The sequence below is a fragment of the Pinus tabuliformis genome, chromosome 9, assembly GCF_031772625.1.
Source record: "Pinus tabuliformis cultivar Carrire ecotype Pingquan chromosome 9, CPIR1, whole genome shotgun sequence".
In the NCBI taxonomy this organism is placed as follows: Eukaryota; Viridiplantae; Streptophyta; class Pinopsida; order Pinales; family Pinaceae; genus Pinus; species Pinus tabuliformis.
The window spans coordinates 1,307,544,174-1,307,688,352 of NC_142307.1; positions in this window are offsets into that span (position 1 = coordinate 1,307,544,174).

The window sequence follows — 144,179 nt, forward strand, 5'->3', positions numbered from 1 at the left end:
CTCCTATCTCTTCCTCACTTAGAATACATATATGCATAGACACAATACAATTACCTCATATATAGTGAGGGGTTGCCTTCTAGGGCAAAAAAACCCCTAAATTAAACATAACTTCTACCATCAGATTATCTGCCTAATGAACGACCCAAATTGACTAGAAATTACTAGACTTTTACAAGGCAATTTTAGATCTATTTTTAGCTTCGGGGGCATTGCCCCCGAACCCCCGCCGGGGGATCGCTGGCCCCCAGCCCCCCCAGCGGGGGGGGATTAGCCCCCCTACAGCCTCCCACATGGAGGGGTGTACAGTCTTCCTAGGGTATACATCCGACTGAAACCTTTGAATACAGAACATAATCAAGCTCCACACCCAACAAAAATCGCAAAGGCTAGGGCTCAAGCTCTTACCTATCTCTCTTCACGTGAATCCTAGGTGCACAGGCTGACTGCAATGGCAAGAAATGCTCCAGGAAAGCTCTCTGACCTCCATAATTTAGCAATGTAAATGATTGATATTTGGGCCCCTTGGCCCTATCTATCACCTTTTTTTCCATATCTTGGGGTAAATTATAGAAGTATGGAATCTCTATTGACAAAACCAAAAGAGACACAAATATCACTCCCACGACATCTTCATCATGGAACCCTCCGTTCTGGTAAATACAAAAAATCATTTTTTTGGCCTGTCGCACATGTCAGGTACTTCTCCAGCTCTCTAAGTCCATAACATTCATTGTATATGTATGTCTTGAACGATTCCTTTACTATGGGCTTTGGTTGTATCCATTTCAGGAACATCACACATGGTCTTCTTCAACCAACATCTCGACAAGCAAAAAGAGAGCAGGTATCATTCTCCACTCAGCATGATAGGCTTCCCCCTAAAAAGATTTGCATATCCTGACATCATTTCTCTGAAATGAAGCATAATATCCATCATCTTGACCATGTTTATCACCATATCACACTTGTACATGATAAGCATTCATGCCGATTGATAGAACACCCCCCCCACCGACCACCATGGCTCCCTTCATCATTGTAGATCCTTCTTCACACAAAGGATCCATGAGCACTCACTCTGGACTGGGAACCATCTCACATGCATATCTTAAAGTTTAGGCTCATTTTGTTGCATTCGTTATGCATTCACCCTGTTTCTTGGACCTTCTCACAATACTAATGGGTGCACCTCCACATCATACATTTGGCGTATTGTTCATCCACATCATATAGCCCATTTGTACCACTACACCCTCATCATCTACCCGACATGGAGACCAACAAATGCAACCCCCACCCTCAATAGATACATTACACCTTCACATAGGTTACTATCATCATGGGGCACCTGTCTCCATGGCTGTACATCCAAACCAATCTCTATTCTTTTGGTAAGTGTATAAATATTTTTTCAAAAATAAAAAATAAAAAATGTCTCCCATCAACATTTGATTTTTACAATTCATGGCCTTTGCCTGCTTGAAATATCTAATCACCTTTGGTCACAACTCATCAGAAAATCACCCCAATTTTTCACATCTGTCAAAAATCACTTACACCCATCTTGGAAATCCTATTGACTCCAGGATCATTAGAAAGCATGTTTTTGACTATCATCATTTGCATATGAATCTCTAACCTAAATATAACTATTTGTATCCTCCAATATCGACAACCCTCACTATCATGACTATCTGACCCAAGTTATTAAAATCTATTCATATCTCACATTGATTTCTTGATTCACAATGTTAGGCAGATGACACCCCTTTCCTACTGACTTCAACAAATATATTCCAGGAAAGAGGTAGTACCTTGGATACTCCCTCCCTTAATAGGATATCCTCAGGTGTCACATTGGGAACCATTATTTCCCAATGATGTCATTGGCCCCCTTTACATTTGACATCAACTCAGGAAATCATGTCAAGGTGGTGCCATACTTAGTTATTGTTGTAGTTCATTCACTTAGTCGAAGACCCCCATATCACTAAGCACCTCATTCAAAAATGCTTATATTATGATATGGGGGAGGTACCTACCATAAAATACCTATGGATACCATAGCACCCATCAACAAAGTGCATTACCAAGATATGCATAGGAGATACAAAATTCTCCTATTTGACCCTAAAGAACCCCTGAGGGTGCAACAATTTTCATCGTCAACTATCAGCACATAACAACGACCACATTGACTGGACACAAATAAATTATTTTCCAATTGTAATAAGTTCTGATTAACTATAATAATGAGCATGGGACATGCCTGCCTCATATAGACGCACCATTATTGTAGTTTTTTCACCAGAGCATGGGTATCATTCATAATCAATCAAGGGCTTTTATCTACTCATCTTTGAAACAAGCTATCCTCTCTCTCGAAAAGTTAATCAGACTCTCCAAATGAAATGAAAACATTATGTATTTCAACTATACGTTTTCTCCTAACCTCATACATTAGGGGGAAACTATTAACACCAAAAAATGATACACCTGCTAGTATAATCCAAAAGACATTAAAAGTGTCCAACAGAATGCATAGGTGGACATTTTTCCAGCCGAATACATTATGAATATCCAAAAATCAAAATTTCTCCTAAGGTCCAAAGTTTATAAAGGAAATTAATTAAGGTCACGCATATATTTCTTCGATAAAGGCGTGTGCACGAAATATCCTCAAAAATATTCGTAGTTGTAGAAAGGATGATTCAGCAGTCTAGGACCACTCTACATACTTGGAGCCAATATTCTGACATGTGATCAGCCTAGTATAGCCGAATTAGAGTCGCCTTCGAGAACTGAAACCATCAATGGTATCTTCATGTCCTGCTCATGTGTGTTTATCATACATGTACCAGCACATGGAAGAGGGATTCAAAAAAATCTAATAAACTGGCCATGGGAGAGACAAAAAGAAGAGACATTGTTATGAATGACAAATTGCTGTTTGAGAAAACCACCATTACATTGTTGAAACCAAGGAAGTGAAGAGCAATAACATGTTGGAAAAATTTCTTCTAAGCAACCGAACATCTTTGTTACACAAAAATATCGTCACCATGATTATTTGCAGTCAGTATGGGTCTATCATCACTTGTACTGTCCTCCTAAGCAAGTCTCAGACCTCAACTCTTCAAATCAAGCTTTGGAAATGAGAGAAAGACATTAAAAATCAATGTAACTTTGGTCCCGCACTTTCTCTCATGGTCACCTGCGGTCCCGCACCTTCTGTGTACAAAAATTGTGGACCTGCCCGCTCTGTCCCTAACGGTGTAGGTGCGGACCCCTGTGAAAGTCAAAAGGCGCAAGTTTTATCTTAAAAAACTCACTTTGGGTTAATTCTAGAGGTTTCTAGAAGGAATTTTGACATGGATTGTTCGCTCTGAGGTGGTTCATGCATCCCAAAAGAGAAGGAGCTAATCCCTTGATGAGAGGAGCTATCCCTTTGAAGGAGGGCTTTATCCCTTTGAAGGAGGACCTAGTAACCTCCCTCCATTGCACTATAAATACAGGCATTGGGCTGGTTGCTAAGGAGGTTAGAAGCTGAACATTTTTAAGGGTAAATGATGGTGAAATCAAGACTTCCTAGTTGAGCTTAAGAGGAGAGATCACACATCTTTTTGGCTTCATTGGGGAGTGAGTGAAACTTGTCAAAGTAGAGGAGACTTCTTGCTGGACCCTGGGAGGAGCTTGTACAACGTCAAGGCAAAGGTTGTAAAGTTCTTCTTCTTTTGAATTAATACAATCAAACTCATTTTTCTCAACAAGTATCTTATGTTATTTGTTTCATGGACTCCTTGACTTTCATGTTAAATATGTTTTATGCAATTGGCTTTTCAGGTGCTATTTAATTTGTTTGCCTTGTTTGTGTTTGCAGATTCGCAAAAAGGAGCTCATTTGGATCAAAGGAGCAAGGGCATCCACAAGCTTGCGTTGGACCTAAGGTAGGCCCTAAAAACACTTGTTTTCTATTGTTTATCAAAGCATATTTAGAGAAAGATAGTGTCTGGTTGGTTTGCTTGTCATTAGGTCTTCTTTAGATTCTAGGAAGGTCTATCTTGTCCGCAAGATCGACTCTTTCCATGTGATAGAATGGCGACTCAGCTGGGGACTTGATTGTTTTCCTTGTCTTTACTTTGACCTGAGAAACTCTATTTTTGTTTCTGTTTTTGGCTTGTTGTGTGTAAAATTGGGTAGAGTTTGTAGATCCAGGGTTATTTTTCGTTTTTCATAGCTTTGGGAGAGGTCCGCACCCTATCCGTTTGACACAATGCGTACCTACCCGCAGCCTAGCTTTTAGCATAGAGCGGGACCGCACCTATGCCAACTGTGGGCCTACGGGCCCTGTCAAAATTTTGAAAACCCTAAGATTTCCTCTGTTAGTCAGCTTAGTTTGTGTTTAGAAATTGTTATACACTGCCTAGACCTGCATATAACTTGTCAGAAGCTTTCCTTGGATTGATTTTGTTAGTGCTAGGGTTTTAGGTGAAATTCCTAGGAGTTTTGCTTGTTGGGTTTGTTTTTCATTTTGGTTGTGTAGTGGCTCTGAGCTTAGAAGCTGTAGGGACTTCAGATCACCTTAGTGTCTACTAGACTTCTTATGAGTCTGACCATTGATGAAATCTCCCCTTGTTTGAGGAATCCGCTTTGAGTTTTCTCTTTACAAAACTTCGAAAAGCTTGTGTTTGAAAGTTTGTATTTTCATTTTCAAAAAGAAAACAAAATTGGTTGTTCTTGACTTATTTGTGATTCTGCATAAATTAGTCCTTAGCTTACATCTAGCTAAGTAAAACATCCTTAAAAAAGACTTTTAGTAGGCTTTGACTTCAAATAGGTTTTCATAGTTTGTAGCTCTCAAAGTTAGTCATTTTAATTAGTTTTGGGTGTTTTATTAAAAAATATAAAATTCTCTTTTGGAAAAAAGTTTGTTTTTTGTAGTGATTGAGTGCTTTGAAACGAAAAAGGGAAATTTTTGTGAAATAACTAGTTGTCTTGTTTTGAGTGCTTTGGAAAGGAAAACCTCTTCTTTTAATTTGTTTAATTGAGAAAGATTTGTGTTTACAAAGTATTTGCATTCTCAAACTCTTTCTTAGTTTAGAAGTTCATTGAAGAGAAAAAGATTGTTTAGATCATCTTAGGTGCATTTTTTAGTGATTTTGAGTCGAGTCTTCATACCACGAGTTTCATCTCCGCACCTTTGGACTTAAACAAAAACCACTAAAATTAACGCTTAAAGTAAAATTCACCTAGTAACATTTTATTTCTAGGGCTCTGATACACCAAGTTAGCTTAGGCTAGTGTCTTGGAGTAGGAGAGTAATTAACTCTCCAAGACAGTAAAAACAAACAAGTAGCTGTATCTTGTGGTAGTGAAGAAATCCATTTGTTGCATTTATGCTCTGGGAAAGCTCCTCTTAAAGGAGAAGCACGAGATCGTGTCCAAACCAGTGTGGGAATCAATCCTTCGTCATTGGGAACGACGCCAGATATTCACGTATTAAAAACGGTAAACCTCGGATTAACCATTATCGAGGAGCCTGGGGTCACTTATTGGTAAACCTTGGATTATGTCAAGGAGCCTTCAAGGGGATTGAGCTTGCTACTCTGCCCTTGCATGCGTATATGATTGTAGACTGCTCCCCCAGGTGTATTTGTCTCAGTTGGTAACCTTAGTGGCCATATTCTTTAGGACTCTTCCTGAGGTGACAGTGGTGGGAAGATCCCACTGTACCTAGAGTAGACGTTGGCTAGAATCACTTGGATTTTCTGGGGGGTTCACTTCACTCGAGACGGTTAAGTGGAGGAACTTGTGCCAGTCTATTCATTAAGCAAGTTGCCGGGGTAACTGTTCCAACCGCCATTTCTGTATTGAACTCTGCGACGTTGGATTTCATCACCAACTAGTGTTTTCAGTATGGAAAGTTACTGTTTGTGTGTGTTTGATCTCCTAGATTCTTTAGGCATGTGATTCGAATTTTTTTGGTTCTTTAGAGACTTTAGGTGCTTTTTATTGAGATTTTACTTTGTTTGCGTGTGAAGTAGTTAAAAGTCTTTAACTATGGCTGAATTACCAAGGTAGTCCCGTAGACTTCGAGGCCAGTCTCCTGAGTTAGTAAACATGGCTGAGTTACTGAGGAGGTCTCGTAGACTTCGGGGCCAACCTCCTGAGGAAGTACCGAGTCAGCTCGAAGGCTTGAAAGTCCTCGCAACTCCTAGAGACAGTAGAGTTGGGTCACCTGAGGAAGGAGAATCTTCTTTGATAGTACATCATGATTTTCAACCGTTAGTAGCAGAGTATAATCCACAGTCAGTGTCTGTCTCTGAAATCACTGGTATCTTTTCATCTACTAGTGATATAGGTGAAGAACTCAAAATATCTGAGCCTCAAAGTGAATTTGTTGCTACTCCGACATCGGGGTTTGTTTCTCCAACTTCTAGTGGTCCTGGTTCACCTAGGGTGGAAAGAGTAATCACACAAGATCTTCCTTCTGGACTTATTGCTATTGAAGAACTTGCTCCAGAAGAAGAAGTAGGCATCCCTATCCCTGAAAATCAACCTGTTATTGAATTAAGGGAGCGTGAATCATTTTTTTACAGTCCACCTAGGAGTAGTTCTTGGTATCTTTCTTTGACTAATTTTCTAGAAAACTCAGGGATAAGTTTTTCACCACCTCGTGCTCCTTATCACCCAACACCTAGAGGTTTTTATACTCCCATCAATATGGCAGGACAGTCATCCATGTTTACTCAATCGCCCGAATCTTTTTTGTACGGCGGTCCTTCTGTTCCCTCTGGGTATTAGTCACTTTCTGGTACTTTTTCGGGAGCATCTCCTCAACCCATTGAGCAAGGGTTATTAACTAAAAACAATGGTACTAAGCCGTTGAGCATAGAAGACATTCTTATGATGTCAGGTTCTATTCCCAATCCTCAACCTCAAGGTGGCTATTTATCGCCTGGGGGGCAACCTCAATTAACGCCTGGGGGGCAACCTCAAGGTACACAATTTGCATCTAGGGGGCAACCTCAAGGACAGTACATACCTATGGGACAGTACGTGGTGAGCTCCAGTATTGTATCAATAATTCTACAACTCCTGGGACTCCCTTCTTTAATCTTATCAACCCGGTAGTTCGTAACAAACTTGGAAGCGACGGTGCTGTATGCACAAGTACTAGCTATTGCCGCAGCTGTCACTTGGTCAGCTGGCACAAGTCCGCTAGAAGCTTAAGCCAACTTCTATGAGCTCTAGAAGAAGATTTTTAATTGATGGATGAAAGCTAACTCGAAGGAAGCTAATCTAATTGCAAAAAGGAAACTGAAAGTCAAAAGGAAACGCAAACCCTAGCAAACCCTAATTCTATCAGCCAGTCCTACTGACGCAAAGGAGAGCATGCTAACTACTGAAAGAGATGTCATTACTTCTATGAAGGTAAGATACATGTGTCTAGGCTACCTCTATCTGAAGAAAATGTCTTTTTGTATTTTTGATTAGGTTGTTGGGATTATCATGCATGTGCTTTTAACTATTTTTTACTGTGTAGAGGTGGATCAAGGAGGAGAAAGGCTTGGAAAAGGTTGGGAAGGTTCAGAGGGGGTCTAAAGAGTCCCTAACACCCTTCCAGAGAGTTTCACAAAGTTTGGATATCAAGAAACCTCATTTGTGAGCTTCTACAGGAAGTCTGCAGGGGTTCTACAGGATGTTTCAGAATTTCTACAGGATGTTCAGCAATTCCTACAGGATGTTCTACGATTGGATTTTGGATGATGGGTGAGTGGAAGAGGCTGCATGGATGGATAGGGAGGTAGGATAGGGGTTTGTAATGACTTAGTGATAGAGAGATGAGGTGATGAGAGGGTGTGGAAAGCTAGCTTGTCTTAAAGAGGGCAGAGGAAATGGAAGGCCAAGAAGGTAGGGTGACGTGGGCAAAAGAGTAGTTGTGAGACGAGGGATCTAATTTGGAGATGAGCAGTTGGCCTGGACGAAGCTTAGATGGGCGAGAGGGTGATGAAGATGCACCGCACAGTGTAAACTTAACCAAATCATCCACGTCCTGCACATAATCAAAATATTAACTAATCTATCCTAACTGTTAATGAAACCAATGAACATCAACGTTATTTCTAAAGAGAACCATGTACATTACTGAAGCAAAGAAACATTCCAAGAGGTCTGAATGCATGAATAACTCTTACAAATGGAAACATTGCACCAAAGATTTCATGAGTAAGCAAACTAGTGTTGTTGTTGGGTAGCATTATCTGCAATTCCAGCCCCTAGAAAGAGGTGAAAATGAGAGTGTAGGCAACCCTTTTCTGGAACTCTTATCAATTCTTATCTCACTACTCTATTCTAGACATCTGAAGCAACTCTATCTTTCAACAACGACCTACTTAACCACGCAACGAAATCTAACTCAACAAACTGCGTTTCAAATGCATGTAAAGAAAATCATAATGCTGAAAGGAAAGATATCAATACAAAGAAGGAGGCCCTAGGCTCTCAGGTTGGGCCCAACCCCGAGAGCTATGGCTCCTCTAGAAACTCAGAGCTGAGATTAAATCTGACTGCTTCTCATTAAAAAATAATAATCATAAGTCAAAAGGTGTGCCAATGATGGCTACAAAAGAGCAAAAACAGAGCTGGCAGCTCGTAGTGCAGAATGTGCAACAGTTTTTCAAAAAGTCCTTTTCGAAGGCTGAAGCCTTATCATTTATACATCATGAGGCCCCAAGCTGTCCTCCTAAATCTATGGGACTTGGCTGACCAAACTGGGAGTGAATAGCTGCTTCCACAAAATCTGTTTGGCTGCCTTCTAGATCCGGTTTTGGTGGCTTTTGGAGCTCAGAGTTGGGGGTGAAGATCCTGAGGAAGGCTATTTAATGCCGTGGAAAACCCCCCTACGAATCCTCAACCCCATCTTGGCTGTCTCCTAGCCCTTGTTTGCTCGGTTTCGCTCCATCATGTGTCAAAAAACCTGAAATGAGCACGTGTTATCCACCTAGGAATAATGACTACCCTTATTCGTACAAATGACATAAACATACTAAAAAATGATGCATAAGTTATGAAAAATGAAGGATTGAGCAAGGGTAGTTAGGCCAAATGAGCCCAAAACGTTACCAAATTTGGGGCTCATCATCACCCCCCAGCTAAAATGATTGCTCATCCCTGAGCAACTAATCCAACTCCTCGTCCTTCATTGCTTTCACCGCCACTCTCACATCCCAGGCTTCTGAAGTAGTATCCTCCTCACTGGCATGGAACCCAGCCTTCCTTTCCACCTCTTCCCACTGCTTATGCTCTTCTTTTTCTGTGCTGCCTTCCATCAATCCTAAAAGCAAAGGTGGGCTTAGCTTGAGGCCAATCTAGCTGGCTTGGAGGTTCTGTATGGACTTCTTGTAGAGGGGCACCCGTACTAGAGCTTCCCTCATTCGAGTTGAAGTGTGATATTCCCTGATTTTGAGGCTGTGGGACAATGTGTTCCATCAGCGGGTGCAAGCATGAACACAATTATCCCCTAATAGTCACTCCATATCCTCGAAATGTGCTATAGTCTGAGCCTGTTGATCTATGTATTTCAATAAAGTTTGAGAGTCGGTTGCTAAGTGTTGGTGGGCCGATATCAATGCAGTGGGGTCCCCTGGCTCTGCTCTAATCAGCAGTGGCTCATGTAACTCTCGGTTCATGACCTCTTTGACCTCTGCTGCTCTCTTTTCTTCATGGTTCAACCATAAGGCAAATGCCATCAACTGCATATCTCCTACGACTGTGTTGGGATCCCATGAAGTCACATTAGGAAGGGCCAAATTATGGAGATAGAATTCCGATAGCTTGGCCTTGTCCTCTGATGAACTGCTATTGCATAACTCTGTGAATTGCTGGGGGTCTTGGATTTGGGAGATACCCCTCTGTGCCAATGCATTAATTTGGAATTGCAGCCACTGGTCCCATAGGTATAGGCCATAAGATTTGGCCGGTTGTCTACATTGTAGAGCATCCATGGCCCAACTGGCCATGCAGGCCAGTTGTGCCTCTTTTTGTTGCAACTGCTGTTTGAGAGCTTGTATCTCGATTTGTGCTTGCAGTTCCCTTTCCTGTAGATGCGGGGTTAGCTCCCCAAGACCAACTTGCGGTCCCTCTTTGCCTTGAGGCTCTGCTGTAGTGTCCCCTGATGTTGTGCCCCTTTCTTTCCTCTGTTCCTGTAGCTGCAGTTTGAGTTTCTCATTCTCTTCCTGTAGGAATACCCGCTGGCAGTTTCCCACGTGTTTGGCCATAGCTAATTCTCTTCGTGCCTCCTTGAGTTGTTCCTCCAAGGGGCCTATATCTGCCACTCCTTTAGATTTAGCTATCTTCATCCACGTGTGGGTTCTCACTCTTTCTTCCTCCAACGCAAAGAAAAGTGGCACTGTGAATTTCTGTGGAATAATTTTTCCAGCCTCCAAAAAGTTATAATATGAGCTCAAGCTTGGCTGGGGACTAGGTTCCGGAATATGCTCTACCTCTTCTTCCCTCTGTGGCTCTACTCCATCTTCCCTTGGTGGTGATGTGGCTGCCTCTTCCTCCATTCTTTCAGTCTCCTTGAGCCTGGCCAATGTTTCCTGTAGAACAGCCTCAGCATCCTGTAGCGGGGTTTTTGAAGCCAACCTGTCCATTCTCTCTTTCCAGGCAGTTGTCTTTGGGATCCCCCGCTCATAAGTGACTGATATTTTTGAGGGGGACCTCTCCCTTGGCGAGGTAGGGGTGTCTTCTATGGTAATTGGGTTGCTCGATGGAGGTTGGGGCCTACCTGTTTTGATTCTCACACTTCTCCTAGCTTTGAAATACAGAGGGATCTCCCTCTTTCGTTTTTCCTTCGGCTTGGGAGGGGTACTAAGGGTGGCTAGCACAGCTGCTGCCTCCCTTGCAAGGATTTCGGCTGTCTTCCCCTTCTGTTTCCCTTTCTCAGGACTTCCTGTAGAAAGCCCTGTAGCGGCTGATTTCTGGCTTCCTGTAGAAGCCGTTTTTGATTTTCCTGTAGAAACAGGTGGCACCGTTTTAGCCTGTTTGGCTGAGGGTGCTTTGTCTTTTGACTTTGCTGAGGCTGCCTTCGAGGTGCCTTCACTGACGTGGACTTGTTCAGTCCTTTCCACCCTGCTCTGTAACCTTTTCTCCCTGGGTGTTAATGTGGGTTTGTCATCCTCTGTTTCGGCAACCTGGTGTTTCTCTTGTTTCCCCTTTTGTTCTTTCTTTGGTGCTTTGGCCATGGTTTCTTGGCCTTTTCCTTTCTTCTCTGTTTGTATTGGTTCCTTCTCCTCGCTGCTGGAGGAGGTGAGCTCCTCAGCCAACATTTTGATGTCGCCATCCTTAGTCAAATTTCGAAAGGCTTCCCACGAGAGAGGGACGGTGTATGTGTGGAGTGCATCCTCCATGAGGAGCTTAATGAGCCCATGATGGGCTACCTGGTCTGGCGTTCCCTCTTGTAATTTGGTGGCACATTCAGTCATGGACTGCAAGAGGAAGTAAGAAATACTTAACTTGTTTTCTGAAGGTAGGTCCATTTGGTGCCTAAGTTCTATGAGCAGCCGGAAATGGTACCCATATACGATGCTGAATCATCCTTCGCACGTGATATATTTCATAATTTGGAGGCTGACCTCACTCCAAAGCAACTGTAGGCTAGCTCTACGAACTCCATTCTTATGCTTTGAGAATTGCTCCTTCGGCAGAAAGAACTCCTTATTAGCCTTTTGGCCTAGTTTTCTCTCCTCCTTATCCCACGGTACCCCCATCGGGAGATCAGTGACTCTGCTGATGAAATGTGGGGTGAGTCTAAGATTCAAACCTCTGAAATTGACAACGGCCAGCGTTTTTGATTTTGGCTTCAAAGCTCGCAGGAATTCCTCTGCCACCTCGTCATCGTAACCTTGAAGCTTTTCGCAGAACGACATCCATCGTGCACGAGAAAATAGGTCTACCACCTCAGGGTTTTCCCGTAGCTTCCTTGAGTTTGTCGGTTCTTTCCTAATGAACCCACTCGGCATGGTGAAAGCTTGTTGTGTTTAGCTGGAGCTGGCTAGCGTGTATCAAAAGATGGGCCTTTGGGATTTCCTTAGACAGAGCGCAGAATTACGCCTCTGTCAAGCACACAGTTCGTGAATTCACGGCTATCTATAGGTGAGCCTTGATAGTGGCTCAATTATGAACCAAATCCTATAGAAAACCCTGCATATACACTACGACGATAATTCTCATGCAGAAGGAAGACGACGCTTGCAAATTCATGCACAGACTGTAGTTCTACTTACGTCGACTTCGCCACCCTTCAAACCAATTGCATGGGAGGACTAGGTTCAGGCTTACCTCATTCCAATTTTCCACCTTTGACGTGAATAGATTAATTTCCTCCGTAGCGGTGAGCTTCCTGTAGCGCAGCTTCCTGTAGAAGTCGCGCACAGGTTCTGGAGAGCGCGTCAGTGGTTCTGGGCCTTCTGTGCAGCCACCAGACGTTTGAACAAGCCGAGGACTCGGAGTAATAGTTTTCAGGGAATTTCGGACGCTTACTCGACTGCAAAGCGGTTGATGATAAATGAGTGGAGTGCCATACACGATCTAGCCGGTGGATTTGAATCCCTGTGAAACTCGTGGTGCGGGGGTGAGCTGTCCCTACCGGACCGTTGGACGACGTCACCTATTATCATTCCACTGTAAGTCTACTTGACCGCCACATCATTCCCTGCATATCTACCGCCGCCATTTCTGTTAGATCGCCGCTTCTCCCCGACTGGACGCTTCCCACGTGTCCATTTCCTATCTTGTTTGACACAACCAACACTTTCCGAATCGGACGAGACCATCGAACTGGTCGTGGTGGCCAGTTGAATGGCTACCCGACTGGATCAACCCATTCATTTCCATACTTGCACACATTTTAGAGCATTGTTCATGTAATTTGACGAAAAAGGGTGAGGCACTTACCTGTGCGGCCGCGACGTTATTTTCAGGCTTCAGGACGAGGGTGACGGATCCGCTTGCTGCTGCTTCATGCACAGGCACGGGGGTTCCTTCTTGCCGACTGCTGCTGGTTACGAGACCTGTTACCTGGCTGCGGATGGTGCATGTGCCCGCTCTATGTGTTGCAGGTGCCTTCATGGTGTATGCTCTAGCCGGATCAACTGCTACAGGATTCCTGTAGGATATCCTGTAGCCGTTTCTCCTCCTCGGGTGCATGCCGAAACGGTGGAAACGGTGGAATCACGGTCACGGTCGCAGGGTCCTCGGATGGCTTTGATAAGTAGCGCATGGGGCCTCTGCATACTTCATTCCATTTGAGAATTGTTTCTTCTGAGAATCCAACGTTCTGATTTGACTGTGCAGGTATTTCCATTGCATGGCAATAGGGGTGGTAGAAGGAGGCGACAGCAGTGGGTGATGGAGAAAAACATTGGTTTGCATGCCTCCATATTGGACTTCGGGCTTCAAATTCTCCCACACAGTCGGTCTTGGGCCGTCCAAAGATTCTACAGGAAGTTTCCTGTAGAAATACAGAACTTCCTGTAGAAAGTCCTGTAGCTTCCTGTAGAAGGCTAAACTGTGATCAAATCATGCCCAGACCTTGGAAGAGATGAGTGTTTCTGGAGGGAGTGCTGGTGAGGTCACCTGGTAGCATAGTAGGGACCCTTGTCCTTGAGTTGAGGGACCTCTTTTTCTGCATGGAATACCTGCAACCTGCATGAATTGTCAAATCTTGAACCTGTTTTCCTGTTTCTTTGTTCGTTTTTTCTTTCTTTCTCTCTCTTTTTTTTTTTGAAAGACAGTAGGGGCGCCTCAATGAGGTTTTCACCCTTACCATCTGCCTTGAGCACCTCAGAGAGGTTTTCACGCAAGGGTCTTTTTTTTTATTCAAAAATTTTCAGAAAGACAGCAGGGGCACCTCAATGAGGTCTTCACCCCTACCATCTGCCTTGGGAGCCTCAGAAAGGTTTTCACCCAAGGATCTTTATTATACACATTTTTTTTTTTTTTGATGTTCAGGGTATGCCCAAAATAGAGGCAGAACCCTTCTCTATGACCAGCACTGATTTTTCCACAGTTTTGATGAATTCTTGCTTTGAAAGAGGCTTTCTATAGATCTTTAGTCGATGCCCATTGACGAGCATGGGGATGGCTTCCTCATCAATGGTCTGAATAAGAACAGACCCATTGTCATTACACTTTTCCACTGCATATGGTCCCAGCCATCTGGTTCTCAGCTTCCCCTTGAAATCCTTATGCCTGGAATCGTACAACAGTGCCCAATCTCCTGGCTGGAATTGCTTGTCATTGAGGTGTTGGTCATGCCATACCTTCCTCTGAAGTTGAACCACTTCTGAGTGGAGAAGGGCCTGCATTCGGTGCTCGTCCAACCCATTCAGCTGCAATAACCTTTCTTGTTGGGCATGGCTGAGATCCAGGTCCAGTTGAGCTGCCATCCTCAAGGTGTTGTACTCAAACTCAATTGATAGCAAATCTCTCTTCCCATAGACCAGCTCATAAGGTGTGAAGCCGGTTGTGGTCTTCCAAGTGGTGTTGTAAGCCCAAGTGGCCTCAACCAGGCGATCTGCCCAACCTTTTCTACTACTGCTCACCACCTTAGTCAAGATCCCTTCCAATGCTCTATTGGTGACTTCCACCTGCCCATTTGCTTGAGGATGATAGGGGGTGGATGTCCTATTCTTGATTTTGTGATGAGCGAGTAGGTCTTCAATTAAGTTGGAGGTGAACTGGATTCCTTGATCGGTGACTAGCTCTCTTGGGTAGCCAAATTTGTAGAAGATGTTTTCTCTTAAGAACTCGGCCACCTTTTCTTCTGTCGCTGCTTTGATTGCCTTGGTTTCTGCCTACTTGGTCAGGTAGTCTGTGCACACAATGATGTAAGACCTTTGCCTCGAAGGAGGATTGATTGGACCCACAAAATCCATACCCCACTTCTCAAATGGCTCAAGAGTCACTTGCGGTTGGAGAGGTATTTCATCCCTTGGAGTCAGTTTCCCCATCCTTTGGCATCGGTCACATTGGCTGATATACCTTTTGACATCTTGATAAAGCGTGGGCCAATAGTAGCCTGCCTGTAGGATTTTGAAGGCAGTTCTTTTGGCTGCAAAATGTCCTCCACAAGGCCCGTCATGACAGGTTAGGAGGATATCAAAGACTTCCTCCTCCCTTACACAATGCCTTAAGATCTGATCGGGGCCAAGCTTGAACAGGTTGCCCTCGATCCAAGTGAATGAGGCACTCTTCCTTACGATTCTTCTCTTCTCTCTTGAGGATAGGTGCGGAGGGAACTGTGCGGAGACAAGGTAGTTTGCTATATCAGCAAACCATGGAGAGAGTACGGAGATAGAAAACAGATGTTCATCTGGCATCTGGTCATCCACTGTCCCATCCTCACCTGCAGGTAAATCCAATCTAGACAAGAAGTCAGCAACAACATTTTCTTTACCTGGTTTGTCAACGATAGTCAAATCAAACTACTACAACAAAAGTAACCATCTAATAATACGAGCATTCACATCAGGTTTATTCATTAAATATCTAATTGCAGCATGATCAGTATGTGCAAATGTTTGATAGCCAGTGATATAACGTCGGAACTTGTTCAGTGCATGGACCACGACCAAGAATTCTTTCTCAGTTACAGTATAATTCAGTTCTGCCTTGGATAAGTTTTTACTGACAAAGTATATGGCGTATGGAAGTTTTTGTTCAACTTGTCCTAAGGTTGGCCCTATGGCTTTGTTCGAGGCATCAGTGTGGATGTGGAAAGGTAGGGCCCAATTCGGACCTCTCAAGATTGGGGCAGACACCAACTTATCCTTTAATTCATTCAGAGCCTTCTGACAATCGTCAGTCCAATTAAACTCAACATCTTTTGCCAAGAGGCCAAATAATGGCGAGGCTAGCTTACTGAAGTCTTTAATGAATCTCCTATAATACCCTGCTAAACCTAAGAAACTTCGAACATATCTTACCTTCTGAGGAGGTGGAACCTTCTTGATGAGATAAATTTTGTTAGGATCCACCTGTAATCCTTGGCGAGAAATGGTATGTCCTAGCACGGTCCCTTCAGTCATCAAGAATTCACACTTTTTAGGACTAAGGGACAGGTTCATCTCAATGCACTTGGTTAGGACTTTTCCCAGATTGGACAATGCTTCCTGGAAGTGGGACCCATAAGGAGTGAAGTCATCCATATAGATTTCCACCGAATCATGGACCAGCTCAGAAAAGATGCTTAAGACGTCTCTCTGGAAGGTGGCAGGAGCGTTGCATAGTCCAAAGGGAAGAACTCGGTAAGCAAAGGTACCCCAAGGACAAGTGAAGGTGGTCTTATCTTGGTCTTCCGGGATGATTTGGATCTGGTTATACCCGCTAAACCCATCTAGGAAAGAGAAAAACTTCTTTCCCGCCAGTCCATCCAACACTTGATCAATGAAGGGTAGAGGAAAGTGGTCTTTCTTGGTGGCTTTGTTCAGTTCTTGGTAGTCCACATAGATTCTCCACTTCCCATTTTTCTTGGGAACCAACACCAGAGGGGACACCCATTCGCTATCCAAGATGGGGTAAATGAATCCGGCATCCAACAGTTTTTGCAATTCTTCCTTGACGATGTCCTTAAGGGATGGATTCATTCTCCTTTGGGGTTGCCTAACCGGTTTACAATCTTCTTTGATGTAGATGTGACGGGTACAGACCGAAGGATGGACTCCTTTCATCTCCTTATAGCTCCAAGAAAAAGCATCTAGATGACTGGCCAACAGACTACACAACTCCTTTTCCTGGGAAGGAGATGGGGAGGAGCTAATCTTTAACGTTCTCTTGGGGCTGAACTCCACATTTTTGACTCTGTGAGCGACTGGGTTGGTCACACAAAGGTCCACTAAGGTGCTGGATTGGGCATCCTCCACCAATTCCTCTAAGGAAAATGCACTGGGAGGTGGATTCTGAATCAAGGTCTCAATCAAATCATCCTCGGTTGGGGGGCCTCCCCTAGTGGTGTCTAGGGTGCACAAGGGTGCAGAGTACACCTCATCCTCTTCTCCTTCCTCCAACCAAAGTGGTAAGTCATGCTCTAATAAGGGTTGGGCAGGAGGGTATAGGACTAGCTGCTTGGACATAGGACCATTTTTGATGGTCATGTTTCCTGCACGGCAGCTTATGTAAGCATCCGCAGTGGCTAACCAAGGCCTTCCCAAAATAAGGGGGTATCCAGTAAGCTTTGCCTTTGGTTGAAGAACCAAGAAGTCTGCAGGGTATTCCCAAGAGTCAACAAAGACCAAGACATCCTCTACAATCCCTTCGGGAGTCACGGTGGAGCGATCTGCTAGTTGCAGGACTGTCGAGGTCTTTCTCAAGGAACCCTGAAGGTTGAGTTTGAGCATGGTATCTCTGGTCATCACATTAATGGCAGCCCCCAGATCAATCAATGTGTGTGGTATGATGGTGCCATTGATGTGGACATCAACTACAGGACTCCCAGGATCCAAATACTTTGGGCAGATTACTTGCCCCAACATAAGATTAGACAGTTGTCCTATGACATTGATGGTTGAGGCGTCTCTTTTTCGCCTGCCTGGGTGTCTGAAACATTTTTCTTTAACCAGTTTGTTGTATATCGGTACATCTTTGATGGCTTGGAGAAGTGGTATTCTCACACACAACTGTTTGAGTTCTCCCAGAAGCTCATCCTCCTCTGGGTTGGGTTGTGTGGTTGCTGTTAGTCTCTCAGGAAAGGGTGGAATGGCTTTTGGTCCACTTTCCTGTTTATCTTCCTCGTCCTCTGGGGGAGGAGGTTGACGATCCGGAAGAGTCTTTCCAGATCGCAGGTTGATCTCATGGATCTCCACAACATAGGTAGGGCATGTTGTTTCCCCAGTATATACCTGCTGGGCCTGTCGGTTGTTGGGGTTCGGGTTCGGTTGAGCAGGAATTTGGGGTTGTCTTGGAGGAGCAGGAGGTAATGGTTGTGGTTGAGCTGGTGGTGGAGGCAAAATGGCGGGAGGAGTATTGTACTGGGGCCTCCACCCCAGTTGAGGTGCATTCCACTGAGGCTGTGGCTGGGCATGTGAGTGAAACGAATGAGTAGTGGGCTGAGTATGGTACTGAGGTGGGTAAGACCATGGGGGAGGCACAGACCAGGAAGGATGAGCAGGGGGACCCCAGGAAGGCATAGGAGCAGATTGGTTGGGGCTATAATAGGCTTGGGATGTCCCTTGCATCCCCTGTTGGTAAGGTCTAGGTCCATGTGGCCTCCTTTGGTTGAGGAAGTAGAGTGGTTCAGTGGGTGCCTCCATTCCTTGGTACATGGCTTTAAGCCCAGGTAAGGTTGGGCATTGGTTTGTGGGGTGGTCCTCCTCACAAACGAAACATACCTCTACCGAATGTAATGGGCACTCGTTCTTAGGGTGCTTCCTTGTACACCTAGGGCAGAAGATAGCCAAAGCCCTTTCAGCTTCCTCTTTCTTCTGCTGGATTCGGAATGTATCAAGTTGCATGGCAATGGTCTGTCTCACCTCACTCTTGAGGTCCTCTAATTGATTTGCAAACTCATGTTTGGAGAAAGGAATACTAGCTGAGAGGAGGTTTCCTCTACCTCTTTTCCGGGCTGCCCTAGAGTGGTTTCTAAACACGGTCTTTATATCCTCATAAGGTAGTTGGTAAATATCTCCTCCAGCTAGCATGTGAAGGGTATCTAAGAGTAGGACCAACTTGAGAGATTCAGGGTCAAGTGTGCACCTGGCCCGTTTATAGCTAAGTTGGAACCTTTCCTCGTAATCTTCTAAAGAGTCATCATTCCCCATGGTCATCCGAAAGATTTCTCCCTTGGCTTCCTTGGACCTACAGTAGTCCCGGTATTTGGTATTGAAAGCTTGCTGCATCTGAGCCCAAGTGGTGATACTGTTCCCAGGTAAGCCCATGAACCAGCGTAATGCTGCATCCTTAAGGGTAGATGGGAAGAGTTTCAGTTTTTGCTCATCTTTGGTGTAGTCATAGGTTCGACAAAGGACGACAAACTCAAACAGGAAAGTATCAGGGTCTTCAGTAGTCAGTCCATGGAAGTGAGGTAAAGCGGAGGGGCTTATGTTTTTCATTTTCATGTCTCCGTTGGTCTCTCGGATGGGGAAGGCACTTTCTATTCTCTCATCTTCTCTCCTATTGTCAGCCATGGCTTCAGATGGAGTGTTTTCTAACTCTTCTTCTGTTATAGGATCTTCGTATATCTAAGGTGGCTCGCCTATAGGTTCTTCTGGATCACTATCACCAAAGAAGAGAGAAGGGTGACTCAGTGATGTGGTGGGGGTGTTGGGTAAGAATTTGCCTGTTTTATCTCGATTTCTACGAGGCATGAAATGGAAAGACTTTTGATTGCTTTTGTTCTTTTTTCTGGTACCTGCAAAACTAAAATAGATTGGACTGCAACTAACTATCTTGTTGAAATGGAAATGCGGAATTGAAATGAAAGCATGAAAGAACTAATCTATTTTGCTCAAATGAAATTGCAGGAATGAAATGCTAATCTACGCTTGCAGAAATGAAATTGCGGAATTGAAATGCTAATCTATGAAAGCAGGAAATGTCTATGCTACTTTTGCAGAAAGGAAATTGCAGAATGGAAATGAAATAAACTACTTAGCAGAAGGCGAGAGTAGGAAAATAGAAGAAAAGAAACAATCACCAATACTCTGACGCTTCCCCGGCAACGGCGCCAAAAAGATGGTGAGCTCCAGTATTGTAGCAATAATGCTACAACTCCTGGGACTCCCTTCTTTAATCTTATCAACCCAGTAGTTCGTAACAAACTTGGAAGCGACGGTGTTGTATGCACAAGTAATAGCTCTTGCCGCAGCTGTCACTTGGTCAGCTGGCACAAGTCCGCTAGGAGCTTAAGCCAACTTCTATGAGCTCTAGAAGAAGCTTTTTAATTGATGGATGAAAGCTAACTCGAAGGAAGCTAATCTAATTTCAAAAAGGAAACTGAAAGTCAAAAGGAAACACAAACCCTAGCAAACCCTAATTCTATCAGCTAGTCCTACTGACGCAAAGGAGAGCATGCAAACTACTGAAAGATATGTCATTACTTATATGAAGGTAAGATACATGTGTCTAGGCTACCTCTATCTGAAGAAAATGTCTTTTTGTATTTTTGATTAGGTTGTTGGGATTATCATGCATGTGCTTTTAACTATTTTTGACTGTGCAGAGGTGGATCAAGGAGGAGAAAGGCTTGGAAAAGGTTGGGAAGGTTCAGAGGGGGTCTAAAGAGTCCCTAACACCCTTCCAGAGAGTTTCACAAAGTTTGGATATCAAGAAACCTCATTTGTGAGCTTCTACAGGAAGTCTGCAGGGGTTCTACAGGATGTTTCAGAATTTCTACAGGATGTTCAGCAATTCCTACAGGATGTTCTACGATTGGATTTTGGATGATGGGTGAGTGGAAGAGGCTGCATGGATGGATATGGAGGTAGGATAGGGGTTTGTAATGACTTAGTGACAGAGAGATGAGGTGATGAGAGGGTGTGGAAAGCTAGCTTGTCTTAAAGAGGGCAGAGGAAATGGAAGGCCAAGAAGGTAGGGTGACGTGGGCAAAAGAGTAGTTGTGAGATGAGGGATCTAATTTAGAGATGAGCAGTTGGCCTGGATGAAGCTTAGATGGGCGAGAGGGTGATGAAGATGCACTGCACAGTGTAAACTTAACCAAATCATCCACGTCCTGCACATAATCAAAATATTAACTAATCTATCCTAACTGTTAATGAAACCAATGAACAACAACCATGTACAGTACTGAAGCAAAGAAACATTCCAAGAGGTCTGAACGCATGAATAACTCTTACAAATGGAAACATTGCACCAAATATTTCATGAGTAAGCAAACTAGTGTTGTTGTTGGGTAGCACTGTCTACAATTCCAGCCCCTAGAAAGAGGTGAAAATGAGAGTGCAGGCAACCCTTTTCTGGAACTCTTATCAATTCTTATCTCACTACTCTATTCTAGACATCTGAAGCAACTCTATCTTTCAACAACGATCTACTTAACCACGCAATGAAATCTAACTCAACAAACTGTGTTTCAAATGCATGTAAAGAAAATCATAATGCTGAAAGGAAAGATATCAATACAAAGAAGGAGGCCCTAGGCTCTCAGGTTGGGCCCAACCTCGAGAGCTATGGCTCCTCTAGAAACTCAGAGCTAAGATTAAACCTGACTGCTTCTCATTAAAAAATAATAATCATAAGTCAAAAGGTGTGCCAATGATGGCTACAAAAGAGCAAAAACAGAGCTGGTAGCTCGTAGTGCAGAATGTGCAACAGTTTTTCAAAAAGTCCTTTTCGAAGGCTGAAGCCTTATCATTTATACATCATGAGGCCCCAAGCTGGCCTCCTAAATCTATGGGACTTGGCTGACCAAACTGAGAGTGAACAGCTGCTTCCACAAAATCTATTTGGCTGCCTTCTAGATCCGGTTTTGGTGGCTTTTGGAGCTCGGAGTTGGGGGTGAAGATCCCGAGGAAGGCTATTTAATGCCGTGGACAACCCCCCTACGAATCCTCAACCCCATCTTGGCTGTCTCCTAGCCCTTGTCTGCTCGGTTTTGCTCCATCATGTGTCAAAAAACCTGAAATGAGCACGTGTTAACCACCTAGGAATAATGACTACCCTTATTCGTACAAATGACATAAACATACTAAAAAATGATGCATAAGTTATGAAAAATGAAGGATTGAACAAGGGTAGTTAGGCCAAATGAGCCCAAAATATTACCAAATTTGGGGCTCATCAGTACGTTCCTCAAGGTCAACCCCAAACTCAATATGTACCCCAAGGTCAACCCCAGTATCAATTTATACCTCAAGGTCAACCCCAGTATCAGTATGTGCCTCAAGGGTATCAACCCCAAGGTCAATACTCAAACCAAGGTTTCCAACCACACCAAGGTCAAACGTATGTTCAAGGAACGAGAAATGTACCTTTCAATTATCAATCCTACCCTCAACCCGGTTATGGTCCTCAGTATTCTCAACCTGTTATGGGTCAGTACCCCGGAATGAATATAGTGTGGGATCCATCGCAAACCCTACAGGTATTGCAGCCAAGTGTATGGTTGTCATCTCAAACTCGACAACCCTTAGTTTCTGGTACACCCCAGCAACCGGTCTAGTCTAACATTCAAACTTCTGTACCTTCGGTAGTTTCTCAGCCTGGGCCTAGTACACCTCGTACTCCACCTCAAACAACTGCTACAACTGCCGCAACATCTGTTCAATCTACCCCACCTACTTCTGGAGTATCAACAGCTCCGGTTTCTACTGTTCCTGTATCTACTCCTTAGACATCTTTACCACCGTCTGGATCTATGATTCAAACTTCGGTTCAGATGCCTGTAGGAAAACCTGGTTTAAGTACGGTTGTCACAAGTCAACCACAATTCACCTATCAACCATACCAGGGATAGTACCAATTCGGTCCTGCTGTCCAGCAGCCAGTCTATCAGTATCAACCATGTCCTGGGTACACTTATCAACAACCTCAACAACCCCAGTACGGTCCAGTAAATCCTGGTTTTCCGGGAGGATACAATATCCCGAACGCCATTCCTATTCCGAGTTATCCTGGATATCCTCCTCCTGGGGCTGGTCTCATGACCTAGAGTTTTAGGGATCCTAATCGGCAGTTACCGTTTATCGCAACTTTGGACTTACCTGACTTGTCGAGCCTGACGAACGATCCCATTAATTATCTTCCGTTTTGGCCGCCAATGCCGAATAAGTTGCCCAGTGACATTCCCAAGTTCGAAGGTAAATCAGGAGAGGACCCATCGAACCATGTGATGACTTACCACCTCTGGTGTGCGTCTAACTCCATTACAGATGATTCAATCCGTCTTAGACTTTTCTAGCGCACTCTAATTGGTCTCACGGCCAAGTGGTACATTGAGTTACCGCAAGGCACTTTTTATAATTTTAGTCAGTTAGCTACCTCGCTTTTAACTCATTTTCAGTTGCCAGTCCGATATGACAATGGCACGGAATTGTTAACTTCGCTAAAACAATCGACATCCACTTACATTTTAGATCATATTCATGAGTGGAGACGTCGACGGCGTTTAGTGAAGGTATTTATTCCGGATCAGATCTTGGCTGAGTGGTTTGTAAAATCTTTGTTGCCAAAGATCACTGAAGATGTTGCTAAAGCCGGAGTTGTTACTGAGGAGCAAGTAATTGCTCAAGCACAGTACCTTGACTTGGTCTATACTCAGTCAGGTACGTCACACGAAAAAATCCCCGATATTCCCAAGAAAAATCAAATCGTTGCAGCTCCTTCGGGATCTCATGCCGCTGATGGTATGATTGGTACGGTTAACACTAAAAGTAAGAAGAAGTCTTCCAAGAATTCTTCCCCTATCATAACCTTGCCTGATTCCCCAACAGGAGATTCTTCTGCAGAAATTTCCGCCGATATTCACGTTGTAGAGTCATCTAAAGCCAAATTAAAATCCGGTGGGAAGAAGAAAGGAAAGAAGAAGAATAAAAGAGACAAAAATTCAAAGGAGAAACCTGAAAAGGCGAAATCGAATGATGAAAAGCGCAAACCTCGTTATCCTTGTCTCATTTGTGACGATGAACATTTTACAAGAGACTGCCCTCATCGTGCAGAGGTTGCAAAGATTGTCAAGGGTTACCAAACTCCTGCTGTTTTGAAGGATCCTTTTCCGGCTCAAGACAGTAAGATGATAGGTTCATCCTCGAGTGCCAATGAAGAACCCATACTGATGATGTCCCATGTTAGGATTGCGACTCGATCACAAGATTATGGTAGTAAGCGTCCTGTTGATGGTAAAGAAGCAGAATCTTCTCATTCTAATCCATCAACCTCAGCTCCCGGTTCCGATCCACTACAGATCGAGAAACCTAATCCAGACTTGGTAATCAAACCGCCCACCAAGGGTATACTTCAAAAGTTAGCTTTCAATCCACATGCGAGAGCAGCTCAAAATTATAACATTGTTGAGGATTTGGCTGTTTCACCCTCAGCAATGTTGGCTTTGGAAGTGCTGCAATCATGCCCAGCACAGCGTAAATTACTTTTGTCGGCTATAGGAGCTGTTGATGTTCAGGACCCGAACCTAATAATCTTCGATCTAGAAAATAGTACACCGCATTTGCCTCATCAAATGGCTTTCCAGATTCCAGTGATAGTAAAAAACAGGCCTATTCATCGGATTGTAATTGATGAGGGAGCCTCAACGTGTATTATGTCGATACAGTGTTGGAGATCGCTTGGTTCTCCTTCGCTAAATCAATCCCCGACGATTCTAAAGGCCTTTGATGGCCATGGGTTTCATCCTTTTGGCATTCTACAGGATTTGCCTATAGGGGTTGAAGGAAAAACCGTTAGTCTAGATGTGGAGGTGGTTGATGCCCCTCTAGATTACAACCTTCTCTTGGGTCGAAGTTGGTCTTACGCTATGACAGCAGTCGTTTCATCGGTCTTTCGAGTAATAAAGTTTCCACACAATGGAAAGATCGTAACAATAGACCAGCTGGCTTACTTTTCATCCGACCCAGCCTCTTCGGAGAGTATTCAGCATGTTGGTAAAACCACTATCCCATATAAGGATGTTGGAGTAGGATTAGTTAAAGATGCCGGTTTACTGGGAACTTTTCCTTTTCCTCCAATCAATGCGTCGTCTTCATTCGCAACCATTCATATGATTACATCAGACACCATTGTTTATGATGATCCTTGGATCATTCCTTCTGAATTTGAGATAGACTCATTTGGTAATTCCATGCCTTTGAGTCCATATGAAATTGCCTATGAAGCCGTGCAGTCGTTTGCCGACTCGTGTTCAACCAAAAATGACTTAATGAATGTGGTCCATGAGGAATCACTTTTCATATCAACCTCAGATTTAATCACGTTTTCTGAACTTGTTCACTCTGACGAGCAAATTCGCGAAATCCTATGTGTAGATGATTTACCATGGGAAGATCTCCATCACAGATCTTCGTTTTTACCCGAGATTGATCGTTTTGAAAATCATTTCTCATCAATTTTTACAACTGAATATGTAAAGGAACCTCAGAATCCAATGAAACATCTTGATTCAGAGTTAAAATTGGGAAACATCTCTTGAACTATTCCTATTGATATTTCGGTTAAGCCCGAAGTTGTTGAGAACATTCATATAGGTGCCTTGTGTACAGATGATGAAATTCAATTATATAAGGCCCTATTTCAAGAATTTTGCGACGTGTTTGCTTGGTCCTATGAGGAAATGCTAGGAATTGATCCCGCGATTGTTGTTCATGAAATCAAGACTTACCTGGACGCTAAACTCGTCTGGCAACGTTTGCGTCAGATTCACCCACAAAAAGCTGCTGCAATTAAAGCAGAAGTTGAAAAATGATTGAAAGCAGGTTTCATTTATCTGATCCCGTTAACGGATTGGGTATCGAATATTGTTCGGGTTAACAAAAAGTAGGGAAAAATAAGAATATGCGTCGAATATAGGGACATTAATCGAGCCTGTCCAAAGGACAATTACCCAACCCCCTATATCGATCAAATCATTGATGATTGTGCCAGCAACGAAATATTTTCCTTCATGGATGGTTTTTCCGGATACAATCAAATCAATATTCTACCTGCTGATCAACCAAAAACGGCTTTCAATTGTCCATGGGGGACATTTGCTTATTGCAAATTACCTTTTGGGCTTAAGAATGCCGGAGCAACTTTTCAAAGGGCGATGTCTTATGCATTTCATGACATCAAACACATTGTGTAGCCGTATCTCAATTATTTTCCTGCTCATTTCTTACATCGAGCTGATCACCTCGTCCATTTACGAGCAATCTTTATGAGGTGTAGGCATTATCGTATTCGGTTGAACCCACACAAATGTGTCTTCTGTATAGAAACGGGTCGGTTGCTGGGGTTTGTAGTTTCGAAAGCCGACATTCGTGTTGATCCCTCGAAAGTCGAAGCTATCATCCAATTGCTTCCTCCTTCGAGTCTTCGCCAACTCCAAAGTTTGGAGGGGAAAACAAACTTTTTACGATGATTCATTCCTAACTACGCCGAGGTTACAAAGAGTTTTACTCGGTTGAAAAAAACAAAATACTCCATTCTATTGGGATGAGATAGCTCAGAAATCTTTTGATGCACTCAAACACGCGTTGACCCATGCACCGTTGTTGCATCCTCCAAACTACAACCAGGATTACTTCTTATATCTCACCGCCTCTCATTCCACCATTGGAATGGTCTTAGTTCAGGAACATGAATCAGGAACTGAACATGTGATATATTACCTTAGTCGAACTTTAAATCCAACTGAGCTAAAATACTCACATGTGGAGAAATTAGCGTTGGCAGCCGTTCAAGCTGTCCAACGTTTTCGTCACTACATTCTACTACGCAAAACTACAGTAATTTCGGATTGCAACCCTATGATCTACATTTTGACCAAGCAATTGCTAGGGTACAAGTACTCTAAATGGATCGTTATCCTGTAGGAGTTCGACTTGGAATTTGAGAAATCTAAGTCTAAGAAATCTTTAGTTTTTGCAGAGTTAATGTGTGACTTCCCTTGTGCTGACACAGAAACTGTGGCAGAGGAACCCACTGCGGACAAATCCTTGTTTCTAATTAGCACTTTAGATCCGTGGTATGGGGATATCATCGTTTATCTCCAGACCCAATCCTTTCGGCCAGAAATTTCACGGTCAGAACGTCGAAATATTCGTTTCCAGTCCCAACAATTCAGGATTATTGGAGATACTCTTTATCGCCGTGGGGCGGACTCTGTTTTTCGACATTGCTTAACTCACGAGGAAGCTGAAAGGGTTCTAAATGACTGTCACTCTGGAGCGTGTGGCGGTCATATGTATGGGTATGCCACAACCCAAAAGATATTGCGCGCTGGCTACTTCTGGCCGTCTTTATTTAAAGATTGTATTACGGCGGTCCGAAAATGCCACAACTGCAAGATTTTTGATCGTAAGATGCGCGCTCCACCTGCTCCTCTCCACCCTATAATTGCCGTTGGTCCTTTTGCTAAATGGGGTATCGATTTTATTACATGTAACCCTCACTTGGCCGGGGGGCATGCGTATATCATCCTTGCGGTAGATTATTTTACTAAGTGGGCCGAGGCGATGCCTATATTTGAGGCAGACGGCAAGACAGCTACAATTTTTGTATTCAATCATATAATTGCTAGGTTTGGTGTCCCACAAGCGATAATCACTGATCATGGGTGTCATCTTCGAAACGTTATGATGATCGAACTTACAGGCCAGCTTGGTTTACGTCACGATAGTTCAACCCCTTATTACCCACAAGCGAATGGTCTAGTTGAATCCATCAACAAAGTTTTAGTCATCATGATCCGACGAATCATTGGGATTCATCAGTCGAATTGGAACAACATGCTATTTTCAGCGCTTTGGGCATACCGAACTTCAGTAAAAACATCAACAGGGTTCACTCCTTTCCAACTAGTCTATGGTTTGGAAGCTGTGTTACCCATTGAATGCGAAATCTCGTCACTGCAAATGGCCATCGAGTTACTTCCAGCCACTTCTGAAGAGGAAAAGCGTTTGTTATACTTGGATCAATTAGATAAGAATCGACGTGATGCTGCATTGGCGATCGAGACTCACGCAAAACGAATAAAAGCTCAGTATGATCGAAATGTGACCCCTCGAAATTTTTCAGAAGGAGATCTAGTCTTAGTTTATGATCAAGCTAATGATAAATTAGGCGCTGGAAAATTCATTCCTATGTGGCATGGTCCCTATGTTGTCAAGCGAAAGCTAGCCAAAGGGGCTTATGAATTGGTAGACTTTGACGGGGATTCTTTGGGTAAACCCAGAAATGGCCTTTACTTGAAGAGGTATTATGCTTAAAATAATGGGTATGGAGATTTAGTTAGGATAGTTTTTTCTTTCTAGCTGGTGTGTTTTAGTTTAAACAGTGTGCTTAGCTTAGAGAGTGTTTTTTCATCATTATTCCTACTTATCTTGGTTTTACTCTTGATATTGCAGATGTCGATGCCTCTCCAAACATACATTGGTTTCACTGATGGTGCTTGTCGTAATACACGGAACATCTCTTCCGCAGCTTGGGTTATCTATTCGCCCTCTGACGAGTTAGTATCCATGCATGGGGTAAGCCTTGGTCAAACAACGAACAACATTGCCGAGTATAGTGCAGTGATTGAGTTATTGTCTGAATCTATTTCATTTGGGATTCGGAGTTTGATAGTGAGGTTAGATTCTGAACTCGTTGTATTACAGCTTAATAGAGTGTATGCCATTAGAAATCCAGTGTTATTAAGATTATTTTTGAGAGTGCATCTCTTGGAACGTGAATTTGATTATATTGAATATTAGCATATTCCGAGGTCTTTAAATACATTAGCAGATGCAATTTCTTCTCGAATGTTAAATAGACATTTGCAATAATCATACATGTAAATTTAAAGCCATTCCATAACATGATTTACAAGATAAGCTGGTAATAGTGATATATATATAGGAGTGTGTCAAAAATACATCGTCCTCGATCATAGGTTGAAAAACACCTTATGATTGGAAAAAATGATAAGTACAAAAAACAAAAATGTCACATGTGCCCACAATAGGCGATCATCCTATCACTGGTGATGATCTCTATAAGAAACCACTGCATGGGCCACCTTGCAAAGGAACCTCCTAAAAGGTCCCGAGACTCCAATCACATAGCGCTGAATTCGACGAGGAATGTCGTCTATAGTGGTCTCAGGAATATCTCCTGTCAAGCGCTCAAGATGACCCTCCAACTCGGCTAAAACCTCTACTGATTCGTCCTGTGGGGCTGGCGCGGGTGCAACTGGTTGCTTCCTCTCGAAAGGTTGGAGAGTAGCTGGTCACTGTGGTCCCACATCTGCATTTGAAATTTTTGCTATCAGTTTTGAGACGATGGAAAAATAACAAAAAAATTTAAAATAGGAAAAATGTTGAAAAGGATTTTACCTGACTCATCCCACTGCTCTCCTGGTGGAAGAACCATGTCTGGGTCACCACGAAAATCTATCCCAGCGTAAGGGAAGTCCTGAATAGAAAAGACCTGGTTTTCCAGCCATTGGAAATACTCAGGTTTGAATCGAGCAACCTCTGTCCTCTCGTCCGGGTGACGGGCCATGACTGCGACCCATCGCATCAGTTTGGGCTCTCGAGGAAGCCCAACTCCAACAGTAAGGTGCTGTGGGATCAGCATAGGAACCCTCTCCAGGCCAAAACTCACGACCATAGCCCCATAACCAAAGGTCTTTAGTCGTCCGTTCTTGGCCTTGGTCAGTTGGCCTTTCACATTGGCCAACACATCATCGCACCAGTTGAAGATGGTGCCTCGAAAGCAATCAACTGCCATACGCATCTGGGATCCGGTGGCAATATGTAATGTGGCAGATCTGCAAAGTTTGGTGACAGTAAATGCAATCACCATGAGCTCAGGACTCTTTATGTCTATCCCTTTGTCTCTAGCCTGGCTGTTGTAGTACTCTAGCCGGAGTCTATCGACAGACTGGCCACCTGGCCTAGTCCCATGCAGAGTCAAGTCTTTGCATCTCTTAGGCAAACCAGTCAATGAATATATGTCCGCCAGCACGATTTCGAGCTAGTGGCCGCCAATGAAGAAGCATTGGTCCTGAATGCTCCATCTTTCAACCAACCACTGTAAGAAATCCACCTGAGCCCTCATGCCAGGAATGGCCCAGAATTTGTACAATCCACACACCCTCAAAGCATCAAGTGAAGGCTGATGATTCCATGCGGTAGCATCCACGTCCTCATGCTCTTGTTCATGCCAATATAGCATGATGTACTCTCTGCATCAAGTATAAAGACAAATTAAAATGCTAGAAAATATTTTGTGTGGTCCATTTTTGAGAATTTTTGGGTTAAAAACCCTTGCGGAGGGGACCGCACCCTCCAAGTTAGACACAGTGCGTGGGACCGCACTTTGTCTACACGGAAGGTGCGGACCCCGAGCTTTTTCCCAATGGAGAAAAAGTCGGGGTCCGCAGGCCCGCAATGGTAAACCTGCGGGCCCCCGCACGCGGGTTTTGCACCTAAAAACCCTCCCAAAAATGAAATAAAGGACTAAAACAAAAAATTAAATGGTTAAAAATGAAGAGTGGGATGATGTGGATTACCTGGAGAAGACGACGTTCGATTTCGACGATTGGATTTTGTGCAATCTTCACGGAAAGTTTTCTAAGCAAAAGCACTATTTTCTCACCCAAACTCAAACGGTAAAAATGAATTGACAAAGGCCCTTTTTATAAGTTTTTTGAGTAAATAAATTGCAAATTTGTTTATTTTTCACTTTGAAAAGGTATTTTGCGACATTTTTATCCATTTCAAACAGGTATGAGTAATGTTTGTGTTTTTGTGCAGAATAAAAGATTATTCAAGCAAAATGTATCATTTTCGACGAAAAAACATGTAGAGTCATCTTTAAGCTCTTTTCTGACTCCTAAAACATGAAAAGAATGCCGAGTGTTTCTTTTAAACTCGTTAAAATGGAATTAAAAGATGGTCCACTTACAGCTCTTTTCCAACCATAAAAACATGAAAAGATTGCTGGATTTTTGTCGTTTCAAATTCGATATCGGTCATAAAACGACGTGTCCTTGATCACTTTTTTACTTTTTCGGGTCAAAGGCACTAATGACGAAAAGTACTCCTTGGTCGTAAAAGATCAAGCGGTTCTCTCAAGTATTATTTTATACTTTTTCGGGCTTGGAAGACACAAATTTACGAAAAAGGTCAACCCTGGAGTCTTCTTAAGTTTTTTCAGACTCTCTAAAATTGAAAAATGCCGAGTTTCTCCTATACTGGACTCGTTAAAATTTCACAGTAAAGGACCTGTTCAATTACAAACATGAACGAACCACTCCTTCTTACGGTTCGAATTTAAACTAAGCTGGACTCATCCGAAGGATGAGCTTATAATCAAGCAAATGTTATCCTCCTCAAGCTTGTCAAAAATAAAGAGGTACTTGCCAGAAATGGTGGGGGAAAAGAGAGAAAAATGAGCCTGTTTGTCATACTTTGTAACCACTCTTGAACACGACACTTTCATTCACCTGGGTTGGGAAATCCTTTGCCTAATAGTTGATCAAACCACATTGAAAGTCTTCAGCCGGTTTCTGGGTATTAACTTTGGGTCAATTGTCACCAAGCCATCTGTCGTGTCGTTATGTGTTCAAGAGGTCACTGCCAATAAGCCATTCATTTGCAAAATATCTGTCATCCATCTTGACCATCCCTGAGTCAGTCATTGCAACTAAATTTCTTCAACTTGATCTATGATTTTGTGTTGTGGGCTTGCCTACGACGGATCACTTTCTATCGACATCAGCTCATTATCTAGAAAGATGATCTAGGAATCATCAGTACCTTGAGATTTGCATGCCTTAATGGCAGGTTTCTCGCCTTTGACGACAGTTTACATCATTGAGTTTTGATCAAAGGATTCCGTGATATGTTCGACATCAACACATTTATTCACATCTCATGGATTGTATTGGGTACTTTGAGAGCCATTGACATCACTGGTGGTTTCTCTCACACTTGTTAACAGTTTACATCATTGACTGGTAATCAAGTGGTTTCTACCATGTTCGACATCAACACATTCATTCGCATGGATAGAATCGTACTGTTTCGGGAAGTAGAAATGAAGACCCTGGATCTAGTTTCCACAATCCAGGCTGCGAGGAATTTTGTATTCATTATATAATGGACTATTCATAAACAGATGGCTATGTCCATACTGTGTCCACATGAGTCTTTACTTGTGATGTTTTACAAGATCATTCCTATACTAGAGCACTAGTTAGTTTTTCTAGTCAGTTTTGATCTGAGTATGGGAATGCCTACCTCAGTGATGATATGATCTCTTATATATATCTTGCATTGAATGTTTTTACAGGTTCCAACCGGGCTCTCCACAAGATGATCCTCGAAATGATAAAGTACTTCACTCTTCCTAAATGATAAGAAATCCTCATCTACTACAGACTTCGCACTTTAGGGGGCAATCTGTTACACAAAAATATCGTCACCATGATTATTTGCAGTCAGTATGGGTCTATCATCACTTGTACTGTCCTCCTAAGCAAGTCTCAGACCTCAGCTCTTCAAATCAAGCTTTGGAAATGAGAGAAAGACATTAAAAATCAATGTAACTCTAGTTCCGCACTTTCTCTCACGATCACCTGTGGTCCCGCACCTTCTATGTACAAAAACTGTGGACCTGCCCGCTCTGTCCCTAACGGTGTAGGTGCGGACCCCTGTGAAAGTCAAAAGGCGCAAGTTTTATCTTAAAAAACTCACTTTGGGTTAATTCTAGAGGTTTCTAGAAGGAATTTTGACGTGGATTGTTCGCTCTGAGGTGGTTCATGCATCCCAAAAGAGAAGGAGCTAATCCCTTGATGAGAGGAGCTATCGCTTTGAAGGAGGGCTTTATCCCTTTGAAGGAGGACCTAGTAACCTCCCTCCATTGCTCTATAAATATAGGCATTGGGCTGGTTGCTAAGGAGGTTAGAAGCTGAACATTTTTAAGGGTAAATGATGGTGAAATCAAGACTTCCTAGTTGAGCTTAAGAGGGGAGATCACACATCTTTTTGGCTTCATTGGGGAGTGAGTGAAACTTTTCAAAGTAGAGGAGACTTCTTGCTGGACCCTGGGAGGAGCTTGTACAGCGTCAAGCCAAAGGTTGTAAAGTTCTTCTTCTTTTGAATTAATACAATCAAACTCATTTTTCTCAACAAGTATCTTATGTTATTTGTTTCATGGACTCCTTGACTTTCATGTTAAATATGTTTTATGCAATTGGCTTTTCAGGTGCTATTTAATTTGTTTGCCTTGTTTGTGTTTGCAGATTCGCGAAAAGGAGCTCATTTGGATCAAAGGAGCGAGGGCATCCACAAGCTTGCGTTGGACCTAAGGTAGGCCCTAAAAACACTTGTTTTCTATTGTTTATCAAAGCATATTTAGAGAAAGATAGTGTCTGGTTGGTTTGCTTGTCATTAGGTCTTCTTTAGATTCTAGGAAGGTCTATCTTGTCCGCAAGATCGACTCTTTCCATGTGACAATCTTAATGAGTGAAGAGGAATCCACCCTTTGGAGAGTCTTCACACTTCTTTGAGAGAGAGGAGAAACTTGCAAAGATATTGAGGAAAAGAAACTCGCTTACTAAGGATTTTTGAGCTCCCTATCTCAAAGAATTATCTTCAAGTGTCTAATATTCTAATTGTATTCAACCACTACCACCAGTAATAAATAAAGGGATATTTTTCCATATATTATTGATATGTTTGCTCCATTTGAGCCTAGTTTTGTTCATTCACCTCTTTGTTTAAGTTTATGTTTATGTATGCATTGTTTCCACTATTTACAATGTAGTGTTTATTTAATTTTTTCCACTAACAACACCAATTTTGACTGTGATCCTTTGCAGGTAACAATACACGACTAAGGGGGTATTTTTTGGTACTCTTGTGCTGCAAAGATGCTACAATAACAAGTATCACACATTCTATTTCCTATCGATCTTCCTACCTTGAACCTCAAAAATCAAGTGGTGGAATGCCTATATCATTTAGCTTGCTGAGGATACCGAACTTACCAAAGGTAAGGATCACACACTCCCGAGTCTTTGCTCACCCATTGGCTAGATGGGTGGTAATCCTGAGAAGCCCAGCCTGTGGGAGGATGCATATTAGGGTATACTCTACCAGGTCCCAAACATATGGTAGGAGAGGATAACAAACTTGTTATAAATGAAAAGGATCACATACACCTTATAGTGACATTAGGAAGGATACCCAACTTATCATAAAATGACAAGGATCACGCATCATATTGTCCAAAGTTCCCTCAACCCTAAGATCTCTCTGGCTAAATTCTTCTCCCTGGGAGCTCAAATAGGCGGGGAAGAGCATATCTCAATGTTCTCAGTTAGTTGTGACCATTTCCTGCGAGGGTCACATCCCTCAGTCCAATCTTCTCTCTGAATACCAAGAAATTCCCTTTCGGCAAAGACTTGGCAAGAATATATGATATCTTCTTGTCAGTCAAAATGTGATGGAGTGTTACGACTCCTCTCTACACCATATCTCGGAAGTAGTGGTATATAATCTTAATGTGCTTGGACTTGTCGTAGAACACATGATTCTCTTCCAGTTGGATCCCACTCTTGTTGTCGCAATATATCACTATTGCATCCAAAAATTGCTCAAAAAATCTATAAAGAAATTCCTCATCCATACTTCCTCACAACTAGCCATGATAGAACAATGTACTCAACCTCATTTGTGCTAAGCGAAACAAAATTCTTCTTCCTACTCATCCAAGATATCATGGAAGATCCCAGGCTAAAACAACACCCTAATGTGTTTTTCCAATCAATAACATTTTTGGCCCGATCAACATTATTATATCCATGTAGCCTCACATATCTGGTATTATATATAGGTACAATATTAATCGTCCCATGTAAGTATCTCATCACATGATTAACAATGACCTAGTGTGCATGTAAAGGCCCAGTCATAAATTGACATAGAGTGTTAACTACAAAACATATGTCTAATTGAGCATTCAAAAAGAACATCAATGCCCCAATCAAATTTTGATACTTAGAGGGATTCATCGGATCATGTCCTGCAACTTCTCCACATAGCTTCTTGAATTTCATTTTTATTAGTGTGGCCACAAACTTACGTTCCACCATACCAAATCTCTCCATTAGTTTCACAACATATTTTCCTTGTGAAAGGAAAATCTCACCAGGTCTCTGCGACACCTCTAAGCCCAGGAAGTAGTGCATCAATCCAAGGTATTTAATTTCTAACTCGGAGGTAATATCCCTCTTAACCTCGAGAATAAGAGTCTCTCCACCTATCAAGAATAAGTCATCAACATATGGTACTAAAATAAGGGGCATACCTTGGACAACTTTGAAGTATAGGTTTGCATCGACATTGCTTCTTGTGAATTCAAGCTTCATCAGGAAGCTATCAATGTTAGCATACCAAGCCCTGTGGGCTTGTTTCAATCCATTGAGTGTATGTTTCATCCTACACACATACGTATTCCTATCCTATACTTCAAATCACTATGGTTTCTCACCATATACTTATTCTTGGAGGATGCAATGTATAAATACAATCTTCGCATCCATTTGGTGAAGAGTCCATTCATGGGTAGAAATTAGAGAAACAATAGATTGAATGGGAGTGTAGTGGGAAGTCAGTGCAAAAATGTCATCATAATATTCTACCTCTTTTTTGGAAAAACATCTAGCCATGAACCTTGCCTTTTATTTCTTAATAATTCCATCTGCACCATGCTTAATTTTGTACAATCATTTAAAATTCACAATAGACTTTCCTTCATACCTCTAAACTACTTCCCACACATAATTATTGATTATAGAATGATATTCCTCTGCCATAGAATCCTTATAAACCCGCTCTTTCACCTCTTCTTCAAAGGTGCGTGGTTCAACATGTATGATGTTTCTCATAGCCACAACATAACCTTGATAATGAGATGGATTCTTATTTTCTATAAAACTTCCTACGGAAGTGGCATTCCTTTTAGCATCCTATAAGGTTTCACAAAGTCATAGTTGTCTATTCCTAGTGGGAGGATCATTTGGTGGGGAAATCCAAGGGGTCCATGGGTTCAAAGGGATAATCAACAACATCTTCATTAGACTCGGGCATAAAAGGGCCTTCTGGTAGATCCATGTCACCGTCCTTTTTCTCAACATTGGGAGGAGGAGGAGGAGTTCCCCTCACTTTTACAAGGGAAATATATTCATCAAATGTAACCTACTTGCTAAACTCTATATTCCCTTGATCGAGAACATATATTTTAAAATCTTTAGAATTTTCACAATATCCAACAATTGTACCTTTGTTCCCTAAATATTATAGCTTCTTCCTCTTATCCTTCCACACATTAAAGTATTCGAGGTAGCCAAATATCCTCAAGTTCCCAACATCAAGCTTCCCGTTGTTGATCGGTGGTTATCATTGATGTCAACCCAAGCAGCATTGGGGGCTGGCCTGATCTTGCATGGGCATTTTGACTTGACAACTTACTCTATTATGAGACAAGGATATTCTAGACGGATTATATTTATCAAGATGTTTCTATTGATATATGACATACCACGTAATTCTTCATGGTTTGAGAGATATTCATGTTTGAAGCTAGTAACCCCCATTAGTGGGCTAAAACCCTATGGGTTGTGGCATGGCACTCATAATTGGTTGTGGTCATTGAATATTCAATAATTAATAAAAAAAAAATATTTCTCCTGAAATACCTCCAACATTCACTTATTGAGGACCCTCTCAACTCAAGACATTCATATAAACAATGACCCTCATATCCTTCTCTAGTAGGGGTTTTGTGGCTTCAAACAGGTCCTAGTGGAATTTTCACTATAACGTTCTGTTATGGAAATCTAAAATTAAAACCCATTTGAGACAAACTCTTGATGAACCTTGTAATTGAATTTCAGATCTTGGTTTGCTATATTTTTAGAGATATGATATGAGGACTTTAGGGTTTTTATATGATCCTGAATTCCATGTCAAACAGGGGACATTGGGAAAATTGTCATAACTTTCTCTCTGAGAATTGGATTAAAATTTCACAAATAGTGACAAAAATAGGACAGACATTAGTTTGTTGGGTATCGTTTTCCGGGCTGAAGGTTGCAACATTGACACGTGGCACTTTGTAAAATTTCTCTCTACTGAACCAGTCTATAATTAGGTCATCGTGGGCTATTGGGCATAAATCTTTGTTGAAGAATACAATATTAATCAGACCTACGGGGTTGGAAAGTGGACTCAGAGGGCTACCATAGGACAAAATTTCAGATCATGGAGATCTGAAATTACATAGTTACAACAGATTCAATATCGAGCCCCTAGAAGGCAATAAAAAACATGCATTCAAGGATCACTACAATAAGGACCACACAGTAACAGTCAAGGGTAAGTCTCTTGATTAGTATTTACATTTGGATTTTGAGTATCATCTTTGACATATGTTTTTGCAGGACAGCGTAAGTATATACAGGGTCTCGGTTATATCTCTTTCTCTATATATGTCACAGTTAGTTTTGATACCACATTTTGGATGTCCTATTCTTGATACTACACAATTGATGCTACATATTCTTGATGCTACACCAAGCTTTCTAAATCTATATGATGTTGTAATTTAATGTTACCTGTCTTGTCATAGTTGATAGAATGGTCTTTGTTGTTTTCCTTAAAACTTGGTCCATCACAAGTCTAGGGTTTGTCATAAGTTTTTAGTGTATATAACTTTAGGTTAGTTTTGGATATAGTCTTTCATAGATTCCAGGCCTATATCAAGAGTGGGAGTCTTTGTCTACAACTGAAACAAGTCAAAAACAAAATTGACAAGCACACTTCGGGTACACATTGTAATTTTAATTTTAATTTATTCATTATTATGCACTTACATGTGTTTTGTAGGTAGAGCTATGTTGAAGGCTATTTTGTTTTGTTTTGGGATTGGTTTCGCCGAGAAAATTTTGCATGCAGGTAGAAAAATATTCAAGTACAACATCAACAAGAATTCGAGAGTACAAGTATCAAATCAAAGGAAGCATTGCAAGGGCACATCCTTGAAAACATGACAACCATCTAGATATTGCGAAGTATTGTTAAGGCCAATAGTCATCATTGTAAAGTTGTAAAAGAGCCATTTATAAAATAGTCATCATTGTAAAAGAGTCATGATTTTAAAGTTGTAAACAATCATTTGTAAAAGATCCATCATTGTAAATATTGTAAAAGAGTCATGTGTGAAAGAGTCATTCTGCCTAGAGTCAAAGAGGCAGTGTTGGGAGGTATAGGAGTCACAGTTTGGATGATGTCACGGTTGGGTTGCAGGTCATAGAGTGATTGGGAATTTGGTCAAATACATGAAAATCATTGTACATCTTATTGTATCGTGGATTTTTTTCCCTGGTTTGGGAATCCACAGCCTTGTCTTATTTCAGTCATTATAGGGTGGCAGGGATGTGCTAGGCAGATGTATGAAGTCGCCTATAGGTTGGGGCCTGTGAACACTTCAGGGTGGTAGGGCAGTGGTAGGGTGAGTTGTGGCTTGCTAGGGTGTTGGGGTATCCATTCAGTTGATTATTGAAGAAACCAGGGTGTTGGACCATCTTTCTAGCGGGAGTTGGAGAAGAATTATTTTTTAGAATTATAGGAAGTTGTTGCTTTCATTTTAGTTGGGACTGAAGATTAAAGAATTTATTAGAAAAGTGTTCGATGGTTTTTTACCTGGAGGTGGTTTTCCACCTAAAATTCTTGTGCCTACTACGTTATTTTATTCACTGGTATTACTGCATAAAATTTAATAATAACTGAAGATTAACTAATTCTCTAAAAATATTTAAAAGTGATCATTGCTAAGGAATACTGATTCACCCCCCCCCCCCCCCAGTATTTCCAACAATTGGTATTAGAGCTTGGTTCATTCAATAGCAGTCTAACAAATTGAATGAAATGATGGAGTATACTAAGAATAGAGTTCCTTTGTTCAATGCAAATAACTATGCAATTTGGAGTGGAAGAATGCAGGTTCATTTGCTGGCATAATGATATGAAGTATGGGAAATCATTGACAAAGGCTTCACACCGACCTAGGATGGACAAGGTAAGAAAAATATGGTATATGATGCAAAGGCTAAAGATCTTATTATCAATGGGCTTATCGAATCTATTTATCTTAAGGTATTGAGTTGCAAAATTGCTAAAGAGGTATGGGGAAAGCTTGAAAATATATATGCAAGTGACTCAAAGGTGAAAGAAGCAAAGCTTCAAATTTTCAGGGAAAAATTTGCGCAACTAAAAATGAGGGAAGATGAAGATATTGCTGCATAATTTCAGCGTGTTAATGTAACAAAGAATACATTGGAAGGTTTGGGAGAACTTGTTGAAATGAAAATTGTTTCAGAAAGATCCTCAGAACCTTGCTACTAAGATTTAACCCTAAGGTATCTGTCTTGGAAGATAGATCGCATATGACCAATCTCAACATAGATGAATTGCATGGAATTCTTAGAGCATATGAAACGAGGATTGAAGAAGAGCATGACATCTCACATAGAAACAACATTTTCTGCATGCAAGAAGAATGGTAAGGACAAGCAGATTCAAAGCACAAACTCGTAGTTGTAAGGATGAAGAAAAGGAAGAAGGGGAAGAATAGCTCTCAAATAAAGAATTTTCTTACTCCACGCAGAAAATGAGAATAGGTATGAGAAAATTCAAAGGTAAACTTCCATTAATATGTTTTCACTATGGTGAGGTTGGGTCTTTTGCAACCAAATATCCTCACAAAAATTAGGTTGTTACGAATGGAAAGAAAGGTCCTAGTAAGTTCAACAAACAAGGAAAGAAGAAATGGTTTAAGAAAATTTTCTCCAGCAAAGAAGATATTTACTCATCCAAAGAATACAATGATAATGAAGAAGAATTCAAAGTAAGAGTATTGTTTATGGCCAAGCACAATAAACAAGAGGCATCTGACAAAGAAGGAGACAAAGAAGAAGAAATGACTGAGGTTGAATTTCAAAACGAAGTGATCAGGGTTATCAAAGAGCTCAAATATGATAAGAAGCATGTCAACACTCTTGAAGACAAATTGAAGACAGAAAGAGAGTATGTCCTCAACCTTAAAATGAAGGTTGAAGAATACAAGCAAATTGGTGAATCTCTCAGGAAAGAATTAGAGGAAAAGAACAAGGAAAGAGAAGCATTTCAAGTTGAAATAGTTTCTCTACAAAAGGAAGTAAAAAATGGAAAAAAATTCAAAACTACACCAAAATTTCAAAGAATTTGGATGAACTCACCAGCAGCCAATGGTCACACGATGACAAGATTGGTCTTGGTTACAAAAAAAAATTCAAAAAGAAGTCGATTCCTTCTATGACAATTAAGGAAGATGGATATGGTAAATCTACTAAGCAGATAGATTTCTCAGCTAAATCAAGAGATCAAGACTCAGAGGAAGAACTTTAAAAGACAATTCCTCGAAGAATATTTCCCCCTAGGTACCAACCTATCTTTTACGGTCATTGTTATTCATGTGGAAGGTTTGGACATAGAGCTGTAGAATGTCATACGTATGTTTGGAATTAATATAATTCCAGGATATCCTTTAGAAATGGATATTCTAGAACTCAGCATAATATCAACAATTTGATCATTTGAGAGATGATGTCAAATGTTACAAATGTAACAATTTTGGACATATTGCTAGGGATTGTGAAGTTCCAGATAGGTACAACTAATATCATTAAAACCCTAGAAGCAAATTTGCAGGATCACAAGATAGACATCAAACGTAATCTTCTATGAATAACGTCGAATGTTACAAATTTCATAACTATGGACACATAGCTTGTAACTGCAGGTGCAAGATGGAATTAAACATGAATGAAAATCTTGATGATGAGAATAAGAATGTTTGGAAAGGAAAACATGTACAGGATGAACAAGTACAAGATGAGCAAGAAAAGCAAGAAGGAAATAAGGTCCCAACAATTATGTTTTCATGATTTGTAACGGATTGTGAGGAATCAAAAATTGCTTCAATTAATGACTTGAGTCAAGATGGTCCATTAAATTACACATTATTCTGAACAATTCAACTTATCAACTCCTAGAAATTTGAAGATGAGGAGTCTATGCAACAATATATGACACAAGTCTACGATTGACAGACAGGTAGTTTGATTAAATGTTCAAGGGGAGAAGAATAGTTGAAGTATTATAGATTCAAGAAAGAAAGCAATGACAAGCAATGTTTATGTGAAAGTGGATGAAGACATCTAACTATTATTGAGATATCTTAGCAGGATAAAGGAATATTCATATATCAAATCAAGTACATCAAGGAAATTCTCAAGAAATTCAAGATGGAAGATTTCAAGCCTATTCTTACCCCCATGGTAATAGGTTACAAGAATATTCATCAACATATGTGGACCAAAGGTTGTATAGATCAATGATTGGTAGTCTCCTATATGTGAGAGTCTCCCTACCAGATGTGATGTATGAAGTTGGACAAGTAGCATGATTCCAAGCAGAACTAAAACAAAATATCATAATATCGGTGTCAAAAGAATTCTTCGATACCTTAAGGGTACAATGAAATATGGTCTATGGTATCGCAAAGGAAATGATTTGGTTATCCAAGCTTATACAAATTCAGATTGGGTAGGAAGTTTTGATGATCATAAGAGTACCAGTGGAGCAACGTTATATCTAGGTGGTTCCTTGTCTCATGGTTAAGTAAAAAGCAATCTTCAATCTCATTATTGACAGCGGAAGTAGAATACATCGCGGTAGAAACTTGTTGTACTCAAGTTCTCTGGATGAAGAAAACCTTGCAAAATCTTCAAGTTAAGTTTGATGAGCCTATTCCCATCTTCTCCTATAACACCAGTGCCACCACTATCTCCAAAAATCTTATGATGCATTCCAAAACAAAGCACATTCCGATCAAATATCATTTCGTTAGAGAATAGGTCACCTAAAAGAATATCAAGCTTGAATATGTTGGTACAAAGGAACAAATTGATGACATATTTACCAAACCATTACCTCATGAAGCATTTGAGTATCTTCACCAGAAGCTTGGGATTCTCTCGGGTTCTCATTAGAATCTTTCTCTTATATAACTAAGTAGAAAGGGGGAGTGAAGGTGTGTACAAGTCCGAAGGATGACAGTCTGTCAGGGGGAGTTACCATTTTCTATTGATGATAAAGTGGGAAAGAAGGTAGTAGGAAAATATGTCATGATATTAGGGGGATTAATTGTGTTGCCATAAATGACAAACGGGGAGATTGTTGATCAATGGTTGTCATTGATGTCAACCCAAGCAACACTAGGGGCTACCTTGATCTTGCATGGGAATTTTGACTTGACAAATTACTCTATTATGAGTCAATATTTTGTATAGATTCTACTTGTCTATACATTTCTGTTGATATATGGCATGCCACGTAATTCTTCACGTTTGAGATATATTCGTGTTTGAATTTAGTAACCCCTGTTAGTTGAAAAAACCCTATGGGGTTGTGGCATGGCACTCATAATTGGTTGTGGTCATTGAATAGTAAATAATTAAGAATGTTTTCCTTTTTTTTCTCCTAAAATCTCTCCAACGTTCACTTGTTGAGGACCCTCTCAACTCAAGACGTTCACATAAATAGTGACCCTCATATCCTTCTCTAGTAGGGATTTTGTCACTTCAAACTGGTCATCATGGAATTTTCGCTATAACTTGTTTTATGTGAAGCTTCGGAAGCTGAAACTAAAGGCCATTTGATTTGAAATCATGATGAATCTCATGAATGAATTTAATATCTTGGTTCTCTATATTTTCATAGATATGATCTAAGGACGTTAGGGTTTTTGCAGGCTCCCGAATTCCATGTCAAACAAGTGACGTTGGGAAAATCATCACAACTTTCTCTCTAATCATTGGATTGAAATTTTGTAAATAGTGATAGAAAAATGATGAACTTTAGTTGGTTAGGTATCATTTTTAGGGCCGAAGTTTGGAACCGTGACATGTGGAACTTCGTACAAGTTCGCTCTACTGAACCAGTCTATAATCAGGTCATTGTGGGAGATCGGACATAACTCTTTCTTGAAGAATCTAATCTTGGTCAGAACTATGGGGTTGGAATAAAGACTTAGAGGGCTACCATAGGATGAAATTTCAGACCCTGAAGATCTGAAATTACATAGATACATCAGATTAATTATCGAGCCCATAGAAGGAAAGAAAAACATGCATTCAAGGATCACTACAGTAAGAACCATACATCAACAGTCAAGGGTAAGTCTCCTATAGAAATGTATGTATGATTAGTTTTTACATTTTAATTTTGAGTATCATCTCTGACATATGTTTTTGTAAGACAACGTAAGTATATAAAGGGTCTCAGTTATATCTCTACGTCTCTATATGTCACAGTTAGTTTTCATACCACATTTCAGATCTCCTATTCTTGATTGGTTTCACCGGGAATATTTTGCATGCAGGTAGAAGAAGATTCAAGTACAACATCAAGAAAGAATTCAAGAGCAGAAGTATCAAATTAAAGGAAACATTCGAGTGGGAAATCCTTGAAGACATGAAAGCAATCCAGATATCGTGAAGTATTTTTAAGGCTAAGAGTCATCAATGTAAATTTGTAAAAGAGTCATCATTGTAAAGTTGTAAAGAGTCATTTATAAAAGAGTCATCATTGTAAAGATTGTAAAGATGGTAAAAGAGTATTTAGGAAAGAGTCATTATGCTTAGAGTCAAAGAGGCAGTGTTGAGAGGTATAGGAGTCACTGTTGGGATGATGTCATGGTTGGGTCGCAGGTCATAGAGTGATTGGGTATTTGTTCAAGTACACAAAAATCATTGTACATCTTATTGTATCATGGATTGTTGTCCTTGTTTTGGGAATCGACAGCCTTATCTTATTTCATTCATTATAGGGTGGCAGGGAGGTGCTAGGCAGTTGTATGAAGTCGTCTACAGGTTGGGGCCTATGAACACTTCAGGGTGGTAGGGTGGTGCTAGGGCGATTTGTGGCTTGCTAGGGTGTTGGGGCATTCATTCAGTTGATTACTAAAGAAACTAGGGCATTGGGGCGTCCTTCTACTCAGAGCTAGAGAAGAATGCTTTTCTAGAATTATAGGAAGTTGCTGCTTTCATTTTAGTTGGGGCTCAAGATTAAAGAATTTATTAGAAAAACGTTTGGTGGTTTTTGACCTGGAGGGTGTTTTCCACGTAAAATTCTTATGCCTACTATGTTCTTTTATTTATTGTTATTACTGCATAAACATTAATAATAATTGAAGATTAACTAATGCTCTGAAAATATTTAAAAGCGCAAATTGCTAAGGAATACTGATTCACCTCCCCTCTCAGTATTTCCAAGAATTGGTATAAGAGCTTGGTTCCTTCAATAGCAGTATAACAACTATAAGAAGATCATGGAGTATACTAAGAATATAGTTCTGTTTGTCAATGGAAATAACTATGCATTTCAGAGTGGAAGAAGGGAGGTTCATTTGCTAGCACAAGGGTATGAAGTATGGGAAATCGTTGACAAAGGCTTCACACCACCCAGGAAGAACAAGGTAAGAAAAATATGGCATATGATGCAAAGGCTAAATATATTATTATCAATGGGCTTATAAAATATTTGTATCTTAAGGTATTGAGTTGAAAAATTACTAAAGAGGTATGGGGAAATATTGAAAATATATATGTAGGTGACTCAAAGGTGAAAGAAGCAAAGCTTCAAATTTTCATGGAAAAATTTGAGAAACTCAAAATGAGGGAAGATGAAGATATGATTACATATTTTTACGATGTTGATGAAACAACAAATACATTGGAAGGTTTTGGAGAACCTGTGGAAATGAAACTTGTTGTCTGAAAGATCCTTAGAACCTTGCCGCAAGATTTAACCCTAAGGTATTTGTCTTGGAAGATAGATCGAATCTGACCAATCTTAGCATAGATGAATTGCATGGAATTATTACAACATATGAAATGAGGATTGAAGACGAGGATGGTACATCTCACTTAGAAACAACATTTTCCACATCCAAGAACAATGGTAAGGATAGGCAGATTCAGAAAGAAAAACTTGCAATTGTAAGGATGTAGAAAAGGAAGAAGAGGAAGAATAACTCTAAGATAAAGAATTCGCCTACTTCATGTGGAAAATGAGAATAGGTACGAGAAAATTCAAAGGTAAACTTCCATTAATATGTTTTGATTGTGGTGAGGTGTTGAATCCTCGAAAATAGTTTCTTCAACATGGGGGAAAACCACCCGATCCGGACCTTGGTTGGCAACTCCTTTTCTGTTTGGTGTAGTGGCTCCGACTGGGGATAATGGGACCAGTTTCCCAATCTAATTTATGATAGTGTTGATGGGGTGATATGTGATATTTTGGAGTAATTTTCAAGCTAAAAGCAATCTAATCTAAACTAATAATCACATGCATATATCCTGATTTAAATACTATCTAATCATGACTATACTTGAGAATAATTTGATGTATGTGATCTACAATAATGTCCAAAAGAAATTGGTAATAAAGATCATTCAATTGCAATAAGAAATGAAATTGTTTAACAATAATCGTTTCGTATAAATAGTTAGCCAAAACGATTGTGGAAAATATATCGCATAAGAAATTATTCATGTATGCAGCATAAAATTTAGGCCATCATTATACAAAAGTGCAATAATGCTAACCAAGATTCGAACTTTCATACATAAACAACTTTGAAGAGAAATTATTGCTTAATACATAAGTAAAAGAGAATTACGAGATAAAAGTACCATTTGTAATAAGTCCTAATCATGTGCTTCAACAATATTGATCTACTTCCAATCCATCCAACACCAATGACCATCTAAGAGTACAAAACTGCAATTTCAGTAGAAGATGCCAGATATGATAAAAATAAATCCTGTTCCATTCATTTCACTAGAACTTCCTCAAAGGGATAGAAGTGCATGATTTGAAGATTGTTTCTGATAAAATTTCTGGACCCCTCTCTAAATGCATGAGAGGGGTTTAAATACTAAACTATAAAACTAAAAATAGATTATTACAAAAATAATTGAGGAGGTTTAAACGAACTTCCTCAAATTATGAAAGTTAAAACAAAAATAGAAATGAACATGGCGACTAACTATTCTTCATTTGATCTTTAGATAGAAAATGTCTGTCACGGGCTTAAGTTGTGTCGGCTAGCCGATTTCAGCTTTCAACTGCCCAGTGAACACAGCGTCGGTTAGTGCTGGCACCATTTTCTCCATATAAGTGGTTAGGCATCGCAGGGTCATCCATTGGCTGTGAGGTTTCACTAAATGTCACCAATATTCTTCCCAGTTTAATCTAGTTGTTTTCCTAATTGCTTCTCCTTTTTCTTCTATTGCATGCCTCCACTGTAGTTCAAGTTGTTTTGCATTAGGAAGAAAAATCAGAATGGACTTTACCACCAGGTTGGTGCTATGTAAATTTTCATTAATATTCTTGATAATGCTATTTGTTGCTGTTGCTACATCTGCTATTACCATTTATGTCTCTCTAAGCCGAGAAGCCCAGTTTGCGAATAAGATCTCTTTGTGTGACTCCTCTAGTTTTGGTAAGTCGGCCTTTCTCCCATATTCTGAATTCTGCCAAGTGATGAAGTCAGCGACTCTTTTCAAGATTTCATCATATTCATGTCTCATTTCAATGACTTGACTCGTCAATTTGTCGCTTGTTTTACAATAAGAATTCCATTGCGAAATCTTCTGGCATAATAATTCTTTTTGGTGCATTAGTTGGGAGTTAAGGCCAAGCGCTTCAGTAATAAACTGATCAATTTTTGGATCATCCTTATGCAGATCAGTTATTTCTTGCAACTAAGCTTCCTTTTCTACTAAGTTGGCTTGATGTCTTATTTGTATCTTCTATAACTCTTGTTGTAGCTTAGCTAACTATGTTTTTGCTTGCTGGTTGGATTTTGCTTGTTGTTTTGCACTTTGGACAGACCGAGTGAGTTAGAAGAAATCCATTGGTATGTCCCCCTTTGAGTTAGTATATGGACTTGACACAGTGTTCCCTACCTCTTTCGTAGCTTCGGTAGTCAAACTTCTTCAGGAAGCTGGCAGTGAAGAAGATCATATGCAGCGAAGATTAAATCAAATGATTCATTTGCAGCAAATGAGAGAAGAGGTTTTCCAAAACACATTCAAGCTATAGGAGAGAATTAAGAAAATCTATGATAGAAAAGCAAAGGCGAACAAGTTCCAATTGGAGGACGTGGTGCTGAAATGGGATGCAAGGAATGAGGAAAAGGGTAAGCACGGTAAGTTCGAGAATCTCTGGAAAGGTTCCTTGAAAATTGCTGTATATCGGGGTTAGAACTTTTCTTCTGAAGGAGATGAACGGGGAAGACTATCCAGGAGGGCCGGTCAATGGTCGGCTGCTCAAGCCGAAATTTTTTTGAGATGTTTTTTGCTGATTACATTGTCATTGTATATACCATTTTATTTCAGTTTCATTGCAAGAGTGTGTTGTGATATTTTCCTCAGTTTGGGGCCCAAAGTGAAGGCTATAATTCTGGCTCTACCAAATCAGCCCAATGTGTCAAAGGAGAAGCAGAAAAGAAAGATGTTCCAGCAAAAGAGGTAGATAAAGTTTCAGTGTTTAACTTAGAAAATGAAATTGCTAAGTTGAAAATATCCATTCCTTTGACTGAGCTGATGAAGAACAGCAATTATAAAAGTCAGGTGTCTAAAATTTTGAGCTTAGATTCATCATCAGACATTGTAAATGTGGAGGATGACAGTCCCGAGTTGATCTTTGGGCCAGCATTGGAAGGTCAGTCCCAAGATAGTGATGTTGCTCCTTTATATATCAGTCTCAAGGTGCATGACTTTGTTTTACATAATGCTATGTTTGATTCCGGAGCTTCTCATAATCTTATGCCGAAAGCCATCATGGAGAAATTAGGATTGGACATCACTAGAAAATACCATGACCTTTACTCTTTTGATTCTGGTAGAGTAAGGTGCATCGGGCTTATCAAAGATTTGGTGGCCAGTTTGGATCAGATTCCGGCTAAAAATGTTTTGATGGACGTTGTGGTGGTGGATATACCTCCTAGATCTGGCATGCTTCTTTCTAGATCTTTGGGAGAAAATATTAAAGGGACAATGCAACTTGACTTCTCCTATGCTATGATTCCCGTGTTCGATCAGATGAGGAAATTATATCGGGAGCAGAAAATGAAGTACATGATCACTAGCAAGGAGAAACCGGTAAATCATCCGATCAACTATGTACATACTGATCTAGAGTCATTTGTTTTGTATTCAAATAGTTTTAGTAAATAGCCAATTAGTGGAAGTAGAAGACATTCCTAAGATTACTAAATTTTTTAGAGAAGTCTTGAGACAAGAGCGGCAAAGACTTGATGGCACCGCCGAAAAATCAGCAGTCCACCACCAGCCACATAATGATGGATAGTAAGGTAGAGAAAAAGAGTTTCAGCATTTGGAAGAGGATGAACCAGGCCTATGGAGTATGGACTTTGACGGTGCTATAGGAAGAGAAGGTGCTGGCATTGGTATATGGATACGCAGTCTCGTTTTCACCCCAAACAAAGTGCCAAGCAATGTAAGGGTTTGCTCTTATAAATTAGCTTTTTCTTGTTCAAATAATGAGGCTGAATATGAAGCTTTGATTTCTGGTTTGAAAGTGCTTAGAAAATTAAATGCTAAGAGGATTTCATTGTATGGTGACTCTGAGTTAGTCATCAAGCAGGTGAAAGGCGAGTATCAAGCAAATCATCCTCGAATGTGGGCCTATCGAAATGCAGTGTTGGATATCTTGAAGGTATTTTCTGATTACACTATAACTTGTGTGCCCCGTGCCCAGAATGTCATTGTAGAATCACTTGCAACAGCAACAAGAAATTTGAAGATTCCTATGAACTCAAACAATAAGTTTGAGATTCATGTGAAGCATCGCCCAGCTGTGCCTGACAATCAAAGGTATTGGCAAGTGTTCCAAGATAATGATGAGATCGATGAATTTATGCAAAATAAAGGTAAATTCAAGGACATTTCTATTGATATGGAGAATGATGATGGTGATGAGAATATGGAAGTCAATCAGATGGAGGTGTTGCAGCTCAAAGATAACATCATTTCAAAAGGTTTAATACCTTTAGAGGAGCTCTTCGATCAGGACGTTGTGGCTAAAAAACCAACCTTGCTACCAATCGAAAAGGGAGTCGAAGATGTGAACGTTGGATCAGCTGAACATCCTAAGATGGTAAAACTATCAAAGGAACTTCCCCCATAGGTAAAGGCAAAATATATCAAGTTTTTATCCTCTTTTACTGATTTATTCACTTGGGATTATTCAGATTTGAAAGCATATGACACAAGCATAATTCAGCATGTGATCCTGATCAAGCCAAATCAAAAGCATTTTCGCCAAAAGCTAAGAAGAATCAATCCAAAGCTGTTGCCATCAATCGAAAAGGAGGTGAACAAGTTGTATAAAGCTGGTATCATAGTCCCTATCCAATTTTCAGATTGGATATCAAACTTGGTTCCCGTCCACAAGAAGACAGGTGAGATTCCGTTATGCATTGATTTTAGAAATCTGAACAAAGTCTCCTTAAAAGACAATTATCCAGTGCCCAAGATGGATCACATACTTAAGCGAGTAGTTGGAGCATCACAAATGTCTCTACTCAATGGTTATTCGGGTTATAACCAAATTTTGATCCATGAGGATGATCGTGACAAGACAGTGTTCACCACTCTGTGGGGCACTTTTCATTATGCAAAGATGCCGTTTGGATTGAAAAATGCTGGTGAAACCTTTCAGCGGGTAATGGATATAGCGTTTTCCAATGAAAAAGATGTTTTTCTTGTTGTTTATCTTGATGACTTAATAGTTTTCTCCAATACTGATGAAGACACCTCTATCATTTGAAGATTGTCTTTCAACGGTGTAGGAAGTATGGCATCTCGCTCAATCCAAAGAAAAGCTTGTTTTCCATGGATGAAGGCAAGCTTCTCGGGCATATAATCTCAAAGGAGGGCATCCAAATCGATCCAGCTTGGGTGGAGGCCATTCAAAAAATTGATCTCCCACGAAGTAAGAAAGAAATCCAATCCTTTAATGGTAAGATAAATTTCCTACACCGCTTTGTTCCCAATCTTGCAAAACACTTAAGAGAGATCACAAATATGCTGAAAAAGGATAGTGAAGTAAGGTGGCTAGAGGAAGCGGTTAAGTCTTTTAATTTGGTGAAATTAGCTCTTTCTTCAGCGCCGGTTTTGATCAGCCTGGACTATACTCAGGATTTTATTTTGTTTTCCTTTGCCTCAGATCATACTATGGCAGCGGTCTTGATGCAGAAGAGAGACCAGCTTGAAAAATCGATTGCATTCTTCAGCATAACCATAAGGGATTCAACATTAAAGTATAATATTATTGAAAAACAAGCCCTTGCATTGGTAAAAGCATTGAAATATTTTTGGGTTTATATTTTGCATTCTCACATCCTTGCCTATGTTCCTAATGCTGCTGTCAAAGATGTCCTAGTGCAAACAGATCCAGAGGGAAGGAGAGGGAAATGGATTGCTGCCTTGCTGGAATATGATGTAGAAATCAAACCGACAAAGCTCATTAAAGGACAGGGGCTAGCAAAACTTATGGCTGAGTCAAATCTGCATGCCTTGGACATTAATTTAATTGCTGCTATGTCCGAGGAAGATGAAGAAAATCTGCCCACTCAGGTATCAGAAATTTTCCTCCTTTCTCCTTGGTATTCAGACATTGTTTTTGTGCTTCAAAATTTGTCATCACCTCCCGGAATGGCCAAGAACAAAAGTAGAACATTGAAGTTGAAGGCTGCTAAGTTTTGTATTTTGAATTCTGCACTTTATTGGAAAGATCCCGGTGGTGTTTTGTTGAATTGTTTGGTGGAAGAAGAAGCGAAGCAGGTCATGGAGGATTTCCATAAAGGAGATTGTGGGGGTCACCTTTTTTGGAAAACAATGGCCAACAAGATTTTGAGAGCCGGATACTATTGGCCAACACTTTTTGCTGATGTGTATAAGACTGTCAAGAGCTATCATAAATGTCAGATTTTTGAAGGAAGATAGAAATTGCAGCCTTTGCCACTTAAACCTATTGAGGTAAGCACCCCTTTTCAGCAGTGGGGTTTAGATTTCATTGGTGAGATCCCTCCTCCTTCTTTAGCTTAGCACAGGTGGATCCTCATGGCGACTGATTATTGCATGAAATGAATTGAAGCAATTCCCACCAGGCAGGCTACGGATGTGGTAATAATTTCATTCCTTGAGAATAACATTTTGTCTCGTTTTGGTTGCCCGAATAAGTTAATCACTGATAACATAGCAGCTTTCAAATCAAAAAGGATGGTTGATTTTTGTCATAAGTATCACATCACTTTGGGACACTCAACCACTTATCATCCACAAGGCAATGGATTGGCAGAGTCTTCCAACAAATCTTTGGTTAACATCATTAAAAAGTTGCTGGAAATAAATAAGAAAGGTTGGCATAAGAAATTAGTTAATGCACTTTGGGCAGACCGAGTGAGTCAGAAGAAATCCATTGGTATGTCCCCCTTTGAGTTAGTATATGGAGTTGACACAGTGTTCCCTACCTCTCTCGTAGCTCCGGTAGTCAAACTTCTTTAGGAAGCTGGCAGTGAAGAAGATCATATGCAGCGAAGATTAAATCAAATGATTCATTTGCAGCAAACGAGAGAAGAGGTTTTCCAAAACACATTCAAGCTACAGGAGAGAATTAAGAAAATCTATGACAGAAAAGCAAAGGCAGACAAGTTCCAATTGGAGGACGTGGTGCTGAAATGGGATGCAAGGAATGAGGAAAAGGGTAAGCACGGTAAGTTCAAGAATCTCTGGAAAGGTCCCTTCAAAATTGCTGCATATCGGGGTCAGAATGCTTTTCTTCTGAAGGAGATGAACGGGGAAGACTATCCAGGAGGGCCGGTCAATGGTCGGCTGCTCAAGCGGTATAATTTTTGAGATGTTTTCTGTTGATTACATTGTCATTGTATATACCATTTTATTTCAGTTTCATTGCAAGAGTGTGTTGTGATCTTTTCCTCAGTTTGGGGCCCGAAGTGAAGGCTATAATTCTGAAGAATGATTTCAGCTTTGGTTTGAGTGTGTCGAGTCATGTTTTTAAGTCATTTTGGTTTCAAAAGTCAGTTTGAGTCAAATTTCAGTCAATAAATGAGTCAAAAGTCTTGTGTCAGTTTGTTAAGTTATCGACTCCATAGCCCAATGGACGAAGGCACTGTCTATCTCTCCCAGAGATCTATAGTTCTTGGCACCTCCAAGGAGCTACCATCCCCATTGGAGCCACTGTTAGAGTCGGTCTGTTTAACCCTCCATCAGAGATCAAAACCTCTTTTGTTGCATTTCATTTTAGGTGTCTCATTCAGCTCGATCATCTGCATTCCATTAGGAGCATCGATCTTTTGATGGAAGGGTCTTGTCTCCATACTTCCCTCATGTCATGTACTTGCTGGTTCATGTCTGATCATCAAAGTTCATCAAATTAATTTTACAGTCATTATGGATGGTCTTTTGGTCAGCCAAGAGTCATTTCAGTCATTAGGTCTAGGGTTTCGCAAATTTTGTCTTCAAAGTGTCCAATAATGCTAGCAGGCACATGAGGATGTCCCTAATAAGTTTTCATTCCAAAATTTTCATTATCAATAATGCTTGAGAATGATTCTTCTTCAAAACTCTGTTTTGAAGAAGAAATCATTAAATTTATTTTTTGTAATAAATATGTAATTTTTAAGGTTTTTCAAGTTCTACAGTTCTTCAGTGCAGCCCTGGTCATCCTTTGCCAAAATCCAAGGCCATCATCCCTGCAAAAAATTGCCAAGAGTTTCATCATTTCAGTCAAAAGTCAAAGGAAACAACAAAAAACAGAGTTTGTATTAGAAAGTGAAAAGTGCCAAAGTGGAAACATTAGAAAGTGGGTTATTGAGATCAAAAATTTAAGTCCAATGGTTATACAAGATATTTTGGTGTCCAAACAATTCACTTGCACACAAGGAGACAACAAGAAGTCAAGTTAGATTGTGGGAGGGCGGAATTGTGATTTTGAAGGCCGATTGTGTGTTGAATTTCTTGCGTGACGCATTGGGAGGAAGGTGCGATGCACATAGACAGTGCGGTGCATACAGAGGTTTTTCACTGTGTAATTTATAACTGTCGCGACGCACATAGACGGCGCGGCGCACTGGGTTGTGCGCGTGGCGCACAGAGCTGCCAACTGAAATTTCATCACTGCTTCCAAATTTATTCAAATCGACTCAGTCTTCTATGATCCAAGTAAGTGTGTGAGCCTTTGCCATTGCTATTAAATGATGTTTGTTGTGATTTGAAGAGAAGAATATAAGGTTTGAATGGTGAAAACATAAACCCTATCCTTTTGTTGAAGCTGCTCCTTAGGGTTTCAAATGGTGTTTTAAAAAGTCATTTTCATGCTGAATACTCACTGTCATACTATCATTTCCTACCTGTAATTCCTTTCCCCTCACTGTCACATCATTATATAGTCCCTCTCCTTCTCCCCTATATTCTAAAATCATTCATATCATTTGTCCCCATTTTGTTTTTTTTCTTATCCCTAAACACTACCATTTCTTATCATTATCCCTTTCCCCATATCATTTGCAAAATCCCTAAATCCCCAATTCCCAACAGTCAAGTGATTGTTATTGCACACCTTAATTTCACTTGACAAACTCCACTTTTCCCACTGTTTCATATTCCTCACAGTCCCTCATTTCCCTTTGGCACATTTGGCATTGAAAACAAAGGCACCAATTAGTCATTCTCAACAAAACAAACATACACCTTGCTTGAAACATTATGGAAATGGAGACTGATTCATCATATGAACAAGACAGTGATTCTACCACAGAGCTTCATGCACCAAGAAGGCCTCGTAAAGGAGGCAAACATGTTAGAGAAGAGCCCACCTCTTTGACTAAACTACAAGCCTGCCCACTTGCCATGGCATGTTTCCAACAACAGTCATGCTTTCAGTATTGTGAAATGATTGCTCAGATTCAGCATCATCAGGAGTTGGCTCGGTTATTTGTTTTGCATTTGCATGATGGTCAGGTAACTCTTGCTGGTGTAAATTTCACCTTGACACCAGAGACCATTTCTCAAGCAACAGGAATACCAAATGTAGGTGAGGAGTGGAACAAAAGAATGCAGGTAGAAAAAGTACATTATGAACCATACATCAGGCCCAGCTATGTGAAACAGCTCAGCAGGGTGTTCCCATTCCGGTTTTTGAAAGAATCCTATGTGTCGTTGATGAGACTCATTATCAGATACTTCAGTTATGAGGGCCGCTTCTCACGCCTCTATGCATACCATATCAGATTGTTGATGCATTTCACGAGAGTTAAGATGATGAACATTCAATATTTCATGTGCCAAAACATCGAGAGGATGACTACTCTTGTGCAAAGGAAGACTCCTAAATAGCAGTACAATAGCATTTACCATTATGCGTTCATTAAGATCATTGTTGTATATCAGCTTGGCTTGCAGGGTATCACATGGGAAGACTTCATTTCCCGTGAGTTCTTCACAGCTTCAGCAGCTCATCAGGAGGTTGTCCATCATGCAGGTGAACCTTCACATCAGCATGGAGGTTGGGAGGCAGAGACTACTAGTGTGCCGACATATGTCACCTATCAGAGAGGCATGAGAGGATTGTTTGCAGCAGCCTGACGAGTACTATCTCCACCTGGGGTGGAAGGGGTCTCATTGCCGTCATCAATAGTACAGGTACAGGACAGAGGAAAGAAGCCTATGTAGCATGAGGGCCCTTCAGGAGGCCTAGACACTGATTTCATACTCATCGATGATGATGTGAGCTCTCCTAGCTCAAAGCTAAGGAAGGTCATTCAGGAGCAGAAAGCTGAGATAGATGCATTGACCAACAAGCTGCAAAGAGCTCAATGGGTCATAAACTATTTGTAGCAGCGAAACAAACAACTGGAGGATCAACATACAGTCATGGAGTTACAAAACATTTAGCAAAACCGCCAAGCTACCCAAAGGAGGAGGATAGAGTTCACTTCATTGGAGCAGGAGATACAGGCTGATCGAGAGACTTGGCTTGAGAGGGTCAATATTCATCTTGAGAAGCTATTGGTGAAGGCAAACAAAGACAAGGACATGCTCAGGCACATGAAGAATCATTATTGGGCACGAACTCATGTTTGCAAAGCGAGGATCAAAATCCTGAAGGCAAGACTAAGGAAAGCAATAAAACGACGCAAAAGGGGCTCCGAATCTTGGCTGAAGTTTCTTTGGCTGAGCATGATACTCAATGATGGACCTTCAGTCCAAATTTCAGCAAATTTGGAAAAACAATTGTCAATTTTGATTTTTTTTTGGCTTCAAAACAAATTTTCCTACCCAACGCGTAGCGCCACTTGGTGAGTGCTTATAATTGGGAGATCCTCTATGGGAAAAAATTTCATTTCTGGATTTTTTATGAAAATTTATGCATGCTCATGAATTACCTAAGGATTTCATCAAGTTTTGGGTTTCCTAAAGGGTCAAAAACACACAAAAAATGACCTCTCTACCACCTTTTGCACCCACAGGAAGAAGTCTTGGTAGATTGATGTTTTGGAGGGGAAAATTACATCCAAATCTAAAAATTCTACTTGGGTTGGAAAGTAGACAGGTAGGGCTTTCCAACGAGCTATCATGAGCTCAATTTGGACTTCGGGAAGGGCCTCAAAATCAGCCTCAAATTTGTGCTACGCATACAGGTTTTGGGCGCGGCGCATAGAGAATTTTGGCCAGTTTTGACTAGTTTTACTTTTTGATGTTACTCTTGATCTAACTTGATGTAATTTCATGACCATGATGTAATTTTGGCACATTTTTACTTGTCTTAGTAGATTCATTCACCAAAAGGTGAAATGTGAGTGAATGAATCAGTTTCCTAACATATAGAGGCAAGTTGTTTCATTGCCTATTTTTCAGTTCCTTGTTTAGATATGGTTGAAACAGCTCCTAGAATGATGAGCTCGACCCCTAGAGGCATGGGAAGGAGTTAAGCTTGTCTATATCATGTAATTTATTAGTCATTTTCAGGGTTGGACACTTGGGATTGCTTGGCACTCCATTGTACATCTGATTTCTGCATTTTTGGCAAAGGAAAGACCAGGGTTTTGTAACACTTTTTGGAATTCCTGTGGCTCTATGTTTTGATGGTGTTCCTCTCTATGTAATTTGTGAGTTCACTGAAATTTATGTGCATCATTGTCTTTTCTCTTGGCTTCTGAAATTAAACAAATGAGTGATAAAGGTAGAATTCATTAGCTTGTTGTGCTCTGCCTATTAGTTTTGTTTAATTTTCAATGTTTTCTTTAGTTTGAAGAGGATTATTGGTACCCTCTTGCCCTCTTCAGCTTCTCACCAGTTTGAAACCTCCACCTTTACAAATTAAAGCATCAAAATGATTGTCTTTCTTTCCCCAATCAGAACTCTGCAAAACTAGCCTTCATCCCCGGACCCAAAATTTCCTTTCCCTTGATTCCAACAAAACCCTCAAAAAATCAAATCAAATCCTGGCACTTCATACCTAGCCTAACATTAGAAGATATTTCAGTCATCTCAAGCCCCAATCGATCATCATTTGCTGAGATTGACCCGGAGAGAGCCCTCTCTTGTCCTTGTAGGGCTAGCTACGAGGTTGAGCGTGGTTTGATGTTGGTCCTGGATCCTGCCTTTTCAGCCTGAGGTAAATCTAGGCTCTAACAGGTGAATTAGTTGGGAGTTAAGGCAAAGCGCTTTAGTAATAAACTGATCAATTTTTGGATCATCCTTATGCAGATCAGTTATTTCTTGCAACTACGCTTCCTTTTCTACTAAGTTGGATTGGTGTCTTATTTGTATCTTCTAGAACTCTTGTTGGAGCTTAGCTAACTATGTTTCTGCTTGCTGGTTGGATTTTGCTTGCTGTAATTATTTTTCAAGTGACATACTTTTATTTTATTTTTCCTTAAGCAACATTTGCACCTTTGTTTCATTGTCAATAGTTGTTGTAGCATGGCACTTGCAAAGTGTGATAGTCTAGTAAGATTTTCGGATGGATCGATGGGTGAGTCTTTCTAGACAACATCCATCGATTCATTATTGGTGGTAGTAACAACTGTAGAATCCAATTTCCTTTTCTTCCTTTGTCTTTTAACAACTACTTTGTGTTTTGGGCTATAGAACACATCCAAAGGGGGAATCTCCTCAATTCTCAAAACAATTTCAGAGGTGGGAGTGACAGGAATATGCTCTACCTCTCGAGTATTTACAGTCTCCTGTGCTGTAACTTCTTGAGTTGCTTTTTCTTGTGGAGTTTTCAACTTTGGATTTTGTTCCTCTATATGGAGCTTTTTATTAAATTTCTCCCATTCTTCCTCTAAATCAATCACCAAAGGTTTTATTGGTTGGGTGGAGGTGGAATGGATTTTAGTCTGTTTTCTAGTTGAATTTTGCTCAACTATCTTTTCTGTAGATTGGGTTGTATCTTTTTCCGACTCCCTGCTTCTACTTTTCCCATTTTGTGAAAGTTGCTCTAATAGCTCTGACTTCCTGGTAGACTTCTCTTGAGATTCTACTCCAGAATCAGTTTTATAGTTTTCTTTGGAATCTTCTTCTAGACTTACACTGGGAGTAGGCTCCCTTATTGGTTCAATCAATAATTGGTTCAATGGGACCTTCAATAGCCTCCTTTCTCTGTACTTGTGAAAGGCTTAAAGATCTTCATGGTCAAAAAGTAATTGTGCCATATGCTTCACTTCTGTGAATGTGTTCTTATGTAAAAAGATGTCATCAAATGCATCTTCCTCATTACTGAATACTTTCACTTTTACCATGGTGGTAAAGTCTTTGATAGTGCCAAATGGGTCATATTGCCTTCCTTGGAATTTAGGTAATTGTAGAGATAACATTATCTCTTCTTCTTTGAATGCATGCCCCATGTCGTGCAATGCAAATGCTCCACATTATAAAGGGAATGTAGGCTAATTGACCTTATTTGAATCCTTTAATGTTTTGCTCATCCCACCCTTACTAGTTGTTTGATAGGTTATCTCTCTAGCCATCAATTTGTCTGGAACATAGTATGGGAGGACATGGGGGGAGGCAATGCTACCAAATACCCTGATATACATGAATGTTTCCTCCCTAAACCATCTAGCCACTGGGAGGATATCTACCTCATCTTCCTTGGAAAACCTGGAGGCATCTCGGTTGTAAAGCTGTTTGTGGATAAGCAACAAGACTCCATGAAATGTTTTGTAAAAATGTGGTTGAAACTGAGATTCTGACATGTCTTTATGGTATATGTGAATGGGAAGTGGATCTTGACAGTCCACTTCCATCCCATGATAGGAAATTTCAAACTAAAACAAATTGCATCCATTACGTAGGCAATCATAAAAAATGGAGGGTAAACCCTCGAAGCAACACTTCTTTTCCTTCTATACCCCATTATTGTTTTTGATAAATTATTAGAAAAAATTTGTGCCCAATTCATTATAGTTGCGTTTATAGTTGCATCTATCAATGGCAGCCATTATGGGGAAAATTTAGTGCTATCAGGTTTTCCAAGTAGTATACATAGCATGGTCACTGCAAAACTATGAGGGGGGAAAATAGACGCAGTATAGTACATACAATTATTATCCTTTTTTATTTTTCCCTAATTAGTTGACCAGGTCTAGGTGGAGTCTAATGGGTCCTCGTTCTCTTTGGCTAACTTCTCAATGAACTGCTTGTTGTAGATGACTTGTGGCTTTGGTAGGTGGTAGATAAACCACAGGTTGTCTGGCGTAAAAGATCCAATAACCTCTTGGATTTTGGTTCTGAATTCTCTATTTGAGATGTCAGCTTCATTAATAACCCATTTAACCATGTTTGTATAAGGGATTATCTTTGGACGCGCAGCTATGCGATGCAAAAATGAGCATGATGTATCAAACATGGAGGCGTTTGAAGAATCACGACCATAAACTATAACCTTCGTTTTCGAAATCCTTGGTTGCTCTTCTTACAGTATATTATACATGGCTTCCCACATAGAGGTTCCACCGTTCCTGCTACATGTAGTATCCGTAAATAGAGGAGTCATTTCTGATTTCTCAGAGACGACTGTCTTGCCTTTCTTCACCATTTCTCCCAAATATTTTCTCTATGGATTTTTCTTGAAAGTGAAGAACAAATGCTATCGGATATACAAGGATAACAATGAACATGAAATGGACTAATGCAGATAGCTTTGAAAAGGTGATAAGAAAGGAGTTTTATTTGAACGCAAGTGAGAATATCATATCATGTTAAATGGCGCTTCTTACATAAATGCAATTAACTCTTACTAAATGCCCACTAATGCTTCATTATCTCTTAGCTTTAATGCTCATAAATGTCTACATCGTAATTCAGGAAGAAAGCTTCTAGGGCGGTGAGCCTTTGAATTGTGATAATGTTGATTTTGCGATTTGCAAAGAAAAATCAGAGATCATAATATCACATTATGCCTTTTCACTTTTCTTACCCTCCGTTACATTTCTACGAGATGCGAGATGCGATCCACTCGTTTATTACCTCAAAACATAGCTACTTGTCAAGTTTTTCTATGTAAAGATCTTTTTAATAAGCGGTGGACCTAAACATTTGTTCATAATGTATCCAAGGAGTGGGTTCAGGTCTTGATCACATTTCACAATATCAACTGATGGTAAGTTTGCGGTGCTCTTTTAAATGCTCGAAATGCAATGCAGTAAAGGTTACAATGCCATTGTAGTTTCGCATTTCACTTGTTTTGAAGTAACCTTTTAAGGTGGGCCCTTTATAAATAGCGATATGCAATGTGAGACTCAGTTTTGACGAGAAAAGCTTTAGGACCTAGTTTATATAAAAAAATATGATAGTTTCGAGGTATAAAGTGTGGAGTCCTCTTTTAATCGTTTTTCACTAGATTTGGTGGGTTAGCAAGGTTTTGATGATGCTTAATCATGCGATATGTAGGAAGGCAAGAATTTAGTAGTTCTTTTGAAAAAGGGGTTTGATTGATATCTTGCTTTATTCCAAAATTAAATAAGAAAAATACCTAAATGCTAAGTTTATTTTTGGAAGGATTTTTTAAAGGGTCCCTATTTATTAATGTAATATTAACTACTACTATTAATAAATGGGGGGTTGTTGAATAGCACAACAATTGGCGATTCACTTGGAAGAACCAGTTATCTCTGAGAGTTTTTTGAAATTTCTAAAAACTTCTAAAATAAAGATAGTTTTGAAAAAATTACATGGAATATGTTGGGTCCCTATAATACTAGTGATTACCCCATTACTATTGTAGTTATACCCCTTATTTATATTGTTGTGCCCCTATTACACCCATATTATTATTTCTGTGCCCCATAGAATCCCTCTATTGTTATTTTTGTGGCTTTATATTATTATTGTTAGGTCGGCTGGATTATATTGTGACTCCTTAGACTCCTATATATAGAAAGGAGGTTTTGTCATTTGTATCATCCAAGAATTGTTCATTTATGTAATGTAAAGGAGGTTTCCCCCTCAAAGAGGCTGAATTCTAAGGCGTGGATCTCTCTTTTCTATCTTTTTGTGAGCTGGTTTCATAACATTTGGTATCGGAGCTTTGGATTCTAGGGTTTCGCTGCTCCAAACAGGTCATCGTGGAATTTTCGCTATAACTTTGTTTCTGTGACGTTTCAGAAGTCGCAAAAAAAACCCATTTGAGAAGAATTGGCACTGAACCTTGGGTCCGAATTTCAGAGCTTTTCGCGTGATATGTTCGGAGATATGATCTGAGGAAGTTGACCTTTTTGCAAACTCCTGAATTACATTCAAAACAGGTGACCTGGGCAAAATCATCATAACTCTCTCTCTGAGGATCGGATTGAAATTTCGTAAGAAGGTACAGAAAGAGGACAGACTTTAGTTTCTTGTGTGTGTGTTTCAGATTCAAAGGTTGAAACAGTGACTCGTGGCACGTCGTACAAGTTCGCTCTACTAAACCAGTCTAAAAGCAAGTCACTGTGGGAGATTTCACATAACTCTTCCTTGGAGAATCCAATTTGGCTCAGACTTGTGGCATTGGAAAGAGGACGCAGAAGGCTACTACATGTAGCAATTTCAGAATTGGATGATCTGAAATTACAGAGATACATCAGATTCAATATCAGGCTTCTATAAAGTGAAAAAAGGTGTGTAGTTTTTTTTTTAAATTTTTGTGTAAGCTTGGTTTAACGGAATTCAAAGGGCATAGTAAAGCATTATTATCGGTAACTGATGCCCCGAGGAAAGAAAATGCAAACACCTAGTAAGGAACCTGAAAGCTCTAGCATGACTCATGAAGAAGAGGAAGAAATGCTACATGATATATCAAAATTACAAGAACAAGTGCAACAAATGTCACGCTCACAAAAGCTAACAGAAGCTAAGATAAGTGGCATGGAATCTAAGATAAATGGTGTGGAATCTAAGATAAAGGGCATGGAAGCTAAGATGGAGGATTCGATGGAAGAATTGAAGAAGTTGCTACAAGAAAGGGTCACTAATGGTGAAAAGGTAGTAAAGGAAACTCATGATGAGAACAAAAGAAATGTTAATCATGATTCCATAGACTCTAATGTTGGATCGAAGAATCACCATATTCCAAAAATCGATATGAGGAAGTTTGATGGCAAGGATCCCGCCACATGGATATTACAGATGGAGCAATTCTTCGATCTCAATAATGTGCAAAACACACAAAAGGTACGTATGGCAACTTTATATTTGGAACCAAATCAGTTTGTATGGTATCAATGGCTTTGTTCTCGTAAACAATTTATCACTTGGGCAATTTTTACGGAAGAATTGATAGCACATTATGAGGATACAAAAAGCAACACTTTTTTTAGCCAATTGATAAGTCTCAAACAAAAGGGTTCAATAATGGAGCACATTGAGGAGTTCCAAAAATTGAACATAAGGGTAAAAGATATTCCAGAGGAGCATAGGATTGATGTGTTCATAGGGTCTTTAAAGGATAATATCCAACATGATGTGCGCCTTTGGGAACCTGATTCATTAGAGAAGGCATTCAGGTTAGCAAGAAAAATGGAAAGCAAAATTATGGCAACTAGGAAGCATACCATTCACAACTATAAAGACGGAAGTGTTGTTGCCCATAGTCTTCCACAACCTACAAGGTTGACACCACAACAATTGGAAGAAAAAAGAGCAAAAGGGCTTTGTTACAATTGTGATAGCAAATACACAAAAGGTCATAAGTGTGCTGAGAAGAAATTATTCTACATAGATTGTGAAGAGGAAGAAGAAAAGGAGCAAGAAAGGTCAAAAGAAGAGGATATATTCCAGGAACAAAGCCTAGATGAAGAACAAATAAATCCGACCATATCTTGTAATGCATTGGCGGGAATTACCACTCCTCAAACCATCAAGATAGAAGGACAAATCAAGAAGAAAAAGGTAATAGTGTTGATTGATTCAGGAAGCACCCACAATTTTATTCATTGTAGGGTAGCAAAAGAATTGAATTGCTTCCTATATCCAGCACCAGAGTGTCAAGTGATGATTGCAAATGGAGGAACAATAAATTGTTCTGGAAAGTGCCATAATATCAAGCTATCCATGGGAGAATATGTATTGACTAGCCCAATGCTTTCCATTCCAATGGGAGGTGCTGATGTTGTACTAGGAGTCCAATGGCTACAATCCTTGGGTACAATAGCTTTTAATTTTCAAGAACTTTTCATGAAATTTTCTGTGGAAGGAAAGGAAGTTGAATTAAGGGGTATTGCAGGGAAACCAGGAAAGATAATCAGCTCTAATGGCATGACAAAGCTTCTAAAAAAGGAGCAAAGAGGTGTAATTGCACAATTATGTTCGCTAGATGTTTCCACATTGGAATCATCTATTTCTCCAGATCTCCAAAAAGTCCTGGACAATCATTCCAAGGTATTTGAGACTCCCAAAGGTCTCCCACCTATGCGTGATCATGATCATGCTATTCATCTGATTCCAGGAAGTGTTCCTCCAAACATCAGGCCGTACAGATATCCATATGTCCAAAAAAGTGAAATTGAACGTATGGTTGCAGAAATGCTAGAGGCTGGTATAATTCAACCGAGTCAAAGTTCTTTCTCAGCTCCAGTAGTATTGGTGCACAAGAAGGATGGATCATGGCGCATGTGTCCAGATTATAGGGAGCTCAACAAGCTCACTATTAAAGATAAGTTCCCCATTCCTGTCATTGATGAATTACTGGATGAATTGCATGGATCAATTTACTTCACCAAGTTGGATCTTCGTTCGGGATATCATCAAATCAGAATGAAGATTGAAGACATTCCGAAAACAACATTTAGAACTCATGAGGGTCATTATGAATTTTTGGTCATGCCTTTTGGCCTTACCAATGCACCTTCAACATTTCAAGGTTTGATGAATTCAATTTTCAAACCATTCCTTAGAAAATTTGTGTTAGTATTTTTTGATGATATACTAATCTACAGCAAGTCTTGGAAGGATCATGTTGAACATGTTGACAGGGTGCTACAACTATTGGAGGAGAAACAATTATATGCAAAAAGATCCAAATGTTTCTTTGGAGTCCAGGAGGTGGAATATTTGGGTCATATTGTATCTCATGAAGGAGTTAAGGTAGACCCTAGCAAAATTAAAGCCATTAAGGAATGGAAAATCCCCACATCCATAAAGCATCTGCGAGGATTTCTTGGGTTGACAGGGTATTATCGCAAGTTTGTTAAGAATTATGGGAGAATAGCAGCACCTCTAACAACATTATTGAAGAAAGATTCATTTTCATGGACTCCGGAAGCAACAAAGGCCTTTGAACATCTTAAAGAGGCAATGTGCCAAGCACCGGTCTTAGCTACACCGGACTTCACAAAAACCTTTATTGTGGAATGTGATGCTTCAGGAAATGGAATTGGTGTTGTTCTAATGCAAGATGAAAGACCCATTGCTTTTGAAAGTCGTCCAATCAAGGGAAAGTTTTTAAACAAAGCTATTTATGAGAAGGAAATGTTGGCAATACTCCATGCACTTAAGAAATGGCGACCCTACCTAATGGGAAGACACTTCAAGGTAAAAACGGATCATGATAGCCTTAAATACTTTTTAGAACAAAGATTATCCTCTGAAGAGCAACAAAAGTGGGTCACAAAGATGTTGGGTTATGACTTTGAAATCATCTACAAAAAAGGGAAGCAAAATGTGGTGGCAGATGCACTCTCAAGAAAGGATGAGGATGTGGAAGCATTGTTGTGTGCCATTTCTATTATCCAACCAGATTGGATAAACGAAGCAAGGGAGGAATGGAAGAATGACGAAGAAGTGTGGGCACTTATTCGAAAGCTACAACAAGATTCCAGTACTTCTGATACATTTAGCTGGCAAAATGATTCGTTATGGTACAAAGATCGCTTATACCTCTGTAAGAATTCCCAGCTAAAACAAAAGATTCTTATGGAATTGCACACTTCTCCCTTAGGAGGGCACTCAGGATTTTTAAAAACTTACCACAGGGTTAAGAAGGAATTTTTTTGGGATGGCCTTAAATCAGATATTCAAAAGTTTGTGGCGGAATGTTTGGTTTGCCAACAAAATAAAGTTGAAACAATTAAGACACCGGGTCTATTACAACCTTTATCCATTCCAAGCCAACGTTGGGAGGAGGTTTCAATGGATTTTATCACAGGTTTACCCAAGTCTGAGGGAAAGAGTGTCATCATGGTGGTAGTTGACAGACTTACCAAGTATGCACACTTTTGTGCATTATCACATCCATTTAAAGCCAGTACAGTTTCTACTGCATTTATGGAAACAGTTCAAAAGCTACATGGAAACCCAAAGATTATTGTAAGTGACAGAGATCCCATTTTCACTGGAAATTTTTGGACAGAATTATTTTCTTGTCTTGGTACTCAGTTAGCTCATAGCTCATCTTATCATCCTCAATCTGATGGGAAAACTGAGATAGTAAACAAATGTTTGGAAGGATATCTTCGTTGCTTTGTATCTGATAAACAGACACAATGGGTCAAATGGTTGCCTCTGGCTGAATGGTGGTATAACACTTCCTTCCATACAGCAACAAAAATGACCCCATTTATGGCACTTTATGGGTATCAACCACCATCCATCACATCATATTTAAGAGAAAATTCTAAGGTTCAGGCAGTGGAACATCACATCGAACATCAACAACAAGTCCTCCAACTCTTAAAGGATAACCTCGTGTTGGCACAAAATAGAATGAAACAACAGGCAGATCAACATCGCAGTGAAAGAAGTTTTGATGTAGGTGATTGGGTATTCCTACGGCTACAACCATATAAGCAAATGTCCCTAAAGCAAGCTAAGAAGGATAATAAATTATCACCAAAGTATTATGGTCCGTACAAGGTGTTGCAAAAGATTGGTACTATGGCATACAAATTGGAGCTTCCTGCAGCTTCTCGATTGCACCCAGTTTTCCATGTTTCATGTTTAAAGAAGGTTATAGGCGACAAGCTCCCAGTTCAAACAATATTGCCAGAACTTGACGAGGAAGGAAAAATTATATTGGAACCGGAAGCAGTCACAGAAACAAGAACTCGACAGCTACGAAATCGATCAATTTCAGAGTATCTTATCAAGTGGAAGAACTTATCCGCTGAAGATTCCACATGGGAGGATGAGAATTTTATGCAGAAGTATCCAGAACTACTCAAGCGTTGAGGACAACACTTTTTTGAAGGAGAGGGGCATGTTGGGTCCCTATAATACTAGTGATTACCCCATTACTATTGTAGTTATACCCCTTATTTATATTGTTGTGCCCCTATTACCCCCATATTGTTATTTCTGTGCCCCATAGAATCCCTCTATTGTTATTTTTGTGGCTTTATATTATTATTGTTAGGTCGGCTGGATTATATTGTGACTCCTTAGACTCCTATATATAGAAAGGAGGTTTTTTCATTTGTATCATCCAAGAATTGTTCATTTATGTAATGTAAAGGAGGTTGCCCCCTCGAAGAGGCTGAATTCTAAGGCGTGGATCTCTCTTTTCTATCTTTTTGTGAGCTGGTTTCATAACAGAATATAAGGTAAGGAATACTGCTCATTAATAATATAACAACATCTACTCAATTATCATTCTTTTGATTATCCTTTTCCCATAAGAAAGTCACTTTGTCGACATCAGTCATTACTTGGTTTTAAGGATAAATGTAGGGAGGCTCTTCTCAGATCAATTTTTTGGTATACTCAGTTGTCATAGGTAGAGCCTCTACTGCCAAGAGGTGTTCATAGCCTCGACAGGGTTACCTTTTAACCAATAATGATTCAATATCCCTCCTAGGTCAGAATGAAATTTTAAAGATAAGCTTGCTTGTATACTTATTTCCCTCTTTATTTTCTAAAGTAATTCTTTCTTCCTTCAAATTTCATCTTCTATCTCTTAAAGGACAATGTCTTGGTCTGGTGACCAAAATTGACAATGCCATTCACTTGATTTATAACTTAAATGAACAAGTTGGCTCTTGATGAGACCCCTTGTCTTTTGATTAATCTCAAGCCATTACCCTATTTTGATATGCAGTATGGGTAAATTCAGTCAGTTATAATCTTATGATCATGGTAAGTTGACTCTTGATGAGACCTCTTATCCTTTAAGTTTAAGTATATTTTAGAATTACACTCTCAAAATGAAAGCTGATTAGGTGGGGAGAATCATTGGCTCCTTAAGAGCTTCTTGATGACAATTATAGAATTTAAAGATGCTTTTATATAGAGAGACTTTGCTTTGTTATTGATACTTTTCTTGACTGATGTAAAGGAAAGATTTCTTTCTAAAGCTAAGTTTCATCAAAGATCAGATAATTTTGGCAGAGAACAGGCAGTTTTGGAGCAATAGAACTTAACTATATATTTCATATGTGAAGATTACTTTCATAACAATCTTTACTTACACAAGCAAAAAGTCAAAATTAAAAAGAGACTATCATTTGTAAAGCCAAAAGTAAATGTTTTTCAACTTGTATTATTCTTTCTAAAAAAATAACATAAAGGAAATAATATATAGTGAACAAAAGAGATCATCTTCTATGGAAAGTATTTCTTTAAAATCTGCCCATTAACAAGTAGAGATTCTCTCTTACCTGATAAATCTTGTAATAGAAAATTTGATGGGCCTATTTGTTCCACAATTTGAAACAGGCCGAGCCACATTTGTTGGAACTTGGTATGCTTACCTTTCTCTTTGTGGGCTTTATCCCATTTCAATACTAGGTCTCCGAGTTGAAAAGATTTTGAACTTACAGAATTTGAATCAAAGGAAGCTTTGACTAACTGCTGATGATGCGCATGTGTGATCTTGGCCTTCTCTCTTTCCTCTTCAAGCTTAAGTATTTGTAACTGTCTAACTTTCATAGATGAGGAAGGAGTTTCGTCAATGAAATAAACTAACGCTAAAGAGGGAATAGCTACATTTGTAGGTAAGACGACTTCTTTCCCATATACCAAATTAAAAGGAGAAGTGCCACTGGAGGCTTTCTAAGTTATTCGATTTGCCCATAGAGCAAACATCAAAGACTTATGTCAGTTCTACTGGCTTTGGTCAACAGTTTGTTTAATAATCCTAATGAGATTCTTGTTTGTGGATTCAGCTAACCCATTTCCTAAAATTCTATCACAGAATTTCCTAAAAAATAAGATGCATTATCAAACATCAAAGAAGATGGAAGGCCAAATCTAGTAATGATAAATTGATCTATGAATTCAACAATGTTTTTAGAATTGGCTACCTTGGGTGGAATTTCTTCTACCCATTTTGTAAAGTAATCAATGGCTGTAAGGATATATCTATGCTACTTAGAAGAATGAGGAATGATCTCACCTATTATGTGCAATTCCCATTGCTCAAATGGTTGGTCAATGTTGACTGGATGTAATGGTAATGCGGGTTTCCTCTATCTTCCAGCAATTGTCTGACAAATTTTACATCTCCTTACATAACTGTGTGTATCTTTAAATAATGTTGGCCAGTAATAGCCGACATGCAGGATTTTATGTGCAGTGGTATCTCCACCAAAGTGGCCGCTAGCTGGTCCATCATGAATTTCTTGCAATACCTTCTCTACCTCAGATTTTTCAAGACATCTAAGTAAAACATAATCATAATTTATTCTAAACAACACATCATTGACAATTTGATATTGTCTAGCTTTTAATCTCAAGGCCCTTTTCTTTGTGTAATTTAATTGCGTTGGGGCATATCCATTTCTTAAGTAAAATATGATATCAGCATATCTTGACTTAGTGTCGTTAAGGCTTACCTCATAGACTTGTACATCATGACCTGAGTGTTGTAATGATGATAGATTAGATGCTCCTACCAACATCCTACAAAAACCTTGACCTTTTACAATTTTTGCTGGTCTGATTTCAATGTCATATTATTGTAGAGCTATAACCCAATTTGCTCTTTTCTCACCTACATCCCTTTGTATTAACAAATTTCTCACTGCTGAGAATGGTACTATTACTTTGGTGTGGGTTTTGAGGAGAAAAGGTCTGAAGTGTTTTATCGATTTGAAAACAACAAAAGCTTGTTTTTCAATGTCTCAATAATTCAATTCAGCTCCCTACAAATTGGAGCTAAAGAAAGAGATTGGGGCTTCATCTTTTTCTTCATTTACTTGTGTCAATAAGGCTGCATATTATTTCTTGGAAGTGAAAGTTTATAAAATTAATGATTTGAAAAATTCGGCATCGCTAAAGATGGGGCGTTTATGATTTCTTGTTTGATCAAGTTAAAGGCTTCATGTTCTGGGTATCCCCATTTAAACAGAGAATTTTTATTTATCATTTATTGAAGAACTAAAAAAATTCTTGAGAAGTCAGGGACAAATTTTTTTAACAAAATTTATCTGACCTAGGAAAGATTGTATTGATGTTTTTTCATGTGGTAAACGTATTTCAGAGATTTCTCTAATTCTGTCAGGGTCAATATGAATCCCTGTTTTGGACACAATGAATCCAAGGAGCTTTCCTTCACTTAACGTGAAAAAGGACTTCTTGGGATTAAGAGAAATCCAATACCTTTGGCAATGTTCAAATATTTTCTTTAAATCCCTTATATGATTACTGCACTTTCAGGAATATACAGTTATATCATCTAAGTAGATTACTATTGATTTGTTTACTAAACCTTTGAAGGCTATGTCCATGGCTCTATGGAAAGTGGCACCGACATTAATCAGTCCAAATGGCATCTTTTGATAAGCATAAGTGCCCCATTTTTTCCTGAATGTAGTTTCCAGCTGGTCATCTGGATGTACTAAGATTTGATTATAACCTGAGAATCCATCCAAGAAAGACATTAGTTTTGAGCTTGCAACTGATTGCGATATCTGTTCCATAGGAGGTAATGGGAAATTATCCTTTTGGAAAGCTTTCTTGAGGTTGTGGAAGTCTATACATATCCGAATATCGCTCTTTTTTTTTTAACTGGGACAAGATTGGAGACCCACAGGGAATGTCTGAAAGGAAAATAATCTTGGCTTTCAACAGTTTATTCAATTAAGATTTAATCTGATTTTCTAAATTAGGATGGATCTTCATTAATTTCTGTTGAACAGGTCTTTCACCAGATGTCATGGGAATAGTATGTTGAATAATAGTGGTGTCATATGCCTTAAGATTTTCATATTTCCATGTGAATACATCCTTGTATTTCTTCAACAGACATATAAAGGCTGATTTCTCGTCTGATGTAAGTCCAAGGCCTAGATTAATATTTTGAGGCTTTAGGTCAGTTCCAATGTTAATCATTTCAAACCTCAGAGTTGAATTCTGAAGTTTTGAATTGGTGGGTCATTTAAATATGTCTTTGAGGTCATATAAATCTTCCAACTTAACTACAGACTTTGGTATAGCGTTATTGGTTGTTTCTTGTTTAAGTTGGCAATCATGTTGGTCTTCATCAACTATCTAGTCATCACAGGAGCCTTTTGATGTCAAAAAGCTTATGATATCTAGGTTGTTATTAAAGACTCTCCAGTTGGTGATATTATTGGGAATAGAAGGCCTAAAAATCAATTCAATGGAAAATCGATCAGGGATATAATCTTCTAGTGGAATAAGCTTGGAAGCCACATTAGCTAGGAGATCGACACTAGCATTTTGGAGTCTTGGAATAGGGGAAATATTAAATATTGTAAAGTGAGAGGTCAAGTCTTGGACTAACGAATGATAGTGTTTCAAATGTCCTAACAAACAATGTGTAGTATTTCTCACCTACTTTATTACAATTTCTGAATCTCCAAATACTTGGAGGTGTTTGATATTAAGGCCAATTGCCTTAAACAAACCTTGAACTAGTGCTTCATATTCAACAATGTTGTTTGTGCAATCAAATTCAAGTCTGCATGCTAACATAATCTTCTTCCCCTCTAGGCTAATTAATATGCATCCTTCTCCTGCTCCATCATTGGATTTAGATCCATCAAAAAATAATTTCCAAAATAATGAGCTAACTACATGTTTATCTACAAAATTTACGCATTTAAAAGTGTCTGTTTGGAAAACAATTTCTACTTGAGATACAACAAAGTTTTCTAAGAAAGGTGAAGTATAAGTGTTGAAATTTCCTAGAAATGATTCTATTGAGTAGTTTCCAATGATATTGTTACTTTACCCGACTAGTACATTTTCTCCTTCTAGCTCTGTGACTATGTACTTTTGAGGTTTCTCGCGATCAACCCTTATTTGATTTGGCTTGCCATTATAGGGAAGCCACATGTGAGACCAATTAGTTGCAAAATAACCATGAAGTTTTTTTGATGAGTCTCTACTAAGGATTAAGCCATAGAACTCAGGAATATCAGCCACAAGTATGTCAATGACTTGAAAAACTTTAGGATTTGATGAAAGTCTAATGGTTACTTGATTAAATTCCCTAACAAATTCTACTTGATATTGATCTAAATTTACTATACGTCCAACAAATGTTTGAGGCTGAACATTCAACTTTGCACAAACTATTCTAGGTAAGATGTTAGATGAAGCTCTTGAATCAACTAAACAATTGTGTAAATTATTATTAAATACTTCAAAAGTAAGGAGGAATGGACGAGTATGAGATTTAGATCTTCCTCCAATTAGAGCAATGTTGGCTGGATCAAACTTGTTTAAAGAGGTGCTAGGGGTCCTTCCCATTTCTTGTGTGGCTTGTGAGATCACGAAAGCAGGAAGCAGTGCAGTAGGTACTACTTTGAGTTCTTTAAGGAGTATCTTTTACTGATGCTTCAATTTTCTAAGCTCATGAAAGGTGATATTTGCCCTAGTTTTCTTCATATCATCAACAATATTATATTCCATATCATAAAAAACTATCATAGTTTTAGCTGAAGATGAAGAATCTAATTGAGGAGTGGTTTGAGTGGATTTCAGTGAAGACTTCTTACCTATTGTTTTGTCCCTGCGAGGAGGCATTGAAGCCTTCTGCTCTGGATTTGTTTGTGGTAAATCAAGGTTTTTACTGCACGTAGCAACAGGCACTGCTTCTTGAGTTTCCTCATTGGGAAGAATAAAATCCCACATTCCCTGTAACTCCACCACTTCATCATTTGTTTGTTCTTCATTTTCTGAAGCTTCATCCTCCTCTCCATCTGATTCAACATTTGATATAGCATTTGGAGGTTTAAGATCAGTAGGGGAATTCCTCTTAAATGGTCTAAAATATTTTTTAGAGGAGGTCTCTGCTACCTGTTTTTTGATATCAGCCATTTTGTTAGACATGGTTTTGAGGAATTTTTGTAAACCTTCAAGATCAAAAGGATCTTTAGGTGGTTTCCTTTTGGAGTCATCCCTAAAAGTCACTTTCTTAGATTTCATTCTTCTAATGCATCTTTATTTTCTATAGCTAGAATGTGTTTTTCTACACTTATTGCCTCTTTCATATTTTCTGCCAAAGTCGGTTTGGTAGCTCTATCAACGAAAATAGCTATGTTTGAAGGTAGAGTAGAAATATACGACTTATTTTGGACCTTATCGTTGGGCTTAGACATCGTTGGTATCTTATTCAATAATTTATGGAAGCGAGAGTTGAAGTCTTTAATGGGTTCTTTCGGTTCGGCTTTCAAATTGGACAGATCATTGATTAGGGTAGATGTGGATCTATCATCTCCAAATTTAGATAGGAACTTCTCTTGAAAAGCATCCCAACTATTAATAGAACCTGATGGTAATGAGAAGTACCATGATCCTGCTGATACTTGTAAAGTATATGGAACTAATCTTACAACTGCGTCTTCTTCCACTACTTCATTCGAGTTAATGGACAACATGAAATTGTTTATATGTTCCTCAGCATGTAGGCAATTATTAGGATTTAGTTTGGGTAACCATTTCTCTGGATGAGCTGGAAATTGATGTAAAGGCCCAACCATCCTAACAGCTCCTGGATTTGTCCATGGCCTCGGAGAATTCTATGCCATTTCTGTTATGTGACAAGGAGAAGGTGTAGCAGTGGTCGAAGGTGATTGGGTAGAGGAGGATGTAGTTCCTGTACTTGTGTCAATCATGATCCGGAGTGGTGAGGCGAATGACTGATCTTGCGATGGTATAGATGGAATGAGTGAATATGAAGATTGCGTCGATGAGAGGACCTCTTTGTGGGATTCAGATGGTGTTTTCTTAGCTTTCTTATGGCTTGGCAGAGGGAATTCAAATAGGGGGGATTCCAAGTTTTTCACTATGTGCTCTAGTCAACCATTGAGATGGGGTAAACTGAGAGGTAACTGTTGGCATTTTGGCACAGGTGTGGCCCTATGGTACAGGTGTTTTCCTTGATGGCAACTCACTTTGGTGTCAGACCTCAGTTCAGGTGCTTAGAATGAAGGAAATCTTGTATACGCAGGTTCACCTTGCCGAAGATGCGTATACACGCGGGTTATACGTTCAGAAGTCGCGTATGCGTATACACGCACTTTTATGCACAGAAAAGCGCATACATGGTGGGAAACTTATTTTTGGTCCATGGTTGTTAGTCCTTGGAATTTAAACCTATGGTTTTGGACCAAGGTATCTCGTCAGAAGTGTTGACCCCAGGTTTTGGGCCCTTGGTATTGGTTTATTATGGTTTTGGACTATGGTATTGTGGAAGGCCTAAAACTATAAAATAGGAAGGAGATCATGTGACAAGGAATCATCTGAATTATTATTGAATATCTGATAATATACGAGATCTGAAATATTGGTGATTAGCATTGTGGAGCAGATCTGGATCTGAATGAGGGAGGAACCTTAGCGAAAAGAAGGATAAGTTCTATTGATGGGTCATAATCTCTTGTATTGAATGATAATATCTTTGCATGATTTTGATCTGTTATATCTGGCACATGCATGATCTATAAATCTGATAATCTCGGTTAATCAGTGCCTAAATACTTGAAAGAGTGAATTATGTTTGTAGATCTGTACGCGGGTTCAGTTCGGCTAAGGCGCGTATATACGCAGGTTCAGTGAAGGAAAACAGCGTATACACAGGTTGTTCCATACGCAGAAGCGTATGCACGCGGGTTTCAGGCCATTAAAGTAGCGTATACATTTTGAGTTGTGTTTTTGCTGCTTCTGTTTATTGTTGCAGTGTTCTGGGTTCAGTTTTGGTGTGTGGTACTGTTACTGTGATCTGGGTACAGTCGTCAAAGAGGTGTTTATGTTGATTTAGTTTTGATTGGTGAAAAGGTGATTGGTTGATGCAGAAATTCTTGATGGTTGATTGATGTTATTTGTGGATCTAGTCTGAAAATTTATGAAACATGGTCCCTGAAAGAAAGAGAAGGTTGTAGCCTTCTGTAGGCCAGCACCTACATACTAGTATCTTGGCTAGTGCAAGAGCTAAGGGGGTTGTAGCTCCCTTCCAAGAGAAGTTGGAAAACGAGAGAGAGTTGTAGCTCTCTGCAGGTTGCAGCCTGCGTACTGGTAAAGGACTGCACTAGTACATTTGTAAAAATAAGTTTCTAATTAAAGAAAAGATAGAGACAAATTGTAGTAGGTGGTTTTCACCCACATTGGGTTTCCACCTTATATCTTGTGTTCTTGTGTGCGATTTTCTTTCTGCTCTGCTTTACTGTTTCTGGTTACTGGTTATTTGCTTCTGAATCAGAGATTAACAATCAACATCAGAAATATAAAGTAAATTAAAAGTTTGCATTATATACGTGGGTTTTCTTCTGCATTATTGCGTATATACGTGGGTTTAATTAACTGAAGTAGCGTATAGCAGTTGATTTTGAAAAAGGAATATTTGACTTAATAATACTGATTCACCCCCCCCTCTCAGTATTATTTCCAAAAATTGGTATCATAGCAGGTCCTTCAGAAGAAGCTTGATCGCTTGAAGGAAGATCATTCATCATGAGCAACTATGAGAGGGAAGCATCAATCAGGCCACCGATTTTTGATGGGACAAACTTCGTTTATTGGAAGGTAAGAGTTACTGCCTATCTTCAATCTCTTGGTACAGAAGTCTGGGATATCATAGATACAGGGTATACTTTTCCATCAGCAACTCCTATAGATCTAGCTAAAAAGAAGAAATATGAAACAAATGCAAAGGCAGTCAATACTCTATTAGGATGCCTATCTCAATCAGAATTTGTCAAGGTAATGCAGTTTAAATCCGCAAAAGAGATATGGGACAAGATTGTTCTGAGCTATGAAGGAGATGATAAGGTAAAATGAGCAAAACTTCAAACCCTCAGGATTCAGTATGAAAATCTCAAGATGTATAATGATGAAAGTGTGGCTAACTATTTTCTTCGTGTAGATGAGATTGTTAATTGTATGAAAAATTTGGGTGAAGAAATAAAAGAGGCTGTTGTGGTTGAAAAAGTTCTAAGATCTTTGTCCCCTAGGTTTGAATCTAAAGTTTCTGCAATAGAAGAAAAAGAGAATCTACAAAGCCTTAAAATGTCATAGCTGCACGAAATTATAACTGCTTATGAAAAGAGGAAAGGAGGTCCATCAGACAGGAGAGAAGCTGCCTTCAAGGCTTCAGGCAAAGGCGAGTACTATGAGTCATGACACGTGTCAGAAGAAGAAGAAGAATCAAATTTTGTCAGAAATCTTCAACGGGGTACTGGGCAGTTCCGAGGTAAGTTACCTTTCAAATGCTTTGCTTGTGGAAGAGTCGGTCACTATGCTACCAAATGTCCTCACAAGGATAAGATTGAAAAAGGGAAGGAACTTGTTAGATGGAACAAGAAACAGAATGCAAATAAGAAAAGCTATTACACTCATGAAGATAGTGATGGACTTTCAAATAGTGACGAAGATGAACGAGGTAATAAGTATAAACTTTTAATGGCTTTTGAAGATGATGACTACATGGATGCTATAGATGTAGAAGGTTTTTATAAAGAGATATCTAATCTCAAAATTTTCTTAGAAGAGAAAAATGTGATTATTGATTCTCTGCAATGTCAACTGGTTGAAAGGGAAAAACATCTTGAAAATTTGGAATGTGAAATTGTTGGTCTTAGAAAGGAGATTGAGAAAACAAAAGCTATTAATCTTAAATTTGTTAAAGGATCTGAAACTCTGGATGAGATTATCAATGTGTAGCGTTCTCCACTAATTAAGACAGGTCTGGGATATAATGAAGAAACATCTCAAGCATCCACCTCCAAAATTTATCTTGATGCAGCAAGGAGGAGCGAGCAAAGGCCTAATAGAAATTATTAGGTATATCAGGGACAGTTTACCTCAAGAACGAACAAAGACTATCAAGAAAATAAGGGGCAAGCTACCTTAAGGACAAATAGAAGCTACAATCAGCCTCAGGTAAAATCTTCCTAATTTGCCTCAAGAATGGATGTCAGTAGAAACTACAATCGGTTGGATGATAGATTTAATAATCGCAGGAGTTTCTTCAATGGCCAATGCTTCTCTTGCCATAACTTTGGTCACAAAGTAGCCCAATGTGTTGCCTATAAGACAATCATGACTAGAGAAGCTCAAAAACAAAGGAATATGATTGGGATCACGAAAAGGACTTATAACAACTTTTCAGCCCTTGAAAATGAAGTTGAATGTTCTATTTGTAATAACTTTGGTCATGAAGATTCTGAATGCAGGAGCAGGTTTTGGAAGACAACTCAGAAGGAACAAACCTCAAGTGCCAGAACATGGAGAATGAAGGAACCACAACCAGAAAGATGTGGGATAGCCTTTTATGCAGAAGGACAAGAAAATCTATGGTATATCGACAGCGGATGTTCGAAGCATATGACAGGTGATAAAGAAAAACTTGAATCATATACTGCATTAGAAAAGGGAAAGAAGGTTTCTTTTGGAAACGATACCCCTGTAGCCATAAAAGGAAAAGGCACTGCTCAGTTGAAAGAAAAGGTCAAGGCTGGAAATGTTTTGTATGTTGATGGCTTGAAGCATAATCTACTGAGTGTTAGTCAGATGTGCGATCAAGGAACCGAGGTAATATTTCGATCAACTGGATGTAGTGTTCGTGATCTTGATACATGAGAAATAGTGATCAAAGGCAGAAGAACTCCAAATAATCTATACATATTTGAAGAAGGACAACAACAATGCTATTTAAGCAAGGATGATGAACACTGGTTATGGCACCGGAGGTTGGGGCATCTAAGCTTTTCACAAATAAGGAAAGCATGCAAATACCAGGTAGTTCGTGGTCTTCCAGATATCAAAATTCCAGACAACACCATATGCAAATCATGTCATTTTGGTAAGCAAACCAGAACTAACTTTCCTAAGAAGGAAGGATCAACTAGCAGGCCTCTTGAGCTAGTCCATACAGATGTATGTGGTCCATTTAGGACAAGGTCACCTCGAGGAGAAGAATACCTTATATTATTCATTGACGACTTCTCCAGGTTTGTTTGGTTAGGACTTATGAAGCACAAAGACGAAGCATTTGAAAAATTCAAATCCTTCAAAGCCTTGGCTGGAAATGAATCAGATTATAAAATTAAGTGCCTCAGGTCCGACAGAGGTGGGGAATTTACCTCAAATGAATTTTTTGATTTCTATGAAGAACATGGAATAAGAAGGGAATTCTCTACAGCTAGGGCTCCTCAGCAAAATGGAGTGGCGGAAAGGATGAACAGAACAGTCCAACAAATGGCTCGTGCTATGCTTGATGAGTCTGGAACTCCCGCAACCTTCTGGGGTGAAGTTGCATATGTTGCAGTTGTTATTCTCAACAAAACAAATGTCCGAGTGAGCAACACTCAAACTCCTCATGAGCTCTGGTATGGTGAGACTCCTTCGGTAAAGCATTTCAAAATTTTTGGGAGCAAATTCTATATTAAGAATACTGATGAGAAGCTTGGAAAACTTGAACCTATAGCAGATGAAGGCATTCTCCTTGGTTATTCTCCCTACAGCAAAGCATATAAGTGTTACAATAAAAGACTTGGAAGAATTGTTGACAGCATTGATGTAGTGGTTGATGAAAAAGGATACATCCCTAGGCAAGTGAATCATGAAAATATCGATGAGGATGAAGACTACTCTCCAAATCAGACAGATGATGAAGAAGAACCCCAAGAGGCACCAGAGGAACAGATAAGGATAGAAGAAAAGACTCCATCCAGGTACGTTCAGAAGAATCATCCAGAATCTCAAATTTTGGGGCAGAAAGAAGCACGTATACAAACAAGAAGAACAATAGCAGAAGCTTCAAGCTATTTGGCATTGCTCTCTTCCACTAAACCGCAAAATGTAAAAGAAACATGCAAAGATGAGTTTTGGGTTAAGGCAATGGATAAAGAGCTTGAGCAGATCGAAAAGAATAACACTTGGGAGTTGGTTCCTAGACCAAAAGACAAAAATGTCATAGGAACAAAATGGATCTTCAAAAATAAGTTGAATGAAAATGGGGAAGTGATTAGAAACAAGGCCAGACTTGTTTGTAAAGGGTATGCTCAACAGGAAGGAATAGACTTTGAAGAAATTTTTGCTCCCGTTGTTAGACTTGAGGCCATCAGAATGTTCCTTGCTCTCTCTAGCTTCCAGAAGTTCAAAGTATTTCAAATGGATGTAAAATCAACCTTTCTGAATGGAGACTTAGAAGAAGAAGTGTACATAGAGCAACCAGATGGCTTTATCCTTGGGAATGATCCAAATCTTGTATGTAGACTTAAAAAGGCTCTCTATGGGCTTAAACAAGCTCCAAGGGCTTGGTACTACCGCTTGGACAAATACCTTCATCAACAAGGTTTTTCAAAAGGATCAGCAGATAGCAATCTTTATATAAAAATTGAAAATGACAAATTGCTAATACTTGTTGTGTATGTAGATGATATTATCTTTGGCAGCAACGAAGAAGCTATGAGTCAAAGTTTTGCCTTGGTGATGCAGAAATAATTCGAAATGTCTTTGATTGGAGAACTGACATACTTTCTTGGATTACAAATCCAACAAAATGAGGGCGGTATCTTCTTGTCTCAAACCAAGTACCTCAAGCAGATTCTGAAGAAATATGGCATGGAAGATTCGAAACTAGTATGTACCCCTATGGTTACAGGATGCAGTCTCAGTGCAAATGATGAATCAGCAGCAGTACATCAACCAACCTATAGATCGATGATTGGAAGTCTACTTTATTTGACAGGTACACGACCAGACATCATGCATGCAGTGGGAAAAGTTGGAAGATTTCAGGAAAATCCAAAGGAAACTCATCTTCAGGCAGTCAAGAGAATCTTCAAGTACCTTCAAGGAACTCAAAACTATGGCTTATGGTATCCTAGAGATACAGATCTCACACTTCATGCTTACACAGATGCAGATTGGGCCAGAAGTGTGGATGACAGGAAGAGCACAAGTGGTGGTGCATTATTTATGGGTTTCAGATTAGTATCTTGGTTTAGCAAGAAACAGAGTTCGATTGCTTTATCTACAGCTGAAGCGGAATATGTGGCTGCTGCATCTTGTTGCACTCAACTTCTTTGGATGATGCAAACCTTGCAGGATTTTCAAATCACTTGTACTCCACCTGTCTCTATCTTATGTGATAATATGAGTGCAATAAGCATTTCAAAGAATCTTGTCATGCATTCAAATACCAAGCACATACCTATCAATATCACTTTCTTCGGCAACAAGTGCTTGAGAAAAAAGTCAAGTTGGAGTATGTTCCTTCTAAGGAACAAGTTGCTGATATACTCACCAAACCACTGCCCAGGGAAACTTTTGAATATCTCAAACAGAGGCTGGGAGTAGTTGATGCTTCATCCTGCTGTTGAAGCTTGTCTATTTCAGAGAAAATATGGTGTACGCAAGTTGGATGAGGGGCATCCGCGTACATACGCCGATTTATGCAGGTGCAATCGTGTATATGGAGTTCTGAAGAAAATCAGCAAGGACAGACTCTGGTTGGAGAGAGTCTGATATGGGTCTGTCAGAGACCATCAGGCACAGGTTCAGGGGGAGCAGATAATCTTCTAATAATGCACTGTTGGCATTACCTTAGAAGCTCTTGGTTCTAGTACTCAAGCTGTTTTTGGTTCAGGTGGATAAGATGTAGAGAGGAGAACAGAAGGAGAACATGGTCGCTGATATATACAATGATTATCAGATGTTGCTGATAGTAGTTATTGGTGATTTGCATAGTCTTGATATTTCGTCTCTATGTCATGTATATCTTTTTTTTATCAAGGTCATGTAATGGCCTATTTTGGTTTCCCCACTATGCCTGGGATGATTGATGTAATGTGATTGCATATGTAAATTTCTGATGTATCCCCACTTGGTTGGGTGATGGTTGTATGTATCGAGTCTTGTGGTGATAGGAAGGTCTTTTATGATAAGTCATGGATCCTCCTGAAAAACACCTTTTTGCAGATCTTGCCTACAGTCAGGGAGAGTATGTTTAGCAGAACAGAGATATTAGCATGTACTCAGGGGGAGCACAGCCCTTTGCCCTTGATGACAAAGGGGGAGAATGACTTTGAGGATCTTGGGGTTGCCATCAAGTCCAAAGGGGGAGATTGTTGGCATTTTGGCATAGGTGTGGCCCTATGGTATAGGTGTTGTCCTTGATGGCAACTCACTTTGGTGTCAGACCTCAGTTCAGGTGCTCATAATGAAGGAAATCTTGTATACGTAGGTTCACCCTGTTGAAGACATGTATACACGCGGGTTATACGTTCAGAAGTCGCATATGCATATACACGCAATTTTGTGCACAGAAAAGCACGTACATGGTGGGAAACTTATTTTTGGTCCATGGTTGTTAGTCCTTGGAATTTGAACCTATGGTTTTGGACCAAGGTATCTCGTCAGAAGTGTTGACCCCAAGTTTTGGGCCCTTGGTATTGGTTTATTATGGTTTTGGATCGTGGTATTGTGGAAGGCCTAAAACTATAAAAGAGGAAGGAGATCATGTGACAAGGAATCATATGAATTATTATTGAATATCTGATAATGTACGAGATCTGAAATATTGGTGATTAGCATTGTGGAGAAGATCTGGATCTGAATGAAGGAGGAACCTTAGCGAAAAGAAGGATAAGTTCTATTGATGGGTCATAATCTCTTGGCTTGAATGATAATATCTTTGCATGATTTTGATCTGTTATATCTGGCACATGCGTGATCTATAAATCTGATAATCTGGGTTAATTAATGCGTGAATACTTGAAAGAGTGAATTATGTTTGTAGATCTATACACAGGTTGCATTCAGATAAGGCGCGTATATACGCAGGTTCAGTGAAGGAAAACAGCTTATACACAGGTTATTCCATACACAGAAGCGTATGCACGCAGATTTCAGGCCATTAAAGTAGTGTATAAATTTTGAGTTGTGTTTTTGCTGCTTCTATTTATTGCTGCAGTGTTCTGGGTTCAGTTTTGGTGTGTGGTACTGTTACTGTGATCTGGGTACAGTCGTCAGAGAGGTGTTTATGTTGATTTAGTTTTGATTGGTGAAAAGGTGACTGGTTGCTGCAAAAATTCTTGATGGTTGATTGATGTTATTTGTGGATCCAGTCTGAAAATTTATGAAACGTGGTCCCTGAAAGAAAGAGAAGGTTGTAGCCTTTTGTAGGCCAGCACCTACGTACTAGTATCTTGGCTAGTACAAGAGCTAAGGGGGTTGTAGCTCCCTTCTAGGAGAAGCTGGAAAACGAGAGAGAGTTGTAGCTCTCTGCAGGTTGCAGCCTGCGTACTGGTAAAGGACTGCACCAATACATTTGTAAAAAGAAGTTTCTAATTAAAGAAAAGATAGAGATGAATTGCAGCAGGTGGTTTTCAGCCACATTGGGTTTCCACCTTATATCTTGTGTTCTTGTGTGCGATTGTCTTTCTGCTCTGCTTTACTGTTTCTGGTTACTGGTTATTTGCTTATGAATCACAGATTAACAATCAACATCAGAAAGATAAAGTAAATTAAAAGTTTGCATTATCTACGCGGGTTTTCTTCTGCATTATTGCATATATACGCGGGTTTAATTAACTAAAGTAGCGTATAGCAGTTGATTTTGAAAAAGGAATATTTGACTTAATAATACTGATTCACCCCCCCTCTCAGTATTATTTCCAACAGTAACAATATCTTGTGATAACTCATATTCTTCTTAATATAATGAAATCCCCTATAATTTATGAATCAAAGATTGGACTTCAGGGGCTTCAGTAGAAGAAGAATGATTTGGCTTATTTGGGATTTCAGCAGTAGGTTTTGTAATTTTCTTTGCAACTTCTTGCTTAGGATTAGGGTATTTGGAATGCGATCGAGAAGTTGGAGGTGATGGCGAGGGGATTTTACTCTTAGAATGGCATGTTGATTTGGACTTACTTGCCATTCAAAATTAGGCCCTCCTTCTAGTTCCAAAATGTTGAAGCCTCGAAAATTGTTGCTTCAACATGGGGGAAAACCACCTGGTCTAGACCTTGGTTGGCAGCTCCTTTTCTGTTTGGTGTAGTGGCTCCGACTGGGGATAATGGGACCAATTTTCCAATCTAATTTCTGATAGCGCTGATGGGTTGATATGTGATATTTTGGAGTAATGTTTTAGCTAAAAGTAATCTAATCTAAACTAATAATCACATGCATAGATCCTAATTTAAACACTATTTAATCATGACTATACCCAGAAAAATTTGATGTATGTGATCTACAATAATGTCTAAAAGCAAATGGTAATAAAGATAATTCAATTGCAATAAGAAATGAAATCATTTAATAATAATCATTTCGTATAAATAGTTAGCCGAAACGATTGTGAAAAATATATTGCATAAGAAATTATTCATGTATTCAGCATAAAATTTAGGCCATTATTATACAGAAGTGCAATAATGCTAACCAAGATTCGAAATTTCTTACATAAACAACTTTGAAGAGAAATTATTTCTTAATACATAATTAAAAGAGAATTACGAGATAAAAGTACCATATGTAATAAGTCCTACTTGTTAGGATATTCCGACACATAGGAAATAGTTAAGTACAACTTGGTCTAGTATAGAGTTAGGTATAGAGTTAGCTAAAGTGTGTTTCTTTACCGTTGTACATTTTGTAACTTACAATCCGATGGTCACGATATGTAGTGATCCGACGGTTCATTCTCTCCTCGGTATTACCGACACTTGATCCATGGCTTGACACCCGATTGGTCCATGAATTCTATTTAAAGCGCATGGAGGGTCATTTGTAGGGTAATCCGTGCATGAGAGAAACATATGTAAATTTTCATTCTTTTATTAATAAATTGCCTGAAGTGGCCGCGTTGGCTCAGGCCGTGGACTGTTTCCCTCTTTGAGGGTTTTAACCACGTCAAAATACTGGTGTATTGATCTGCGATCTGGTTGTGAGCGGTGTCCTTTTGGTGTTCTGTCTGAGGAACTTACGCCGTAAATTCCTACATGGTATCAGAGCTATTTGAGGGCCGCGTCCGTTGGTGATCCAAATCTGAAGCCGGTAGAACTGCATCCGACCGCCGTTTCATAGATCTGTTGTTTCTGACTGCTTTCGGGCCGAGAGGACTGCTCTGTTGTGTTGGGAGCATCTGTTCTAGTGAGGAACCCCTTTCATTTCACATGAAAAGGTTTCCGGTAGCCCTAGCTGCATCATTTTTAAGATCTGGAGGTATACAGTGTTTATTTGCAGTTTACTGTTATTTTCTCTCTGTTTATTTCGGTTTCGGTTTATTTAGCATTTTTTTATTACCGGATCTATACCTTTCATTTCTGTGTATGCTCTTTGCCCTGTGACTCTGTGCGATCTGGGCAAATCAGAAACAGAAAGGAAGGATTTTTCTCATGCGTATGCTCTTTTCCCTGCGCCTTAGGGTGATCTCGGAAAATCAGAAACATTGAGCAAAATATTTAGTTTCCGGCCAAAGCTAACTTTGAGCCGAAAGGTTCATTTTTGAAAATATTTAGTTTTCTGGCTAAAGCTAACTTCGAGCCAGAAGGTTCGTTTTCTTTGCATGTCCGTGTTGGGTTTTGTGTTTTTTGTTTTGTAGGGAAAAAGAGCTTTCTCAAAGCAAGCACGCAACCCAAAGCACCCCCCCCCCCCTCTCTCTCTCTCTCTCTCAAATTTTTTATATAGATCAATTGGTTCAAAGCTATTTTAAGAGAGTAGAGGTCTTGGGTTCAAGTCTCCATTTTGTGGGGGCGGACTTTTTCATTTCCGCACATTCCCGCACTTCGTCGGCAACTTCAACAACTTTTTTTCAAAAAGCCATAACTTCTTCATCCGGAAGCCGTTTTAAGAGCCGTTTTTTCTAAACCAGCCTAATTTTTCGAGATCTATCCATTGGAACACTTATTTTCAGCATCTTTATCTTCAGTTTCCATTGAAATGGAAAGTCAATACCAAGTTACCCTTGACAGCACCAACTACTTCCAATGGTTGGCTTACATTGAGGATTTACTTAGAAGTAAAGGTCTCTACAGAATAGCCTCAGGTCAAGAAAAGAAACCGAAGGATGAAGATAAGGCTGCTAAATGGGAAAATAGGCAAGATCAAGCACGTGGATTGATAGGGATGTCTATTTCTCCAGATCCTAGATTCCATATTGCAGAAATTGATACTCCTGATGAAGCAATGAAACAAATCAATACAGTTTTTGGGATTAAAAATGAAATTAGAGCCCATCAACTTGAAAATGAGTTGCTTACATTGGACCCTAATAATTTTTCTTGCATTGAAGATTTCTTGTCCAAGTTCAAGACCCTTAGATATCTTTTGGAAGGTGTTAAAGTTAAGAAAGAAGATAGTAACCTTATCTATTCCATTCTTACAAAGTTGGGACCAGCCTACTCTGTGTTTGTTTCCACCTTCCATTCTACAAGAGAAGCCTTCATTTCTCAAGGAACGGACTACAAGCCCCCTTCCTTTGACTCTTTTTGTGATTCTTTAATAAGAGAACAAGAAAAACTCTTACACCTTGGTCTTCTTAATCTTGGAAACTCTTCCAAGAAAGCGTTAGCCGCCCAGCAGCAACCAAATTCAAAGAATCCTAAGAAGTCATATCCTAAAAAGAATGGTCCTAAACCAAACAAGGGTCCTAAGCAATTTCAGCCACAAAATGAAAAATCATTTCAACAAAATGATAAGACAAATAAAAACAAAGGGAAGAAGACTGATAGACATTGCAATTTTTGTAATCGAGATGGCCACTTAGAATCAAAATGCTTTAAGAAGATGGAAGCCTTGGAAGCAACAATGAAGAAGCATAACATCCATTTGGGGCAATCTTCAACTTCAACTTCATCTTCAGGAATGGTGCTTTCTGCATGTGGTTGTCAAGCATCTCGGTCTGGCTATGCATTAAATGTATCTTCTTCTTCTCATTCTCATGAGTGGCTCATTGATTCTGGAGCTTCTTATCACATGGCCAAAAACAAAGCCATGTTTTCTTCTTTAAATGATTGTAACACCAAAAATATATATGTTGGTGATGATAGATCTCTTAGTGTTGTAGGGACTCGAACTGTTCATCTAGACAATGGTCAGTTTAATGGGGACTCGAACTGTTCATCTAGACAATGGTCAGTTTAATGATGTATTATGTGTTCCAACCTTATCCTGCAACCTTCTATCTGTATATCAGATAACTCATTCAGGTGAAGGTAAAATCGTTGAATTTTCACCTCGTGATGTTGTAATCAAGGACTTAAGAGATCCTAAACAGATTTTGGCTACTGGCATTGCTGATGATTCTACAAGGTTATATAAGTTTCACAACTTTGGGTCATCAAATCTTCCCTCAGTATTTGTTGCTCATAACGATGAAGTGAGCAAACTTTGGCATGAGCGATTTGGTCACTTAAACTATCGCTCCCTTTAGCATCTATGTAAAGAAAATATGGTGACAGGTCTTCCTATGGTATCTTGCAGAGATAGTGTTTGTTCCGGATGTGTACTTGGAAAACATCATCGGGACAGTTTTGAAAAACGTGCCTCTTGGCACGCCTCAGCCCCTTTACAGCTTGTGCATAGTGATTTATGTGGTCCACTTCCAGTTGTGTCATTCTTTGGCTGCAAGTATTTCTTAACTTTCATTGATGATTTCTCCAGATGCACTTGGGTATACTTCTTAAAACTCAAGAGTGAAGTATTTAACACTTTTTTGGCCTTCAAGGCCTTTGTTGAAAAACAATCTAGACATCAAATTCTTAAGTTAAGATCTGATAATGGAGGAGAATATGTTAAAAACACATTCATCAACTATTGCACTGAGAATGGAATTCAAATGCAACATACTGTTCCATATACTCCACAACAAAATGGTGTAGCTGAAAGGAAGAATCGCACCTTAAAGGAAATGGCTAATTGTATGCTACAATCTAAAGGACTTGGTCTTAGTTTTTGGGCAGAAGCAATTAACTGTGAAAATTACATAATAAATCGCACTCCTACTAAGGATTTAAATAATATCACTCCAGACGAAGCATGGAGCTCAATCAAACCAGATGTAAGTCACTTTCGTGTTTTTGGAAGTGAAGCGTGGGCCCATATTCCGGATGAAAAGCATAAAGCTTTAGAACCTAAGAGTTAAAAATGTACTTTTGTTGGATATTCTGAAGATGTCAAAGGCTATAGACTTATTCCATTTAAGTCCAAAATGTTATCATTAGAAGAGATGTAAAATTTGATGAAAATATATCGGCCTGCGAGCCTAGTCCGACGGTTGTGCCACCTCTCCCTATCTCTTCTACTTTTGAAAACATTTCTTCCTCAGATGATGAAAGTGAGGATGAAAATCCTCCCCCACCATCTCAGGATCTTCCTTCAGCTCCTCAACTTCCAAAATGGGTTCGTGCTACTCGAGATGCAGTAGGTGATCTTGCCGGTGATCCTACAGATCAGCGACGTACACGTTCTCAGTTCGAGAGAGCCTCTTCTTTACTGGCTCAAGCTCCAGTAAATTATGATCCTGACACCTTTGCAGAAGCTTCAGGCCATCCAGATTGGGAAGTAGCTATGAATGAAGAATATTATTCATTGTTGGCAAATGATACATGGGATCTTGTTCCTCTACCAAAGGGTTGAAAACTTGTCAGATGCAAATGGGTTTACAGAATCAAGTATGGACCAGATGGGAAAGTTGATAAACATAAAGCTCGTCTTGTTGCTAAGGGTTTTTCACAGGTTGAAGGCATTGAATACACTGAAACCTTCTCCCCTGTTGCAAAAATGAACTCTATCCGCCTTGTTCTTTCCCTTGCTGCCTCTTTCAAATGGGAAGTCCATCAGATGGATGTTAAATCTGCCTTCTTGCATGGGGACTTGCATGAAGAAATCTATATGGAACAACCCATTGGCTTCATACAAACAGACTCCAGCCTTGTATGTCGACTTAAGATATCCCTTTATGGTCTCAAGCAAGCTCCTCGGGCTTGGTATGCCAAAATGGATAGCTTTCTTTTAGAATCTGGCTTTTCTAGGTGTCATTCTGACAATACTGTCTACACCAAGAAAGTGGGCAACTCTCTTATCATCCTTGTTCTTTATGTTGATTATCTTATCCTTACTAGTAGTGATCCCAACCTTATAAACCATGTGAAGTCTAGCCTTAAAAGAAAATTTGAAATGATAGACTTAGGACACTTACACTATTTTCTCGGTCTTCAAGTCTTGCAATCCAAGGAGGGTATTTCCCTTTCCCAATCCAAGTATGCTTGTGATATTCTACGTCATTTTCACATGGAAGACTGTAAGCCAGCCCCTTCTCCCTTTCAGTCTAGAGTCAAACTTTCAGTCACTTGTACTTCTCCAGAAGTTGATGCTACCTTATACCGTCAACTTGTAGGAAAACTTTTGTATCTAACCCATACTCGTCCTGACCTTTCCTTTGCTGTTGGTCTTGTTGCTCGGTTCATGCAAAACCCCCGTGAAAGTCATTGGAAAGCAGCTAAAAGAATACTTCGTTATGTTTGAGGTACAATTCAGTTTGGGATTCATTACAGTGCCGAAGCATCTCCTCTATTGGTTGGCTTCACTGATTTCGATTGGGCTGGTGACCCTTATGATCGGAATTCTACTGCCGGTTATGTCTTCACTCTTGGTTCAGGACCTATTACATGGGCTTGCAAGAAACAAGGTGCCATTTCTCTTTCATCAGCAGAAGCAGAGTATCGTGGTCCCGTAGAAGCTAGTAAGGAAGCCTTGTGGCTTCGTTAGATTCTATCAGAGTTTGGCTTTGAGCAGCAGCATCCAACTACACTTTGGTGTGATAATCAAAGCGCCATTCAGCTATGCAAAGATCCAGTCCAACATCAGCGCAACAAACACATTGAACTGCACATGCACTTCATCAGAAAGCTCATTCACGACCATGTTCTTGAAGTGCAATATTGTTCAACAGATGATCAAGTTGCAGACATCTTCACAAAGGCTCTCACAGAGGCGAAGTTCACTAAACTTCGATTTATGGTTGGAGTTCAGGAAGTTGTCACTAAGGGGGGATAGGCTCTAGTGCCTCCTTCCTTCTCCTATTGTGTCATATTTGTAAATCCTTCAATCCTATCCCAAGTTGTTCTTAAGGGGGGATGTTAGGATATTCCGACACATAGGAAATAGTTAAGTACAACTTGGTCTAGTATAGAGTTAGGTATAGAGTTAGGTAAAGTGTGTTTCTTTACCATTGTACATTTTGTAACTTACAATCCGACGGTCACGATATGTAGTGATCCGACGGTTCATTCTCTCCTCAGTATTACCGACACTTGATCCGTGGCTTGACACCCGATTGGTCCATGAATTCTATTTAAAGCACATGGAGGGTCATTTGTAGGGTAATCTGTGCATGAGAGAAACATATGTAAATTTTCATTCTTTTATTAATAAATTGCCTGAAGTGGCCACATTGGCTCAGGCCGTGGACTATTTCCCTCTTTGAGGGTTTTAACCACGTCAAAATACTGGTGTATTGATCTGCGATCTGGTTGTGAGCAGTGTCCTTTTGGTGTTCTGTCTGAGGAACTTACCCTGTAAATTCCTACACTACTCATGTGCTTCAACAATATTGATCTACTTCCAATCCATCCAACACGATCTATGAGTACAAAAGTGCAATTTTAGTAGAGGATGCCAGATAAGATAAAAATAAATCATGTTCCATTCATTTCACTAGAACTTCCTCAAAGGGATAGAAGTGCATGTTTTGAAGATTGTTTCTCATAAAATTTCTGGACCCCTCTCTAAATGCACGAGAGGGGTTTAAATACTAAACTATAAAACTAAAATTATATTATTACAAAATAGTTGAGGATTTTTAAACAACCTTCCTCAAATTATGCAAAATAAAACAAAAATAGAAATGAACACGGTTACTAATTGTTCTGAATTTGATCTTTTAGATCGCAAATGTTTGTCATGGGCTTGAGTTGTGTTGTTTGGACGATTTCATCTTTCAATTGCCCAATGAACACTACGTCGGTCAGTGCTGGCACCATTTTCTTCGTAGAAGTGGTTAGGCATCTCAGGGTCATCCACTGGCTGTGAGGTTTCACTAAATGTTGCCAATATGCTTCCCCATTTAACTTGGTCGTTTGGCTAATTGTTTCTCCTTTTTCTTCTGTTGCCTGCCTCCATTGTAGTTCAAGCTATTTTACATTAGGAGGAAAACCCGAAATGGACTCTGCCGCTAGGTTAGCACTATGTAATTTTTTGTTAATATTCTCGATAACATTGTTTGTTGATGTTGCCATGTCTGTTGTTGCCTTTTCTGCCTCTCTGAGCCGAGTATCCCAGTTTGCAAATAAGATCTCTTGGTGTGACTCCTCGAGTTTGGGTAAGTTAGTCTTTCTCCCATCTTTTGAATTATGTCAGGTGATGAAATGGGAGACTCTTTTCAAGATTTCATCATATTCAAGTCTCATTTCAATGACTTGACTCGTCAAATTGTCGTTTGTTTCACAATAAGAATTCCATTGCGAAATCTTCTGGCATAATAATTCTTTTTGGTGCATTAGTTGGTAGTTAAGGCTAAGCGCTTCAGTAATAAACTGCTCAATTTTCGGATCATCCTTATGCAAATAAGTTATTTCTTGCATCTGCACTTCCTTTTATGCTAAGTTGGCTTGATGTCTTATTTGTATCTTCTCGAACTCTTGTTGGAGCTTAGCTCACTTGTTTCTTCTTGTTGGTTGGATTTTTCTTGCTGTAATTGTTATTCAAGCGACATAATTTTATTTTGTTTTCATTAAGCAACATTTTCACCTTTTTTTCTGTTAACACCCAGGTTGTTCCCTATGACTCCCAAGGGAATACGGCCGGGGTAACCACTAACCAATCTTTGGATCACAGTTCCTAGCCAAACTGTAATCAGAGAGGGCTCTCTCTTTATGATTTGTCTCTGTTTTGATGGTGTTTTTAGGCTAGCTATTATGCTCAGGTTTTGTTTTTTGTTTTGGTTGAAGGACTTCTTTCAGGGCTTAAGATGTAGTGTTCAGAGAGTAGTGTAACATTGGGCAATGGAGTCTAGAGCTATGAAATGCTTTGAAATGTTGGAGTGATGATGTTCTGACTGCAGGGCCTATTGTGTATCTCAAACAAACAAATTTAAACTTAAGTGGTGATGCATGGTCAGCCAATAGAAAGCAATTAAGAATTCTCTATTAAGCTGGTGATGTGAAAGTGAAACATGTTGCACAGGAGCAAACTTGAATTCCTGAAACAAAGGTCACTGTGAAAGATATATTCTGAAAGTGCAGCAATTAAGAATTACACTTATCAAGATTATAGCTGAAGAAAAACATTCATTAACAACACAGATTGAACTCAGGGTATTGCATGAATAAGTCCTGAAGGTTATTCTTTTTCTTTGTTGTCAAACACTTAGAAATTAGAAACATATATGGATTTTAATAGATCGAAAATACATAACAAAGAGAGTTACAGAAACTTATTGTATTGTGAAATACACAGGAATCCAGCAGTTTTCAATAGACACCAGAACGCATTCAACACTTCAGAAATCCGAGAAATTCCATCACTTTCTTTATTAAACTCTGAAAGGATTACAGCATAAGAACTTCTTCAGGAGAAATCAACAACAACCCTGCAAGCTTGTGCGAGGGGCAAATATATACTATCGGTCGTTACAAAATATCTGAGTGCTAAGTTATCTCAGAATTGAATATCTTCACCAACCTTTCAAGATATTTAGATCAGAAAGTTATTACATCATTGAATACAAAGTAAATGCATCTTTATGCTTGTCAGAAGATATTTTGGCCTTTGGAGGCCACTGAGTCGGTTGGAGTGATCTGCATAAATGCTGTGAAATGCGCTTTTGGAGCTGCTCTGCTGTAGCTTCTCGGCCTGGACACCTGTAGCTTCCTACTTTGCTTTGTTGGCCGAAATTTCTGCTGAGTTGGCTCAGCTTTAATCTTTAATGCATGCTGTTTCTTTTTAAACTGTCCTGTGTATGACAGTTTTTCCTTTTCGATGATCAAAATTTGTTGAATGGCTTCCTGTTTATAAAATTTTCTGTATGGCCTTAGTCCACCAGTCTACTGTAGGTAGTTGATGCCTGAGAATTGCATCCATAGTCTCCTCTGCCTCTGTATACTTATAAAAATTAGGAGGTGCCTCAAACAGGTGTTTGATTTCATTCATTATAAAAAACAAATTTTCTACTCTATTATAGAGAGTCTGTCCTGTGGCTCGCCCTGTTTCCTCTGAGGTGCTGGGCTTCTCATTGATTTGACTTGTGGCAAATGTGTTAACCCTTTTGGCATACTGGTCATGTGTGAACAATCTCCCTGCGCTGTTTAGTAAGCTAGGGAGCCCTCTGTTTTCTAACACCTGGAACTTCTCCATAAACCTGTTCACCTCAGTCTGCATGTCCTGGGTTCTTCTTTCCAATGTCTGCACTAAGTTTCTCAGGGTGAGAACCCGCTTGATTAACTGAATGTGCTCAGTTCTGTTTGGAATTCCCATGGCAGCCAACTGAGTGCTTGTCCTATTGTTAAGCACATTGATCATCCTGGTGGCTATCTCAGGCATGTTGCTTAGAGCAACTCTTGCTCTCTGGATTTCAGTCTGTGCTTTTGGAATGAGGTCCAACTTCTCATGGATTGTTTCAATATATTGCCATTGCTCATTTATAGATTGGCCAATGTTAGCCCACAGCACTATTTTAAGCTCTGCCACCACCTTATCTAATTTGAGCTCATTCTCTAGCTCTTTGATCCTGTCTTTAAGGGCTTTTATCTCCCTGCCCTTTTCTGCCACAGACTGCTTGGATTTATCATATCTTTCATTGACCTTGGCTAGTTTCTCCCTAGCCTCATTCAATTCTGTCATTTGTGCTTCCAAGGCCTGGATCTCATTCCTCAGCTTCTACATGTCCAGGCTTGGGGCTTGCTCTGTTGCTGGTGGTGCTGCCGAAGTGGATGTTGCTGCCTGTTCTGCTTGTTGAGGAGGAGGAACGGTGATTGGAGCAGTTTCCTCAAGATTTATCACTTCAGGAGGAGGCTGGGAGGTCTGACCTTCTTCTCTTTGCTTCAAAGCTGCCTGTAATGCTGCCTGTGCAGCCTCTGATTCTCCCAGCTTTTCTTGTGTCTGGATTAACTGCTTATATAGAGACACCAGCAAGTTTGAGGCCTCTTGATCATGCCTTTGTTGAGCAACCTCATCTGTTTGAGGGTGGATTGTGGCTGGAATTTTGATCTTTTTCTTCAAAGCAGCCATGTCTGCATCCCTTAACTTCAATATCTCCTGGATGCCCTTGATATCTTTGGGATTATGCCCAATCTCAATAATTATATCTTCTAAGGACCTAATTCTGTTGTCCTTAGCCTGTGATGATGCCCTTTCCAACTCAAGTTGGGCAGCTGTATTATTAAGGCAATTTTCCAGCCTATAATTGTCCAGTGTTTTGTCAGCCAAGGAGGCATAGACCATCTCACCTGTTTGCTTATGCAACTCAATTTTATCCATTGGGTGGATGTCTTTGGCAAGGACCTCAAGATTGGTCCTTATATAGTCTGCATGAGACTGGGGTTGTGCTACTGCTGGTAAGAAATGACTCATGATCATCTTGCCCTCCTGGACATCAAAAGCAGACATTAGACGTTGCTGGTTGGTGGGAGCCATATTTAACAGATGGTTATACAGCTATATTTTTATTGGTTCATTCCTTTTCTTGATTTCAATGAACTGCTGCTTAATGCTGAGTTCACCCCTTCTCTGCTGGCTTGAGGAGCTGACTTCTCCTCACACAGTTCTGTTCTGTTCCTCCTGGAAAGAACTTGCAGATGCTTCCCTGCTAGGTGGGCCCATGCCCAGAGATTGCCCTGTTGGCATTTCCTCATCAGAGAAAGGGTTCATTCTCTGTCTTTTCTCACCATGACTTTCTGATGTGGTCAAGGGAGTATCTCTGTCCCTTTTTCTGCTAGTATCCTCCTTTTGTGGAGTTTCGAGGATTGATGCATCAACTGATGTTTCTTGCCTAGAAGGCACCGTATTTTGTGCCTGCTGTTCTGTGGAAATTGGGGCCTCAACTGCCCCTTCTTGCTGTGGGGGCTGCTCTTTATTATGCTGCCCTTCTTCTTGCTGCAATTCCTATTGTTGTTGTTGTTGTTGTACCTGTTGCTGCACCTTCTCATGCGGTGGTTGTTCAGTATCCATCTCTTTTTCCTTGCCCTTGCTAGATATATCTTCAGTGGCCTTGGGCGCTTGCTGATTTACAGTCGAGGAGGATGCAACTGCTCCCACTTGTGTGCTTGGCAGTGAAAACACCTGTGAACAAAGTTCAAGGTCAGCCATCTTTTTAAGATTCCTCACCGCTCTTTGATTCAGCTCTTCTTGTGTAACCGGTTCTTCTAGGGTTCCTCTCCTCCATTTTGCTTGGTTTGCATGTTTTTCAATGTGAGGGATCTTTACATGATCATAGCCAGAGAGCCTATATCTGAGCCTTCTCAAAGTGATGAAGTGGTTGGGGTCATAAGGTTTCCAGAGGAAACTGGTTTGAAGGCCAAGGGACTCAGGCATCCTGTCTGCTTCTCTCCAACCTTCCTCCCTTTGGTTATAGACAAAGTGGCCAAGTTGGTTCCTGACTTTCAACTGTGCTTTCTTGCCTTTGCCTGAAAAGTGAAGCACATCAACATTTCCAAACTGCCTGAAGTATTCTAGGGAAAATAGCCTCATAGGCACATATCTGGGTAGTTTGTAGGGAGGCAGTTCACACCCATACATCCTGATGATGGTGTGGTGCTGGTAAAAATACCAGTCCCCAATGCTGTATGATTTGGATAACTGCAGGATCCTTTGCATTTCATTTGTGAGCCTCGAAGGAGGTGAGCCCATCATCATTGAAATAGCTGGGTGGATGAACTGATCTATGAACTCACAATAAGTATAAGGAGTTTCACCTCTACAGTGGAAAACATATGACCAATAGACCACTGATCTTGGATTGCCTTGGGCATCCTCTCTTTTGATTGGGAAAGAGAATTTCTGATGTTGATGATATAAGATCAAGTGGTAAATGTAGGAGGTATACCTGAACACTCTTTCTCTTGCCAGGTTCATTAGTTGCTCATGTATTTTGTCTGCTATATAGGTGGCATAGTCAAAATAGATAGGAGACTTGCGAGGAGCAAACATGAGCATGATTACCAGCACAGTTTGATCCACAAACTCAATGGACTTGTAGCCCAAAATGGGACTAATCATGTCAGCCAGATCTCTGCCCAGTTGGTTGAGGTATACTTGATTGATAGGAGGATACTTCACAGAGTCAGAGCCAATGTATATCTGGTTTAGTTTGGTGACCTGAGCATCTGTCATTCTGGCTCCTTGATTTATCAGGTCTACAAGTGATAGAGGGACCAGTTTCTTCTCAGTCCTGAAGCAGAGCATATCCTTTGATAGCTTCTGGGGTGACATAAAACACAGCTGATCCTGAAGGGTCAAGAACTGCCCTCTGAGTGGGGTCATAGTTTTCAGCACACAGATGGATCAAATCAGGGAATTGGTTAACTTGAGGGAGCTTAAAAATAGGGAGGAATGAGTCCCATATGCCCAGCACATCTGTTCCAGCCTCATGCTTGGCCTTCAATTCATTGAGCAAGTGGAGGTGCAACTTAGTACCCATCAGCATTTCCTCTGAAATCTGATAGTCCATGTCTGCCAGAGACTGCCATTCCAATTGTCTCTGAGGGGCATTTAATGGAGCAACGTTCAATGCTATTGGAGCTACTGGTGGATCCATGATTTCACCTAAGATTATGGATGGAGTTGCTATGCAGAGCAACACAAAGAGTTTTCTTCAACGAAAAATGTGAATTGTATGGCACAGAGGATGAGTGAAACAGCTGCAGCAATTGAAATACTGTTTAAGGTGCGAATAAGACCAATGTGTGGTCTCAATCTGTCTTTTTTAACAGGTAGGTACGGTTTGAGTAAGTTGTTTCACGATTGCGCGAACAAAGTGCAGTTTTTGTGAAAAAATATGGGCAAACAAGGCTCAGCTAGTGTTTTTCGAGTTCACAGTTGTAAATGGGGGCTAGGCACCAAGATTTCGCCGGTGAATTTTGGGAGTTTTTGTCGTTTAAGCTCTTTTGAGGGAATTCACAGACAAAGTAGGCATATGAAGAATTTACAATGGAGAATACCTGGTAAAGAGCGAGCAATGGTCACGGATGACTGTGGAAATAGCGCGCTGGACGTCTCCTAGTCGATTTCAGCAAAGGTGGTATAATTTGGACGTAAAATCATGCAGAGAAAGCAATAGCTCTTGCGGCAAAAAGTGTGAAAAAACGCGAAAATTGGCCTAAATATGGATTTTTGGCATATTGGCGCGTTTTTTGGATGACGTCAGCATGACGTCATCAGGTGGGGTCAAGGTCGGATGACGTCAGCATGACGTCATCGGGTGAGGTGGCGAGCTACTATTGGTCCACGGAGATGATGCGGTGGCAGACACATTGGCACAGGGGCGGACAAAAGGTTGACGCGATGGCGGGATGGCAATGACGTGGGGATGACGTTGGATGAGCGGATCGACCGAAACCGGAAACGGTTAGCGGTTTTATATCGCACCGCTATAGCTACGGAGGTGGAATGTGTCAGGCGTACCTCCGATGCATTGTGGGGAAGGCGCGTGGCGGGCGCCTGACGTCACCTTCTGACAGATATCGGAAGGTATCTGTCGGACGTCGGGGCCGCTCCGATATGAACGAGGGCCGTCGGATCACATGGGTCCGATCCGACGGTTGACGGAAGAGTGATGTGATCGGACAATACAGATGGGGGGCGGGATTAATTTATTATTTGTTTTGGAATTTGCGCCCGGCGGAAAACATTAGGATATGGTGTTTTACAATGTTTTTCAATGTATTTTGGAAATATAACAATGCGGGCGGATACTTTGGTTAAGCGGCAAAAGGTGGGTTTTTGGGTTATTTCACAATTTCAAAGGGGTTTATGGGTAGGAGGGGGTTTTTATAAGGTTTTTCTTTACAAACGAACGTTTAATGGGCCAAATGGATTCAGAAGAGGGGAGGGGGTTAGACTTAGGTTCAACAAAGTGACCAGACGCCATTTTGATCCCTGACAGAAGACATATGGCTATAATGCCAAGGGGAGGGATATTTATACAATGTTTGGGGTTTATACACCATGGTGTTATAATACTAGGGAAAGGGTAATATAGGGGAGTTACATAATAGAGTTAGGGTTAATATGGATGAAAAGGAGTGGATGAGGGGAGATAACACTAAGCTTTTTTGAAAATAACTTAGCTTAAGGAGTAGATCAAAATGGAAAGAGTTTTAGACAAGAAATGTGGCTTCTAATAGGACTAAGAACCACTAAAAACTACCAATTCTTTCATGAATATCAACTGATGAGGGGATGTTAGTAATGAATGGAGAGGGGAAAAATTGGGAAGTTAGACATGCTTCTTTGGTTGCTGCAACCTGATGGAGAAGAAAGACTTCCCAATCCATTGACTTTGCTTTGTGAAATAGGTTAGCATACCTTCAATTGTAAGGAATGATACTTCTGCAACCCCAACTGCCTACCCATCTACTTGCCTAGCATTTTTTGTTTCTTGGAGGGTGCACTTAGGCTTGCAGACCCTTACTTGCCTTTTCTTTTCTTTATCTTTTTCTTTTGTTTTTCTATCTACTTCTACCCTTATTTCTTCCAAGGTCCCAGGTTAAGCTGTTGGGAGCCTTTTCTTCTCTACCTAAACTACTTGTCTGCCAAGATTAAACAGTTTGGACAGACTTCTTTCTCTATTCTACAGCTGAAAATTCAAAACATGGCATGATCCAGATTAGGCTGTTAGACCATCCATCAAAATTTGAGTCCACTTCAAGCTATAAGCACAGATTATATTCTCTTGGAAATATGTGATCTTTGAATCATCAAAGAAGAGCATATTTGGACCTTTTCATTGCCAATCATGAAATATGAAACCTATTGGTATAGGTAGCTAACGATGGCTCCACATGGGGATGGTTTTTCATTTGAAAGACCAAGAACAGCAGGTCAGATTGCCTTGCCCCTTGACTGCTCTTGCCAATCTTGAAGTTTGCTGCTTTGAAATGCCCAAAATTGTGTGCTTCTCTCCTTGGTAGACCTCTGATTCTATTTACCTTTTGCTGGCAGTTTAAGAAAACTTTGAGAAATTGCATTTTTACATGTTGACAGAAAATAAAAATAATATATACATCTGGATATGTACAAGGGAAAACTCAGGCTGCACTTATGGGTGATATTCAAAATAGTGCTTCAGCATCCTGCCATTCACAGGACCCTCATCCAAATCAGTTTCATTAAGACTTTTAAGGAAATAAGTGTTGTTTCCTTGTACAGCTTGGACATCAAATGGTCCTCTCCAAAGGGAATCAAATTTTCCATGTTTTCCCTTATCCTCTCTTCTTGAATCCCACTTGAGGAATTTGTCACCAATGTTGAAATCTTCTGCCTTGGTTTTCCTATCAAAGGCCTTCTTTAATTTTTCTTGTAGAGCTTGAACTCTGCTGAAAACTTGGTCTCTAGTTTGCTGTAAACATATGATTTGATTGATTCTTCTTTGCATATCATTTGGTTCAGCTTGGCTTTCTTGAAGAAGTTTCATAACAGGTATCCCTAGTGATGAGGGGAATTTGGCTTCTAATCCATAAACCAACTCATATGGGCTGATCCCAATTGATCTTTTGGTTGTTAGTCTATCTGCCCATAGAGCATTCACAAGCTTCTTATGCCAATTCTTTTTGTTCTCTTCTAGCACTTTCTTTATGATGTTTACCAGACTTTTATTTGATGACTCAGCAAGGCCATTTCCTTGGGGATAGTATGCAGTAGAATGGCCCAAGGTGATGTGAAATTTATGGCAGAAATTCACCATCTTCTTGGATCTGAAAGCAGCGGCATTGTCTGTTATTATTTTGTCAGGACAGCCAAATCTAGCCAATATGTTGTTCTCCAAGAACTGAATGATAGTGGAATCATTTGCTTGTCTGCATGGAACAGCTTCAATCCACTTGGTGAAGTAGTCTGTACCTGTTAAGATCCATCTATGTTGGCCTGAAGATGAGGGATGAATTTCCCCAATGAAATCCAAGCCCCATTGTTGAAAAGGTCTCTCTGTTGCAATAGGTCTTAAGGGAAGTGGCAGCAACTGTCTCTTTCCCTCAAACACTTGACATTTATGACATGAGGTTGTGAATTTCTTGACATCAGAGAACATGGTGGGCCAGTAGTAACCAGCCCTTAATATTTTATCGACAGTGGACTTCCAGTACAAGTGTCCACCACAGTCACCTGCATGAAATTCCTTTATGATATTGTCAGTTTCATTCTCAATTAGGCAGTTTAGCAATATTCCTTCATGGTTTTTCCACAACAAATTTCCATCCATAACACAGAATTTAGAAGCTTTCATTTTTAAGAACCTACATTTAGTTCTGGACAATCCTGGGGGAGCACACAGGTTTTGCAATACATAACATATATCAGAGTACCAAGGGGATTATTCAAAGGCTACATTGATCTTTGGAGTCGCCAGCTCCGGTTCACTGTCCAGCTGGTTGATGTCTAAGGCTTGGAAATTTGCTTCTGTCATTAGTTTGGCCAAACCTTGCCCTTTTATTAGTTTTGTAGGTTTTATTTCAATATCAAATTCCAAGATGTTTGCAATCCACTTTCCTCTTCTGCCCTCTAAATTTTCTTGGGTGAGAATGTCTTTGACAATAGGACTTGGTACATAAGCTATAATATGTGAATAAAGGATGTAAATCCTAAAGTCCTTAATGGCTTTAACCAAAGCATAAGCTTGCTTTTCCATGATTTGATATTTTAAAGGTGCATCCCTAAGAGCTCTGCTAAAGAAAGCAATTGGCTTCTCATTTCCCTGGTCATCTTTCTGTAACAAAACAACAACAATAGTATGCTGGGAGGCAAAAGAGAAAATGATAAATTCTCTGTCAAACTGAGGATTGGTCAACACTGGAGTTTGGGTAAGGGCCAGTTTTATACCTTCAAAGGCTTGATTGGCTTCAACAGTCCATTTGACTTTTGAATCTTTCTTTAGCATGTTATTTAATAATCTGATTAGTTCTGCTAAGTTTGGGATAAACCTTCTTAAGAAATTGATTTTTCCCAAGAATCCTTGCAACTCTTTGACATTTCTTGGGTGGGGCATTTGTAGGATACCCTGTATCCTATCTGGGTCAATTCTAATGCCATCTTTAGAAATGATGTGGCCCAATAGCTTACCTTCCTCTAAACCAAACAGGGATTTCTTGGGATTCAAGGAAATTCCATATTTTCTGCATTTTAGGAAGATTTGTCTCAAATGTTTTATATGTTCTTGGTCTGTTTTTGAGAAAGGTGTAAGATCATCCAAGTAAATGACTAAAAAGTCATGAATCTCCTTGGCAAAAGCAATATCCATTGCTCTCTGAAATGTTGCCCCTGCATTTTTCAATCCAAAAGGCATCTTTACATATTTGAAAGTTCCCCATGGGGTTGTGAATGTTGTTTTGGCTTGATCATCAGGGTGTACCAGGATTTGATTGAAGCCTGAAAATCCATCCAGTAATGAGATCCTTGAGGCCCCTACCACTCTTTGGAGAATGTGATCCATCTTGGGTAAGGGATAGTTGTCTTTGAGGGATACTTGGTTCAGATTTCTTAGGTCCACACACAGCCTTATTTCACCAGTTTTCTTTCTTGTAGGGACTAAGTTGGAGATCCATTCAGAGAATTTGATTGGTGCTATGATGCCTGCCTTGAACATTTTCTGTACTTCTTGTTCCATTGCTGGGAGAAGCATAGGATTGATTCTCCTTAATTTTTGTTTAAAGGGCTTTTGATCAGGCTTGAGAGGGATAGTATGCTAGATAACAGAGGTGTCATAGGATTTTAGGTCCTCATAACTCCATGCAAAAACATCCTGGAACTCTTTAAAGAGGTCAATATATTTAGGCTTTTGGTCAGGAGGTAAAGAAGCAGACAATTTAATTATTTTGGGCTTGTCAATGGTACCAATGTTGCATTCTTTAATGGTTGCATTTAAGGGCTGCATTTTTGGTTTTCTGGGAATATCATTTGAATCAAAGATGTCCTCTAGTGGAGTTAGGCCTGTTGGTAGAAAATTGTCTTTCAGCTCTATGATGTCAGTTTCAGCATTGGCCACTTCTTCACAACTGATTGGTTGAATTTGTTGAATGTTTTCCTTGCTGAAAATAGTTGGATTTAGCATTTGTTTTGCTGTTCTAGGTGATATTGGGTGAGTAATCTTTTGAAACTGTATTTGTGATGGACTTGCTCTTTCAAGTATTTGTGATTGACTTGCTGTATCAGTGTCAATATTTAATCCTGCAAATTCTTGTTGCAGAGTTAAAAAATGGTTTATTTGCTTGTCATCCTCAAATACTTGCCAATCATTAACATTGTTTGGAATGGAGGGTCTGTGTTTTACCTCAGCTGTAAAACAATGATGGGGCTCAAAAGGCAGCTTGCAGGTACTTGCAAATGTGGCTAAACTATGAGCATGCAGATTGTGGGTTCTAGGAATTTTAGTGATTTGGAATTCAGAGAAAAAGTCTAGTACCTCAGCAACAGCAGACCTATAAGTCCTTAGTCTTTTGTCATTGGTGACAAAATTTCCCTTCACTTGTTGGATAACTAAATATGAATCACCCATGATTGAAACCCTGGCAGCTTGTAAGAACTTTACTAACTTGAGGCCTAGTAACAGAGCTTCATATTCTGCCATGTTATTAGTACATTTGAAGTTTAATCTGTAGGCTCTGCCTTCTGTATGACTGTTTTCTTTATTGTGTACCCAAACTCCAGCTCCTACCCCTAATTTGTTGATTGAGCCATCAAATTCAAGGAACCATAGAATATCCTGTTGGGAAGGAGGTTTAATGATCTGTTCATGGGCTGGCAATGTAAGTAGAAGCTTTGGTTTTTCATCTGGCTTGTCTTCTAGGACAGTTTCATCATTTGATTGGGTATGCTTGATATTTAGAACAACAACAGTGTCTAGCATTTGATTGACTGTTGTTTCATGGGTGGTAATTCTTTCATTAGAGTCTTCCTCCTGTATGAGCATTTTGGTTTCAACATCATTTTTTGAGAGAATTGTGTTGTTATTGAAGAGAATGTATGAGTCTATGTCTGAATGGACAGCATATATGGGAAAGTTTTGAGGCTTTTCTTCACTGCTGACCATGTATTTCATGAGTGTTTCTCTGTACAGTCTTTTTGGTTGCCCAAAAACAGAGATGGTGGCATATGACATGTCTAATTGTAGGGAACCTTGGAGTTTAGCTCCCCATGATCTTGATAACAGCATCCCATATTTAGGTGGGATATCAGCAACTACAACATCCATCAGAATTGTTTTGTTTGGGTATTGAACCAAAGACACACATAAGTCTTTTATGAGACCTAAACACTTGACTTGGCTGGAGTCAAAGGAAAACAGGTCCTTGTATGGTCTTGTTATATCTAGATTCAACCTCTCCATGACTGCCTTTGGCATGAGATTGTGAGAGGCACCTGAGTCAAACATTGCATTATGTAATATTTTATCATGGATATGTAAGCTGACATAGAAGGGTAACACCCCTGTGACTACCATTTTTCCATCCACTTCTGGGCCGAACAGTAATTCTGGGGTGTCATCCAGCACATTGACATCATCTTTGTTGCTAGTGAGTTGAAGGGACTTCTTGATCTGTAGTTTATAGATGTCATGCTTGGCTAGTTCTGAGAGAGGAATTGCTATCTTTAATTTGCCAATTTCAGTTTCTAGGTCAAAGGGTTTTTTAGGTTGGGTCTTGGGGTTATGGATAACAGTCCTTTCCTTGTTCATTAAATCTTCTTCTTGATTTTTATCTTGACTTTGGGACTTGCCTCTTTTACTCATCTCTTGGGGAGTAACATTTAAATTAGGTTGAGAGGGTGAAGTGGCCACAGGCTACTGTTTTAAGGACAGTGGTTCAGTGATCTCTTCAATAATCACTTCTTCTGCAGGTGAATTTGTTTTGTCATTAGGTTCTGTGACTATGGCTCTTTTAGGCTGCTGATTATCCTTTATCTTATCAGGCTGATTTACATTCACAGTTCTGCTCCTTAGCTTGTATTGTTTATGGACTTCATAGACAGCAGTGTCATAGCCTTGTTTAAAGTCAAAGGATTCACCTGATTTAGTTTGGAACAGTTTGATTTCATCATCCTCATGATCTTCTTGTGTTAAGAAAACTTGACTTTCACCATCTAGACCCATTAAATTAATCTCAGGATCTTCATTGGGCTCGATTGATGTGGAAGTTTCTGAATAATTTTCTTGGAAAGGGGGTCTTATGTCTTGATCAGCACTGGCTTTGCCAATGCTTGGGTTTTGAGTTCTCCTAAAATTTGGATTCCTAGGAGGGTTGTTTTGTCGCGCTTCCCATGATGATTTTCTTTCAACCGATTCCACTCTATCACCCAATCTTTTCATTCCAGTGAGTATTGCATCGAGCTTTTGATCAAAAGTAGAGGGTTCCTCTTTGAAAACAGTCCTCTTTTCCAACCTTGCTCTGTTTCTTTTGGCAATTAGGTTGGCTTCCACTGTAACAGCAACCCTTTGGGCCTCTGCAAGGGATTGAGGATCTCTTTCCTTCAACTGATAGGCCATGTCAGGGTCAAAACCATCAGGGAATTTGTACAAAGCTAAATCAGGAGGGGGTCTTAGATTTTGTGGGATTGCGTTATAAACATTGTTAAATCTTGCACAATACTCCAAAACAGTCTCTTGGGGGCCTCTTTTGATAGTGTCATATTCACCAAGTATGTGCAGAGGATCCTTCTTCTTCTCCCATCTGCTAGTAAAGGCTTGATAAAGCTCATCAGGAGTAGTGATGGAATTTCCATTCAGGGATCTAAACCAAGTTCTTACATCCCCAGTTAGGCTTTGAACAAACATCCTCATTCTGACACTGTCATCATCTATTTCATAGGTCTCAAAATGCTCTTGCATCCTCTTAGCATGCTGGACAGTTGTCAGAGGGCCATTGGAGTCAAAATATGAGATTTTGGTTTGGTAATCTTGGGGTAAAGCTGCAGCATTAGCTGGTATCTGCAAGGGTGCATATCTGTTAGCCATATTTACAGGGTTTAGAGGATTAACAGGGGTAGCTGGGATAATAGGAACTGTGGGTACTACAGGGGTAATAGGTAAGGTTGAACCTACAGTGTTGGTCAAGGGGATATGTGCAGTGGATGAAGATGTGAGAGGAGGACTTTGAGATGTGGATGATGAACTAGGGGAACTAGGAGTAGACCGGAAAAGGACCTTGCATGGGGTAGAGATAAGGCTGGGATGATCTGAATCTGAGGTTAGATCAGCAGGCTGCTCCTGCTTTTGCTGCCTCCTAATGTTTCTAGGGATGGTATTTGGATTATCAACAATGATGGGTGGATTAGGGTCAGGATTTGCCCTAGTATGCCGTGGATTTTTCTTGGGAGCCAGCTTCTAACTGTTTTTCAGGATTTTATAGGAAGTTTTTTATATTTGCAAGGACTGGATAAAGATTTTGGAAATGGCTATATATATTCCAAAGCTGAGATGAAGACTCACTGAAAAAGCTCTTCCCTAAAGCTGTCCATGTGATACAGATTCAGTTTTGAAGGCCTCCTGACTGATTTCAGGCTTGATTTGCAGCTTTGAGAGATGTATAGAAATTGGAAAATCCTAAGAAGTCCCCAGTGGAGTCGCCAGTTATGTTAACACCCAGGTTGTTCCCTATGACTCCCAAGGGAATACGGCCAGGGTAACCACTAACCAATCTTTGGATCACAGTTCCTAGCCAAACTGTAATCAGAGAGGGCTCTCTCTTTATGATTTGTCTCTATTTTGATGGTGTTTTTAGGCTAGCTATTATGCTCAGGTTTTGTTTTTTGTTTTGGTTGAAGGACTTCTTTCAGGGCTTAAGATGTAGTGTTCAGAGAGTAGTGTAACATTGGGCAATGGAGTCTAGAGCTATGAAATGCTGGAGTTATGATGTTCTGACTGCAGGGCCTATTGTGTATCTCAAACAAACAAATTTAAACTTAAGTGGTGATGCATGGTCAGCCAATAGAAAGCAATTAAGAATTCTCTATTAAGCTGGTGATGTGAAAGTGAAACATGTTGCACAGGAGCAAACTTGAATTCCTGAAACAAAGGTCACTGTGAAAGATATATTCTGAAAGTGCAGCAATTAAGAATTACACTTATCAAGATTATAGCTGAAGAAAAACATTCATTAACAACACAGATTGAACTCAGGGTATTGCATGAATAAGTCCTGAAGGTTATTCTTTTTCTTTGTTGTCAAACACTTAGAAATTAGAAACATATATGGATTTTAATAGATCGAAAATACATAACAAAGAGAGTTACAGAAACTTATTATATTGTGAAATACACAGGAATCCAGCAGTTTTCAACAGACACCAGAACGCATTCAACACTTCAGAAATCCGAGAAATTCCATCACTTTCTTTATTAAACTCTGAAAGGATTACAGCATAAGAACTTCTTCAGGAGAAATCAACAACAACCTTGCAAGCTTGTGCGAGGGGCAAATATATACTATCAGTCGTTACAAAATATCTGAGTGCTAAGTTATCTCAGAATTGAATATCTTCACCAACCTTTCAAGATATTTAGATCAGAAAGTTATTACATCATTGAATATAAAGTAAATGCATCTTTATGCTTGTCAGAAGATATTTTGGCCTTTGGAGGCCACTGAGTCAGTTGGAGTGATCTGCATAAATGCTGTGAAATGTGCTTTTGGAGCTGCTCTGCTGTAGCTTCTCGGCCTGGACACCTGTAGCTTCCTACTTTGCTTTGTTGGCCGAAATTTCTGCTGAGTTGGCTCAGCTTTAATCTTTAATGCATGCTGATTCTTTTTAAACTGTCCTGTGTATGACAGTTTTGCCTTTTCGATGATCAAAATTTGTTGAATGGCTTCCTGTTTATAAAATTTTCTGTATGGCCTTAGTCCACCAGTCTACTGTAGGTAGTTGATGCCTGAGAATTGCATCCATAGTCTCCTCTGCCTCTGTATACTTATAAAAATTAGGAGGTGCCTCAAACAAGTGTTTGATTTCATTCATTATAAAAAACAAATTTTCTACTCTGTTATAGAGAGTCTGTCCTATGGCTGGCCCTGTTTCCTCTGAGGTGCTGGGCTTCTCATTGATCTGACTTGTGGCAAATGTGTTAACCCTTTTGGCATACTGGTCATGTGTGAACAATCTCCCTGCGCTGTTCAGTAAGCTAGGGAGCCCTCTGTTTTCTAACACCTGGAACTTCTCCATAAACCTGTTCACCTCAGTCTGCATGTCCTGGGTTCTTCTTTCCAATGTCTGCACTAAGTTTCTTAGGGTGAGAACCCGCTTGATTAACTGAATGTGCTCAGTTCTGTTTGGAATTCCCATGGCAGCCAACTGAGTGCTTGTCCTATTGTTAAGCACATTGATCATCCTGGTGGCTATCTCAGGCATGTTGCTTAGAACAGCTCTTGCTCTCTGGATTTCAGTCTGTGCTTTTGGAATGAGGTCCAACTGCTCATGGATTGTTTCAATATATTGCCATTGCTCATTTATAGATTGGCCAATGTTAGCCCACAGCACTATTTTAAGCTCTGCCACCACCTTATCTAATTTGAGCTCATTCTCTAGCTCTTTGATCCTGTCTTTAAGGGCTTTTATCTCCCTGCCCTTTTCTGCCACAGACTGCTTGGATTTATCATATCTTTCATTGACCTTGGCTAGTTTCTCCCTGGCCTCATTCAATTCTGTCATTTGTGCTTCCAAGGCCTGGATCTCATTCCTCAGCTTCTGCATGTCCAGGCTTGGGGCCTGCTCTGTTGCTAGTGGTGCTGCCGAAGTGGATGTTGCTGCCTGTTCTGCTTGTTGAGGAGGAGGAACGGTGATTGGAGCAGTTTCCTCAAGATTTATCACTTCAGGAGGAGGCTGGGAGGTCTGACCTTCTTCTCTTTGCTTCAAAGCTGCCTGTAATGCTGCCTGTGCAGCCTCTGATTTTCCCAGCTTTTCTTGTGTCTGGATTAACTGCTTATATAGAGACACCAGCAAGTTTGAGGCCTCTTGATCATGACTTTGTTGAGCAACCTCATCTGTTTGAGGGTGGATTGTGGCTGGAATTTTTATCTTTTTCTTCAAAGCAGCCATGTCTGCATCCCTTAACTTCAATATCTCCTGGATGCCCTTGATATCTTTGGGATCATTCCCAATCTCAATAATTATATCTTCTAAGGACCTAATTCTGTTGTCCTTAGCCTGTGATGATGCCCTTTCCAACTCAAGTTGGGCAGCTGTATTATTAAGGCTATTTTCCAGCCTGTAATTGTCCAGTGTTTTGTCAGCCAAGGAGGCATAGACCATCTCACCTGTTTGCTTATGAAACTCAATTTTATCCATTGGGTGGATGTCTTTGGCAAGGACCTCAAGATTGGTCCTTATATAATCTGCATGAGACTGGGGCTGTGCTACTGCTGGCAAGAAATGACTCATGATCATCTTGCCCTCCTGGACATCAAAAGCAGACATTAGACGTTGCTGGTTGGTGGGAGCCATATTTAACAGATGGTTATACAGCTGTATTTTTATTGGTTCATTCCTTTTCTTGATTTCAATGAACTGCTGCTTAATGCTGAGTTCACCCCTTCTCTGCTGGCTTGAGGAGCTGACTTCTCCTCCCACAGTTCTGTTCTGTTCCTCCTGGAAAGAACTTGCAGATGCTTCCCTGCTAGGTGGGCCCATGCCCAGAGATTGCCCTGTTGGCATTTCCTCATCAGAGAAAGGGTTCATTCTCTGTCTTTTCTCACCATGACTTTTTGATGTGGTCAAGGGAGTCTGTTTGTCCCTTTTTCTGCTAGTATCCTCCTTTTGTGGAGTTTGGAGGATTGATGCATCAACTGATGTTTCTTGCCTAGAAGGCACCGTATTTTGTGTCTGCTGTTCTGTGGAAATTGGGGCCTCAACTGCCCCTTCTTGCTATGGGGGCTGCTCTTTATTATGCTGCCCTTCTTCTTGTTGCAATTCCTGTTGTTGTTGTTGTTGTTGTTGTACCTGTTGCTGCTGTTGCTGCACCTTCTCATGTGGTGGCTGTTCAGTATCCATCTCTTTTTCCTTGCCCTTGCTAGATATATCTTCAGTGGCCTTGGGCGCTTGCTGATTTACAATCGAGGAGGATGCAACTGCTCCCACTTGTGTGCTTGGCAGTGAAAACACCTGTGAACAAAGTTCAAGGTCAGCCATCTTTTTAAGATTCCTCACCGCTCTTTGATTCAGCTCTTCTTGTGTAACTGGTTCTTCTAGGGTTCCTCTCCTCCATTTTGCTTGGTTTGCATGTTTTTCAATGTGAGGGATCTTTACATGATCATAGCCAGAGAGCCTATATCTGAGCCTTCTCAAAGTGGTGAAGTGGTTGGGGTCATAAGGTTTCCAGAGGAAACTGGTTTGAAGGCCAAGGGACTCAAGCATCCTGTCTACTTCTCTCCAACCTTCCTCCCTTTGGTTATAGACAAAGTGGCCAAGTTGGTTCCTGACTTTCAACTGTGCTTTCTTGCCTTTGCCTGAAAAGTGAAGCACATCAACATTGCCAAACTACCTGAAGTATTCTAGGGCAAATAGCCTCATAGGCACATATCTGGGTAGTCTGTAGGGAGGCAGTTCACAACCATACATCCTGATGACGGTGTGGTGCTGGTAAAAATACCAGTCCCCAATGCTGTATGATTTGGATAACTGCAGGATCCTTTGCATTTCATCTGTGAGCCTCGGAGGAGGTGAGCCCATCATCATTGACATAGCTGGGTGGATGAACTGATCTATGAACTCACAATAAGTATAAGGAGTTTCACCTCTACAGTGGAAAACAGATGACCAATAGACCACTGATCTTGGATTGCCTTGGGCATCCTCTCTTTTGATTGGGAAAGAGAATTTCTGATGTTGATGATATAAGATCAAGTGGTAAATGTAGGAGGTATACCTGAACACTCTTTCTCTTGCCAGGTTCATTAGTTGCTCATGTATTTTGTCTGCTATATAGGTGGCATAGTCATAGCAGATAGGAGACTTGCAAGGAGCAAACATGAGCATGATTACCAGCACAGTTTGATCCACAAACTCAATGGACTTGTAGCCCAAAATGGGACTAATCATGTCAGCCAGATCTCTGCCCAGTTGGTTGAGGTATACTTGATTGATAGGAGGATACTTCACAGAGTCAGAGCCAATGTATAGCTGGTTTAGTTTGGTGACATGAGCATCTGTCATTCTCGCTCCTTGATTTATCAGGTCTACAAGTGATAGAGGGACCAGTTTCTTCTCAGTCCTGAAGCAGAGCATATCCTTGATAGCTTCTGGGGTGACATAAAACACAGCTGATCCTGAAGGGTCAAGAACTGCCCTCTGAGTGGGGTCATAGTTTTCAGCACACAGATGGATCAAATCAGGGAATTGGTTAACTTGAGGGAGCTTAAAAATAGGGAGGAATGAGTCCCATATGCCCAGCACATCTGTTCCAGCCTCATGCTTGGCCTTCAATTCATTGAGCAAGTGGAGGTGGAACTTAGTACCCATCAGCATTTCCTCTGAAATCTAATAGTCCATGTCTGCCAGAGACTGCCATTCCAATTGTCTCTGAGGGGCATTTAATGGAGCAACGTTCAATGCTATTGGAGCTACTGGTGGATCCATGATTTCACCTAAGATTATGGATGGAGTTGCTATGCAGAGCAACACAAAGAGTTTTCTTCAACGAAAAATGTGAATTGTATGGCACAGAGGGTGAGTGAAACAGCTGCAGCAATTGAAATACTGTTTAAGGTACGAATAAGACCAATGTGTGGTCTCAATCTGTCTTTTTTAACAGGTAGGTACGGTTTGAGTAAGTTGTTTCGCGATTGCGCGAACAAAGTGCAGTTTTTGTGAAAAAATATGGGCAAACAAGGCTCAGCTAGTGTTTTTCGAGCTCACAGTTGTAAATGGGGGCTAGGCACCAAGATTTCGCCGGTGAATTTTGGGAGTTTTTGTCATTTAAGCTCTTTTGAGGGAATTCACAGACAAAGTAGGCATATGAAGAATTTACAATGGAGAATACCTGGTAAAGAGCGAGCAATGGTCACGGATGACTGTGGAAATAGCGCGCTGGACGTCTCCTAGTCGATTTCAGCAAAGGTGGTATAATTTGGACGTAAAATCATGCAGAGAAAGAAACAACTCTTGCGGCAAAAAGTGTGAAAAAACGCAAAAATTGGCCTAAATATGGATTTTTGGCATATTGGCGCGTTTTTGGATGACGTCAGCATGACGTCATCAGGTGGGGTCAAGGTCGGATGACGTCAGCATGACGTCATCGGGTGAGGTGGCAAGCTACTATTGGTCCACGGAGATGATGCGGTGGCAGACACATTGGCACAGGGGCGGACAAAAGGTTGACGTGATGGCGGGATGGCAATGACGTGGGGATGACGTTGGATGAGCGGATCGACCGAAACCGGAAACGGTTAGCGGTTTTATATCGCACTGCTATAGCTACGGAGGTGGAATGTGTCAGGCGTACCTCCGATGCATTGTGGGGAAGGCGCGTGGCGGGCGCCTGACGTCACCTTCTGACAGATATCGGAAGGTATCTGTCGGACGTCGGGGCCGCTCCGATATGAACGAGGGCCGTCAGATCACATGGGTCTGATCCGACGGTTGACGGAAGAGTGATGTGATCGGACAATACGGATGGGGGGCGGGATTAATTTATTATTTGTTTTGGAATTTGCGCCCGGCGGAAAACAATAGGATATGGTGTTTTACAATGTTTTTCAATGTATTTTGGAAATATAACAATGCGGGCGGATATTTTGGAATTTATAGTCGCTGTTGACTATTTTACCAAATGGGCCGAGGTGATGCCTACATTGGATAACACTGGTGAAACAACTGCCCTTTTCTTTTTTAATCATGTAGTCGCCAGGTTCGGCGTTCCGCAGGCTATAGTGACAGATCATGGATCGCATTTTCGCAATCACATGATGGTTGAATTAGCTGCCAAACTAGGGCTATCTCACGACAGCTCTACCCCATATTATCCACAAGCCAACGGACAAGTTGAGGCAATCAACAAGGTCTTGAAGCGTATGTTGCAAAGGATGATCGGGGTTCACAAAAGAAGATGGCACCTACTCCTGTACTCAGCATTGTGGGCTTACCGAACCTCGGTAAAGAACGCCACTGGGTTCACACCATTCCAATTGGTGTATGGTCTGGAGGCAGTCTTACCGATCCAGTGCGAAATTTCGTCTCTTAAACTCGCAATTGACCTCCTCCCCGGAACCTCAGAAGAAGAGGCTCGTTTCTTGGAATTGATCCAGTTGGATGAAAACCGTCGTGACGCCGCTTTGGCGAATGAAGCCCATAAGAAACGAGTCAAGGCACAGTTCGACAAGAATGTCAAACCTCGTATCTTCTCTGAGGGTGACTTGGTTTTGCTTTACGACCAAGAATCCGACAAATTAGGAGCAGGAAAATTTAAGTCCTTATGGATGGGTCCCTATATTGTTAAAAGGGTGTTAGCAAAAGGAGCCTACGAGTTAATGGATTATGACGGGATACCACTGGCGCAACCCCGCAACGGGTTGTACCTCAAGCGTTACTATGCCTGAATAGTAACTTGAGTGCTTTTGTTGTATTTTTTTTTCGCTAAAATGTTTGTTTCGGTTTAGTAATCCACCCTTCTCGTTTGTTGCAGATGTCGAATTTTTCTGAGACATATGTAGGATATGCCGACGGAGCGAGTCGTAGTACGCGGAATTTGTCCTCCGCAGCCTGGGCCATTTTTGATCCAAGCGGCGAGTTAGTGAGTTTCAGAGGTGTGTGTATTGGGCAGTCAACGAACAACATCGCTGAGTATAGCGCATTGATTGAACTCCTCTCTGATACCATCGCTCATGGTATACGCCGACTAATTGTTAGGCTAGACTCACAGCTTGTGATACTACAACTCACTGGTATATATTCAGTCCGCAATCCAGCTATTTATCGAATGTTTCTAAGGGTTAAGATTTTGGAAAGAGAGTTTGATTCAATTTAATACCAACATATTTCCAGAAACTTGAACACATTAACAGATTCATTAGCAAACTATGTATTAGATAGACATTTACGACATATATAAAAAGAGATGCATCGGTGCTAATGCAAGTGGATCACAAATAAACCAGAATAAACCCCGAAAATCAAAATATATAAAGCTGTTTATAGTTTGTACATGATATGCTGTAATCAAAACAAAATTGGTCGTATGACCTAGAACTCAAAAAGATTCTAGGGGGCACCCTAGCCTAGTGGTGCTCATGATAGTACGTCACGGTCTGTGCAATCATGCGCAAGAGACGAGTCCATCGTCTAGGCACGCCAATAGTGTGCCGCTGCAACTGTAAAGGTAACTCGTCAATCTGTACATCCGGAAGACCACGAGTAAGGCTCTCAACCTGCTCCTGCACAGCTGTAAGTGTCTCAGTATCACCAAGGTCGCGAATAACAACTCTCCTAGCAGGCTCTGCTGCTGGGGCAGCAGCTGGCGATCGTGGACGGGCTGCTGGACGAACAGGACCAACATCTACATGCACCCAAGAGTTTGATTAGTTTTGCACAGTAACATCATGAGTAAAAACAATAAACAGTGATATGGTCAGAGATTTTACCAATAGCGCCCCATTGCTCGCCATCCGGTAGCACCAAGTCCGGATCACCTCGGTAGTCCATACCCACATATGGATACTCAGAAAACACCATCTCTTGATGCTCGAACCACCTAAAGAAGGCCTCAGTGAAAGTAATCTGAGGTTGACCAGCATGTCGGGACATGTGGTCAACCCACCTCTGCATGCGTGGCTCGGTCGGAGAAGGCAAGTCAAGTATGATGTACTGAGGCTGCATCAATGGGATTTTCTCTAAGGCGAAGGCAGTCAGAATAGAACCAAATCCAAAGTTCTTCAGCCTCCCGTCCTTTACCTTGGTCAATTGACTTTTCATCTGAACAAGTACTGCATCACACCAGTTAAACACTTTCGGTTGGAGACACTCCAAGGCGTGCTGCATGTAAGATCTGTTGGCAACATGTAAAGCTGCGCTACCGGCCATCCTACCAATGGTAAACAGAATGGACCTAAGAGACCTGTCAGTGATGTCACGGATATTGATCTTGCCGTCTTTGCTCGGCTGTGAACCTTCTCGGAAATACTGACGGATATAGTCTCTGGTGGAATTAGTCCCTCGAGCCATACCTGACAAAGAAATGGGGGCACCCCGCCTTGACAACCCAGTCAAGAAGTACATGTCCTCTATGGTCAAGGGGATGGTTTTCCCCCTAATCTGGAATACTTGGTTAACAGGATCCCAAGCATCAAGCATATACTGCAGTAAAGAAATCTGTGCTCTCATGCTAGAGATACGGAAGAACTTCAGTAGGCCACAGTTCCGAAGCGCGTTCACCGTGACCGGATCATGGAGTGCAACCATGTCCTCTGCTTCATGTTCTCGTTCTCGCCATGTAAGGGACATTTTGTTCAAAGTTCCCTGCAAGCAAACAAGAGAAGGAGTAAGTTCCTAATTTTGATGAAAAACTGGCGAAAAATCATCGAAAATCACATGCAGGATCAGTTTTTCTAGGCCCAGCGCAGGCAGAGAGTCTCTCCCTTGCGGTGAGGCGCAGTCTGCCTTAAGACAACCTGACATGCAGCGCAGGTTTCGAAAGGAGAACCTGCGCTGATGCCAGGGCGCCTTGATGAAACCCCTGAGGCTCAGAAACCCTGAAAAATGTGCATGAAACTGAAAGAGGAAACCATGAAAGTGAAGGGCTAAGGTTTAGCTCCTACCTGGTCCAAACGACGCCGAAAATCGTCCACAAAATCTCCCGGAATCAGCTGGTGAAAATCAAGGAAGAAGAGGCACCTCCAGAGCTCCAACAAGCAAAATGCAAATGAAATGGTAAATGAGAGGTAAAAACACCTTTTTATGACTTTTTACACAGTTTAAAGTTAAATATTAGGGTTATAATCTCATTTTCATGCAAATATTGTCCATTTCTAACAAAGTTTGTTGCATCAATTGAAGGTGAAGTACTACATTTGAAAAGAGAAAAGCTAGTAAAAGTAAAAAATCAAATTTGACCATGAATCGAGCAGTTTTACCGCGGAATTTATGCTCGTTAAAAAATAGAAAAGCGTGAGCAAAAGTTTCCACCAGAGTTCAAGCTCATTAAAAAATGAACCTATCCCGGTAAATAACCATTGCGATCGTAAATTTATCAGCCTTAAAAGCCTTGGTCGTGTTTTCATCCATCACCTCCACCGTCATTTGGCCGGTCGTTCACCCCCATATGATTGTTTACCCATTTTGAGGAACAGCTGCGAAGAGTGATTTCACCTAGCCATCCTTGTGACACTGCCGTGATTGGAAAATTCCAATTTGTACCTGGAATCAGTTGCTATCCCTGTTTATCACTCGTTCCTCAAAAGACGAGTCATCTTTGAGCTCTTTTCTGACTCGTAAAATATGAAAAGTTTGCCGAGTTCTGGCCTTCCAGCTTGTTAAAGGGACCGGAAGAGCTATCCCTCTTTTAGACTTTAATCTTTTTGGACCTGAGAGATTATTACACAAAAAGATCGAGCGCTTGTCTTGTTCGGCTCGTTAAAAGTACCGAACACCCATCCCTTCTGTATTGTTTTATACTTTTTCGGGCTTAAGGGATTAGATGACGAAAAAGGAATTATGGAGTTAACTTTCTGTACCTTTTCAGACTCTCTAAAAATGAAAAGGACCGAGTTTTCCTTGTCGTTAGACTCGTTAAAATGATTAAATAGCGACAAACTTGTCTTTAGACGAGAACGAGTTTCCCTATCGCTAAGCTCGTTAAATCATAGCGATGGGCTTGCCCGAAGGGCAGGTTATAGAACAAGCATATGTTATCCTCCTCAAGCTTGACAAAAATAAAGAGGTACTGGTCAGAAATTCCAGCGGAATCGCCAGTTTGTTGTGGGGAAAAGTATCCGACTCGGAATGACCCTATCCCTACTCTAAGGGTGATAGTTCCTTAGCAACAACTGAAAGTAAAGCTTTGATATTTTTCCTTTATGAAAGTACAGAGAAGGAAGAAAAGATTGACCAACCGATGTCTTTCGCTTTTGTCGATCCTGTCTTCTCTCTTTGCCTCTTGTTCCCAGCTCCTTGCTCCCTTTGCCGGCCCAGCTACACAAAGATCCTGCAAAAACAAGAGAGGGAAACTACAAGAAACATGTACTCATAACTGATGCATGGATTAGAATGGATCAAATATACAGATAAAAACAATACATCATTGCAATACAAGTATATAGGAGAACATCAAAAGCTTTATTGATAGAAGAAAAAGGTTCTGAGAAGGTTACAACCATAAATGGCTCCAATCTAGCAGCACCTCCCCAGCAGCAAGAAATCTCCTCTTCTCCTCTATAAAAGCAATCACCCAATAGCTCTAACTGTAAACCAACAGCACTTCCTTGCTTTGCACAAAATTCCAGCCTCCCTAGACCTCATAGAAGAGCTCTATATATAGGAGATTTGGAGAAAGGATGAGTCAGCTTGAGACTGACCTAAAGCTGCCTTGTGTCCTCTCCCTCTTCAGTTAAACTTCAGTTCTTGAGTCCACTTGGAGATCCTTGCTTCCACATGGAGATCAAGTACCTCTTACTCATCATAGGGCGAATTCCTTGAACCAAGTGTCAGTTTGGAAGCTTCCTGGGCAGTTGACACCTTGCAGAATGACTGTGCCACTTGGCCAATCTCGCCCAGCGCAGGTAGCCTTCATTGGTTTTGACTTTCAGCGCAGGTACAAGGAGGAGCAGTTGACATTCATCGCAGATGCTCAGTGGAGCAGCTGACATGATCCAAAAATAGCCTGTTTTTGAGTGTTTTCAGGTGGAGAACTGATAGGAAGTGCTGTGGTTTGCTGACCTTGTTCCTCTAGGGGTAAGAACAACATGTTTAGGGACTGAGGATCCCTGTAATTATTGACATTTCATGCTCCATGCTGCGAGGCACAAAAATGTCTATAACAGGGCGGGATTAATTTATTATTTGTTTTGGAATTTGCGCCCGGCGGAAAACAATAGGATATGGTGTTTTACAATGTTTTTCAATGTATTTTGGAAATATAACAATGCGGGCGGATATTTTGGTTAAGCGGCAAAAGGTGGGTTTTTGGGTTATTTCACAATTTCAAAGGGGTTTATGGGTAGGAGGGGGTTTTTATAAGGTTTTTCTTTACAAACGAAGGTTTAATGGGCCAAATGGATTCAGAAGAGGGGAGGGGGTTAGACTTAGGTTCAACAAAGTGACCAGACGCCATTTTGATCCTTGACAGAAGACATATGGCTATAATGCCAAGGGGAGGGATATTTATACAATGTTTGGGGTTTATACACCATGGTGTTATAATACTAGGGAAAGGGTAATATAGGGGAGTTACATAATAGAGTTAGGGTTAATATGGATGAAAAGGAGTGGATGAGGGGAGATAACACTAAGATTTTTTGAAAATAACTTAGCTTAAGGAGTAGATCAAAATGAAAAGAGTTTTAGATAAGAAATGTGGCTTCTAATAGGACTAAGAACCACTAAAACCTACCAATTCTTTCATGAATATCAACTGATGAGGGGATGTTAGTAATGAATGGAGAGGGGAAAAATTGGGAAGTTAGACATGCTTCTTTGGTTGCTGCAACCTGATGGAGAAGAAAGACTTCCCAATCCATTGACTTTGCTTTGTGAAATAGGTTAGCATACCTTCAATTGTAAGGAATGATACTTCTGCAACCCCAACTGCCTACCCATCTACTTGCCTAGCATTTTTTGTTTCTTCTTGGAGGGTGCACTTAGGCTTGCAGACCCTTACTTGCCTTTTCTTTTCTTTGGCTTTTTCTTTTGTTTTTCTATCTACTTCTACCCTTATTTCTTCCAAGGTCCCAGGTTAAGCTGTCGGGAGCCTTTTCTTCTCTACCTAAACTACTTGTCTGCCAAGATTAAACAGTTTGGACAGACTTCTTTCTCTATTCTACAACTAAAAATTCAAAACATGGTATGATCCAGATTAGGCTATTGGACCATCCATCAAAATTTGAGTCCACATCAAGCTATAAGCACAGATTATATTCTCTTGGAAATATGTGATCTTTGAATCATCAAAGCAGAGCATATTTGGACCTTTTCATTGCCAATCATGAAATATGAAACCTATTGGTATAGGTAGCTAACAGTTTCTTTGTCGATAGTCATTATAGCATAGGCACCTACAAAATGTGACAGTCTAGTAAGATTTTTGGATGGATCGATGGGTGAGTCCTTCGAGATAACATCCATCGGTTCATTATCAGGGGTAGTAACCGCTGTAAAATCCAATTTCCTTTTCTTCCTTTGTATTTTAACAACTACTTTGTGTTGTGGGCTATGAAACACATCTAAATGGGGAATCTCCTCAATCCTCAAAACAATATCAGAGGTGGGAGTGACAGGATTGTGCTCTACCTCTTGAGTATTTACTGTCTCCTCTGTTGTAATTTCTTGGGTTGCTTTCAATTGTGGAGTTTTCAACTCCGGCGTTTGTTCCTATGTATGGAGCTTTTTTTTATTAAAGTTCTCCCATTCTTCCTCTAAATCAATCACCAGGGGTTTTATTGGCTAGGTGGAGGTGGAATGGATTTCAGCCTGTTTGCTAGCTGAAGTTTTCTTAGTTGTCTTTTCTGTAGATTGGGTTGTATCTTTTTCTGACTCCTTGCTTCTACTTTTCCCATTTTGTGATTTTTGCTCTGACTGCTCTGACTCACTGGTATACTTCTCTTGGGATTCTGCTCCAAAACCAGTTTTAGAATTTTCTTTGGAATCTTCTTCTAGAATTACACTGGGAGTAGGCTCCCTTATTGGTTCAATCAATAATTGGTCCAATGGGACCTTCAATAGCCTCCCTTCTCTATACTCATGAAAGGCTTCAAGATCTTCATGGTCAAATAGTAATTGTGCCATATGCTTCACTTCTATGAACGTGTTCTTCTGTGAAAAGATTTCATCAAATGCATATTCCTCATTACTAAATACTTTCACTTTTACCATGGTGGTAAAGTCTTTGATTGTGCCAAATGGGTCATATTGCCTTCCTGGGAATTTAGGTAATTGCATAAATAACATGATATCTACTTCTTTGAATGCATGCCCCAGGTTGTGCAATGCAAATGCTCCACACTGTAAAGGGAATGTAGGCTAAATGGACTTCTTTGAATCCTTTAATTTTTTTCGTCATCCCACCCTCACTAGCTGTTTGATAGGCCATCTCTGTAGAGATCAATTTGTCTAGAATATAATATGGGAGGACATGGGGGGAGGCAATGCTACCAAATACCTGATATACATGAATGTTTCCTCCCCAAACCATCTGGCCACTGGGTGGATATCTACCTCAGCTTCCTTGAAAACCTAGGGGTGTCTCAGTTGTAATGTTGTTTGTGGATAGGGAGCATGAATTCATGATAAATTTTGTAAAAATGTGGTTGAAATTGAGATTCCCACAAGTATTTATGGTATATTTGAATAGGAAGTGGATCTTGGATAGTCCACTTCCATCCCATGACAGGAAATTTCAAACCAAAACAAATTGCATCCATTACATGGGCAATCATAAGAAATGGAAGGTAAACCCTCAAAGCAACACTTCTTTTCCTTCTATAATCCATTATTGTTCTTACTAAATTATTAGACAAAATTTGTGCCAACTCATTATAGTTGCGTTTACGGCTGCATCTATCAATGACAGCTATTCTAGGGAAATTTTATTGCTATCGGGTTTTCCAAATAGTCTACATAGCATGGCTGCTGCAAAACTACGAGGGGGACAAATAGACGCAGTAGAGTACATACTGTTCTTGTCTTTTTTTATTTTTCCCTCATTATTTGACCACGTCCAAGTGGAGTCTGTTGGGTCCTCATTCTCTTTGGAAAACTTCTCAAAAAACTGCTTGTTGTAGATGACTTGTGGCTTTGGTAGGTGGTACATAAGCCGCAAGTTGTCTTGCATAAAAGTTCCCATAACCTCTTGGCTTCTGGTTCTGAATTCTCTATCTGAGATGTCGGATTCATTAATAACCCATTTAGCCATGTCTATATAAGGGAGTATCTTTGAACGTGCAGCTATGTGATGCAAAAATGAGCATGTTGTCTCAAACATGGATGCGTTTGAAGAATCATGACTTTCAACTGTGACCTTCGTTTGCAGAATCCTTGGTTGTTCTTCTTCCAGTATATTATAAATGGATTTCCGCGTAGAGGTTCCTCCCTCTCGTCTGCATGTATTATCCGTAAATAGACGAGTCATTTCTAATTTCTCAGAGATGACTATCTTGCCTTTCTTCACCATTACTCCCAAAGATTTGCTCTCTGGATTTTCCCTGAAAGTGAAGAACAACAACTATCAAATATATAAAGATAACAATGAACGTGAAATGGAATAATGCAGATAGCTTTGAAAAGGTGATAAGAAAGGATTTTTATTTGAACACAAGTGAGAAGATATCATATCACATTAAATGGCTCTTCATACATAAATGCAGTTAACTCTTACTAAATGCCCACTAATGCTTCGTTATCTCTTAGCTTTAATGCTCATAAATGTCCTCATCATAAGTCGGGAAGAAAGCTTCTAGGGTGCCAAGCTTTTGAATTGCGATAATGTCGATTTTGTGAATTCCGAAGCAATATCGTAGATCACAATATCACATTATGCCTTTTCGCTTTTCTTACCCTCCCTTACGTTTCTGCAAGATGCGAGATGCGAGCCGCTCGTTTATTGCCTCAAAACATAGCTACTTGTCAGGTTTTTCTATGTAAAGACCTTTTTAATAAGCGGCGGACCTAAACATTTGTTCGTAATGTATCCAAGGAGTGGGTCTTGGTCTTGATCACATTTCACAATATCAACTCATGGTAAGTTTGTGATGCTCTTTTAAATTCTCGAAATGCGATGATGTAAAGGTTGTGATGCCATCGTAGTTTCGCATTTCGCTTGTTTTGAGGTAACCTTTTAAGGTGGACCCTTTATAAATAGAGATATGTGATGCGAGACTTGGTTTTGAGGAGAAAAGCTTTAGGACCTAGTTTATATAAAAAATATGATAGTTTCGAGATATAAAGCATGGAGTCCTCTTTTAATCATTTTTCACTAGATTTGGTGGGTTAGCAAGGTTTTTATGATGCTTAATCATGCGATATGTGGCAAGATAATCATCTAGTAGTTCTTTTGAAAAAGGGATTTGATTGATATCTTGCTTTATTCCAAAATTAAATAAGAAAAATACATAAATGCTAAGTTTATTTTTGGAAGGATTTTTTAAAGGGTCCGTATTTATTAATGTAATATTAACAACTACTATTAATAAATGGGGGGTTGTTGAATAGCACAACATGAGGTTGGGCATTTTGCAACCAAATGTCCTCACAAAAATGAGGTTGTTACAAATGGAAAGAAAGGTCCTAGGAAGTTCAACAAGCAAGGCAAGAAGAAATGGTTTAAGAAAATTTTGTTCATAAAAGAAGATGGATATGAAAAATCTACCAAGAAAAATCTACCAAGTAGATAGATCTGTCAGCTAAATCAAGAGATCAAGACTCGTAGGAAGAACCTTGGAAAAAATTTCCTCGAAGAATATTTCCTCCAAGCTACCAACCTATCTTTTATGGTCATTGTTATTCAGGTGGAAGGTTTCGACATAGAGCTGCAAAATGTCGCATGTATGTTTGGAATATATATAATTCCAGGGGATCCTTCAGAAATGGATATTCTAGAACTCAACATAATATCAACAAATATGATCATTTGAGAGATGATGTTGAACGTTAAAAATGTAATAGTTTTAGACATATGGCTAGGGATTGTGAAGTTCCATATAGGTACAAACATTATCGGTGAAACCCTAGAAGCAAATTTGTAGGATCACAAGATAAACACCAAACAAAATCTTCTATGAATAACATAGAATGTTACAAATGTCATAACTATGGACACATAGCTCGTAACTGCAGGTACAAGATGGACTCAACCATGAATGAAAAGCTTTACGACAAGAATAAGAAGGTTTGGAAAGGAAAATAGGTACATAATGAACAAGTACAAGATGAGCAAGAAAAGAAAGAAGGAAATAAGGTCCCAACAATTATGCTTTCACGAACAGATTGTGAGGAATCAACAGTTGCTTCAGTTAATAACTTGAGTCAAGGCAGTCCGTTAAATGACACACTATTCTAAACATTTCAACTTATCGAATCCTAGAAATTTGAATATGAGGAATGTGTGCAACAATATATGACACAAGTCTACTATTGACAGACAAGTAGTTTGAACAAGATGGAAATTTCATTACATGTTCAGGGGGAGAAGAATAGTTGAAGTATTACAGATTCAAGAAAGGAAGTGTTAATAAGAAATATTTATTTAAAAGTGGATAAATACAATCTAATGATTATCGAGATATCTCAGCAGGATAAAGGAATATCCATATATCAAATCAAGTACATCAAGGAAATGTTCAAGAAATTCAAGACAGAAGATTGCAAGCCTATCCTTATCCCCATGGTAACAAGTTACAAGAATATTCGTCAATGGATGTAGACCAATGGTTGTATAGATCAATGATTGGTAGTCTCCTATGTGTGACAGTCTCCCTACCAGTTGTGATGTAGACAGTTGGACAAGTAGCATGATTCCAATCAACAACGATTTTTTTTCATATAATTGGCATCAAAAGAATTATTCGATGCCTTAAGGGTACAATGACATATGGTCTATGGTATCCCAAAGAAAATGATCTAGTTATCAAAGCTTATACAGATGTAGAATCGTCAGGAAGTGTTGATGATCATAAGAGTACCAGTGGAGTAGCGTTCTATTTAGGTGGTTTCCTTGTATCATGGTTAAGTAAAAAGAAATCTTCATTCTCGTTATCCAAAGCGGAAGGAGAATACATCACAACAAAAACTTGTTGTACTCAATTTCTCTGGATGAAGAAAACCTTTGCAAGATCTTCAAGTTAAGTTTGATGATCCTATTCCCATCTTCTAGGATAACACTGATGCCATCATTATCTCCAAAAATTTTGTGATACATTAAAAACAAAGGACATTTGGATCATATATCATTTTGTTAGAGGGTAGGTCACCGAAAATAATGTCAAGCTTGAATATGTTGCCACAAAGGAACAAATTGCTGAACTATTTACCAAACCATTGCCTCATGAAGCATTTGAGTATCCTCACTAGAACCTTGTGATTCTCCCAAGTTCTCATTAGAATCTTTCTCTTATCTAACTAAGTAGAAGGGGGGAGTGGAGGTGTGTACAGGTCCATAGGATGACAGTTTTTCGGGGGGGTTGCCCTTTTCCATTGATAAAAAAGGGGGAGAGAAGACAGTAGGAAGAGGTGTTATGATCACAGGGAGATTAATTGTGTTTCCATCAATGCCAAAGGGGGGGATTGTTGATCAGTGATTGTCATTGATGTCAACCCAATCAGCACCACGGGCTACACCAATATTCCATGGATATTTTGAATTTACAAATTACTCTATTATGAGGAAGGGATATTCTATATGGATTCTACTTGTCGACATGTTTCCGTTGATATATGGAACACCGTGTAATTCTTCACGGTTTGAGAGATATTCATGTTTGAGGTTAGTAACCCCCATTTGTGCGCTAAAACCCTATGGGGTTGTGGCATGGCACTCATAATTGGTTGTGGTCATTCAATAGTCAATAACTAATAATGCATTATTTTTTCTCCTAAAATCCCTCCAACATTCACTTGTTGAGGACCCTCTCAACTCAAGACATTCATATAAATAGTGACCCTCATATCCTCCTCTAGTAGGGATTTTATGGCTTCAAACACGTCATTGTGGAATTTTCACTATAACTCTTTGTATGAGAAACTTCAAAAGTTGACGTTACAACCCATTTTAGTTGAAATCGTGATGAACCTTGTGATGGAACTTCAGGTCTTGTTTCGCTATAAGTTTGGAGATATGGTCTGAGGAAGTTAGTGTTTTTGTAGGCTCCTGAATTCCATGTCAAATAGGTGACTTTGGAAAAATCATCATAAATTTATCTCTAAGCATTGGATTAAAATTTTGTAAATAGTAAAAGAAAGAGGATGGATTGTAGTTTGTTGGTTTTCATTTTCAGGGCTGAAGGTTTCAACAGTGACACGTGGAACTTCGTAAAAGTTCACTTTACTGAACCAGTTTATAATCATGTCATCTTGGGAAATTGTGCATAACTCTTTTTTGATGAATCCAATATTGGTTAGACCTATAGGGTTGGAAAGAGGACTCAAAGGGATACCACAAGAAGAAATTTTATACCCTGAAGATCTGAAATTACATAGATACAACATATTCAATATCGAGATCCTAGAAGGAAAGAAAAAGCATGCATTGAAGGATAACTGCAGTAAGGACCAAATATCAACAGTCAAGTGTAAGTCTCATACAACAAGGTGTGTATGATTAGTGTTTACATTTTAATTTTGAGTATCATCTCTGACATATGTTTTTTTAGGACAACGTAAGTATATATAGGGTCTTGGTTATATCTCTATGTCTCTATATGTCACAATTAGTTTTGATACCACATTTCAAATGTCCTATTCTTGATACTACACATTTGATGCTACACAAAGTCTACTAAATCTATATGATGTTGTATTTTCATGTTACTTGTCTTGTCAGAGTTAATAGAATGGTCTCTATGGTTGTACTTAGAAGTTGGTTCACCACAAGTCTAGGGTATGTGATCAGTTTTTATTGTATATATATTTAGGTCAGTTTTGGATATAGTATTGGATAGAGTTTAGGCCTATATCAAGAGTGGGAGCCTTTGTCTAGTGCTGCAACAGGTCAACAAAAAAATTGACAAACACACTTGAGGTACACATTGTAATTTTAATTTGTATATTTTCATTATTATGCACTTACATGTGTTTTGTAGGAGAGGTAAGTTTAAGGGTATTTTGTTTTGTTTTGGGATTGGTTTCACCGAACAAATTTTGCATGGAGGTAGAAGAAGATTCAAGTAGAACATCAAGCAATAATTCAAGAGCAAAAGTATCAAATCAAACGAAGAATTGCAATTTGACATCCTTTAAGACATGATAGCCATCCAGATATCTTGAAGTACTGTTAAGGCCAAGAGTCATCATTGTAAAGTTGTAAAAGAGTAGTTTATAAAAGAGTCAACATTGTAAAATATTAATTTGTAAATGAGTCATCATTGTAAAGTTGTAAAAGAGTCATTTGTAAAAGAGTCATCATTGTAAATATTGTAAAAGAGTCATTTTCGAAAGTTTTTGTCTAGAGTCGAAGACCCAGTGTTGGGAGGTATAGGAGCCACTGTTGGGATGATGTCATGGTTGGGATGTAGGCCATAGAGTGATTGGGTATTTGGTCAAGTACACGAAAATCATTGTACATATTATTGTATCATGGATTGTTTTCCCTAGTTTGGGAATCCATAGTCTTGTCTTATTTTGGTCATTATAGGGTGGGAGGGAGGTGTTAGGCAGGTGTATGAAGTCATCTACAGGTTGGGGCCCGTGAACACTTTAGGGTGGTAGGGTGGTGCTAGGGAAAGTTGTGGCTCACTAGGTTGTTGGGGCATCCATTAGGTTGATTACTAAAGAAACCATGGCATTGGGGCATCCTTCCAGTGGGAGATGGATAAGAATTATTTTCTAGAATTCTAGGAAGTTGTTGCTTTCATTTAAGTTGGGCTGAAGATTAAATAATTTATTAGAAAAATGTTCAATGGTTTTTGACCTAGAGGGGGTTTTGCACCCAAAATTCTTGTGCCTACTGTGTTCTTTTATTCACTGTTATTACTGCATAAACATTAATAATAATTGAAGATTAATTAATGCTCTAAAAATATTTAAAAGTGCTAATTGCTAAGGAATATTGATTCACTAACCCCTCAGTATATCCAACAACTGGTAGCAGAGCTTGATTCCTTCAATAACATTCTAACAACTCAAAGGAGATCATGGAGTATACTAAGAATAGAGTTATTTTTCTCAATGGAAATAACTATGAACTTTGGAGTGGAAGAATATAGGCTCATTTACTGACACAAGGATATAAATTATGGGAAATCGTTGACAAAGGCTTCACATCGACCTCGGATGAACAAGGTAAGAAAAATATGATTTATGATGCAAAGGCTAAAGATCTTATTATCAGTGGGCTTATTGAATCTGTTTATCTTAAGGTATTGAGTTGAAAAACTACTAAAGAGGTATGGGGTAAGCTTGAAAATATATATGCATGTGACTCAAAGGTGAAAGAAGCAAATCTTCAACTTTTTAGGGAAAAATTTCAGCAACTCAAAATGAGGTAAGATGAAGATATTGATGCATACTTTCAGCATTTTGATGAAATAACAAATACATTGGAAGGTTTGGGAGAAACTATTGAAACAAGGATTGTTGTCTGAAAGATCCTCAGAACTTTCCAACAAGATTTAACCCTAAGGTATCTGTCTTGGAAGATAGATCGAATCTAACCAGTCGCAACACAGATGAATTGCATGGAATTATTATGGAATATGAAATGAAGATTGAAGAAGAGGATGGCACATCTCAGTTAGAAACAACATTTGTTGCATCCAAGAAGAATGGTAAGGACAAGCAGACTTAGAAAGTGAAAATTTGCAGTTGTAAGGATGAAGAAAAGGAAGAAGAGGGAGAAGAACTCTCAGATGAATAATTCGCCTACTTCACACAGAAAATGAGAATAGGTACTGGAAAATTTAAAGGTAAACTTCCATTAATATTTTTTGGCTGTGGTGAGGTTGGGAATTTTGCAACCAAATGTCCTCACAAAACTGAGGCTGTTATAAATGGAAATAAAGGTCCTAGAAATTTCAACAAGAAAGGCAAGAATAAATGGTTTAAAAAAAGTTTCTTCACCAAAGAAGATAGTTCCTCATTCGATGAAGACAGTGATAATGGAGAATAATTCAATGGAAGAGTATTTTTTATGGCCAAGCACAATATATAAGAGGCACCTGAAGAAGGAGAAAAAGAAGAAGAAATGATTGAGGTTGAATTTCAGAACGAAGTGATGAGGGTTATCAAATATCTCAAAGCCGAGAAGAAGCATGTCAACACTCTTGAAGATGAATTGAAGATAGAAAGAGAACATGTCCTCAACCTTAAAATCAAGGTTGAAGAATACAAGTGAATTGAAGAATCTCTCAGGAAATATTTAAAGGAAAACAACAAGGAAAGAGAAGCATTGGAAGCTGAAATAGTTGCTCTACGAAAGGAAGTAAAAAATGGAAAATCTTTTCAAAACTATGACAACAATTCAAAGAATTTGGACAAAATCATCAGTAACCAACGAACATACAATGACAATAATGGTCTTGATTACAAAGAAAAAATAGAAAAGAATGCGAGTCCTTATATGACAATTAAAGAAGATGGATATGCAAAATCTACCAAGTAGATAGATCTCTCAGCTAAATCAAGAGATCAAGACTCAGAGGAAGAACCTTGGAAGAAAATTCCTCGAAGATGATTTCCTCCAAGTTACCAACATTTCTTTTATGGTCATTGTTATTCATGTGGAAGGTTTGGACATAGAGCTGCAGAATGTCGCATGTATGTTTGGAATGAATATAATTCTAGGAGATCCTTCAGAAATTGATATTCCAGAACTTAGCCTAATATAAAAAAATTGATCATTTGAGAGATCATTTTGAATGTTACAAATCTAACAATTTTGGACATATGGCTAGGTATTGTGAAGTTCCAGACATGTATAACTATTATCGACAAAATCCTAGACGCAAAATTGCAGGATCACAAGATAGACACTGAACAAAATCTTCTATGAATAACATTGAATGTTACAAATGTCATAACTATAGACACATAGCTCGTAACTATAGGTACAAGATGGAATCAACCATGAATGAAAATCTTGACAACGAGAATAACAATGTTTAGAAAGGAAAACAAGTACAGGATGAACAAGTACAAGATGAGCAAGAAAAGCATGAAGGCAATAAGGTCCCAAAAATTATTCTTTCACGATTCATAACAGATTGTGAGGAATCAAAAACAGCTTCGGTTAATGGCTCGAGTCAAGACAATCTATTAAATGATAGACTATTATGAACAATTTGGCTTATAGACCCCTATAAATTTGAAGATGAGGAGTCTATGCAACAGTATATGACAGAAGTCTATGATTGACAAACATGTAGTTTGAACAAGATGGTAGTTTGAATACATGTTCAGGAGGAGAAGAATAGTTGAAGTATTATAGATTCAAGAAAGGAAGCACTAACAAACAATCTCTATGTGAGAGTGGATCAAGAAAATCTAACGATTATTGAGATATCTCAGCAGGATAAAGGAATATTCATATATCAAATCAAGTACATCAAGGAAATGCTCAAGAAATTCAAGATGGAAGATTGCAAGCCTATCCTTACCCCCATTGTAATAGGTTACAAGAAGATTCGTCAATGGATGTGGACCAAAGGTTGTATAGATCCATGATTTGTAGTCTCCTATATATGATAGTCTCTCTGCCATATGTGATGCAGGAAAATGGACAAGTAGCACAATTCCAAACAGCACAAAAAAAAGAAGGAAAAATCTCATATTATTGGTGTCAAAAGATATCTCTGATACCTTAAGGGTATAATGGAATATGGTCTATGGTATCCCAAAGGAAATGATCTAGTTACCAATGCTTATATAGATGCAGATTGGGTAGGAAGTGTTGATGATTGTAAGAGTACCAGTGGAGAAACTTTATATCTAGGTGTGTGCCTTGGCTCATGGTTAAGTAGAAAGTACTCTTCAATCTTCTTATCCACAGTGGAAGCATAATACATAGAAGAAGGAACTTGTTGTACTCAAGTTATCTGGATGAAGAAAACCTTGCAAGATCATCAATTTAAGTTTGATGAACCTACTCACATCTTCTATGATAACACCAGTGCCATCAGTAGCTCCAAGAATCTTGTGATGTATTCCAAAACAAAGCACATCCTAATCAAATATCATTTTGTTAGAGAGCAGGTTGTCAAAAATAATATCAAGCTTGAATATGTTGGCACAAAGGAACAAATTGCTGACATCTTTACCAAACCATTACGTTGTGAAGAATTTGAGTATCTTCCCCAGAAGCTTGGGATTCTCCCAAGTTCTCATTAGAATATTTCTCTTATCTAACTAAGTAGAAAGGGGGAGTGGAGGTGTGTACAGGTCCGTAGGATGACAATTTGTCAAGAGGAGTTAACCTTTTCCATTGATGACAAAGGGGGAGAGAAGGAAGTAGAAAGAGGTGTCATGATATTAAGGGGAGTACTTGTGTTGCCATCAATGCTAAGGGGGGAGATTGTGAATTAGTGGTTGGCACTGATGTCAACCCAAGCAGCACTAGGGGCTACTCTGATCTTGCATGGGAATTTTTACTTGACGACTTACTATATTCTGAGTCAAGTATCTTCTAGATGGATTGTAGTTATCGAGTTGTTTCCGTTGATATATGGCACGTCACATAATTCTTCACGACTTGAAAGATGTTCATGTTTGAAGTTAGTAACCCCTGCTAGTGGGCTAAATTCCCTATGGGGTTGTGGCATGGAACTCATAATTGGTTGTGGTCATTGAATAGTCAATAATTAATTAAAAAAAAATTCTCCTAAAATCCCTCCAACATTCACTTGTTGAGGACCCTCTCAACTCAATACATTCATATAAATAGTGACCCTCATATCCTCCTCTACTAGGGATTTTGTGGCTTGAAACATGTCATCATGGAATGTTCACTATAAGTTTTGTTCTGCGAAGCTTCAAAAACTTAAATTAAAACATAGTTGAGCCAAAATCTCTATGAACATCGTGACATAATTTCAAATAGTGGTTCGCTATACTTTCAGAGATATGATATGAGGACGTTAGGGTTTTTGTAGGCTTCTGAATTCCATGTCAAACAGGGGACTTTGGGAAAATTATCATAACGTTCACTCTAAGCATTGGATTAAAATTTCATAAGTCATGATAGAAAGAGGAAGGAATGTGGTTTGTTGTGTATCATTTTCAGGGCCTAAGGTCATAATAGTGAGATGTGGCTCTTCATACAAGTTCGCTCTACTAAACCAATCTATAATTAGGTCATTATGGGAGATTGGGAATAACCCTTTCTTGAAGAATCTAATATTGATCAGACCTATCGGATTGTAAAGAGGACTCAGTGGGCTACCACAAGATGAAACTTTAGACCTTGAAGGTCCAAAATTGCATAGATACAACAAATTCAATATCGAGCTCCTAGACAATGGAAGTATATACAGGGTCTCTATTATATCTCTACATCTCTATATGTCACTATTAGTTTTGATACCACATTTTAGATCTCCTATTCTTGATACTACACATTTTATGCTACATATTCTTGATGCTACAACAAGTCTTCTAAATCTATATGATGTTTTAATTTCATGTTACTTGTCTTGTCATACTTAATAGAATGGTTTCTGTTGTTGTACGTAGAACTTGGTCAATCAAAATTCATGGGTCTGACATTAGTTTTTATTGTATATATATTTAGGTCAATTTTGGATATAGTCTTGCATAGAGTCCAGGTCTATATCAAGAATGGGAGTCTTTATCTACTGTTGCAACAAGTCAACAACAAAAGTGACAAGCACACTTTAGGTACACATTGTAATTTTAATTTGTATTTATTCATTACTAAGCACTTAAATGTGTTTTGCGTGCAGAGTTAAGTTGAAGGGTATTTTATTTTGTTTTGGGATTGGTTTCACGGGGAAAATTTTACATGCAGGTAGAAGAAGATTCAAGTACAACATCAAGAAATAATTCAATAGCAGAAGTATCAAATCAAAGGAAACATTGCAGCGGGACATCCTTGAAGACATGAAAACAATCCAGATATTGTGAAGTATTGTTAAGGCCAAGAGTCATCATTGTAAAGTTGTAAAATAGTCATTTATAAAACAGTCATCATTGTAAAAGGTTCATTTGTAAAAGAGTCATCATTGTAAAATATTCATTTGTAAAAGAGACATCATTTTAAAGTTGTAAAGAGTCATTTGTAAAAGAGTCATCATTGTAAAATATTCATTTGCAAAAGAGTCATTCTGCCTAGAGTCGAAGAGGCAGTGTTGATAGGTATATGAGTCACTATTGCGATGATGTCATGGTTGGGTTGCAGGTCATAAAGTGATTGGGTATTTGGTCAAGTACACGAAAATCATTGTACATCTTATTGTATCATGGATTGTTGTCCTTGGTTTGGGAATCCACATTCTTGTCTTATTTCAGTAATTATAGGTTGGCAGGGAGGTGCTAGGTATGTGTATGAAGTCGCCTAGAGGTTATGGCTTGTCAACAATTTAGGGTGGTAGGGTGGTGCTAGGGTGAGTTGTGGCTTGCTAGTGTGTTGGGGCATCTATTCAGTTGATTACTGAAGAAACCAGAGTGTTGGGGTGTCATTACAGTGGGAGTTGGAGAAGAATGATTTTCTATAATTCTAGCAAGTTTTTGCTTTTATTTCAGTTGGGGCTGAAGATTAAAGAATTTATTAGAAAAGTGTTCGGTGTTTTTTGACTCAGAGAGGGTTTTCCACCTAAAATTGTTGTGCCTACTGTGTTATTTTATTTACCATTATTACTACATAAACATTAATAATAATTGAAGATTAACTAATGCTCTAAAAAGATTTAAAAGTGCTAATTTCTAAGGAATACTGATTCACCCCACTCTCAATATTTCCAACAATTTGTATCAGAGCTTGGTTCCTTCAATAACAGTCTAACAATGGGAAGGATATCATGGAGTATAATAAGAATAGAGCTCCTTTTATCAATGGAAAAAACTATGCACTTTGGAGTGGAAGAATACAGGTTCATTTTTTGGCACAAGGATACGAAGTATGGGAAGTCATTGACAAAAGATTCACACCAACCTAGGATGAAGGAGGTAAGAAAATATGGTATATGATGCAAAGGCTAAAGATCTTATTATTAGTGGGATTATCAAATTCATTTATCTTAAGGTATTGAGTTGCAAAAATACTAAAGAAGTATGGGGAAAGCTTAAAAATATATATGCAGGTGACTCAAAGGTGAAAGAAGCAAAGCTTCAAAATTTCAAGGCAAATTTTGAGAAACTCAAAATGAGGGAAGATGAAGATATTGCTTCATATTTTCAGCCTATTGATGAAACAACAAATACATTGGAAGGTTTTGGAGAACCTGTTGAAACAAAAATTGTTGTTCGAAAGTTCCTCAAAACCTTGCCAGTAAGATTTAACCCTATGGTATCTATCTTGGAAGATAGATCAAATCTGACCAATCTCAACATAGAAATTTAATGGAAGTCTTATGACATATGAAATGAGGATTGAAGAAGAGGATGGCACATATAATTTAGAAACAACATTTTCCACATCCAAGAATAATGGTAAGGACAAGCAGACTCAAAAAGAAAAAAGTTGCAGTTGTAAGGATGAAGAAAAGGAAGAAGAGGAAGAAGAACTCTCAAATAAAGAATTTTGCTACTTCGTGCAGAAACTGAGAACATGTATGTGAAAACTCAAAGGTAAACTTCCAATCATATGTTTTTACTGTGGTGAGGTTGGGCATTTTGCAACCAAATGTCCTCACAAAAATGAGGCTAATACGAATGGAAATAATTTAAGGTCCTAGGAAATTCAACAAGCAAGATAAGAAGAAATGGTTTAAGAAAATTTTCTTCACCAAAGAAGATAGCTCCTCATCCGAAGAAGACAGTGATAATGAAGAATAATTCAATGAAAGAGTATTGTTTATGGCCAAGCGCAATAAGCAAGATGCACCTGATGAAGAAGGAGACAAAGAAGAAAAAATAACTGAGGTTTAATTTCAAAACGAAGTGATAAGGGTTATCAAAGACCTCAAAGCCAAGAAGAAGCATGTCAAAACTCTTGAAGAAGAATTGAAGATAGAAAGAGAACAAGTCTTCAACCTTAAAATCAAGGTTGATGATGACAAGTGAATTAAAGAATCTCTCAAGAAAGAATTAAAGGAAAACAAAATGGAAAGAGAAGCATTGGAAGTTGAAATAGGTGCTCTACGAAAGGAAGTAAAAAATGGAAAAAATTTCCAAAACTACACCAATAGTTCAAATACTTTGGAAGAACTCATCAACAACCAACGATCATATAGCGATAAGACTGGTCTTGGTTACAAAGAAAAAATTGAAAAGAAGTTGAGTCCTTTTATGACAATTAAAGAATATGGATATGAAAAATCTACCAAGTAGATAAATCTCTTAGCTAAATCAACAGATCAAGACTTGCAGGAAGAACCTTGGAAGATAATTCCTCGAAGAATATTTCCTCCTAGGTAGCAACCTATCTTTTATGGTCATTGATATTCATGTGGAAGGTTTGGACATAGAGCTGCAGAATGTCGCATGTATGTTTGGAATGAATATAATTCCAAGAGATCCTTCAGAAATGGATATTATAGAACTCAACATAATATCAACAAATTTGATGATTTGAGAGATGATATTGAATGTTACAAATGTAAAAGTTTTGGACATATGGCTAGGTATTGTGAAGTTCTAGACAGGTACAACTATTACCAACAAAACCCTAGAAGCAAATTTGGAGGATCACGAGATAGAAACCAAATGGAGTCTTCTATGAATAACATCAAATGTTACAATTCTCATAACTATGGACACATAGATCGTAACTATATGTACAATATGGAATAAACCATGACTGAAAATCTTGACGATGAGAATAAGAAGGTTTGGAAAGGAAAATAGGTATAGGATGAACAAGTACAAGATGAGAAATAAAATAATGAAGGCAATAAGGTCCCAAAATTTATGCTTTCATGATTCATAACAGATTGTGTGGAATCAACAACTACTTTGGTTAATGACTCGAGTCAAGATGGTCCGTTAAATGACACACTATTCTGAACAATTCGTCTTATAAACTCCTAGAAATTTTAAGATGAGATTCTATGCAACAGTATATGACACAAGTCTATGATTGACAGACAGGTAGTTTGAAAAAGATGGTAGTTTCATTACATGTTCAGGGGGAGAAGAATAGTTGAAGTATTACAAATTCAAGAAAGGAAGCACTGAAAAGCAATCTATATGTGAAAGTGCATCAATACAATCTAACGATTATCAATATATCTAAGCAAGGTAAAGGAATATTCATATATCAAATCATGTACATCAAGAAAATGCTCAAGAAATTCAAGATGGAAGATTGCAAGCCTATCCTTACCCCCAAGGTAACAGCTTACAAGAAGATTCCTCAACGAATGTGGACCAAAGTTTGTATAGATCCATGATTAGTAGTCTCCTATATGTGATAGTCTCCCTGCCAGATGTGATGCAGGCAATTGGACAAGTAGCATGATTCCAAGCAACACCAAAAACAAAATCTCATATTATTGGCATCAAAAGAATTCTTCAATACATTAAGGGTACAATGGAATATGGTGTATGGTATCCCAAAGGAAATGATATGGTTATCCAAGCTTATACAAATGTAGATTGGGTAGGAAGTGTAATGATCATAAGAGTACCAATGGAGCAACGTTCTATCTAGGTGGTTTCCTTGTCTCATGGTTAAGTAAAAAGTATCCTTCAATCTCGTTATCCACAGCAGAAGCATAATACATTGTGGCAACAACTTGTTGTACTCAAGATCTTTGGATGAAGCAAACCTTGGAAGATCTTCAACTTGAGTTTGATGAGCCTATTCCCATCTTCTTCGATAACACCAGTGCCATCAGTATCTCCAAAAATCCTGTGAGGCATTCCAAAACAAATCAAATTTCGATCAAATATCATTTCGTTAGAGAGTAGGTCGCCGAAAAGAATATCTATCTTGAATATTTTGGCACAAAGGAATGAATTTCTAACATCTTTACCAAACGATTACCTCATGAAGCATTTGAGTATATTCACCAGAAGCTTGGGATTCTCCCAAGTTCTCATTAGAATCTTTCTCTTATATAACTAAGTAGAAAAGGGGTGTGGAGGTGTGTACGGGTCTGCAGGATGATAATTTTTCCTGAGGATTTACGCTTTTCCATTGATGAAAAAGGGGAAGAGAATTCAGTAAGAAGAGGTGTCATGATCGTAGGGGAGTACTTGTGTTGCCATCAATGCCAAAGGGGGATATTGTTGATCAGTGGTTGTCATTGATGTCAACCCAAGATTCACCAGAGGATACCCTGATATTTAATGGGAGTTTTGACTTGAAAATTTAATCTATTCTAAGTCATGTCTATTCTAGATGGCTTCTACTTGTCGAGATGTTTCCGTTGATATATGGCATGACACATAATTCTTAACAATTTGAGAGATATTCATGTTTGAAGTTAGTAACCCTTGTTAGTGGGTTAAAACCCTATGGGGTTGTGGCATGGAACTCATAATTGGTTGTGGTCATTGAATAATCAATAATTAATAATGTTTTTTTTTCTCCTAAAATTCCACCAACATTCACTTGTTTAGGACCCTCTCAACTCAAGACATTCATATAAATAGTGACCCTCATATCTTCCTCTACTAGGGATTTTGTGGGTTCAAATAGGTCATCGTGGAATATTTGCTATAAAATTTTGTATGTGAAGCTTTAGAAGCTTAAATTAAAACCCATTTGATCAGAAATCTTGATGAACCTCATGACTATATTTCAGATCTTGGTTTGCTATATTTTCAAAGATATGATCTGAGGAAGTTATGGTTTTTGCAGGCTCCTGAGTTCCATGTCAAATAGGGGACGTTGGGAAAATCATCATAACTTTCTCTTTGAGCATTGGATTCAAATTTCGTAAATAGTGAAATAAATAGGACGGTCTATGCTTTGTTTGGTTTCATTTTCACGGCCGACAGTCATAACAATGACACGTGACACTTCGTACAAGTTTGCTCTACTAAAACAATCTATAATCAAATCATCGTGGGAGATTGGGCATAACTCTTTCTTGAGGAATCTAATCTTGATTAGACCTATGGGGTTAGAAATAGGATTCAAAGTGCTACCACACAATGAAATTTCAAACCCTGGAGATCCAAAATTACATAGATACAACAGATTCAATATCGAGATCCTAGAAGGCAAAATAAAGCATGCATTCAAGGATCACTGTAGTAAGGACCACACATAAACGTTCAAGGGTAGGTATCCTACAACAAGGTGTGCATGATTAATGTTTACATTTGAATTTTGAGTATCATCTCTGACATATGTTTTTGTAGGACAACGTAAGTATATACAGGGTCTCAGTTATATCTCTATGTCTCTATATGTCACAGTTAGTTTTGATACCACATTTTGGATGTCCTATTCTTGATACTACACAATTGATGCTACATATGCTTGATGCTACACCAAGTCTGCTAAATCTATATGATGTTGTAGTTTCATGTTACTTGTCTTGTCATAGTTAATAGAATGGTCTCTCTTGTTGTACTTAGAACTTGGTCCATCACAAGTCTAGGGTCTACCACTTATTTTTATTGTACATATCTTTAGGTCAGTTTTGGATATAGTCTTGCATAGAGTCCAGGCCTATATCAAGAGTGGGAGTCTTTGTCTACTAGTGCAACAAGTCAACAAAAAAAGTGACAAGCACACTTCAAGTATGCATTGTAATTTTAATTTGTGTTTATTCATTATTTTGCACTTACATGTGTTTTGTAGGAAGAGGTAAGTTGAAGGGTATTTTTTTTTGTTTTGTGATTGGTTTTTGTCGGAAAAATTTTGCATGGAGGTAGAAGAAGATTCAAGTACAACATCATCAAGAATTCAAGAGAAGAAGTATCAAATAAAAGGAAGAATTGCAACAAGACATCCTTGAAGACATGACAACCATCCAGATATCGTGGAGTATTGTTAAGGCCAAGAGTCATCATTGTAAAGTTGTAAACGAGTTATTTATAGAAGAGTCATTTGAGAAAGAGTCATCGTTGTAAAGTTGTAAAGAGTTATTTGTAAAAGAGTCATCATTGTAAAGATTTTAAAAGAATCATTTATGAAAGAGTCATTCTTCCTAGACTCGAAGAGGTAGTGTTGGGAGGTATAGGAGTCATTGTTGGGATGATGTCATGGTTGGATTGCAGGTCATAGATTGATTGGGTATTTGGTCAAGTACACGAAAATCGTTGTACATATTATTGTATCATGGATTGTTGTCCCTGTTTTGGGAATCCAAAGTCTTGTCTTATTTCAGTCATTATAGGGTGGTAGGGAGGTTCTAGGAAGGCGTATGAAGTCGCCTACAAGTTGGGTCCTGTGAACACTTCAGGGTGGTAAGGTGGTGCTAGGGTGAGTTTTGGCTCGCTAAGCTGTTGGGGCGTCCATTAAGTTGGTTACTGAAGAAACCAGGGCATTGGGACATCCTTCCAGTGGGAGGTGGAGAAGATTTTTTTTCTATAATTCTAGGAATTTGTTACTTTCATTTCAGTTGGGGTTGAAGATTAAATAATTTATTAGAAAAGCGTTTGGTGTTTTTTTTACCCAGAGGGGTTTTCCACCTAAAATTCTTATGCCTACTATGTTCTTTTATTTACTATTATTACTGCATAAAAATTAATAATAATTGAAGATTAGATAATGCTCTGAAAATATTTAAAAGTGTTAATTGCTAAGGTATACTGATTCACCCCCCCTCTCAGTATTTTCCTACACCCACTTATGAAGACTTCTTTGAGGGTCTTGTCACCCGAGGCTTGGCAAGGGGTCCTTTTATGAACATAAGAAATAATGTTGGCAACTTATCCCTAAAGAAACTTTAGCAACTCTTGATCATGCAACATGGATCGAGTAGCTTCCATGATGGTCATGTTCTTTCTTTTAGCCACTCCATTTTGTGGAGGGTCGTATGGTACGCTGACCTCCTTCTTAATTCGTTCTCTCTTGCAAAAGTCAATGAACTCATTTGCAATGAATTCTCCACGATTATCAAACCTAAAGACGTTGATTCTCTTTCCTATTTGATTTTCTATCAAAGCCCTCAATTCCTTGAACATATCAAATGCCTCGTCCTTGTGTTTCAAGAAGAATGTCCTTCGTGAGAAATCATCCATAAATATTACATAGTACAAGTAACCACCAAGAGATTTCTTCTGCATGGGTCCACATAGACTAGAAGGGAATGAACCATTTTGTTTCTTTCAATTTGCACATCTTCGATAGACCCCATCATGATTTGCTTGAACTTCAAGCATTCCAGAAAACATTCTTCTTACTTTAGGAAGTGTTGTACTATCCAAAAACCCCCATTTTAATATATTATAAATTTCCTATAAAATTTATTATATTAAAATAAGGACCCTTCATTTTACAAAAATCTTATAATCAAAGTTTAATACTTAGTATTATTAATTAAAACCCAAGTATTAAACCTTGATTATCCAAAAAAACCAAATTTTAATAGTCCTCGAGTTCAAAACTATACTTAGGCTTAAAAAACCTTAAGTATTAAGAAATATGGGTTATTTAAACAAAATAAATCGGATTTTTTAATCCCATAAGGTTGAAATCCTAACAAACTCTGATTCATCCCTCTTCCCAGCATCGCAAATAAACAAAGTTTCATAAGGCTCAAGACCACTCCGCCAAATGCCATTATGATTGCGATATAAACCGGACCTGTGGAGATTATCCAATACAAACTATAAAAACTCGCGTTCATGACTACCACAGTTTCTAAAAAATCTTAAGTCCATACCCCAATGCTGATTGTGATATGCAATTAAGCCTAGATCTGTGGGATTATAAAATCAATTTCATACAATCACACGTCCGGAGCTATCGGAGTATCCAAGAGTCTAAAGGTTCTACCCGCTACACATTGTTGATTGTGATGTGTGATATAACCAGACCCACGAGGATTATTAACTTCACTTCATTAAAATCTTGCATCCACGCAATCGCACATAATCATTTCCTTATGCCAACTACCATATATGATAAGGCGTGGAACCCCCTGAGGATTATTCACTGCGAGTTATATTAATATCGCGTCCAGGGCCTCTATCACAATCGCGAAGTTCTAAAAAATCATGCCTCATCCCAATGCTGATTGTGATATGGCATTAGTTGCCATGTCATTGGCATGTCTCCCACCATGTTAAATCTACGTCATCTGCCACATCACCATTACACATCATCTGCCACGTCATAGCAATGTTACCATGACGTCACCTTAGGATCCCACAATCGCAAGTTTCATAGGGACACAGCTTATAATAAATACTTCACCCCTGTCGATTTGCGATATGCGATAAAGACTAGATCCAATGGGATTATAAAATCTATTACATAAAACCCCGTGTCCAAAACTATCGCAGTTTCCAAAGACTCCTGCCTATTGCGATAGCGATTAGACCGGACCCGATAGAATTATATGTTGCAATTAATTTAAATCCTCGCATCTACGGCTATCACGAATAAAAAAAGAACATTGTTTCTCTGTCACCTACCCATTCTGATTGTGATTGTGATTTTATTTGAGAAGACTCCCTTTTGGATTTTATATGAAATACTCCTGGTTTAAACCAATTATGATTGTTCTAAAAAAATTTCCCCTGATTCTATTCTGATTGCAATTGTTTTATGGTCTGCCCCAAAAATATGATTTCAAATTGTGATAAGCCATAAAGCTCCAGCTCTGCACTCTGCATTCATCTCCATGATGTCAATGTCGGATTTATTGCGCTCTACGTTTTCCTGATTTCCTGCAAAAGTGATTTGTTTCAACTAAAATTTATTTATCATCTCATTTATGTTCATATTATTGATTCTTGTTTGTCGTGTTCAGATTAGTCCAAACAGAGAAAGAGAGTTGTTCTGACATTGGCAGATCAATTCAAACAGACAGACAAACATCCAAAGAATTCGATGAAACAAATGAAGCTAATGATGACAACAAATCATTTTTAGAAATTTCCACCAAAATATTGTTTTCCTTTAAGTATTATTGAAGGGATTTGTTTAATGCTATCAACGCTATGTACAATAGATTAGAATTTATTTTTTCTATTTAAGCTTAGATGTTGTAGGAAATAGAGGTCTAGAATTTGAAAGAGGAAGCCTGGGAGATTTGCACTATTGTACCTCTTAGTCTTTTTTTAAATAGAATGATAGATCACGAATCAAGGGAGACAAGCTTGTAATAATGTAATTGTGGATTATATCTGTTGGTGGAGAAGCTCTTGTTTATCATGCACTACTGCTGAAAGGAGGAGACATTTTCTGCCAGCAGAGATCAATTACAGAATCCAAAGGATTGTGCACTACTGTCGTTCTGTGAGAATCTATGATTTATTTTATTTATTAATAAAGGATTGTTTCAATTAATGATGTTTAACACTATTGTTTACAAGATTTAACTTAAATAAATTATTATTTCAGTCTTTCAATTTATATTTTGAATGTATCAGTTAAGAATTGGATTCGTGCACTATTGTTGAATCTTGAGTGCTAATTCAGTTAAAAGTCTCCTTAGACTATTCTACGGGCTTAATTTTAGATATAATATGAGAGATGAAATTTGCATAGGAATAGATAGTTATAATATTAGATCGGAAAGCTATCTCCTGATTTAGGATAATAATTGTTTGCTTTCATACTTGATGTCTTATTTCAACTAATTCAGTAATTTATCATGAATCTGTGTAGTTCGTATGCATATGATAGATAAGGAATTGGATATATTCTCAATAGGCACTTATGTAATTATTTACTAAGTGTTTAATTGTTAGTATTTATGATAATGAGGAACCAGATCTTGTGAGCTATCTCCTTAATCTAATTCCTCCATCTTAATTCTAATTCTTTGAAGCTTCTTTTCCCATTAAGTTAGGTAGGCTCTCGATTGAGAAAAGGGTTACCATTTCCTTCAATCGAGCTAGGTTAGACTAATTTCATTGTAGACTTAGTCTTGCATGTGTCATCATAGATCTTACATTTTAAAATTAGTTTCCATTCAGATTAATTCTACATTCCTAGAAGTCCTCTTTTGAGCAAAACTTTAGATTGGTTTGGTTGTTCCACAAAACAACTTAAAGATCATTCTTCTTGCCTGATCAAATCAAAGAATTGATTTGATGGCCCTAGATATTAGCAATCAAAGACATATTTAAAGTTTATAGTAGTTGGGAGAAGGTAACTAGACCTAATTGAACTAGTCGGAGCCACTATCTCAAACGGAAAAGGAGTTTCTTTAAGGTCCAAACCGGGTGGTTTTCCCCAGTTTTGTTGCAACAATTTTCGATAACTCAATAGGAAGATATTCATAGTAAATATGAGCAAACCTTTTGTGCCATAGCTCACTTTGATTATTTCTATTATGTGCCAATGCTAGGATAATTCTTCCATTGACTCTATAGAGTCATTCAATTCTTGATCCCAAAGTGAATGCATCTCTCATGCGAGATTCCATAGGCCAAGTAAGAAACTTTGATTTTATGAAGACAACTCTCATCCTTTTGTCTTCCAAGGTAGATATAGATACAAATTTATTCTTCAATCCTAGTATGTGCATAACACCCTATAGATATATGGTTGAAATGAAACAAAACCAAAGCCCTTCATAGGATAGGTAGAATTATCTCCAAGAATGATCTTGAAATTTGCCTCCTTCTCAAACAAGTTTGAAGGGACTTCATGATAACCAGTGAAGTGTCTAGAGCCACCACTAGTTACCAAACAACTATCAAATGAGTCCATAGGAGAGGAACTAGAAAGAGTAGAAATAAGAAAATATTAAGATAGAGTAGAAACTACATTATTTTCGTACCTTGAGTTCCTAGATATCTTTTGAGGATGGTGCCCTACTTCATCATCACCAAGAACATCTCTTCTTCTTCTATTATTGAACCTATTTTTGTTGAATCTAAGTTTTTTTTGTGTAAGAGATAGAAGCATTTTCATTTTCCGAACAATCTTTGGAAAAGTGACCATACTTATGGCATTTAAAACATTCATATTTGTCTTGTCTAAATCTTATTTGAGATTCTCTCGATGTTGGTGCTCACTTTCTTGAATTAGATAGTCTTCTTCTTCCTTTCCTCTTCTTGGCATGTGCAACAAATGCCAAGGGTTATCCTTCTTCATGCTTTTGAATCCTTCCTCTGGAAATCATCCTAGTCTCTTCTTGAGTGCACTTACCAAGAAGCTCATCAAATGAAGGAAACCTACCATTGTTTCTTATGGTAGTAATAAATGTCTCCCAAATTGGAGGAAGGCCTCCAAAGTCCAACGAGAACTAGCTCTCTATCAGATATAGATTCTCTAACAATCAATAGTTGATCCTTAAGTTAGGATATCTTCATGAAGTATGACTACATAGTCACTCTCCTTTGTACATTTTTATGTCCTTGAGTTTATTTTTGAAGGAGAGAATATGGTTCAAATTGTTGACCTCATACATCAAAACCAACTTATCGTAGATTTCCTTGGACTTATTCAACTTACAAATATAAGTAGGAAAATAATCTCTTAAAGAATCAATAATTATTATCTTTCCTTTGATCTCAAATTTCTTACACTTGGCCTTGATGGCAAAAAAAGCATTTTTTGGAGGCTCAAGTACCTTCCCTTCCACATATTCCAAGATATCATTCTCATCTAAGGTCACCTCCAACTTGATTATCCAAGAAAAATAATTTGATGAGTCATTCAACTTTTCTCCCTCCTTGAAGTATGACGTAGACATCTTGATAAATTCAAATGAGCTTTTGCAAATCTCCCCAAAGGTGATTTCTTTTGTCTCTTGTCTCCTTGGGTTTTTCTTCAACTCACCTTCGATACCATGTTATTTTTTAGTGTTCTATGCTAAACACAATCACTTATATCAATTATTCTTCAATTACAAATCAATGTATATAATATAATTAAATATTGCACTAGAAGCACCATAGAAGATAACCAAGAGTAATAGAGGCACATTAATTTGGTTAAAGACAAAGAAAACACCCCAGAAGGGGGAAAACCATTTGAAAATTATTCTTCTATTAGATTTTCATTAAATTCTTAGTAGAGAGAGAGAATGTTCAAGTTCGTCAAAAATGAGTCAAAGGTCAAAGTTTTGTCTATCAAAAATACTAATCCAATATTCAATCAAAGATGAGCCCAAAACATCAAATCTGGTCAAAAGTCAAATGTGCAAATTCTGGTTAATAGAAAAATTATACAAATCAACCTCCAAAATTTTTGGTCAAGGCGGAAAAAAACTTGGCCTCTTTAGTTCAGTCAAACTCAGTCAAAACTGTCCCAAAACATGCCTTTGAAATTTGTCAGTGTCAAGGTCAACCCTATGGTCATAGTGCAACTTTAGGTTTGCAGTAAAACAAGGGAAAAGTTCCCATAAATTTTGATCTTCTTTCTCCTAAATTCAGCCACCAAGAAATATCCAAAATCTTCAGTGAAACCAAGTAAATCCACCCAAAAGTCAATGCTGGTCAAAGGACCAAAACAAAATGTCAATGTAGCAAACATAAATTCCTTCCTTCCCTTCACATGTGTGAACTCCTGTAATTTCATATCTATATGAACCAATCAAGAGAAGTTATGATGTGTGAAGGATGCCTCCAAGTGATGTGACATATGGTCTATTTATATGTGTCCAAGGAGGTCAAATTTCCCTACCTAGTCCAACTTGTAATTTTGTGCAGAAGTGGATTTCACATTAAAAATAAGATTTTCCCTTAATAAAACTAAATTCTTCTAGTGGCTAGTAGGGCCTTATACATATGAGGAAGGCTTCCCAATGGAGGGAATTTATCTGTGAGCTACTAAATTTCAACACTCCATAACATATTATACTATTCTCATAAAAATGACTCAATAACCAAACATCAACATAATTCTCTGGTCACGCACAAATATACACTACAATTAGCCACTTAAACACAATACTAAACATCAAACGCATTACATCAACAAATACTCATAAGTCAACAATTCTAATAACATATATTGTAATAGTAGTATAAGGTGATTCTTAGGGAAACAAGTATGCATAACAAATCTTCCTTCACACATAATCAACTCAACAAATTACGCTAAGCTCACTCTATTGGGATGGGGTCCCTTGGGTCAGTTTTGTTAAAATATTGTAAGTGTCCACATTTTGAGGAGCGGAGCACACAGGTAAAATAGGAGTCAAGGGGTTTTAGGAAGGTCAAAACCCTTACATTTTGGAATTTTTTTGAGATCTGCCCATGGTTTCCAGACCATGGTATTGTAATAGAAAAGAGTATAAAAAGGTGTCTTAGTAAGTCTAAGGGAAGGAAGTAATTCATAGATGAGATATTTTTGAATTAGTAATTGTAGATATTTTTGTATTCAAGTGAAGGGGAAGGATCCTACAGCTGAGTGCGTGGAGACCATGGTATGTCTACAGCTGAGTGCATGAGCCCCTACAACTATGTTGACAGGGCCTGGAAAGTTTGTATAAGAAAGATAGGAAGTAATAAAGAAGATTTGAAGCAATTCTATGTCTATTTTTGTATACTTGTGTATTTTTTGTATTTATGCACACTTGAATGGTAGTTATATGTATTTCTTCTTAAGTACTCCGTGAAGATATGGATCTATTGTTATGTGTTACTTTATGCATGATTAGGCATTTACGCAAAGTTTGTATCTTTGTTTAACTAAAAATCACTTAATTTTCATGCATAAGGGTTCACGAAGGTTAGAACAGACCTAAACCTACAAAAAACACCTTAAACACATCACATAGCCTTCTGGATGTAGAAGCCTAGTTCTAGCATACTTTAATACTACCTCGGGTGAGAATGCAGCCTGCGCTATGCAAGTTGTTCCCGAAAGCATCGGTAGTGTAGGGTTTTGTTGGTTAGTGTAGCTAAATCTGAACCTGGGTCCAAGCCCCCTCAAGCCAACAAATGGTTTCGTTGTTAGGACCGGGATATATCTGAGGGATGTGTGATGTGGCATAAGTGGATACCAACTAAGAAGGAAATCGAGAAGTTGATAGATCGAAAGTTGCATGAGTTTGTAGGCCAGGAGAATGGAATCCACGCATATGAAAAGAAAAGTGGTTATAGAGGTATCTCTACATAGAAGTATGCAAACTTTTCTTTTCATCATTCACCTATGAATTATACGAGTGGATGTCCAAATTAGCAGATAGCAAACCTACTTGAAAGCACGATGATCCTATTGTGTGGATTCCAGAATTAGACAAACGTCTTGAAAGATGTGATTATAATGTTGTGAGGGCTATTGATTACTTGATTGATAGTATTTTGGGTGTTTTCATTAGTAAATTTTCAATAGATACATCTGTGTCTTATAGCGAAGCTGAACGACAATTTTTCAAGGGTTTGAGAGTTAAGTACCTGAAATCATTAAAAAACTAGATTAAAATTATCTTTTGTGAAAAAGGGATTATGCCTTTACCTTAATTTTTAAGAGGGGTCCAACTGGATCTATGGGAAGTGGAAAGCGATTTAGAGTAGATTTGGACAAATTTGTCAGAAGTGAATACAATCCCTTATTGGAAGAGTCTGAAATTGAAGAAGAATTAAGTAGCCCTAGTATGCCCAGAGGTGTGGCACAGACAATAGATTAGGGTAACTTTGGAATTCAACATGAAACCCCTCCACCTCCACCTTCATCTTGGCCTCATACACCTCCACCTCCACCTCCACTGTTTAGTATGGGAAATACAATGAAAATGCATGTATTGAGGGGTCAGGGATCAGAGGATCCTGAACAATTTTGGTTCATTGCAGAGGCTATGTGGAAAGCACAACAAATCATCGATGATGATATGAAGAAATCATAACTATTTATAGCACTACATGACCGAGCACTTACCTGGGACATTAGATACAACACAACACATCTGGCTGCTTCATTGGATAACACAAAGGATGCGCTAAAAGTGGAATTTGCGAAACCGAAGTCAAAAGCTCAATGTGTGACTAAAATCAAGGAGATCACACAGAGGGTTAATGAGTCTGCATGGGATATAGATCAGCGGCTGAAGTACTTTCTGAGTCAAGCTAACCTTCAGATTTCAGATGAACAACATAGGGACTGGTATATAGCTTCTCTATCACCTCACATAATATTTCCGTTATCTCAACAAAATATTGGGTCTCAGGG